Source organism: Nerophis lumbriciformis, linkage group LG24, assembly GCF_033978685.3.
Source record: "Nerophis lumbriciformis linkage group LG24, RoL_Nlum_v2.1, whole genome shotgun sequence".
Classification (NCBI taxonomy): Eukaryota; Metazoa; Chordata; class Actinopteri; order Syngnathiformes; family Syngnathidae; genus Nerophis; species Nerophis lumbriciformis.
This window is the reverse complement of record NC_084571.2, coordinates 27,157,234-27,301,412: the sequence shown is the minus strand read 5'-3', so window position 1 is coordinate 27,301,412 and position 144,179 is coordinate 27,157,234. Positions and strand designations below refer to the sequence as shown.

At 39.3% G+C, this 144,179-nt stretch overlaps 3 protein-coding genes and 1 pseudogene across 9 annotated transcripts; 2 read left to right on the top strand and 2 right to left on the bottom strand.

Moving 5' to 3' along the window:
- Positions 1-35,206: 35,206 nt before the first annotated feature.
- On the bottom strand, positions 35,207-44,990 carry 42sp43 (P43 5S RNA-binding protein). Of its 2 annotated transcripts, none has more exons than XM_061981872.1 (9): positions 44,663-44,990; positions 44,503-44,603; positions 41,147-41,243; positions 40,975-41,063; positions 39,937-40,010; positions 39,796-39,876; positions 39,508-39,707; positions 35,700-35,753; positions 35,207-35,635 (listed from the first exon to the last, which is right to left on the bottom strand). In XM_061981872.1, the coding sequence occupies exons 1-9, from the start codon at positions 44,786-44,788 to the stop codon at positions 35,381-35,383; spliced, it is 1,077 nt and encodes a 358-aa protein (XP_061837856.1). In that variant the 5' UTR covers positions 44,789-44,990; the 3' UTR covers positions 35,207-35,380. The 2 variants fall into 2 exon arrangements, with proteins under 2 accessions (XP_061837856.1, XP_061837855.1); XM_061981871.1 differs by having other exon boundaries at positions 35,209-35,635; positions 39,508-39,737; positions 44,663-44,983.
- Positions 44,920-125,497, top strand: LOC133620393 (disintegrin and metalloproteinase domain-containing protein 11-like). 6 transcript variants are annotated; one of them, XM_061981865.1, is made up of 28 exons: positions 44,921-45,174; positions 54,129-54,448; positions 54,572-54,651; positions 58,596-58,789; positions 69,940-70,016; positions 70,128-70,194; positions 81,919-82,001; positions 82,099-82,162; positions 82,251-82,311; positions 89,761-89,939; positions 90,215-90,286; positions 90,383-90,549; positions 90,635-90,719; positions 95,964-96,054; positions 96,385-96,436; positions 99,523-99,622; positions 99,719-99,790; positions 101,201-101,293; positions 101,372-101,452; positions 103,880-103,930; positions 104,011-104,074; positions 104,147-104,252; positions 105,389-105,508; positions 105,589-105,757; positions 105,832-105,943; positions 109,538-109,628; positions 114,495-114,512; positions 119,624-119,781. In XM_061981865.1, exons 3-28 carry the CDS (start codon positions 54,591-54,593, stop codon positions 119,637-119,639), a joined length of 2,346 nt encoding a protein of 781 aa, XP_061837849.1. In that variant the 5' UTR covers positions 44,921-45,174; positions 54,129-54,448; positions 54,572-54,590; the 3' UTR covers positions 119,640-119,781. The 6 variants fall into 6 exon arrangements, with proteins under 6 accessions (XP_061837850.1, XP_061837849.1, XP_061837847.1 ...); XM_061981866.2 differs by lacking the exon at positions 119,624-119,781 and having other exon boundaries at positions 44,920-45,174; positions 114,495-114,516; XM_061981863.1 differs by lacking the exon at positions 109,538-109,628 and having other exon boundaries at positions 119,624-125,497.
- A 150-nt stretch (positions 125,498-125,647) lies between these two features.
- On the bottom strand, positions 125,648-135,707 carry p3h4 (prolyl 3-hydroxylase family member 4 (inactive)). Its single transcript, XM_061981870.1, has 7 exons — positions 135,197-135,707; positions 129,459-129,608; positions 129,219-129,390; positions 126,680-126,808; positions 126,461-126,606; positions 126,258-126,341; positions 125,648-125,863 (listed from the first exon to the last, which is right to left on the bottom strand). The coding sequence occupies exons 1-7, from the start codon at positions 135,659-135,661 to the stop codon at positions 125,714-125,716; spliced, it is 1,296 nt and encodes a 431-aa protein (XP_061837854.1). The 5' UTR covers positions 135,662-135,707; the 3' UTR covers positions 125,648-125,713.
- A 4,299-nt stretch (positions 135,708-140,006) lies between these two features.
- Positions 140,007-144,179, top strand: part of LOC133620394 (peptidyl-prolyl cis-trans isomerase FKBP10-like) — a 16,130-nt pseudogene continuing 11,957 nt past the window's right edge.

The following is a 144,179-nucleotide window of genomic DNA, read 5'->3' as shown; positions in this document are numbered from 1 at the left end:
TTTTTACAGACCTACTGCAAAAACAGTAGCCAAAGATCCTCAATATAACAGACGCATTGTGCTGTTTTTAAAGACCTACTGCAACAACTTTAGCCAAAGATCCTCTATATGACAGGAGCACAGTGCTGTTTTTACAGACCTACTGCAAAAACAGTAGCCAAAGACCACCTATATGACAGGAGCACAGTGCAAAAACAGTTGCCAAAGATCCTCCAATGACAGGAGCACAGTGCTGTTTTTACAGACATACTGCAAAAACAGTAGCCAAAGATCCTCAATACAACAGACGCATTGTGCTGTTTTTAAAGACCTACTGCAACAACTTTAGCCAAAGATCCTCTATATGACAGGAGCACAGCGCTGTTTTTACAGACCTACTGCAAAAATAGTAGCCAAAGATCCTCTATATAACAGGAGCACAGTGCTGTTTTTACAGACCTACTGCAAAAACAGTAGCCAAAGATCATCTATATGACAGGGACACAGTGCAAAAACAGTTGCCAAAGATCCTCCAATGACAGGAGCACAGCGCTGTTTTTACAGACCTACTGCACAAACAGTAGCCAAAGATCCTCTATATGACAGGAGCACAGTGCTGTTTTTACAGACCTACTGCAAAAACAGTAGCCAAAGATCCTCAATATGACAGACGCATTGTACTGTTTTTAAAGAACTCCTGCAACAATTTTAGCCAAATATCCTTTATATGACAGGAGCACAGTGCTGTTTTTACAGACCTACAGCAAAAACAGTAGCCAAAGATCCTCAATACGACAGACGCATTGTGCTGTTTTTAAAGACCTACTGCAACAATTTTAGCCAACGATCCTCTATATCAGTGGTCCCCAACCACCGGGCCGCAGCCCGGTACCGGTCCGTGGATCGATTGGTCCAGGGCCGCACAAGAAATAAAAAATAAATAAATAAATAAATACAAAAAAAAATAAAATATATATATATATATATATATATATATATATATATATATATATATATATATATATATATATATATATATATATATATATATATATATATATATATATATATATATATCCATCCATTTTCTACCGCTTATTTTATTTTATTTTATTTTTTATTTTTTTTATTAAGTGAACATAAAAAACACAAGATATACTTACAATTAGTGCACCAACCCAAAAAACCTCCCTCCCCCATTTACACTCATTCACACAAAAGGGTTGTTTATTTCTGTTATTAATATTCTGGTTCCTACATTATATATCAATATATATCAATACAGTCTGCAAGGGATACAGTCCGTAAGCACACATGATTGTATTTTTTAATGACAAAAAAAATATATATATATATATATATATATATTTTTCTTTCTTTGTTTATCTAATCGATGTATTTGTAGATATTACTTTGTTTTTGTTTTTTTGTTTCTTTTCTTTTTTGGGGGGGGGGGGTGGTATGGGTGGGATATAAATAAAAATATTTTGACATTTAGGGCAGACAATAGATATATGATGTATGTGAATATGATGTAATGGATAGGAATGTCTGATGCTGGATGTCAATAAAAATAAAATGAAAAAAAAAAAAAGTAGGTTGTTCTACTCTCAACTTGGATTTTTTTTTTAATTTTGTATTCCTTGGGAATCAAAATGGCAAATCAGCGCCTGAGGGAGCGTCTCTGCTCGCAGGCTTCCTTGAGGCATCAACCTTTCCTTTCTCTCATGCTGTGGAAAAACGTCACACGTTTTAAACCCCCAAAAACAACAATCAATAAATATATGCGATAAGTGTGCCGTGATGACTTTTAATACGTTTTTTGGCAGCCATGATAAATGAATAGAATTGCCCAAATGTGGCTCATTTGAAGTTTTTTTTTGTTTTTTTTGTAATTACGTTACGCCAGCTGGAAGGTGACGCTATTATCGGCCACCGGGTTTGATGGATGAGGCGGGCAGAGGCGCTTAAATTGAGGCCACGTGGACGCCATGTCCTGCTTGCTGCGTCATCGTCAGGTAAATTCAAAATGAATGCGATTGAAGACCACGGCGGCGTCGGCGAGCCGATTATGCAAGACTCTATTCGTCACGGCAGAGGAGTAATATGCCGTTCATTATTTTATTGCTCCGGTCGTTCCACCTGTGGACATGTTTTTAGTGCACAAAGCCATTTGTTCCATGCCGGTATTAATAGTCACGCTCTTCACGTATTCATACCGGCATCATTTCTCCCCTGACAAATTGCAAAGAGGCGGGAAACGTGCCAATGAGCTTTTTGACCCGCGCCCGGTAGAGGCCGTGGATTTGTAGGCGCCGCCACGGACAGGAAGTTTTGATGTACGACGTGTACGTGACTTAATGACAGAGGACGGATGATAAACAGCCAGCTGCTGATGCAGAGACGACGGGTCCAGACAGTGGGCTGGACGGGACAAAAGACGGGGAAATAAATTAGCTTTTTTGAGAAAAAACTTCAACGTCTTTCACGCAGCGTTCCCGCAAAATAGCATGAACATAACATAACAGAATATTAATCTGTGTGTGTGTGTGCCACTCCAATATTTATGCAGAAGAGAAACTACAACGCCGCTTGTCAGGTTCAAACACTGATGACCTCTATTAAAGGGGAACATTATCACAATTTCAGAATTGTTAAAACCATTAAAAATCAGTTCCCAGTGGCTTATTATATTTTTCGAAGTTTTTTTCAAGATTTTACCCATCACGCAATATCCCTAAGATTCAAAGTGTCATGTCTATGTCATCATGTTTTGCTTTAGTCATGTTTTGTTTTGTTTAGTTATTGGACTCTTTAGTTTCTGGCTTTTCACTCCCTTGTCTTGTTTCCATGGTTCTTTCTTTCTTTCTTTAGTTTATTTCGAACATGAACACACTTACATCATAATACATCACACAATTTCATATAATTTCATTTTACATCATGCCCGAAAAGGAGTAGGAAGAAGCAAAGCTTATTTAATCCTACCCCTTTCCCACTTCAAAGCGTTTACAAATATATAGAATCATTTACTGACCTTTTTATGTAATAAAATAACATCTATGAATTAGTATACAACAGTTTTGTAATATGTAATTAATTAATTAATTCAGTCATTATTAACATACTGAGATGAAGAATATCTTATTTTCAATAAGGTTGAAAGTATTTCTCATAATTCTTCTTTTTTGTACTCTGTAAGCACTATTATTTTGAACAACCTCTAATGGTTACCCATTAGTTTCACCTGTTTCACGTTTGGACTCATTGTGCACTCTTGTTTGTCACCATAGCAACCCATTAGTTTTCACCTATCACGTCACGCACCTGTTTCACGTTTTGAGTCACGCACCTGTTTTAGTTAATCATGTCTGTAGTATTTAAGTTCATTGTTTTCAGTTTGTCTTTCTGGCGACATCCCGCATTTATGCTTCTGCACACTCTCCACACACCCTTAAGACCCTTGCTGCTCTTTTTTCATGCCGGTTTCTCGTCCAAGTAAGTTTTCTTTATTCATGCCATAGTTTGCAAGTTTTGTTTAATTGTTCATAGTTTCTGCCTTTGTGCAAGTTTTGTGTTTATAGTCAAGTTTTGTACTTCCGCCCCTGTGCGCGCCTTTTGTTTGATCCGGGTTTTTTTTGTAGTTATAGTGTTTAAATAAATCATGTACTCCCCTTCACGCCACATCTGGTCCAAATCTTTTGCACCTTGGGAGAACAAACCACGCCACAATCCAAGTCGTGACACAAAGTGCCTGATTTTAACCCCCCGTCCATTTTCCTGTGACGTCACATAGTGATGCCAACACAAACAAACATGGCGGAAAGAACAGCAAGCTATAGCGACATTAGCTCGGATTCAGACTCGGATTTCAGCGGCTTAAGCGATTCAACAGATTACGCATGTATTGAAACGGATGCTTGTAGTGTGGAGGCAGGTAGCTGTGATAATGTTCCCCTTTAAACAAGACAAGAAGCAAGGAAATAAACAGAGACAGAATTCACTTTGGACTCAATTGAGGGGAAACGTGTCGACCTGTAACCTCTTACAGCAGGTCTGGGCAATTATTATGACTCACGGGCCAACTTTAGAGAAACAAATGTGTCTGGGGGCCGGTATATCTGATTTTTAGGAACATTAATACAAAAACTCACAATAATGTCTGATTAAATGCTAAAAACGTTATGACAGACCGCCTTAAAAAAACGGAATGGAATTATAAATTTTTTTACAGAATGAGACACCCAGAATGTACATGAAAATAAAGAATGTGGGATTTACAATATTAACTATGAAGGGTAAAACACTGAATATTGACAACATATGAACGTCACACCCCCTCTCCATCCACATATTTTACAATCAAGCGAAGCGCAACGCAAATGCAACAAACACAGCGAAATATGAACGTGAAGGTTAATTTAAAAAAACACCTACAATCTGATACGTCTGATATATCACTAAGCTTTAGAACTTTGTTGTAAAAATCTCCTTCCGCGTCTGTTCCTGACACCCACATTTCAGGCTGGCCGCTCTGGAATTACTCTGTGGAAACGCTCCCCACCCACACTGCTTGGTGCCTCGTCTGAGCTGCTGTGACTTAGATTACCATAGTAACTAATTAGATGACCATAGTAACTAGTATATGATGCAAAAGCGCAGATTCCAACCATTGAAATACTTTGTATAGTTCAAGACTTACGGTCATTTGAAGACATCACTGCACATCATAATGGCAGCTACACTTTCCATCTTAAAGATCTAAAAAAATTATTTAGGAATGTCCGGCGAGCCAGATTGAAAAGCTTAAGGGGCCGCATGTGGCCCCCGGGCCTTAATATGCCCAGGTCTGTCTTACAGTGTCACCTACGCTCTGGCGAAAGATTGTACTCCTCCTTCTTTATTTCACTTTCTCCGACCACATGACCACAGCTGTTTCTAAAGGACAAATGTCGTAAACAGTTCACAGAAAAGGTCGTAAACGAGTTCAAAAAGAGGTTCGTAAAAACAGTTGAAAAGATAGGTTCAAAAAGATGTCGCCTGGAGGGGAGTCTGGTCCTGCTTCCTCTTCGCTTTTGTAGTACAAACCCCGTTTCCATATGAGTTGGGAAATCTTGTTAGATGTAAATATAAACGGAATACAATGATTTGCATATCCTTTTCAACCCATATTCAGTTGAATGCACTACAAAGACAACATGTTTGATGTTCAAACTCATAAACTTTATTTTTTTTTTGCAAATAAAAATTAACTTAGAATTTCATGACTGCAACACGTGCCAAAGTAGTTGGGAAAGGGAATGTTCACCACTGTGTTACATGGCCTTTCCTTTTAACAACACTCAGTAAACGTTTGGGAACTGAGGAGACACATTTTTGAAGCTTCTCAGGTGGAATTCTTTCCCATTCTTGCTTGATGCACAGCTTAAGTTGTTCAACAGTCCGGGGGTCTCCGTTGTGGTATTTTAGGCTTCATAATGTGCCACACATTTTCAATGGGAGACAGGTCTGGACTACAGGCAGGCCAGTCTAGTACCCGCACTCGTTTACTATGAAGCCACGTTGATGTAACACGTGGTTTGGCATTGTCTTGCTGAAATAAGCAGGGGCGTCCATGGTAACGTTGCTTGGATGGCAACATATGTTGCTCCAAAACCTGTATGTACCTTTCAGCATTAATGGTGCCTTCACAGATGTGTAAGTTACCCACGTCTTGGGCACTAATACACCCCCATACCATCACAGATGCTGGCTTTTCAACTTTGCGCCTATAACAATCCGGATGGTTCCTTTCCTCTTTGGTCTGGAGGACACGACGTCCACAGTTTCCAAAAACAATTTGAAATGTGGACTCGTCAGACCACAGAACACGTTTCCACTTTGTATCAGTCCATCTTAGATGAGCTCAGGCCCAGTGAAGCCGACGGCATTTCTGGGTGTTGTTGATAAACGGTTTTCGCCTAGCATAGGAGAGTTTTAACTTGCACTTACAGATGTAGCGACCAACTGTAGTTACTGACAGTGGGTTTCTGAAGTGTTCCTGAGCCCATGTGGTGATATCCTTTACACACTGATGTCGCTTGTTGATGCAGTACAGCCTGAGGGATCGAAGGTCACGGGCTTAGCTGCTTATGTGCAGTGATTTCTCCAGAACCCTTTGATGATATTACGGACCGTGGATGGTGAAATCCCTAAATTCCTTGCAATAGCTGGTTGAGAAAGGTTTTTCTTAAACTGTTCAACAATTTGCTGACGCATTTGTTGACAAAGTGGTGACCCTCGCCCCATCCTTGTTTGTGAATGACTGAGCATTTCATGGAATCTACTTTTATACCCAATCATGGTTTCAAGTTTTATTCACAATACCATATAACAAATACAATAGTAGTAAAATATCATCATTTAAAGATGTTGGTACGTGAAAGGGTCCCCACCTGTTCTCAATTAGCCTGTTCACCCGTGGGATGTTCCAAATAAGTGTTTGATGAGCATTCCTCAACTTTATCAGTATTTATTGCCACCTTTCCCAACTTCTTTGACACGTGTTGCTGGCATCAAATTCTAAAGTTAATGATTATTTGCAAAGAAAAAAAATGTTTATCAGTTTGAACATCAAATATGTTGTCTTTGTAGCATATTCAACTGAATATGGGTTGAAAAGGATTTGCAAATCATTTTATTCGATTTATATTTACATCTAACACAATTTCCCAACTCATATGGAAACGGGGGTTTGTATTCGGGTCAGACAATATCTTTCTGTTTGATTATAATACATGAGGGCAGCACGGTGCAAGAGGGGTTAGTGCATCTGCCTCACAATACTAAGGTCCTGAGTAGTCTTGGGTTCAATCCCGGGCTCGGGATCTTTCTGTGTGGAGTTTGCATGTTCTCCCCGTGACTGCGTGGGTTCCCTCCGGGTACTCCGGCTTCCTCCCACCTCCAAAGACATGCACCTGGGGATAGGTTGATTGGTAACACTAAAAAAATTGGCCCTAGTGTGTGAATGTGAGTGTGAATGTTGTCTGTCTATCTGTGTTGGCCCTGTGATGAGGTGGCGACTTGTCCAGGGTGTACCCCGCCTTCCGCCCGATTGTAGCTGAGATAGGCTCCAGCGACCCCCCGCGACCCCAAAGGGAATAAGCGGTAGAAAATGGATGGATGGTTGGATATAATACATGAAAAAAAACAAGAACACCTTCATCTTGCTTCCCCCCTACACAGTGGCGTTTTAACGAACCTTACTCTTGGGCATTCAATGTAACACAAAGTTTTTGTGATAACTTAGAAACAATTATTCCAACACCGCTCTTGTCAAACATCAGAATGTCCACTACCTGTCCTCTGTTGCGGACATTGTGTGAAAATGTTTCCAAAGCGCTGCCCAACAATATTAAAAACAATATTCAAATATTATCCATAGCTCCGCCAATGACTGAAAAAAAACAAAAAATATATAAATATTAGAGATGCCGATGAATGCGTTAAAATGTAATATCGGAAACTATCGGTATCGGTTTTTTTTTATTATCGGTATCGTTTTTTTGTTTTTTTGTTTTTTATTAAATCAACATAAAAAACACAAGTAACACATACAATTAGTGCACCAACCCAAAATAACTCCCTCCCCCAATTACACTCATTCACACAAAAGGGTTGTTTCTTTCTCTTATTAATATTCTGGTTCCTACATTATATATCAATATATATCAATACAGTCTGCAAGGGATACAGTCCGTAAGCACTAGTACTAACCTTTAACAGTTAATTTTACTAATTTTCATTAATTACTAGTTTCTATGTAACTGTTTTTTTATTGTTTTACTTTCTTTTTTATTCAAGAAAAAGTTTTAAATTTATTTATCTTATTTTTATTTTTTATTTTTTTTAAAGTACCTTATCTTCATCATACCTGGTTGTCCAAATTAGGCATAATAATGTGTTAATTCCACGACTGTATATATCGGTTGATATCGGTATCGGTTGATATCGGTATCGGTAATTAAAGAGTTGGACAATATCGGAATATCGGCAAAAAGCCATTATCGGACATCCCTAATAAATATAAAAACAATACAAAAACAATATAAAAATAAATATGATTAAAAACGATTTTAAGGGAAAAACCAATTAAAACAGTAAATAGAAATCAAAATTTAAAAAAAACCACAGAGGACCACACAACTCACGAAGTGTTAAAAGCCAGAGAATAAAAGTGGGTCTTAAGACGAGACTTAAAACTCTCCACTGTGGGAGCAGTTCGAACATGGAGGGGCAGAGTGTTCCAGAGCTTAGGGCCGACCACAGAGAAGGCCCTGTCTCCCCTGGTTTTAAGTCTGGTCTTGGGCACCATGAGCTGGAGCTGGCTCTCAAACCTCAGAGCGCGCGCAGGAGTGTAAATTTGGATGAGGTCCGAGATATACTGAGGTGCCAGTCCATGTAAAGCTTTAAAAACAAATAGCAAGGTTTTAAAATCAATCCTAAAATGAACAGGGAGCCAGTGCAAACTCTGAAGAATTGGTCTTATATGCTGGCGTCTCCTGGCCCCTGTTAAAAGTTGTGCTGCCGCGTTCTGGACTAACTGCAACCGGGAGAGAGCTTTATGGCTAATTCCAGCATAAAGTGCATTGCAGTAGTCCAGGCGACTTGAAATGAAAGCATGCACGACTTGTTCGAAAAGGTTAAAAGATAAAAACGGTTTTACCTTTGCTAAAAGACGAAGATGATAAAAACACGATTTTAAAACGCCATTGACTTGTTTGTCAAGTTTCAAATCACTGTCTATAGCAGTGTTTTTCAACCTTTTTTGAGCCAAGGCACATTTTTCTCATTAAAAAATCCGGAGCCACACCACCAGCAGAAAACGTTAAAAAATGAAACTCCACCAGGTCGTCGTGCCTTATTTTGAGTTTGATGGTGTTTTTCTGTGTGTAGTGTTTTAGTTCTTGTCTTGCACTGTTATATTGTTGCTATCCTTCTTTGATTGGACGTTGTTGGTTGCCATGTCAAGAACGGATGTACTTTGTGGACGCTGTAAGTTTTTGCTGTCGTCCAGCATTGTGTTTCTGTTTACTTTGTAGCCAGTTCAGTTTTACTTTTGTTTTGCATAGCCATTGCCTTTCCCTTTCCCTTTTGTTAATTTTTGGTTTAAGCATTACATACCTTTTTACCTGCACACTGCCTCCCGATGTGGTCTGCATATTGGGACCACAACAAACCATCCTTGTCTCACCCGACACATTCCGACTTTTACAAAGCAATTATAGGCCTACTGAAACCCACTACTACCGACCACGCAGTCTGATAGTTTATACATCAATGATGAAATCTTAACATTAAAACACATGCCAACTAAAGTGCTACTAAAGTGCAATTTTAAATTTCTCGCGAAATATCCTGCTGAAAACGTCTCGGTATGATGGCGCCTGCGTGTGACGTCACGGGTTGTAGAGGACATTTTGGGACAGCATGGTGGCCAGCTATAAAGTCGTCTGTTTTCATCGCAAAATTCCACAGTATTCTGGACATCTGTGTTGGTGAATCTTTTGCAATTTGTTCAATGAACAATGGAGACAGCAAAGAAGAAAGCTGTAGGTGGGAAGCGGTGTATTGCGGCAGGTGTTGTGCCGGATAACGCACCCCCGCCGTAGAATGCACCCCCTGACTGTTGTGCCGGATAACACAGCCGGTGTTTCATTGTTTACATTCCCGGAAGATGACAGTCAAGCTTTACCATTGGCCTGTGGAGAACTGGGACAACAGAGACTCTTACCAGGAGGACTTTGAGTTGGATGCGCAGACGCGGTACCGTGAGTACGCATGCAGCTGCGGCTTCCAAACATTTGATCGCTTGCCCGTACGTGCGTGCCGCTATGTGCATGTCACGTACGTAACTTTGGGGACTTTGGGGAAATATATGTGCTGTATGAACTTTAGGGAGGTGAACAGTACTTTGGGCTGTGGGATTGAGTGTGTTGTGCAGGTGTTTGAGTTGTATTGGCGGGTTATATGGACGGGAGGGGGGAGGTGTTTGTTATGCGGGATTAATTTGTGGCATATTAAATATAAGCCTGGTTGTGTTGTGGCTAATAGAGTATATATATATGTCTTGTGTTTATTTACTGTTTTAGTCATTCCTAGCTGAATATCAGGTCCCACCCGCTTCTCACAGCATCTTCCCTATCTGAATCGCTCCCACTGCCCTCTAGTCCTTCACTCTCACTTTCCTCATCCACAAATCTTTCATCCTTGCTCAAATTAATGGGGGAAATCGTCGCTTTTTTCGGTCCGAATCGCTCTCGCAGCTGGTGGCCATGATTGTAAACAATGTGCAGATGTGAGGAGCTCCACAACCTGTGACGTCACGCTACTCGTCTGCAACTTCCGGTACAGGCAAGGCTTTTTTATCAGCGACCAAAAGTTGCGAACTTTATCGTCGATGTTCTCTACTAAATCCTTTCAGCAAAAATATGGCAATATCGCGAAATGATCAAGTATGACACATAGAATGGACCTGCTATCCCCGTTTAAATAAGAAAATCGCATTTCAGTAGGCCTTTAACTACCTGCTGCCACCTACTGACATGGAGTATCACGTGGTTACCCTGCCGGGTTTTACACAGCACAGACACTAAGCAATGGCACATTATTTGCAGATTATAATTATTGATTTGCAAAAAATATTTTTTGGACCAATTAGGCGAAGTTGCATAATTTCCCACGGCACACCAGACAATATCTCACGGCACACTAGTGTGCCGCGGCACAGTGGTTGAAAAGCACTGGTCTATAGTGACGCCAAGGCTGGTGACTTTGGGACGCACATCATTTTGCAATGGTCCCAAGTCAGTGAGGGCCGGACCAAAAACTGAAATTTCTGTTTTTCCCTCATTCATTATTAAAAAATTCTGGGCTAACCAAGCCTTGACGTCGCATAGACAGTTGAGAAGGGGTGTCAGGGGGCCGTGGCCTTTTCAAATCGGCATATAAATTTGGCAGTCATCTGCATAAAAGTGATAAGACACTCCATGCCTCTTAAAAATCTCTCCAAGAGGGAGAAGATATAGCGCTATCGCTATATATGATGACACCCTCCCACAAATGAGGACAAGTGGGCGGGGCTTCCGGTCCACGGTCACGCCGCGTGACGTCATGTGCGAGGACTTTCGGTCAAAGGTCACAACCCACTTGTCCTTTGTAGTGGACATTTTGAGAAAATAGAATGACACTCGTCACAAGTCAAAATGTCCACTGCAGAAAACAAATAGGCGGGAATTCCGGTCAACGGTCACTTTGACTAAAAGTCCGCGTCCTCTGTCGTGGACATTTTGACATCAGCGGACAGGGCTTCTGATCAAAAGGCACGCCCACTTGTTTTTTGTTGTGGACATTTTAATTGAATGGAATGACGCTCTTGTTAAACATCCAAATGTCCACTACAGAGGACAAATGGGCAGGGATTCCGGTTAACGGTCTGGACATTTTGAGAAAATAGAAAGGGACAAGCAGTAGAAAATGGATGGATGGATGGATATAATGCTCTAATCAAACGTCAAAATGTCCACTACAGAGGACATGTGGGCGGTGTTGCGTCGACCAGCTCTTCCTCCCAGGGAATCTAAGTTACTGGTCAATCCCAAGTTCTTTCTATGACATTTGATTATAAGAAGGACCATTAAGACAGAATTGGAATATTTTCAAGTTTTACTAAAGCTTTAGGAGATCAGTTTAACCAATACATTCATACCGGCTACTCTAGTTGATCTGACACTCAAACGGAAGAGCCAACTTCTTGCACATGAAGAAAACCCCCACCTGTCCCCCTCGCAACACTGATAAGGAACAAGTGGGGGAGGTATTCACATTCCTGATGGTTTAAGACACTAAACAGACAATCTGAAGACAAAGAGAGACTGGTAGAATATACAAAGGAAAAGTACTAGATACTCTACACATGGCTATGTAAAAAAGAAAGAACTCTTAAACACATATGCATCCTCCACAGCGGCCAAGGGTGACGCCCACTTGAAATGTGTGGCGCTCTCATGAAACATCACAATGTCCCCTACAGAGGACAAATGGGCGGGGCTTCCGGTCAACGGTCACGCCCACTGTCGTGGACATTTTGAGAATACATAATGCTCTAATCAAACGTCCAAATGTCCACTACAGAAGACAAGTGGATAGGGCATCTGGTCAATGGTCACACCACGTGACTTCACATGTGAGCAGTTTTGGTCAAAGATCCCGCCCACTTTTTCCAAATAGAATAATGCTTTCTTCAAACCTCAAAATATCCATGACTTTTTTGACTTTCTTCTGGCTGAAACGGCTTTACCCAGTAGTGTTTTAGCGCCACCTGTTGCTCCGGAGTGCACTTTAAAGTAGCCAAAGGTCTTTTTTTCCAAGGTCTTTGGTCTGAATGCAGATGTTGTGCACCCAAAGTGAGGTTAAAATGAACTTTTAAAATGAAAAAAACCTTTCATACCACAAAGTAGACTTTTTTTTTCTTTTTTTTAATGCCTATTGCGTGATCAGCCTCCCAGCCGCGGCTGCAGTTTCTGAGGAACAAGGACGTCCTGCGTAGTCAATTTCGTCAGGCAGATGAGTTTCTGAAGGCAAATTTAAATAAAGATAGTCGCTCTCTTTCCCTCTGTGTCAGCCTGACAGTCGAGTCTGCGGCGAATAATTCACTGTTGAATCACTGCAAGGTGAGAGGTGCTGTGCCTCATGTTGCTGCTTAAAATCCTATACTATAGAACAATACATAAATAACTGCTAGTGTGGGACTTAAATAGCTTTTATAATTGGATTGTCGGCGCACTTACACTGTCACAATATTCCAGACGGTTAATAATAAATAAGTTGGTGTTTTTCATACCTATACTCTTATTATTTGTTTGACTAATTTCACTTGATCAAGCCTTTTCTAACATTCCACACCGCAAAATAAAAGTATGTACGATTGGTGCTGATATCGGATCAATATCGGTATCGGACGATACTCAAGGCACCAATATCGCTATAATATCGGAAGTGAAAAAGTTGTATCGGAACCAATGTTCCCTCTAAGGTGCGCGCCTGTGCAATTGCGCACTGCTCAAGCGTCCTCTGCGCACGGCAAATCTATGCCACGCACAAAATCAAATAAAAAAATAAGCGCATAACAATTTTCGACACGACACGGACACGACAGAGAAAACAGTTTTCGTCATCATTGTTCAAATATTGTAACGTCTGTCGAGACGCTTTGAGGACATGAATTCCATCGATCACTTTACTGAGCAAAACTCTTTATTTTCGGCCATAAACACATCACCAAAACATTAGTAAAAAAAATTATATCTAGCAAAACTGGTCATTTCAAACCAGACCAAAAGCAACTTTGTTATATCAACAGCAGCCGCTCGCTCTTTCTCACTTGCGCCAACACATGCACATATGGCACTTAGCCAGTGATGCGTTTACAGGGGGGGGCGTAGTTGGGGGCGGGGGCGTTGTTAAGAGGGGAGGAGTATATTTACAGCTAGAATTCACCAAGTCAAGTATTTCATATATATATATATATATATATATATATATATATATATATATATATATATATATATATATATATATATATATATATATATATATATATATAAGAAATACTTGACTTTCAGTGAATTCTAGCTATATATATATATATATATATATATTTATTTTAATATTCATATATATATATATATATATATATATATATATATATATATATATATATATATATATATAAAAATAAAATAAATACTTGAATTTCAGTGTTAATTTATTTACACATATACACACACATAACACTCATCTACTCATTGTTGAGTTAAGGATTGAATTGTTTATCCTTGTTCTATTCTCTGTCACTATCTTTCTAACCATGCTGAACACCCTCTCTGATGATGCATTGCTGTGTGGCACGCACAAAAGTGCTTTCATCAAATGCACTAGAGTCTGGAGTCTCTCCCTAGCATGGCCCAAAACCGGTCAATCCTTGCTTCCTGAGGAAGATCTTCACTGCCAAGCACTTGGTAGTCCACTACTTCTTCCTGGAGGCTATCAGAATCAGAATCAGAATCAGCTTTATTGTCATTACGCAAGGTAACGAGATTGAGGCCATTCCATACAGTGCGATGTGTGCATGCTAGAAAAACAATGTGCAAATATATAAAAATTTAAAAAATGTAGAAGTGCAATGAATATGGTGTGAAATGAATATATACATGAAAGGTCCAATCGCAGCTGTGGCTTGGAACTTACAAGCGTATTTCTTCATCTTACTCGTCGTCGGCGTCGCCACGGCTGTATCTTCCTCGTTCTTCTGCTTCGTCTCCTTGTTGTGTGTGCAGTTGTACTCTCTAAAAGCCCTAGATGTTATTGTCACATATGCATGTACAGTAGATGGCAGTATTGTCCTGTTTAAGAGTGTCACAACATTGCTGTTTACGGCAGACGAACTGCTTTACGGTAGACAAAAACGTGACTGCTGTTGTTGTGTGTTGTTACCGCGCTGGGAGGACGTTAATGAAACTGCCTAACAATAAACCCACATAAGAAACCAAGAACTCGCCCTCGATCATTCTACAGTTATAACGGGATTGGGCAGGCATGCTGTTTATATTGCGGGAAAGCGGACTCAGGTCCGTATGAAGCTGGAGGGGGCGTGGCCTCCAGCTCCGCCTGAATTTTGGGAGATTTTCGGGAGAAAAGGAGGTTTTTGGGAGAGGCGCTGAATTTCGGGAGTCTCCCAGAAAATCCGTGAGGGTTGGCAAGTATGCCAATGACAGTGCAAACTTGCATTCTTGGTGATCTGCATCAATTCAGTAACATGTCATCAAATAGTAAAAATGCATTTCTGTCGATATGCATCATAACAAAAAAAATGGATAGATGTTGATAGTCCAACTCATACTGACTGGTACACACAAGCCATGTAAATGATATCAGTAGAAAAAACTGCATTTAGTTTAGATAATAATGAGTCATATATTGGAATATGGGATCCATTATCCAAATTTGTTTTAACTATTAAATTAACTTAAAATATGACTTATTTTATCTGTGTGGAAAATATTGGACACAATGTGTTGTCAAGCTTATGAGATGTGATGCAAGTGAAAGCCACTGTTACACTATTGTTCATTTTTTAAATGATTTATTTTTATTTTTATAAATGGCTGTGATGATAATGTCAATGAGGGATTCCTAATCACTGCTATGTTTAAATTCTTATTAATATTGATACTGTTGATATTATTCATTTTTGTTTGACTAATTTTATATTGTTTTGTGTCATGTTTGTGTGTCCTCAATTGCTCTTGAAAATGTATCAAATAAGCTTTTTTCACTAGAGTGCCCTCTGCTGGGTGGGCGAAGACACTGCCCACGCCTTGTGCACCTTTCCGGCTCGTATACGTTCATTTTAAAAGTGAGGCCAGAAAACACAAATACAAAAATGGAGTCTGAGCCAGTTGGAGAAAGTGCAGGGTCGTATTCAAGCTTTTGGGTCATCTATTCTGGTCGTGACGGTTTTATGCTTAACCTACATCAAACGCTTTACGGCTTGTGGATATTTCATTCTTTTTCTCCATGCTTCAATGAAGCTCCAAAATCAAATGTGAGCACGGCTAGCTTTGCAGAAGCCATATTTTTCAAACAGCTCTTGTTTTGACCTTTTGTTTTGTATCCGATATTTTGTTCGGTATATAGGTGTGTTTTGTCTATAAGTCCTAGCTGTACCGCATACATGGACAAATGCATAAGAACTCCTGATGTGTCAGCCATTAAAAAGATAAATGCTGTCATTTGCATGCTGGTTTGATACAAAAAGCATCCACTTCCACAAAAAAGACAGAAGTATCTATTGCAGTGGCCGTGCAGAAACGATGTCTAGATTTTATATTTTCTTTATTGCTTTTTCCTAATCAAATTGATGGATTAATCGTTGCAGCCCTAACTGTGTGTTTAATTGGTTATCAAAATATTCTTGATTGGATGCTTTTTTGGAGTGTTTTTACATTCAACACCAATAAAAGGTGTTTTTGAAGAAAAGTTTATACATTTTTAATTAAGCTTCTACTCTCATTTGAACAAAATCAGCACAAAGACTTGACTTTTTGAGCCCCGCAATGTAATCCATCAGTCCCTGACACCAGTATGTTTTTGGAATATCTTTTGCACGGTTGATTATGTGGCGATTGGATGGCTAATAGTGACCTGCAGTGATTATTCTACACCACAAGGTGGGCAAATCCCTAGACCAGTGGTTCTTAACCTGGGTTCGATGGAACCCTAGGGGTTCGGTGAGTCGGGCTCAGGGGTTCGGCGGAGGTCAAGACACACCCGATTCATCGTGTAAATAAAAACTTCTCCCTATCGGCGTATTACGGATACGGCAACAGCAGAAGTCAGACTGATTTGCAGGTGTGTAATTTGTTGTGAGTTTATGCACTGTGTTAGTTTTGTTGTTTGAACAAGGTGATGTTCATGCACGGTTCATTTTGTGCACCAGTAATAAAACATGGTAACACTTTTAGTATGGGGAACATATTCACCATTAATTAGTTGCTTATTAACATGCACATTAGTAACATATTGGCTCTTAACTAGTCATTATTAAGTACTTATTAATGCCTTATTCGGCATGGCCTTATTATAACCCTAACCCTCTAACCCTGGCCCTAACCCTCTAACCCTGGCCTTAACCAAATAATAAGTATTTGTTACTTAGAATATGTTCCCCATACTAAAGTGTTACCAAAAACATATAACTGTCTTGAATTTGAAAAAAAAAAAAAAACATTTTATTTTTTTGGGTTTGGTGAATGTGCATATGAGACTGGTGGGGTTCGGTACCTCCAACAAGGTTAAGAACCACTGCCCTAGACTCAATCATTCCTGGATTTCTATAGCAATATATAAATGGCTTTTATTAAGAGACTATAAATATGGCCACTGACATTAGAACTACTAAACAAAAAAGGCGGATGTCTTCAAACGTGAAGGCGATCGGAAATGACTAGGAAACATAAATCATTATGACACATTTTAAGTAAAATAACTAATAAATCTGGCAGATGACATAGGAACTATACAAAAATGGCAGCAAACAATTATGACAAAGGAACATAAATCATTATGATGCATTTTCAATACAATATCTATAAATATGGCGGATGACATTGGAGGTGGTAGGAGGCCACGGGGAAGACCCAGGACACGTTGGGAAGACTATGTCTCCCGGCTGGCCTGGGAACGCCTCGGGATCCCCCGGGAAGAGCTGGGCGAAGTGGCTGGGGAGAGGGAAGTCTGGGCTTCCCTACTTAGGCTGCTGCCCCCGCGACCCTACCTCGGATAAGCGGAGGAAGATGGATGGAAAGATGGAACCATACAAAAATGCCAGCGACCGAATATGACAGGGGAACATACATTTTTGAATGGTTATTTATTGGGTTTTATGGGCGAAATAGAGGACTTTTATGTAAGTGGACTTTTATTTACGTTTATTTAATATTTAGAATCTGCGATGAGGTGGCGACTTATCCAGGGTGTACACCACCTTCCGCCCGATTGTAGCTGAGAAAGGCTCCAGCGTCCCCCGCGACCCCAAAGGGAATAAGCGGTAGAAAATGGATGGATGGATGGAATATTTAGAATGCATTATTTTTTTTAAATCCATCAATCATCATGTCTTTCATAATGATTGTGAACGACTTTAAAAAAAAAAGTGCAGGTCCCCTTTTACCCCAGTTTGGAGAGTTAAAGAAGGAACTCTGACATAGTGTTCAATAATTAACTATTTTTTTAAATGTTAGTTTAACTCTGCAGAGTGTGGAGCTATACAAACTAGAGATGTCCGATAATATCGGACTGCCGATATTATCGGCCGATAAATGCTTTAAAATGTAATATCGGAAATGATCGGTATCGGTTTCAAAGAGTAAAATGTATGACTTTTTAAAACGTTGCTGTGTACACGGACATAGGGAGAAGTACAGAGCGCCAATAAACCTTAAAGGCACTGCCTTTGCGTGCCGGCCCAATCACATAATATCTACGGTTTTTCACACACACAAGCAAATGCAAGTTATACTTGGTCAACAGCCATACAGGTCACTCTGAGGGTGGCCGTATAAACAACTTTAACACTGCTACAAATATGCGCCACACTGTGAACCCACACCAAACAAGAATGACAAACACATTTCGGGAGAACATCCACACTGTAACACAACATAAACACATCAGAACAAATACCCAGAACCCCTTGCAGCACTAACTCTTCTGGGACGCTACAATATACACCCCCCGATACCCCCTACCCTAAAACCCCGCCCCTCCAACCCCGCCCACCTGAACCTCCTCATGCTCTCACAGGGAGAGCATGTCCCAAATTCCAAGCTGCTGTTTTGAGGCATGTTAAAAAAAAATAATGCACTTTGGGACTTCAATAATAAATATGGCAGTGCAATGTTGGCGTTTTTTTAGAGATTTCCGATAATATCGGCCTGCCGATATCATCGGCCAATAAATTATTTAAAATATAATATCGGAAATTATCGGTATCGGGGTTTTTTATTATCGGTATCTGGTTTTTTTTGTGTGTTTTTTTTATTTTTTTATTAAATCAACATAAAAAACACAAGATACACTTACAATTATTTACACTCATTCACACAAAAGGGTTGTTTCTTTTTTTTATTAATATTCTGGTTCCTACATTATATATCAATATATATCAATAGAGTCTGCAAGGGATACAGTCCGTAAGCACACATGATTGTGCGTGCTGCTGGTCCACTAATAGTACTAACCTTTAACAGTTAATTTTACTCATTTGCATTAATTACTAGTTTCTACGTAACTGTTTTTATATTGTTTTACTTTCTTTTTTATTAAAGAAAATGTTTTAATTTATTAATCTTATTTTATATTTTTTTTTAAAAAGGACCTTATCTTCACCATAACTGGTTGTCCAAATTAGGCATAATAATGTGTTAATTCCACGACTGTATATATCGGTATCGGTTGATATCGGTATCGATAATTAAGAGTTGGACAATATCGGAATATCGGATATCGGCAAAAAAGCCATTATCGGACATCCCTAATTTTTTTCCATAACTTGAGTTGATTTATTTTGGAAAACCTTGTTACATTGTTTAATGCATCCAGCAAGGCATCACAACAAAATTAGGCATAATAATGTGTTAATTGCACGAGTGTATATATCGGTATCGGTTGATATCGGAATCTGTAATTAAGAGTTGGACAATATCGGAATATCGGACATCGGCAAAAAAGCCATTATCGGACATCTCTAATACAAACCCTTAAAAGGTGTTAAGATCAACTCCGTAAGAGTCCAGTTTTTGCTATGTAAATCCTAACGAAGCAATTTCAGTAAAAAGAACTACAAAGATGGCACCAACCAAATATGACTCGGGAACACAAATCAATATGATGTATTGATTGACGATTTCTGTCCTGCCTCTTGGTGAGGGCGGTCACATTTTTCTCCGCTCCCTCCTTCCCTATGCACGCACCCGCCCCTTCCCCAATCAACGCCTTCACCACTGCTTAATTCCTCTTCGGGGTTATGGATGGCTGAGTATCAATCAATCAATCAATGTTTATTTATATAGCCCTAAATCACAAGTGTCTCAAAGGGCTGCACAAGCCACAACGACATCCTCGGTACAGAGCCCACATAAGGGCAAGGAAAAACTCACCCCAGTGGGACGTCAATGTGAATGACTATGAGAAACCTTGGAGAGGACCGCATATGTGGGTAATCCCCCCCTAGGAGAGACCGAATGCAATGGATGTCGAGTGGGTCTGACATAATATTGTGAGAGTCCAGTCCATAGTGGATCTAACATAATAGTGAGAGTCCAGTCCATAGTGGATCTAACATAATAGTGAGAGTCCAGTCCATAGTGGATCCAACATAATAGTAAGAGTCCAGTCCATAGTGGATCTAACATAATAGTAAGAGTCCAGTCCATAGTGGGGCCAGCAGGACACCATCCCGAGCGGAGACGGGTCAGCAGCGCAGAGATGTTCCCAACTGATGCACAGGCGAGCGGTCCACCCCGAGTCCCGACTCTGGACAGCCAGCACTTCATCCATGGCCACCGGACCTGTGCCCCCCCCTCCACAAGGGAGAGGGTAGCAGAGGAGAAAAGAAAAGAAACGGCAGATCAACTGGTCTAAAAGGGGGGTCTATTTAAAGGCTAGAGTATACAAATGAGTTTTAAGATGGGACTTAAATGCTTCTACTGAGGTAGCATCTCTAATTGTTACCGGGAGGGCATTCCATAGTACTGGAGCCCGAATAGAAAACGCTCTATAGCCCGCAGACTTTTTTTGGGCTCTGGGAATCACTAATAAGCCGGAGTTCTTTGAACGCAGATTTCTTGCCGGGACATATGGTACAATACAATCGACAAGATAGGACGGAGCTAGACCGTGTAGTATTTTATACGTAAGTAGTAAAACCTTAAAGTCGCATCTTAAGTGCACAGGAAGCCAGTGCAGGTGAGCCAGTAGAGTAGCGCTTTATAGCAGCAGGCCGGCCTCCAGGGCCCCAAACCCCCGCCCCCCCCTCTGTTGCGAGTTGTTATCACCTTTTTCCCACCTTTTTTAAGGAGCGCTGTAAGTGGCTGAACCATCGGCGGTCCCGTCTTGTCCCCCTTGTAACGCATGTCTGCTCTTAGTGGGACTGTGCCGAAAATGAAATTTCAGTTCTTATATGTCTTGTCCATGTTAAAGAATGGATAATAATAAAGCATCTTGAATCTTGAATCTTGAATTTCCGGGAAAAGAACTACAAATATGGCTGAAGACATTGGAACTACAAAGATGGCGGCATCCAGATACGACATAGACCTGCTTCTGGTTCTGATGTGGGAATCATTAATCATTGTGACATATTTACAGAACAAAATGGCAGATCCCCTAAAAACTACAAAACAGAACGGTGTATATGACGTAGTTCAGGTTTAGACACCACCCCATGACCCCCCATCCCTCACTCCCTCACTTTAACAGTTCATAGGGTCTTATGCGACTACGAAGGAGCGTTATTGAGGTCTGTACAGACTATTTTCCCATCGAGTCTGTGTTTTTTCTATTCAATGTTGCAAAAAATAAAAATAAAAATAACAGTTCTGCACCAAAGGTCAGCCTCCGTGTGTCTAATTGGCGTGGCCTTTTCCAAACATGGATCTTCACCTCGCCCCCCGTGACAGCGTCATCGTTCTCGAGGGAGTCGATCCCAAACAATTTCCCACCCGGCGGTCAGCCAACATGGAACATCTAATCACAGGGTCGCTTCTTTTTCCAACACACCTGCAATCACACGCCAAAAAAAAAAAAAAAAGAAAAGGGAGAAAAAAAGCCTCCCAGCGTCACGGACAACAAGAAGCGAGGCAGCGTTTAGGAGTTGAGGCGTCGCCATGGCAACAAAACTATATCGTTTTCAGTGGAGGGCTGTTGACTCGGTGTGCGTGATCGATGCTTTTTAGCGGCCTTTGTGAGAGACACAGGCGCGATGATGATGATGATGATGATGATGATGATGATGATGACGGTGACAGACAATCAGCTGAAGTAGATTTCAGCTCCAACGTCAACTTGAAGTTTGAAAAAAAAAAAAAAAAAAAAAGAGAAGTGTGATTCTTTGCAGTTTTTCCTCTTTTTTTTCCTCAAATGAAAGCAGTTTTTTTGTGTTGGTAAAATGACCTCCCTGAACTCCAGAACTGTGGAAAGGATGTTTATTTTACCTTATTTATCTTTTGTTTATCTTTAATATATTTGTTGGATTGAATCTAAGTTCGCATATATTCATGTGTGTCTATATTTGTTGTGGGCACTAGGTGACAATTACCTTGGGAATTAAAGTGGGTGGGTATTGTAAGGGGTGGGGTTTACTATGTTACATATTGTAAAATGTGCAGATACCTCAACTTGCTGTTGCCATGATCCATCATACTGTACTGTTTGCAAAATTCAATAAAAATATTTGGAAAAGGAAAGGATGTTTATCGCTGCGTTACCATTCCCTTGGAAAGACTTACAAAATGTCTTAAAAACAGGCACAGATTAACAGAATTTGTCAGTTTTTGTTTTTTTTGTGTCAAAAAATGTTTAGCCCATTGTTGCCGGGCAGAATTTGAGGGGCACACCAATGAAAGAACTGGCATGCACTCCTTAGCACCTTTGGGTTGGGTGTTCCGCCACCCCAGACTGCAGAAAAAAGAGAGTTGGCAGCGCCGTATAGAAAATACTCCCCAAAGATCACTCTGTATTTGAAATATAAAATACCAATTTGTAAAAATGATAAAACATGTTTTTTTCCGCCCCTAACACAGTGTCTTCTGCTTGATGCGCTCAGACGCTGCACTACGTCATGCACCTTTCAGACTCTACTGTAAATTCATTTTTAAAAAGCATCAAAGTGAGGCAAATTCACACACAAAACACAGAGCAATGCATGCTGGGATAGATAGAAAGACCACATTAGCTCTGTCAGCCTACTATGCTCACATCTTAAAAAAACAACCCCACACCATAATTCCTCCCCCACCACATTTCACACTCGGCACAATGCAGTCCTAAATGTACCGTTCTCCTGGCAACCTCCAAACCCAGACTCGTCCATCAGATTGCCAGATGGAAAAGCGTGATTCATCACTCCAGAGAATCAATCAATCAATCAATGTTTATTTATATAGCCCTAAATCACAAGTGTCTCAAAGGGCTGCACAAGCCACAACGACATCCTCGGTACAGAGCCCACATAAGGGCAAGGAAAAACTCACCACAGTGGGACGTCGATGTGAATGACTATGAGAAACCTTGGAGAGGACCGCATATGTGGGTACCCCCCCCCCCCCCCCCCTCGCCCCCTCTAGGGCAGTGTTTTTCAACCTTTTTTGAGCCAAGGCACATTTTTTGCGTTGAAAAAATCCAGAGGCACACCACCAGCAGAAAATGTTAAAAAATGAAACTCAGTTGACAGTAAAAAAGTCGTTGTCGCAATTGATAGATATGACTTTAAACCATAACCAAGCATGCATCACTATAGCTCTTGTCTCAAAGTAGGTGTACTGTCACCACCTGTCACATCACGCTGTGACTTATTTGGAGTTTTTTGCCGTTTTCCTGTGTGTAGTGTTTTAGTTCTTGTCTTGCGCTCCTATTTTGGTGGCTTTTTCTCTTTTTTTGGTGTTTTCCTGTAGCAGTTTCATGTCTTCTTTCGAGCGATATTTCCCGCATCTACTTTGTTTTAGCAATCAAGAATATTTCGGTTGTTTTTATCCTTCTTAGCTGGGACATTGTTGATTGTCATGTCATGTTCGGATGTACATTGTGGACGCCATCTTTGCTCCACGGTGAGTCTCTGCTGTCGTCCAGCATTCTGTTTTAGTTTACTTTGTAGCCAGTTCAGTTTTAGTTTCGTTCTGCATAGCCTTCCCTAACTTTCATTGCCTTTTCTTAAGGGCACTCACCTTTTGTCTATTTTTAGTTTAAGCATTAGACAACTTTTTACCTGCATGCTGCCTCCCGCTGTTTCCGACATCTACAAAGCAATTAGCTACCGGCTGCCACCTACTGATATGGAAGAGTATTACACGGTTACTCTGCCGAGCTCTAGACAGCACCGACACTCAACAACAACACATAATTTGCAGACTATAATTACTGGTTTGCAAAAAATATTTTTTAACCCAAATAGGTGAAATTAGATCATCTCCCACGGCACACCAGACTGTATCTTACGGCACACTAGTGTGCCGCGGCACAGTGGTTGAAAAACACTGCTCTAGGGGAGACCGAATGCAATTGATGTCGAGTGGGTCTGACATAATATTGTGAGAGTCCAGTCCATAGTGGATCCAACATAATAGTAAGAGTCCAGTCCATAGTGGGGCCAACATAATAGTAAGAGTCCAGTCCATAGTGGATCCAACATAATAGTAAGAGTCCAGTCCATAGTGGGGTCAGCAGGAAACCATCCCGAGCGGAGACGGGCGGTCCACCCCGGGTCCCGACACTGGACAGCCAGCACTTCATCCATGGCCACCGGACCTGTGTGTCTCCCCCTCCACACTTACTCAAGCATCTTGAGGAAAACATCTGTAGAAGAGGACGCAAAATACAAACCCTGTTTCCATATGAGTTGAGAAATTGTGTTAGATGTAAATATAAACGGAATACAATGAATACAAATCCTTTTCAACCCATATTCAATTGAATGCACTACAAAGACAAGATATTTGATGTTCAAACTCATAAACTTTATTTTTTTTTTGCAAATAATAATTAACTTAGAATTTCATGGCTGCAACACGTGCCAAAGTAGTTGGGAAAGGGCATGTTCACCACTGTGTTACATGGCCTTTCCTTTTAACAACACTCAGTAAACGTTTGGGAACTGAGGAGACACATTTTTGAAGCTTCTCATGTGGAATTCTTTCCCATTCTTGCTTGATGTACAGCTTAAGTTGTTCAACAGTCCGGGGGTCTCCGTTGTGGTATTTTAGGCTTCATAATGCGCCACACATTTTCAATGGGAGACAGGTCTGGACTACAGGCAGGCCAGTCTAGTACCCGCACTATTTTACTATGAAGCCACGTTGATGTAACACGTGGCTTGGCATTGTCTTGCTGAAATAAGCAGGGGCGTCCATGGTAACGTTGCTTAGATGGCAACATCAGTGTTGCTCCAAAACCTGTATGTACTTTTCAGCATTAATGGTGCCTTCACAGATGTGTAAGTTACCCATGTCTTGGGCACTAATACACCCCCATACCATCACAGGTGCTGGCTTTTCAACTTTGCGCCTACAACAATCCGGATGGTTCTTTTCCTCTTTAGTCCGGAGGACACGACGTCCACATTTTCCAAAAACAATTTGAAATGTGGACTCGTCAGACCACAGAACACTTTTCCACTTTGTATCAGTCCATCTTTGATGAGCTCAGGCCCAGCGAAGCCGACGGCGTTTCTGGGTGTTGTTGATAAACGGTTTTCGCCTTGCATAGGAGAGTTTTAACTTGCACTTACAGATGTAGCGACCAACTGTAGTTACTGACAGTGGGTGTCTGAAGTGTTCCTGAGCCCATGTGGTGATACCCTTTACACACTGATGTCGCTTGTTGATGCAGTACAGCCTGAAGGATTGAAGGTCATGGGCTTAGCTGCTTACGTGCAGTGATTTCTCCAGATTCTCTGAACCCTTTGATGATATTACGGACCGTAGATGGTGAAATCCCTAAATTCCTTGCAATAGCTGATTGAGAAAGGTTTTTCTTAAACTGTTCAACAATTTGCTCACGCATTTGTTGACAAAGTGGTGACCCTCGCCCCATCCTTGTTTGTGAATGACTGAGCATTTCATGGAATCTACTTTTATACCCAATCATGGCACCCACCTGTTCCCAATTAGCCTGCACACCTGTGGGATGTTCCAAATAAGTGTTTGATGAGCATTCCTCAACTTTATCAGTATTTATTGCCACCTTTCCCAACTTCTTGGTCAGGTGTTGCTGGCATCATATTCTAAAGTTAATGATTATTTGCAAAAAAAAAAAAAAGTTTATCAGTTTGAACATCAAATATGTTTTCTTTGTAGCATATTCAACTGAATATGGGTTGAAAAGGATTTGCAAATCATTGTATTCCGTTTGTATTTACATCTAAAACAATTTCCCAACTCATATGGAAACGGGGTTTGTAGAATACTAGCGAAATACCTTCTTTTTTTTCTCGTGTTTGAGCACTGCGTCTGCTCTTCTTTGTTTTTCCGCAGGTTCTGACTCAGTCTTTCTCTCCTCGGGGGTGATCCTGCATTTTTGCGTTCACATTTGGCTTGATTCTTTCACATTTTTTTCCCCATCCAATATTTTTTTCTATAACGATTCTCCGAAGTCAGATTCAATAAGATGATTGCTGCAAATGACACTCCTTTGTCCGTCCCATTTTGCAAAAGATCCATACTTTCCTCATAGTTCCATCATTGGGAAACGTATGCAGGCTGAGTTCTTCTGTAGTTGCATTGCTACAAACTCCATCAATGCATGGCAGACATATTGGATCATTCCTTCAAATTCTGCGTGAAAATAACATAATTCGAGATGAAGATACTGCACAATATAACATTGTAGGTAACATCAACAATTTAACCTGTTATTTTTAGGTCCGGAACTGTGAATAAGTGCCAATGTTGCAGCATTACAAGGGCACTGTCATTTAAAATACAATTATTAGAAACACTATAGGAATTACAATGACAAAAATCTGTTGGTTTTTTTGGCTTTTTATTGGTGCGTCCATTTCTCATCACCTGCAGGGGGTCTTGGAATGTAACCTTCTTTTATTATGTATGCACTAGATCAGGGGTCACCAACCTTTTTGAAACCAAGAGCTACTTCTTGGGTACTGATTAATGCGAAGAGCTACCAGTTTGATACACACTTCAATAAATTGCCAGAAATAGCCAATTTGCTCAATTTACCTTTAACTCTATGTTATTGTTAATAATTAATGATATTTATCTTTGTGGAAACACTGATCATCTTAAAGGGGAACATTATCACCAGACCTATGTAAGCGTCAATATATACCTTGATGTTGCAGAAAAAAGACAATATATTTTTTTAACCGATTTCCGAACTCTAAATGGGTGAATTTTGGCGAATTAAACGCCTTTCTATTATTCCGAGAGCGATGACGTCACAACATGACGTCACATCGGGAAGCAATCCGCCATTTTCTCAAACACATTACAAACACCGAGTCAAATCAGCTCTGTTATTTTCCGTTTTTTCGACTGTTTTCCGTACCTTGGAGACATCATGCCTCGTCGGTATGTTGTCAGAGGGTGTAACAACACGAACAGGGACGGATTCAAGTTGCACCAGTGGCCCAAAGATGTGAAAGTGGCAAGAAGTTGGACGTTTGTTCCGCACACGTTACCGACGAAAGCTATGCTACGACAGAGATGGCAAGAATGTGTGGATATCCTGCGACACTCAAAGCAGATGCATTTCCAACGATAAAGTCAAAGAAATCTGCCGCCAGACCCCCATTGAATCTGCCGGAGTGTGTGAGCAATTCAGGGACAAAGGAACTCGGTAGCACGGCAAGCAATGGTGGCAGTTTGTTCCCGCAGACAAGCGAGCTAAACCCCCTGGATGTCTTGGCTCACACCGTCCCTTATGCCACCGAAGATGATCAAGAGAAGAATATCGACCCTAGCTTCCCTGGCCTGCTGACATCAACTCCAAAACTGGACAGATCAGCTTTCAGGAAAAGAGAGCGGATGAGGGTATGTCTACAGAATATATTAATTGATGAAAATTGGGCTGTCTGCACTCTCAAAGTGCATGTTGTTGCCAAATGTATTTCATATGCTGTAAACCTAGTTCATAGTTGTTAGTTTACTTTAATGCCAAACAAACACATACCAATCGTTGGTTAGAAGGCGATCGCCAAATTTGTCCTCGCTTTCTCCCGTGTCGCTGGCTGTCGTGTGTCGTTTTTGTCGGTTTCGCTTGCATACGGTTCAAACCGATATGGCTCAATAGCTTCAGTTTCTTCTTCAATTTCGTTTTCGCTACCTGCCTCCACACTACAACCATCCGTTTCAATACATGCGTAATCTGTTGAATCGCTTAAGCCGCTGAAATCCGAGTCTGAATCCGAGCTAATGTCGCTATAGCTTGCTGTTCTATGCGCCATGTTTGTTTGTGTTGGCATCACTATGTGACGTCACAGGAAAATGCACGGGTGTATATAACGATGGTTAAAATCAGGCACTCTGAAGCTTTTTTTAGGGATATTGCGTGATGGGTTGAAAAAAAATTTTAAACTTTGAAAAATAAAATAAGCCACTGGGAACTGATTTTTAATGGTTTTAACCCTTCTGAAATTGTGATAATGTTCCCCTTTAATGATTTCTCACAATAAATATATATACTATTAAATTAAAAAAATAATTCATGGAACATCATTAGTATTTTTTCCTGATTAAGTTTAATTTTAGAATTTTGATGACATGTTTTAAATAGGTTAAAATCCAATCTGCACTTTGTTAGAATATATAACAAATTGGACAAAAGACAAATCATTATATCTTTTAGATTTTGCAGAACAAAAATTTTAAAAGAAATTCAAAAGACTTTGAAATAAGATTTAAAATTGATTCTACAGATTTTCTAGATTTGCCAGAATAATTTTTGGGAATTTTTAATCATAATAAGTTTGAAGAAATATTTCACAAATATTCTTCGTCGAAAAAACAGAAGCTAAAATGAAGAATAAATTAAAATGTATTCATTATTCTTTACAATAATCAATCGATCAATGTTTATTTATATAGCCCTAAATCACAAGTGTCTCAAAGGGCTCGGTACAGAGCCCACATAAGGGCAAGGAAAAACTCACCCCAGTGGGACATCGATGTGCATGACTATGAGAAACCTTGGAGAGGACCGCATATGTGGGTAACCCCCCCTCTAGGGGAGACCGAATGCAATGGATGTCGAGTGGGTCTGACATAATATTGTGAGAGTCCAGTTCATAGCGGATCTAACATAATAGTAAGAGTCCAGTCCACAGTGGGGCCAGCAGGACACCATCCCGAGCGGAGACGAGTCAGCAGCGCAGAGATGTTCCCAACTGATGCACAGGCGAGCGGTCCACCCCGGGTCCCGACTCTGGACAGCCAGCACTTCGTCCATGGCCACCGGACCTGTGTCCCCCCTCCACAAGGGATAGGGGGAACAGAGGAGAAAAGAAAAGAAACGGCAGATCAACTGGTCTAAAAGGGGGATCTATTTAAAGGCTAGAGTATACAAATGAGTTTTAAGATGGGACTTAAATGTTTCTACTGAGGTAGCATCTCTAACTGTTACCGGGAGGGCATTCCATAGTGCTGGAGCCCGAATAGAAAACGCTCTATAGCCCGCAGACTTTTTTTGGGCTCTGGGAATCACTAATAAGCCGGAGTTCTTTGAACGCAGATTTCTTGCCGGGACATATGGTACAATACAATCAGCAAGATAGGCTGGAGCTAGACCGTGTAGTATTTTAGACGTAAGTAGTAAAACCTTAAAGTCACATCTTAAGTGCACAGGAAGCCAGTGCAGGTGAGCCAGTATAGGCGTAATATGATCAAACTTTCTTGTTCTTCTCAAAAGTCTAGCAGCCGCATTTTGTACCAATTGTAATCTTTTAATGCTAGACATAGGGAGACCCGAAAATGATACGTTACAGTAGTCGAGACGAGACGTAACGAACGCATGAATAATGATCTCAGCGTCGCTAGTGGATAAAGTAGAACAAATTTTAGCGATATTACGGAGATGAAAGAAGGCCGTTTTAGTAACACTCTTAATGTGTGACTCAAACGAGAGAGTTGGGTCGAAGATAATACCCAGATTCTTTACTGAGTCGCTTTGTGTAATTGTTTGGTTGTCAAAGGTTAAGGTGGTATTATTAAATAAATGTTGGTGTTTAGCAGGACCGATAATCAGCATTTCCGTTTTATTGGCGTTGAGTTGCAAGAAGTTAGCGGACATCCATTGTTTAATTTCATTAAGACACGCCTCCAGCTGACTACAATCCGGCGTGTTGGTCAGCTTTAGGGGCATGTAGAGTTGGGTGTCATCAGCATAACAATGAAAGCTAACACCGTATTTGCGTATGGTGTCACCTAGCGGCAACATGTAAATACTAAAGAGTGCAGGGCCAAGAACCGAACCCTGAGGAACTCCGCACGTTACCTTAACATAGTCCGAGGTCACATTATTATGGGAGACGCACTGCATCCTGTCAGTAAGATAAGAGTTAAACCACGACAAGGCTAAGACGTGTTTTGATACGCTCTAATAAAATATTATGATCGACGGTATCGAAAGCAGCGCTAAGATCAAGAAGCAGCAACTTAGATGACTCATCAGAATCCATCGTTAGCAGTAGATCATTAGTCATTTTTGCGAGGGCTGTCTCCGTAGAGTGATTTGCCCTGAAACCGGATTGAAAAGGTTCACAGAGATTGTTAGACACTAAGTGTTCATTTAGCTGCTGTGCGACAATTTTTTCGAGGATTTTCGAAACAAAGGGAAGGTGGGACACCGGTCGGTAGTTTACCATGAGGTCAGGATCAAGGTTAGGTCTTTTGAGCAGAGGATGAATAATAATAATAATAATTAAAACAGATGACAGCCAAATGGACGTTGCTGTTTTTTTTTCAATGAAACAATAGAAAATACGTACTCGTATAGTAGTACAGTTATTAGTGAGAATATACTTATTTTAAGGTATTTTTGGGTTCACTGAGGTTAGCTAATTTTACTTGTTTTGGAAAGTCTTGACAAGCAACATTTTCTTGTTCTATTGGCAGATAATTTTGCTTAAGTCAAATAAAATACCCCTAATTTTTGTGTTTTTGTTTCTCGCTTTTGAACACTGACTTTTTGCAGTGCATTGTTACGTAAATTGCATAAGTTGTTTACGTGAGTTGAGAAATAAAGCAAACGTTGATCCACTTCACAGCCATTAAAAGATTAGAACCCTCCAAAATATTTTACACTATATATATACACATCTATTCAATATACTTTCACGTAAAAAAAACACTAACTTTTAAGGTGTTTCGACTTTAATTTTGTAGTAGTAGCAACTTCTTATCGGTCAACTTCCTTTGTTTTCACTTTATCGAAGTGCGCATGCAAGTGACGGTGAGGCCGAATTGGAGCCACGTGCACGTTTAAACTGGAGTCTGTCAAACAAAATCACATTTTAATTGCAGTGTAAAGAGTCAGTTGGAAAAAAATCACAATCCAAAAAGTTATATCTGGGCCACTTTGGCCTGCAGATAAACGTAGTCAAAGTTTTTACATTTGTTATTTCTATTTCCTGATAATTAACTGGTATGACTGTATTAAGATGATATAGATTTGTACCGTGAATGGGTTACCATGGACCCCGACTTAAACAAGTTGCAAAACTAATTCGGGTTTTACCATTTAGTAGTCAATTGTACTGTGTAAACTGTACAAATATACTGTATTCTCTTCCCTCAATCTAATGAGCTTCAATAAATATTGCAGCTTTGTGTACGGACACGCTTAAAAATGCTACATTTGCCGTGTTCATTTGTCAGTGGCGTTAATGCTGACTAAGCAGTTAGCTCCTATGACCACTATTACAAACCCCGTTTCCATATGAGTTGGGAAATTGTGTTAAAAGGAAATATAAACGGAATACAATGATTTGCAAATCCTTTTCAACCCGTATTCAATTGAATGCACTACAAAGACAAGATATTTTATGTTCAAACTCAAACTTCATTTTTTTTTTTTTTTTGCAAATAATTAACTTAGAATTTCATGGCTGCAACACGTGCCAAAGTAGTTGGGAAAGGGCATGTTCACCACTGTGTTACATGGCCTTTCCTTTTAACAACACTCAGTAAACGTTTGGGAACTGAGGAGACATTTTTAAGCTTCTCAGGTGGAATTTTTTCCCATTGTAGATTGTAACTGAAGGCATCAAAACTATTTCAGCCTCATCGAGAGAATGCCAAGAGTGTGCAGAGCAGTAATCAGAGCAAAGGGTGGCTATTTTGAAAAAACGAGAATATAAAACATGTTATTTCACATTTTTTTTGTTATGTACATAACTCCACGTGTTTATTCATAGTTTTGATGCCTTCAGTGACAATCTACAATGTAAACCGTCATGCAAATAAAGAAAACGCATTGAATGAGAAGGTGTGTCCAAACTTTTGACCTGTATTGTACGTAAACATATCAAAAAGCAACATTTGCACTTGTAGTACTGTTAAAACTTCACATGAGTTATGGTATTGTGATCAGAAACATATTTTTTTTATATATAAAGGCCCCTGCTATAATCATACTTGCCAACCCTCCCGGATTTTCCGGGAGACTCCCGAAATTCAGCGCCTCTCCCAAAAACCTCCCGGGACAAATTTTCTCCCGAAATTCAGGCGGAGCTGGAAGCCACGCCCCCTCCAGCTCCATGCAGACCTGAGTGACGTGTCAACAGCCTGTATTCACGTCCGCTTTCCCACAATATAAACAGCGTGCCTGCCCAAACACATAACTGTAGAATGATCGAGGGCGAGTTCTTGGTTTCTTATGTGGGTTTATTGTTAGGCAGTTTCATTAACGTCCTCCCAGCGTGGTAACAACACACAACAACAGCAGTCATGTTTTATTCTACCGTAAAGCAGTTTGTCTGCCGTAAACAGCAATGTTGTTGTAATATATTGAGTTGGAGGCAATAACCAGGCAAGGTGATGAAGTACGTCTCTTTACTGTAGACTTCAGAACAGACTCACACACTTGACGTCAGGTGCGCAACACCACGTAAATCGTTGGCCAACCAAAAAGTAACCTCAGTACACTATAGCCAACATTCACCAGGAGATGGCAACAGACAAACATAGATCACTCTATTACATTCCTCCCCTTTTAGAAATGTAGAAGTTACTCAAAATAAATAAACCCAACCAAAAAATGCAGCAGCTCAATTAAAAGACTGTACTTAAGCCACATTCTTTTTTTTTTTTTTAGTACTGAACTGTTAACCCTCATTTGTAAACAATAACATGCTTATTATACAAACAGTATTTGTACACCTTTAACACAGATTTTTGTACTGTCTTCAGAGATTCAGTTATTTTGGTGGTACTCAAAACCTTTCTGGGTACCTGCGAAAGGGTGTTCAGCATGGTTAGAAAAATAGTGACAGAGAATAGAACAAGGATGGACAATTCAACCCTTAACTCAACAATGAGTAGATGAGTGTTTGTGTATATGTGTAAATAAATGAACACTGAAATTTTAGTATTTATTTTATTTATATATATATACATATATATATATATATATATATATATATATATATATATATATATATATATATATATATATATGTATATATAATAAAATAAATGTATATGTATAGCTAGAATTCACTGAAAGTCAAGCATTTCTTATATATATACACAGGTAAAAGCCAGTAAATTAGAATATTTTGAAAAACTTGATTTATTTCAGTAATTGCATTCAAAAGGTGTAACTTGTACATTATATTTATTCATTGCACACAGACTGATGCATTCAAATGTTTATTTCATTTAATTTTGATGATTTGAAGTGGCAACAAATGAAAATCCAAAATTCCATGTGTCACAAAATTAGAATATTACTTAAGGCTAATACAAAAAAGGGATTTTTAGAAATGTTGGCCAACTGAAAAGTATGAAAATGAAAAATATGAGCATGTACAATACTCAATACTTGGTTGGAGCTCCTTTTGCCACATTTACTGCGTTAATGCGGCGTGGCATGGAGTCGATGAGTTTCTGGCACTGCTCAGGTGTTATGAGAGCCCAGGTTGCTCTGATAGTGGCCTTCAACTCTTCTGCGTTTTTGGGTCTGGCATTCTGCATCTTCCTTTTCACAATACCCCACAGATTTTCTATGGGGCTAAGGTCAGGGGAGTTGGCGGGCCAATTTAGAACAGAAATACCATGGTCCGTAAACCAGGCACGGGTAGATTTTGCGCTGTGTGCAGGCGCCAAGTCCTGTTGGAACTTGAAATCTCCATCTCCATAGAGCAGGTCAGCAGCAGGAAGCATGAAGTGCTCTAAAACTTGCTGGTAGACAGCTGCGTTGACCCTGGATCTCAGGAAACAGAGTGGACCGACACCAGCAGATGACATGGCACCCCAAACCATCACTGATGGTGGAAACTTTACACTAGACTTCAGGCAACGTGGATCCTGTGCCTCTCCTGTCTTCCTCCAGACTCTGGGACCTCGATTTCCAAAGGAAATGCAAAATTTGCATGGTTGGGTGATGGTTTGGGGTGCCATGTCATCTGCTGGTGTCGGTCCACTCTGTTTCCTGAGATCCAGGGTCAACGCAGCCGTCTACCAGCAAGTTTTAGAGCACTTCATGCTTCCTGCTGCTGACCTGCTCTATGGAGATGGAGATTTCAAGTTCCAACAGGACTTGGCGCCTGCACACAGCGCAAAATCTACCCGTGCCTGGTTTACGGACCATGGTATTTCTGTTCTAAATTGGCCCGCCAACTCCCCCTGACCTTAGCCCCATAGAAAATCTGTGGGGTATTGTGAAAAGGAAGATGCAGAATGCCAGGCCCAAAAACGCAGAAGAGTTGAAGGCCACTATCAGAGCAACCTGGGCTCTCATAACACCTGAGCAGTGCCAGAAACTCATCGACTCCATGCCACGCCGCATGAACGCAGTAATTGAGGCAAAAGGAGCTCTAACCAAGTATTGAGTATTGTACATGCTCATATTTTTCATTTTCATACTTTTCAGTTGGCCAACATTTCTAAAAATCCCTTTTTTGTATTAGCCTTAAGTAATATTCTAATTTTGTGACACACAGAATTTTGGATTTTCATTTGTTGCCACTTCAAATCATCAAAATTAAATGAAATAAACATTTGAATGCATCAGTCTGTGTGCAATGAATAAATATAATGTACAAGTTACACCTTTTGAATGCAATTACTGAAATAAATCAAGTTTTTCAAAATATTCTAATTTACTGGCTTTTACCTGTGTATATATATATATATATATATATGAAATACTTGACTTGGTGAATTCTAGCTGTAAATATACTCCTCCCCTCTTAGCCACGCCCCCGCCCCACCCCGACCACGCCCCCTTACAACCCACCCCCCGAAATCAGAGGTCTCAAGGTTGGCAAGTATGGCTATAATTGCGTTCCTTACTGTGACAGTACAGAAAAAAACTGAAAATGTTCTATGCCAAAACACCTACGGTACATTTGAAACGGAAAAATGACCAATATACCTGTGTGTATATATATATATATATATATATATTTTTTATTTATTTATTTTTTATTACCTCTTGGTCACATCTCCTGCTCTTAAGTGCATCAAAAAGTTCCCACCAGCTCAGATTTTGACAGCTTCGAATTTCACTTTGTCAAAGTGTCGCTCGCCTCCACAGTGATTCAGCGCTTAGTCATGTGCTCGTCTTTGTTCATATTTAATGAGCGGGTGATGCGTGCGCTGAGAGCTCACAAGTGGCTTTGGGAAGCAAGGCACAATAACAAATCGAGGAAATAACACTAGAGTGGCACAAGGTGCAAAATGCAACTCATTTTTATTGGGTCAACAAGTCCTTTCAAAATAAGATGCTTCAAGAATGAACATTCTGAATGACTGACAGTTAATCAGTAAATTAAAAAGTTAATGTATATCAGCTACATTAGTAAAAAAAACAAAAAACAGACCCAATTCCTTCCAGGGAAAGGACATCAGACTTAACCCTTCATGGGCGCTACCTCGCTGGTGACGGGAAGCAGCTTTTTGAGGTTGAAGAGATCACGCAGGTTGACCTCAGGGTCCACGTAATGCGGGATCTTGCGCTCGTTGAAGAGGCCCGACAGGTTGACCTCCACTTTGGCACGGCGGGAGATGTGCAGGCGCAGCGCAAAGAGACGATGGAGGTTGTCCTCCACCAGGGGGAGCTGGTGGCCGTCCAGTCGCTTCTGCCACAACTTTTTGGGGCGAGGACGCTTGTACGGGACAAATAGTTGATTATGAGGGGATCATCTTGAGAACGTTCAACAACCGTCTTACCTTCTGTCCGATGGCGCCGGGGTCGTGACAGAGCAGATGTCTGCTCAAACTCTCCTGTGGAAAATGTCCAAAACGTTTGAATTACATGTTAACAAAGCTAAGAAAACTAAGTGTATTCTACACATACTGTAAATATACATTCACTGTACAAACACACATTCTGTACATATACAAGTACATATGCATACGTACACTCATGCACATAATCACGTTTCATCAAACATATATTAACTTTGTTGCCCTAGGGTAAACTGGGTATAACACATGGCACACTGACGAAGCTTAACCTATTACTATAACAATCTACAAGGTTAATGTAGGTTGCTTCTCTTTCTCCCTCTTCATTTTTCTGCATTCTTTCGTATCTCAAGTTATCATTACGTATATGTATTGTTGCATTTGAACAACTGTATTGTTGATAATAGAGGTCAATTATTGGTATTGTTCATTATCAATAGCGCTATTTCTATTGGTGTTTGTATTGCTCCATTTGTAGTGTAATAATGCTCACATTGTTATTTCTGTATTATTTATTTCGCTAACTGCTTCTTTGCTATCACTTTTACCATCATATTTGTACATGTCGTATTTGCTGATGTTGCTCTATTGTTGTTGTGTTTGCTGTTGTTTTTGTCTCTCTGTCTAATCCCCCTCTTGTCCCCACAATTTCCCCCTCTGTCTTCTTTTTTTTCCTCTTTCTATCCCCTCCTGCTCCGGCCCGGCTGCACCAAATGATAATATAACTACATTTAATAAAGTCAAATACAAATCAGCTAGGAGAGGGACAATTTTGTAGTTCCGGACCCAGGTGGGGACCATAGCAGGTCGGCCTTCTTAAAGGGACATGCTCCTAGACACTTAGTCAAATTTACGCCTTTTTTTGCTGACTTCCAGCTAGGAGAGGGACAATTTTGTAGTTCCGGACCCAGGTGGGGAACCATAGCAGGTCGGCCTTCTTAAAGGGACATGCTCCTAGACACTTAGTCAAATTTACGCCTTTTTTTGGTGACACAAGAGAAGTATCCCACACTTCTCTTTTGTAAAGTAAATCTGAACAGCCGATATGGGCATCTTCATCAACTATATGATTTGCCTGAGAAGCTGGACAGGACAAAAAAAAAAAAAAAAAAAAAAAATTAAAAAAAGTGTATTCTACGCAATTCAAGTCGTGGCAAAAAAGTTTCAAGATATCGATTCGAGCAATTTTTAATACGCATTCAATAGTTAGGCTTTTGTGAAAATTCTTGCTTTAAATAAGGTATTGTGCCAATTCAGAATCTTTATTTTCAAATGCATCAACTTACTTGCAAAGTTTGAATAAAAATTAACACAATTACTAGGTGTGCACAAAAGTCAATTCAGATCCGAATTGCAATTATTATTCCTCCCGATTTTAAATCGATTAAAAAAATTTTTTTTTCAAATTATATATCCATCCAAACATTCTCTAATGCCTGTCCCTCTTGGGGTGGCGCTGGAGATTATAACAGCTGCACTCGGGCAAAAAGGTAGGTTACACCCTGGATAAGTCGCCACCTCATAGCAAGGCTAACAATCACACACTAGGGCCAATTTAGTGTTTTGCCAATCAACCTATCCCCAGGTGCATGCCTTTGGAGGTGGGAGGAAGCCGGAGTACCCGGAGGGAACCCACGCAGTCACGGGGGGAACATGCAAACCCCACAAAAATACCCCGAGCCCGGGGATTGAACCTATAAAAATTTATTTTTAAATATTTTTTAGGCCATCTCCAAGCAAGGAGCATTTTCTAACCTGTAACCGGTTTAGGAAAAAAATGTCATTTAATACATTATAATACCAAATTAATTGCGTGAATTGGTTTGAATCCAAAATCGATTCTGAATAGTCACCCCAGGATTCAGCTCAACGCGTTAAGAGCCCAAAGATTCACACTAGCAATCACATTTTGAGTAATATTTACATATTTTTTTAATCTTAAACTAGATTTTTTATTTTATTTTTATTTTTTTTACTTTAATTCAACTATTAATCCCTAGAGGTATATTTAAAGTCAACATTTTGTTTGTATTGTATACATGGTTTTAGTCACTTCAACACTAAAATTGTATTTACTCCTTAAACATTGAAAGCAACTTTCAAATGTAACATTTAAAAGCATCAGTTGGAAACATTGTACTGAATTTTGAAGTAGATTAAATGTACTGTTTGCAACTTCCTCAAAAAGCAAAAAATGTGACACCATCGCCAGCTTATTACCATTTGACAAATGCCTATTTTTCACAATTACAAAGTTTGTCAATTTTTTACAAAAAAACTAATGGTGTTGACGGCGGTGACTCCTCCGGTCTCGTCAACACGTACACGCAGGAAGCGCGTGCACATACAAAAGCGGTCCAAGAGAAGCAATGGACAATTTACAGTCATGATAGAATACACATTCAATGACAGCTAACGCCAGCTATCCAAATCACTATTAGGTAACACCCAAAGCTAATGCGCGTGCATGTGTTGCGTACGAGAAGCCGTAAGATGGCAGGATATACTGTGTAAAATACATTGGAAAGTTGTCGCTCTCCAGGCATCTGTGGAAGTGCTGAACAGCCTCTTTAACCCAGGTCTGCTTTTAGTCTGAAATAGATACTTCCCATCAAATACCTCCTTGTCAAAGTAATTTAATGCAGAAGACGTTGCAGTATAGAGCAATGATGGCTTGGGATTAACTTCCTAATTTTTTTATCATGGAAAATTCAGTAACTTTGTAAAGATGAAAACTAGAGATGTCCGATAATATCGGCAGTCCGATATTATCGGCCGATAAATACTTTAAAATGTAAAATCGGAAATTATCGGTTTCAAAATTATCGGTATCAGTTTCAAAAAGTAAAATTTATGACATTTTAAAACGCCGCTGTGTACACGGACGTCGGGAGAAGAACAGAGCGCCACTAAACCTTAAAAGGCACTGCTTTCGCGCGCCAGCCCTGTCACATAATATCTACGGCTTTTCACACACGCAAGTGAATGCAATCATACTTGGTCAACAGCCATACAGGTCACACTGAGGGTGGCCGTATAAACAACTTTAACACTGTTACAAATATGCGCCACACTGTGAACCCACACCAAACAAGAATGACAAACACATTTCGGGAGAACATCCGCACCATAACATAAACACAACAGAACAAATACCCAGAACCCCTTGCAGCACTAACTCTTCCGGGACGTTACAATATACACTCCCCGCTAACCCCCCGCCCCCACCTCAACCTCCTCATGCTCTCTCAGGGAGAGCATGTCCCAAATTCCAAGCTGCTGTTTTGAGGCATGTTAAAAATGATAATGCACTTTGTGACTTCAATAATAAATATGGCAGTGCCATGTTGGCACTTTTTTCCATAACTTGAGTTGATTTATTTTGGAAAACCTTGTTACATTGTTTAATGCATCCAGCGGGGCATCACAACAAAATTAGGCATAATGTGTTAATTCCACGACTGTATATATCGGTATCGGTTGATATCGGTATCAGTAATTAGGAGTTGGACAATATCGGGATATCGGTAAAAAAGCCATTATCGGACATCTCTAATGAAAACTATATTTACACTAAAATAGTAATTTCTGTTTTTTTAATTGGATTGCGTGCATATATTTTGTAGAGCTCAGATTTTTTTTAAACAATTGTATTTTTATGGCTGTTGTGATTATTATTGGCAATCAATGTGTAGCAGTTTTATTTGGAGTGTGGTGTTATTCCTTTTACCTTTATTGTATCAAAGCTTTTTAACATTTTAGACCAAGAAGAATAGCGGCTGCTATTTACCCGCATGGCGAAGGTGCGAGGGCAGTCTGGGAAGGAGCACTTGTACTTAAGGAGCTCCAGGTGCACCTTGTGGATGTGATGCTGCAGGTTAAAGGTGGTGGAGAAGTAGGCCTGGCAGCTCTCGCGGGGACACACCAGCACGGGTTTGTGGGAAGCGTGTATCCGCTTGTGGCGCCGCAGAGCGTTGGCCCTCTTGAAGACTTTCTTGCAGGAATGGCAGGTAAAAGCGGCTAGAAATAAGTTTTATTTAGAAATCTTCCATGTGTCGTGGCGTAGATTTAGCAGTACCTGGATGTTTGACCATGTGCTTCTGAAGCTTGTCCCACGTGGACTCCACCACTTGGCAGTTGGCATCCGGACAGCGGTAACCTGCGAGGACAATCGACATCTGACGCTAGGCTCGGGTGTGGCTGCACTTAAGAGACCCACCTGCGTGCTTCTTCTCATGGGCTTTGCGGGCCACGTGGGAGTCAAACACGGCGCCGCAAGCCTGTTTTGAACACCTGCGCAGGTAAGAATCAAACGCATTAGACCAGAGGTGTTTAAAGTGTGGTCCGGGGGCCATTTGCTACCCGCGGCTTCTTTTTAACAGCCCACAGCACATTCTAAAAAAAATACCGGCCCAATCACATAATACCTACGGCTTTTCACACACACAAGTGAATGCAACCCATACTTTGTCAACAGCCATACAGGTCACGCTGAGGGTGGCCGTATAAACAACTTTAACACTGTTACAAATATGCGCCACACTGTGAACCCACACCAAACAAGAATCAAACACATTTCGGGAGAACATCCGCACCGTAACACAACATAAACACAACAGAACAAATACCCAAAACCCCTTGCAGCACTAACTCTTCCGGGACGCTACAATATACACCTCCCCGCTACCCCTACCCTAGCCCCCCCCCCCCCCAACCCCGCCCACATCAACCTCCTCATGCTCTCTCAGGGAGAGCATGTCCCAAATTCCAAGCTGCTGTTTTGAGGCATGTTTTTTTAAAAAAGCACTTTGTGACTTCAATAATAAATATGGCAGTGCCATGTTGGCATTTTTTTCCATAACTTGAGTTAATTTATTTTGGAAAACCTTGTTACATTGTTTAATGCATCCAGCGGGGCATCACAAAAAAATTAGGCATAATAATGTGTTAATTCCACGACTGTATACATCTGTATCGGTTGATATCGGAATCGGTAATTAAGAGTTGGACAATATCGGAATATCGGCAAAAAAGCCATTATCGGACATCTCTAATCAAAATGGCACCAGCATTCTTTGATTTTTCAGAGCGCGGCCCTCGGTGGAAAAAGTTTGGACACCCCTGTATTACTCTTATGCTTCATTCACATTATGGTGCTAGAAAGCTTGCCACTACTGTAGTGTGTAATTTCATATTACCGTGTGTACTTCAAAAAGTCACGGTTTTAATGACTGTTGTCGTTTCAGCTCCCACATACTTGAACTTTGCAGCCACGCCATGCTCCTGCTGGTGCAGCTTGAAGAGGCGTCTCTTCTTGAAAGCCAAGGAGCAGCCAGCCTGAGTGCACTGGAGGAGAATATAATAATGTCAGTGGAAATGCAAGGCGACCAATCAATGATGGCGTTTTGGTGCCACCTGGCGGTGTTTACCTTGTAATACTGGTCTTGCTCACCGTGGGCGTAGCACATGTGTCTCTTCAGCTTGTCAGCGTGGAAGAAACTCTTGGTGCAGTTTGCAAATGTGCATCTGCAGAAAAGTATAACACATTAAAAACAATCTTATGTAATTTACTGATGGAACTAATTTCATTTATGGATTTTCGCATCTACAAAGAGGGTTTAAATGTAACTTCAATAATGGGTTTTACTATGTAAAGCGCTTTCAGTCACTAGAGAAAAGCACTACATAAATATAAATCACAAAATTCAAACTACGAATGAAGAGTGAGCATCCTCATCAAATTTGAACAGCAATTGGACATCGATAACAGTGCTAATTTTAGACACAATATAAGGCCTACATTCCAGCTTAGTGTTACAAAATACATTGGTATTGTTTGATACATTAATTTCTCCCCCACTGGAGCCTTCTATATTATTTCAGTGTTGCTAACCTTCACAAAATGCCTTAAAAAACATGTTGGCTGCATCAAGACTTTAAGCCGCATTTTGAATATGTCAGATTGTACAATACATATTCAATGACTATCACCAATCACCGAGATCAATTATGAAGTGTAGATTCAAGTCATAATTTTTAGACTATGGTGTATATTTAGTCTCAATGTGCTGTTTATTACTTATTGAGATTTAGTCATAATTTTTTGAACACCTCTTTTTGTGTTACAAAAGGGAACTTAAACATGTAAAAGTTATGGTGTGAAAAAGTATCTATAAGACACAGGGAAGGGGTAGGATTACATTTAAGCTTTGCTTCTTCCTAATCCTTTTTATATATTTGAATGATGCAAATGTAACCACATCATGCCACTTACTGAAAATTGTTAAACATGTTTGAAACAAATCATAACCATACTGCTGTACCATCTTAGTAGCATGGCAAATCTGCATTGCGGGCAACAGACTGCAGTTTTCTTTACTTCGGATTTGTATTACATTTTATATTTATTATTTATATACTTTATATATTTAATTTGTATTTTTAATCAATACACGTGCTTGTGATTCAACTGCAGAAATATTGTACTGATAGATTTCCAGGATAAGTGACATGTATGAGTTTACATGCGATTCATACTTGTCAATATAATTCATTTAAAAATGATTTAACATTTTAAACATCCATCCATCCATTTTCTACCGCTTGTCCCTTTCGGGGTTGCTGGAGCCTATTCTCCAGAAAAATTATAAAATACTGTTCAAGTAGTAATTGAGCCTCCAAGAGCTCATATTACAATAGGCACTACACTTCCCAGAATGCATCGCAAACAATCACGTGCTATGACGTTTGTTTTTAACTCTTTAGTTAGCAAGGTAGCTAAATAATTGGTTCAAGAATGATATTATTTTAGTGAGTCAGCTTTTCAATAAGGAAGGTCAACTTTTTAATTACCAAGAATTTCTCAACCATTTTAAGGACCCTGTGACTCCCAAACAATTTGCCATTGTATTTGATGCCATTCCAACAGGTGTTATGTTGTGCAGGGCTTACTCATCTCCTCTTTCTGCTGTAAAAATTGTGAATGATCCACTTGACACTCCTGTGGGGAAACTTTGCTTTGATCAGAAAAATAACAGAAAAATCCGCAGCTTATTCCAAAATGATTGTGTGTCTGTCTCCTATGTAATTGCGCTCTGGAATAATGTGAATGACATCTGCTGGGTCAAAACATGGTCCCTTCCTAACAGGTATTTACTTACCAACAAAGTCAAAGAGATACCTTTTAAAATCATTCATCGTTATTACCCTGTAAAGACTGTGATGGTTAGATACAAGAAGGACATTGATGTTACCTGCACCTTATGTAACATGCATCCAGAGACTGTTTACCACCTGTTTTGGACTTGTGAAAGCACTCGATCACTATGGCAGGGCATCTGTCGCTTCATCCTGGACAATATTCATGACAAATTTGTGCTTTGTTTTAAAGATGTGCTATTTGGATTTACACTGTATGAAAACAAATTTGAAAAGGAATTTTACCTTTGCAACCTCATACTATTGGCTAAATTTTATATTCATAGATGTAAGTTTCTCAATACCCGACCTGTTTTTTGTGCCTTTAAAAAAGATTTAGAACTCTACATTAAAACACTCTCTACCTCTAACAACCAAAAAGCTGTGAAAACGATGATGCTGCGTTCCAAATTTAAGTTATTTACTGAAATTGAGTGAGTCTATGGCTTTGCACTTTGTTTGTTACACACACACACACACACACACACACACACACACACACACACACACACACACACACACACACACACACACACCAACAACTGGTGTACTGACCATGGCATTACTGTCCTCAATTGGCCTGCCAACTCCCCTGACCTGAACCCCATAGAGAATTTGTGGGGTATTGTGAAGAAGAAGCTGAAAGACACCAGACCCAATAATGCAAATGAGCTAAAGGCCGCTATTGAAGCATCCTGGGCATCCATAACATCTCAGCAATGCCACAGGCTGATTGCCTCCATGCCACGCCGCATTGATGCAGTGATCCGTGCAAAAGGATTCCCAACCAAGTACTGAGTGCATTAATTGACATTTTCAAATGTTTGATTTTGTGTTGCTGTTATAAAAAATGTTTTACTTGGTCTGAGGAAATATTCTAATTTTTTTAGTTTTCCTAAGCTGCATGCCATAATCAGCAATATTAAAATAATAAAAGGCTTGCAATATTTCAGTTGATGTGTAATGAATCCAGAATGTATGACATTTGTTTTTTTTAATTGCATTACAGAAAATGAACTTTATCACAATATTCTAATTTTCTGAGACAGTCCTGTATATATGTTGCATTATATTTTAATTACTTTGAATTTACAACCCCCTGGCGCTGTTTTGTACCGTTTTGTACTGTTTTTGTACTTACTTTATTATTTCTCAACGGTTTGTAAATGTTGAAATTAATAAAGGTTTATTTAAAAAAAAAAAAAAAAAAAAATCCATCCATTTTCTACCGCGTGTCCCTTTTTCAGTCGTTGGAGCCTATCTCAGCTGTATTCGGGCGGAAGGCATAAAAAAAAGCAAGGTAGCTGAATAGCATTCGCATAAATTGTAAGCAAGTATATTGGAGTGACAATTTAAACTTCCTTTAAAAAATGGTTAGCTCATAATGGTAGTTACCGCGAGGTGATTAGCCAATGTTTGCTAACTTTATCTAGCTAGCTGTCCATTTGTGTACTTCTCGGCTTTATTCAATAAATCATTGTGTTTTTTGCAAAAAACACAAATATATTACACACCAATTGACTAATATGCGCAAGCTGCAACTTATTTCTTCATAATTTGGGACATTAGAAAAAAAAAACTGCCTTACTTGACTTGCTTGACGCCATCGTGCTGAAGCATGTGGCGACTCAGGCGTGACTTCCGGGTGAATCGACCCTCGCAGCCGCTCACGGTGCACTGCCATGGACGCTGCATGATTTCACAGGGGTAAGATAAAAGCAACTTTAAAATCTGATTATTTGCCTTACCTTTCCTGTGTGAGCAGCTTCGTGCTCCAGCAGCCTGTTCGGCTTGGAGAAAGTGGCCCCACAACCATCGTGGGAACACTTCAACTGCTGCTTGAGTCCTGCTTTTTCGACGCTCAAATCGTTCATATTTGTTTCTCTTTTGTTTAACCCCCACCGTGTTTATCGCAACACTTTTCTCTCAGTTATGAAAACCAGCTCTACGTTTGCCAGCCTCTTTTGTAGCTTTCCGGAAGGTTCTTAATTGCATAATTGGCTGCAGTTGTCTCTCCCGCATTGACTTGGTGATGGAAGGATCGTCCAGCTGATGTCAATTTTGCTGATGCTGCACAGAAAACAACCATTTCCGCACATTTAAGTGTTTTAAACAAATACAACGCCCCTTTTATCTAGATTTAAGAGCTAATTCAAGATGTGATGTGACTTTTTGTACACTAGAGGGCGTTGTGATTCTGGAGCTCGAATGAAAGTGCAGTTTCCTCTTCCTGCGCCAACAAGGATGCACTTTTTGCCAAGTAAGTGAATATATATACATTTTAAAACAATATACAGTCCCAGTTAGTGAGATACATTGTTGTATTATCTCTGAACCTTACATGTTATCAAAAGGGGTTGGCGATATTGCCATTTTTTTTATCCATCCATCCATTTCCTACCGCTTGTCCCTTTTGGGGTCGCGGGGGGTGCTGGAGCTGTCACGCCTAATTTCTTCCCACTACAAAAACATTCCCCCCCATTTACTTCCGGGGTCATTTCCTCTTACGTTATTTCCTCTTACTTACGTCATTTCCTCTTACGTCATTGACAGCAATCGATAGAATCCAAATCTCCTGAAAATGGTGGTGTCACTGAATGACATTTGTCTTTATCTTTCCCAGGGGATTTATGTCAAACACCAGCAGGCTTCGAAAAATTCCAGGCAGAGTGTTAGGGAAAATATCAGGCGGAGTGTTAGGGCCGCTGCTGGGAACTTCTGTCTTCGTGGTAACGTGCAAAAAATATTAATTAATATATAATACTGTTAAATGTCTGTACTTTAACTCAAGTTAATTTGTCCGATTAATACAGACGTTTTGTTAACGCTATATTATTAAATTTAAAAAAACCAAAACTAGTATCCTTCCAGCGACGGGCAGTCAAAGCCGAAGTGTTATCGATCGCTGTCAATGACGTAAGAGGAAATGACGTAAGAGAAAATGACACCGGAAGTAAATGGGGGGAAGGTTTTTGCAGGGGGAAGAAATTTGGCGTGACAGAGCCTATCTCAGCTGCATTCGGGCGGAAGGCGGTGTACACCCTGGACAAGTCGCCACCTCATTTACCATGAATTGATTTATGTGGACCCCGACTTAAACAAGTTGAAAAACTTATTCGTGTGTTACCATTGAGTGGTCAATTGTACGGAATATGTACTGTACTGTGCAATCCACTAATAAAAGTTTCAATCAATCAATCAATCACAGGGCCAACACAGATAGACAGACAACATTCACGCACTAGGGCCAATTTAGTGTTGCCAATCAACCTATCCCCAGGTGCATGTTTTTGGCGGTGGTAGGAAGCCGGAGTACCCGGAGGGAACCCACGCAGTCACGGGAAGAACATGCAAACTCCACACAGAAAGATCCCGAGCTCGGGATTGAACTCAGGACTACTCAGGACCTTCGTATTGTGAGGCACATGCACTAACTCCTGACTCACTGTGCTGCCCATTTTTTTTATATTGATTGTAAAACAGGACCACTTTTTAGTTAAAACATTTCAAGGTCATTAAATGACATTGTAATCTTTTAGGTCAGGGGTTGGCAACCCAAATAGTCGAAAGAGCCATATTGGACCAAAAATACAAAAACAAAAATCTGTCTGGAGCCGCAAAAAATTAAAAGTCTTATATACCGTATTTTTCGGAGTATAAGTTGCTCCGGAGTATAAGTTGCACCGGCCGAAAATGCATAATAAAGTAGGAAAAAAAACATATTTAAGTCGCACTTGAGTATAAGTTGCATTTAGGGGGGAAATGTATTTGATAAAACCCAACACCAAGAATAGACATTTGAAAGGCATTTTGAAATAAATAAAGAATAGTGAACAACAGGCTGAATAAGTGTACGTTATATGAGGCATAAATAACCAACTGAGAACGTGCCTGGTATGTTAACGTAACATATTATGGTAAGAGTCATTCAAATAACTATAACATACAGAACATGCTATACGTTTACCAAACAATCTGTCACTCCTAATCGCTAAATTCGATGAAATCTTATAAGTCTAGTCCAGTGGTTCTTAACCTTGTTGGAGGTACCAAACCCCACCAGTTTCCTATGCGCATTCACCTGAACCCTTCTTTTGTAAAAAAAATTTTTTTTTTCAAAATCAAAACAAAGTTATGGTTTTTTTAGTGGTGTACAAAATTAACCGTGCATGAACATCACCTTGTTCAAAAAACAAAACCAACACAGTACATGAACTCACAACACATTACACACCTGTAAATCAGATGGAAAATTAGAGGGAATATTGTTTGGGGGTATCCATAGTACGTCGATAGGGAGAAGTTTTTTATTTACACGATGAGTCGGGTGTGTCTTGACCTCCGCCGAACCCCTGAGGCGGACTCACGGAACCCCTAGGGTTCGATCAAACCCAGGTTAAGAACCACTGGTCTAGTCTCTTACGTGAATGAGATAAATAATATTATTTGATATTTTACGGTAATGTGTCAACAATTTCACACATAAGTCGCTCCTGAGTATAAGTCGCACTCCTGGCCAAACTATGAAAAAAACTGCGACTTATAGTCCGAAAAATACGGTAAGTGTTATAGGGCAGCACGGTGTCCCAGGGGTTAGTGCATGTGCCTCACAATACGAAGGTCCTGAGTTCAATCCCTGGCTCGGGATCTTTCTGTGTGGAGTTTGCATGTTCTCCCTGTGACTGCGTGGGTTCCCTCCGGGTACTCCGGCTTCCTCCCACCTCCAAAGACATGCACCTGGGGATAGGTTGATTGGCAACACTAAATTGGCCCTAGTGTGTGAATGTTGTCGGTCTATCTGTGTTGGCCCTGTGATGAGGTGGCGACTTGTCCAGGGTGCACCCTGCCTCCCGCCCGAATGCAGCTGAGAGGGACAAGCGGTAGAAAATGGATGGATATAAGTGTTCTAATGGAGGAAACACATGCTGTAAGTGTCTATATTAGCTAAATTAGCCTACTATCAAAAGGCTGACGCAAATCTTTGTTGACAGAAATTTTGTATTTTAATTTTTATTCTACACATATTTGCAACATTGGAAATCATTAGTAAAGTGGAGGCTTCTCACAGGATGAGTTAACTCCTGGAAATTACTGGCTTATAATGGCCAAAGGTATAGATGTGTGTGTCCAAGTTTAAGGAAACGGCAGGCTGTCTTCTAATGGATTTATTACAATCTTTGCATGCTGGGTAACGTTTGCTGTGGTCTGGAACAACATGGCACACAAACAACTATGAGAAATGCAGCCAATAATACATACAGATAATGTGTCATAAGACATGCAAATATAAATTAAATACACAGAGGACATAAGTAAAGGAAATTAAATGAGCTCAAATATACCTACAAACGAGGTATAATGATGCAATATGTACATACAGCTAGCGTAAATAGCATGTTAGCATCGATTAGCTTACTGTCATGCACCGACCAAATATACCTGATTAACACTCCAACAAATCAATAATATCAACGAAGCGCACCTTTTGTGCATTCACGTACAGCATAACACACGTTTGGTGGACAAAATGAGACAAAGAAGGAGTGGTATAAAACCCGTCTTTCTGTGGCAGCGTTGGAGAAAGTGGTACATTTAAACAAACTACAATGAGTTAAAGGATCGCTGAAATTAGTAGGACAAAACAGTGCTTACCATATACTCTCATCAGTGAAGCATGTATAACATAAACAGTGCAATTTCTAACAATTAGGAAAGTTTGTGTCATGTTTGTTCTCCTACAGAAAATATATTAAAACAAAAACATATTTTTTCTTCATCTTTTTCCATTTTTACACATCTCTGAAAGAGGTCCAGGGAGCCCCTATGGCGGCGCTAAAGAGCCGAGGGTTGCTGACCCCCGTTTTAGGTATGTGTAAAATTTTAAAAAGATTTACACGAAACCTGTTTTTTCAGACAAGTCTTGTAAAGGCGATAACATTGTTATAAGTATACTTTTCATGTGATAGGTACTGAGTTAGTTATGGATTTTTAAAACCGGTGAAAATGCTCTAATTTCTGGTCAACTTCTTAAATACATATTCAATGGGGCTCAATATTTCATTGGAATCAACCTTTTTACAAAAAGGGTAGCCATTATGACCTCTTTGTTAAAAATGTCTGAACTTTTTAAATATTTACCCCATTGTGAAAAGGTTGATGTCATTGGAAAGTTTACTAAACAAGGTTTCACAGTTACAGTATATTTTTATTTGATTAAATTAATTAAAGTAGCATCGGAAGTGACGGAAAATTTGAGCAAACATGCCGGTGTTAGTCACATCACAAGCCACCAGACCATCAGCGGATCCAAAAAGATCAGTGTGCGAATCAAATATTTTAAAAGATTTCTGGCAGACTCACAGATAAATTAATAATTTATATAATAATAGGGATTACAATGAACATTTTACTTACCGTATAATTTTTGCAGGGCGGTTTCGTCCAGTGTAAACTTGCAAATTTTGTTGGAGCTTTGTGTAGTGAGTACTTGTTCAATCCGAAAATGTTGATAGTCTGGATAAACGAGGCTATGTTTGTACGTCCTGAGTATTGGTATATAGTGGTGATGAAAACAACGCAAACGCAGTTGAACTCTGAAACAGCGGTCTGGTCGCTACTCACAATGTCGCGATCAAGCTTGTAACGCGCTGTACAATAAATTGGCTACACAACTTTTCCTCACTGTTTTGTGCGTACGTATGCGCTGTATGAGCTTTAAGAAGCAGAGTGGGGCTGGGCGATATATCGATATGCGCGATATATCGCGGGTTTGTCTCTGTGCGATATAGAAAATTACTATATCGTGATATTCGATTATGCGTTTTCACGCAGTTGCTTTTAGCTGCGGGCATTACACTACAGGCTCTCCTCGCTCTTTCCTGTGTCTCCTTCTCACAGACAGCAAGCGCAGCTTCTACACACGTCACATACTGTCACGACATACGTCACATACGTATACGCCCTCGCGGAGAAGAGACGTAGCAGAATGGCTAACGTTAGCTGTGATGCTAGCGGTAATACGAGCGAAAGAAGGTGCGAATCTAGTAGCAAATGAAGGAATAATTAATTCCCCCAAAAAACAGCAGGGGGTCCATCGTCTGGCGGTGGTTTGGCTTCAAGTGGGAATATGTCGAACAGACAACCGTAATTTGTCAAGTGTGGGGCGAAAGCGTTGCTATAAAAAGTAGCATTACTGCTAATATGTAGCATCATTTGAAAAGTCACCTGCTAGAGAATGAACAGTGCTTACTCCGCACGTCAACATCTCCGTTCGGTGCCACACGCCCACACCATCAAAATGCAGAGGCAAACATTTCCAGATCAACACCGTATGAAAAAAATAGTAATTTTTTTTTAGTTGTGATTTCCTTCTCTGCATGAAAGTTTAAAAGTAGCATATATTAATGCAGTATGAAGAAGAATGTTTTAATGTAGACACATAGAATCATCATACTGCTGTGATTATATGCATCAAGTGTTCATTCAAGGCTAAGGCAAAATATCTAGATATATATCGTGTATCACAATATGGCCTTAAAATATCGCGATATTAAAAAAAGGCCATATCGCCCAGCCCTAAAGCAGAGTTACTTTGCATAACCGACAAATTACTTTTGTGTTGGTCAAAAGTTATAATGGCGGGCTGCCACCAATAAATGGAAAAAAAAAACATTGGTTTTGCTTTCCAGTATTTTAAAATCCCTTTAGGAATTCGCAATTGTATGATGGAGCTAATTCACACAAATTCACACGACCTTGCAACTTTGTTCATTGTCCAACTTCCCTGCACATTTTGACCAATCTGCAAATCTCAGTGTCATATTTTGGTATTTCACTAATGCTAACTATAAGCAAGCTATTGTTAGCATGATTGCATTGTACAGTTGACATGCTATTTTTTTAAGCACATTTTGCTCATCTTTTTTGTTACTTGATGCTATATAGCCAGCATACTAACTGTTAGCATTTCGGTTTGGCTTGGCTCTTCAGCAATCACACGAAATGTCTCCCAAAATTGTATTTTCTTGTTCTTTGAAAATAAATCTATATGTTGTACTGGTTTTGAAGGTTAAAAACTATCAAAAATGTCCCCAACATCTTTTGATTCGTCAGTCTGTGGCCTTTGGTTGAAAAAGTTTAGGCACTCCTGGTGTAATCAAATGTTTTTTGTGTAGACAAAGCAGGAACAACAATGTGTTACAATATATCAACATTCATTGCTCAAACGACACAGCTGTCGTCCTTCCTTGTAGTTTATCCTATTGTCAGTTCTTGTCTATAGCGCAAAGCCTTCTGGGTAATGTAGTGCACAAACATTTAGCAACACACCGGAGTGTTCACTTCCTACTTTACATGTATTTGCACCAAACAAAAATATAAACGCAACACTTATGTTTTTGCTCACAATTTTAATGTGTTCAACTCAAAGATCTAAAACATTTACTATATACACAAAATACCTTTTCCTCTCAAACATTGTTCACAAATCTGTCTAAATTTGTGTTAGTGAACATTTCTTCATTGCCAAGATAATCATCCCACCTCACAGGTGTGGCATATTAAGATGCTGATTAAACAGCATGATTATTGCACAGGTGTACCATAGGCTGCTCACAATAAAACACCACGCTGAAATATGCAGTTTTGCTTTATTGGTGGTATGGGGGGGACAGAAAAGCAGTCAGTGTCTGGTGTGACCACCATTTGCCTCACGCAGTGCAACACATCTCCTTCGCATAGAGTTGATCAGATGGGTGATTGGGGCTTGTGGAATGTTGGTCCACTCCTCTTCAATGGCTGTGCCAAGTTGCTGGATATTGGCAGGAACTGGAATAGGCAGTCGTATATGCCGATCCACAGCAACCCAAACATGCTCCATGGGTGACCTGTCCTGTGAGTATGCTGGCCATGCAAGAACTGGGAAGTTTTCAGCTTGCAGGAATTGTGTACAGTAGTGATGGGTTGATGAGGCGTCATGAAGCTTTTCGACACATTGCAAAACTGTATTGATACTGTGTCACTAAATACTGACATCTGCTGAACATTAAAAATCCCTACAGGCAACCTATTCAACTGACACTGATTTTATGACCTAGTATATACAATAATATAAATCAAGTCATTGTATTTAATTTAGGATTATTTCGTATTTTCATTGAAATAAAAATATATTTATCTTTTTTAGATACAGTCAATAAATAATGTGAACATGGAAATCTAAGAGAATGTGTTGTAAATGAGGATGCTTGTGGACTGGGAATTGTATTTATTTTTTATTTTTTTTACACATTTTTATTTAAAAAAAACAGTTTTTCCAACGTATTACATTTTAGACGATTTCTCTTCTTAGTTATTATTTCTCCGGCTGTAGAAAAGACCCGCTCACAGGGCACAGAGGAGGCGTCAGTGCGACACAGTCCGCGTATCGGTCACGTGACCGAAACAGCTCATGATCGGTCACGTGACTTTCTAAAGGCGGTACGCGCACCGACACAGGGTTTTGCTTTATGAGCTCGACGCATGCGCCGATACATCGGTGTTGCCGGACCCATCACTAGTGTACAGATCCTTGCAACATGGGGCTGTGCATTGTCATGCTGTACCACGACATGATGTTCTCGGGTGAATGGCACAACAATGGTCCTCAGGATCTCGTCATGGTATCTCTGCCCATACCATAACCCCACTCCCTCTATGGGCCACTTCATTCACAACGTTGACATCAACAAACCGCTTTCCCACACAACACCACACACGCTGTCTGCCATTTGCCCTGAACAGTGAAAACTGGGATTCATCCGTTTAGAGAACACCTCTCCAACGTGCCAGACGCCATCGAATGTGAATATTTGCCCAAGTCGGTTACGACGTCAAATTGCAGTCAGGTTGAGACCCCTATGAGGACGACAAGCATGCAGATGAGTTTCCCTCAGACGGTTTCTCACAGTTTGTGCAGACATTCTTTGTTTATGCTAACCAATTGTTGCAGCAGCTGTCTCAGACGATCCTGGAGGTGCACCTGCTGGATGTGGAGGTCCTGGGCTGGTCTGGTTACACATGGTCTGCGCTTGTGAGGCCGGTTGGATGTACTGCCAAATTCTCTGAAACACCTTTGGAGACGGTTTATGTAGAGAAATTAACATTCAATTCACAGGCAACCGCTCTGGTGGACATTCCTGCAGCCAGCATGCCAACTACCGGTACACGCTTCTTCAAAACTTGCGGCATCTGTGGCATTGTGCTTTGTGATAAAACTGCCTGTTTTAGAGTGGCCTTTTATTGTGGGCAGTCTAAGGCACACCTGTACAAAAATCATGCTGTTTAATCAGCATCTTGATATGCCACAGCTGTGAGGTTGATGGATTATCTTGGCAAAGAAGAAGTCCTCGCTAACACAGATTTAGACAGATTTGTGAACAATATTAGAGAAGAATAGGTTTTTTGCACTGATGCACAGATGAGTGGTCCAACCTGGGTCTCGACTTTGAACAGCTAGCGCTTCATCTGTGGTCACCTAATAACCTCTCCACGCACGAGAGGGGGCGGAGCAGAAAAGAAACAGCAGATCAACTGGTCTAAAAGGGGGGTCTATTTAAAGGCAAGCGTATACAAATGAGTTTTAGGATGGGACTTAAGTGCTTCTACTGAGGTAGCATCTCTAACTGTTACCGGGAGGGCATTCCATAGTACTGGAGCCCGAATAGAAAACACTCTATAGCCTGCAGACTTTTTTGGGGCTCTGGGAATCACTAATAAGCCGGAGTTCTTTGGACGCAGATTTCTTGCCGGGACATATGGTACAATACAATCAGCAAGATAGGATGGAACTAGACCGTGTAGTATTTTATACGTAAGTAGTAAAACCTTAAAGTCGCATCTTAAGTGCACAGGAAACCAGTGCAGGTGAGCCTGAAAAGGCGTAATATGATCATGAAAATGATGAATTGATTCAGAATCGGGAAGAAAAAAATACCGATTTGGATGTGAATTGATTTTTCTGTGCACCCCTAATTTAATTTAATTATTCCGCCCGAATGCAGCTGAGGTAGGCTCCAGCACCCCCCGCGACCCCAAAAGGGACAAGCGGTAGAAAATGGATGGATTTCACGATTGTATTATTTATTTCATGATATAATTGATTATTTCATGAACCTGTGTGTTCCAACTCATGGAATATGTCAATATTAAAAAAATAAAATTATTGATTACAAATAGGAAGCAGCCGACCGAGCGAGGCTGCATGGCAACGGTGGGCGGGGCCTTGCTCAGATAGTGGGCGGAGCCACGGGCCCCACACGTGCCCTGCCTGCTCACGCAGCAACCATCTTCCGCATACCGCAGACCAGTGCGCACGCACGCCGAGCCACGCACGCACACGCACGCTCCGGAGCGATGCATCCGCGGTGCGCGCCCTCTTCCTCACCGATCCTCCTCATCCTCGGTATTGATCAGGCGAAGCTCCGCGATGCTTCCATGTCTACCTCGCACAGATGTCCGTGATGGCCGCAGAGGAGAAGAGCTGACGATGAGAGCAGGTGCACCTTGGCACATTTGGAGCTTTAGCATTACGATTTGATTTTTTCACGTATTTTTTTCTCCCTCCTCCTCGTCTTCTTCCGTGCTTCGGTGGCATTTTGCGGGCCTGGATGCGGTGACAGGCGGGAATGTGTGACGACCATGCTGGCGGTGCGGTGCTTCTTGCTCTTTGCTGCAGTGGGCGAGCGGCTGGCGGTGTCAGGTAAGACCCGATGATTGGCAGTTGCAGGAGGAGGGGGTGTCTGCAGCCATACCATCGTTCCACTTGCCTTACAGCGTCAACATTGGGTTTAGTTCTGCATGTTTTGCTGCATTGACACATCTCTACCACAGTGAACTCTTGCTTTTAAGCCAATAAGAATGAACGTCTGAACTTGTGCAACTCTAATGCATTGTTGTTTGCGTGCTACAATATTGTGTAAAAGCTGGTATTTTTCATCACACACTTAGGCTGCAATAATATCTGCTCAGTGCACACTCATTTAAAGTCATTTATCTTTTTTACAGTGGTTAGCACAATTGCCTTGCAGCAAAAAGGAGGTTTTGAATCTGTGTCAGTGCAAGACCTGCTGCACTTTCTCACTCATCTTGTGTGGGTTGTCTTTGGATATTTCCTCCCACAGTCCAAAAACATGCATGCCTTCTTCATTGAAGATGCTAAATTGTCGTCAAAGTGTACAATAACACGCATGCTAGCTTCATTAAATATGTTAAATTGTCACTGCTGTTTACAAAACATGCGTGCTAGCTCCATTGCTAAATTGTCACCAATGTTTACACAAAAAAAACACATGCCAGATTCATTGAAAACTAAATTGTCACCAATGTATGCAATAACAGGCATCCTAACTTCATTTAAGACAACATTGTCACTAATGTTTACAATAACAAGCATGCTAGCTTCATTGAAGATGTTAAATTGTCACCAATGTTTACAATAACAAGCATGCTAGCCTCATTGAAGACTAAATTGTCACCAGTGTTTACAAAAACATGCATGCTAGCTTATTTGCTATTTTGTCACCAGTGTTTACAAAAACACAAATGCCAGATTCAATGAAAACTAAACTGTCACCAATGTTTACAATAACACGCATCCTGACTTCAATGAAGACAAAATTGTCACTAATGTTTACAATAACAAGCATGCTAGCTTCATTGAAGATGTTAAATTGTCACCAATGTTTACAATAACAAGCATGCTATCCTCATTGAAGACTAAATTGTCACCAGTGTTTACAAAGACATGCATGTTCGCTTATTTGCTAAATTGTCACCAATGTTTACAAAAACCGCTTCATTGAAAACTAAATTGTCACAAATGTTTACAAAAACATGCATGCTATCCTCATTGAATACTAAATTGTCACCAGTGTTTACAAAAACATGCATGCTAGTTTATTTGCTATTTTGTCACCAATGTTTACAAAAACACGCATCCTGACTTCATTGAAGACAAAATTGTCACTGTTTACAAAAACACGCATCCTGACTTCATTGAAGACAAAATTGTCACTGTTTACAATAACAAGCATGCTAGCTTCATTGAAGATGTTAAATTGTCACCAATGTTTACAATAACAAGCATGCTATCCTCATTGAAGACTAAATTGTCACCAGTGTTTACAAAAACATGCATGCTAGCCTCATTGAAGACTAAATTGTCACCAGTGTTTACAAAAACATGCATGCTCGCTTATTTGCTAAATTGTAACCAATGTTTACAAAAACACGCATGCTCGCTTCATTGAAGACTAAATTGTCACCAATGTTTACAAAAACATGCATGCTGTCCTCATTGAATACTAAATTGTCACCAGTGTTTACAAAAACATGCATGCTAGCTTATTTGCTAAATTGTCACCAATGTTTACAAAAACATGCATGCTCGCTTCATTGAAGACTGAATTGTCACCAGTGTTTACAAAAACATGCATGAGAGCTTCATTAAATATTTCAAATTGTCACCAGTGTTTACAAAACATGTGTGCTAGTTTCATTGCTAAATTGTCACCAATGTTTACAAAAACACGCATCCTTTTTTTTTTGTTTTTGTTTGTTTTTTTAGTCCTGTCCAGCTTATCAGGCAAAATCATATAGTTGATGTAGATGCCCATATTGGCTGTTCAGATTTACTTTACAAAAGAGAAGTGTAGGATACTTCTCTTGTTGCCTTATTTGTATATGACTTTATTAAATGTATTTATATTATCATTTGGTGCAGCCGGGCCAGAGCAGGAGGGGATAGAAAGAGAAAATAAGGAAGACAGAGGGGGAAATTGTGGGGACAAGAGGGGGGATAAGACAGAGAGACAAAAACAACAGCAAGCACAACAACAACAACAACAATAGAGCAACATCAGCAAATACGATATGTACAAATATGATGGTAAAAGTGATAGCAAAGAAGCAGTTAGCGAAATAAATAATAATACAGACATGACAATGAGCATTATTACACTACAGCAATACAATAGAAATACCGCTATCAATAATGAACAATACCAATAATTTACCTCTATTTTCAACAATACAGTTGTTCAAATGCAACATACATATACGTAACAATAACTACAGATAATAAATAATGCAGAAAAATGGAAGGGAAGAAAGAGAAGAAACCTATATTAACCTTGTAGATTGTCATAGTAACAATACGTTAAGCTTTATCAGTGTGCCATGTGTTATCCAGTTTACCCTAGGGCAGTGGTTCTCAAATGGGGGTACGCGTACCCCTGGGGGTACTTGAAGGTATGCCAAGGGGTACGTGAGATTTTTTTTAAATGTCTGTCAAAAAGAACTGTGAAAAGAAATGCAACAATGCAATATTCAGTGTTGACAGCTAGATATTTTGTGGACATGTTCCATAAGATTTCTTTTTTTGTTAAGAAATGTTTAGAATTAAGTTCATGAATCCAGATGGATCTCTATTACAATCCCCAAAGAGGGCACTTTAAGTTGATGATTACTTCTATGTGTAGAAATCTTTATTTATAATTGAATCACTTGTTTATTTTTCAACAAGTTTTTAGTTATTTTTATATCTTTTTTTCCAAATAGTTCAAGAAAGACCACTACAAATGAGCATTATTTTGCACTGTTATACAATGTAATAAGTCAGAAACTGATGACATAGTGCTGTATTTTACTTCTTTATCTCTTTTTTTCAACCAAAAATGCTTTGCTCTGATTAGGGGGTACTTGAATTTAAAAAAAATTCACAAGGGGTACATCACTGAAAAAAGGTTGAGAACCACTGCCCTAGGGTAACAATGTTAATTTATGTTTGATGAAACGTGATTATGTTAATCAATAATATGTTAAATTGTCACCGGTGTTTACAAAACATGCGTGCTCGCTTCATTGCTAAATTGTCACCAATGTTTACAAAAAACATAGATGCCGGATTCATTGAAAACTAAATTGTCACCAATGTATACAATAACACGCATCCTAACTTCATTGAAGACAAAATTGTCACTAATGTTTACAATAAAAAGCATGCTAGCTTCATTGAAGATGGTAAATTGTCACCAATGTTTACAAAAACAGGCATGCTAGCCTCATTGAAGACTAAATTGTCACCAGTGTTTACAAAAACATGCATGCTAGCTTATTTGCTAAATTGTCACCAATGTTTACAAAAACATGCATGCGCGCTTCATTGACAATGCACAATTGCCACCAAAGTTTACTAAAACAAGCATGCTAGCTTCATTGAAGACTAAATTGTCACTATGTTTACAAAAACATACACGCTAACTTAATTGCTAAATTGTCACCAGTGTTTACAAAAACAGGCATGCTAGCTACATTGCTAAATTTTCTTATCAAGTACATCCATTTTTTGTTGCACTTAAGTGTCATGTGCTGCAGCTGACTAGATTGGTCACTGGTAAATCACACGACACCTACACACAAAGAACAATGACATTCACACTTACTGTATGAAAAATGTAGTCTCTTATTAGCCCAAAATGCACATTGTGGGGATGGGAGGAAGTTGTAGTACCCAGAGAAATACAGATCTGGATCTCCAGACTGCATGCAGATACTCCCATGATGCCCCTTCATTAACGGCACTAAAACAAGCATGCTTGCTTCATGGAAGACGCTAACATTTGTCTGTCCTGTCGTCTTGTCCAGGTGTGACCTGGAGCCCAGGCCAGGATGGGGGAGGCACTTGGGTCGGCTCCTCCTGGTCCGGACAAGCCGAGGGCAGCGACACAGCGGCCCAGGTGACCTATCCCAAACGTCTGGTCCGAAGGATTGAGTCTGAGAAGGAACTGGCTCATGCGCACCTGGATACCAGGGTGAAGAACAACAAGCAACACGCCTTGGTGAGTTGATACCCAGAATGTATCTACAGTGGATCTGGATTACTTTTGGCCTCATCCCTCACTTAAAGTGTGAGTGAAGAATGCACTACCGACCTGATAAGAACTGATACGTCCTAAAGAGAAATAGATGATTCAGTACTATCTGTTTACAGATGCTACCCAGTGGTTGTTTGAGCACACTGCAGCTAGTCCTGGATAGTCCTACTCCTTAATGCTTCAGTCACACGCAGGATTCCCACAGGATTGAGGCAAAAATGCACCCCTACCTACTGTATATCTCTGCGCCTGTCCACCTTCTCACGTCACACCTGCCGTATGTCTTCTTCTATGCACCTTGCTATGTCCCACCTGTATCTCAGTATGCCTGTTCTGAATGTATGCCTCACCTTTGAGTCTACCTATGTTCGCCGATGTCACATCAATTCCTTACATGCCATTATCATATTTACAGTATGTCTCCATCACGTCTCCACCTGCTATGTCACATGACTTAATCGCTTGTCAATACCATAGTTATGGCACCTGTGTTACATCTACACCTCTACCCATGTCTTGCCAGTCAACCAATATGCATGCATTTAATTCCACCTATCTCTACATCTAGTTTCACTTACAGTATGTGTTCACCTGTGTCACTCTTCATTTATACTCTACAGTAGAACATCCATTTACTTAAAGTAAATACAGACTGCCGCCATGCACAGTCGCACACAGGGCTGGGAAGTATACTGGTGTTATAGTTAATACTGGTATATTTTAGAAAGCGGTATATATTTGAGGCAGTATCTTTTGTTGTGCCTTTGTTGCGGCCGGTACGGTGCGCTGCGGCCGCGGTGCGGGAAGGATTCGGCGGACGGGAAAGGTCTACCGCACATTGCCAACCCCCCTCCACATTCACCTTTGCGCACAGCCGACGTACCCACACCGTAGCTCCAGCGGCTGACAGGGATAGGTGGCGGCTCCTTTATTATTAACCAGAGGTAACACAAGTCGGTGAAAAAGATTCAACAGAACAGCTGACAAACAGCCGCTGCAGTGGTAACCGCTACAGCTAACAAATACAGTGACATCACACGTGGCTTGGCAACAGACATGGCCTTTTAAAGGGGAACATTATCACCAGACCTATGTAAGCGTCAATATATACCTTGATGTTGCAGAAAAAGACCATATATTTTTTTAACCGATTTCCGAACTCTAAATGGGTGAATTTTGGCGAACTAAACGCCTTTCTAATATTCGCTCTCGGAGCGATGACGTCACAACATGGCGTCACATCTGGAAGCAATCCGCCATTTTCTCAAACACCGAGTCAAATCAGCTCTGTTATTTTCCGTTTTTTTCGACTGTTTTCCGTACCTTGGAGACATCATGCCTCGTCGGTGTGTTGTCGGAGGGTGTAACAACACGAACAGGGACGGATTCAAGTTGCACCAGTGGCCCAAAGATGCGAAAGTGGCAAGAAATTGGACGTTTGTTCCGCACACTTTACCGACGAAAGCTATGCTACGACAGAGATGGCAAGAATGTGTGGATATCCTGCGACACTCAAAGCAGATGCATTTCCAACGATAAAGTCAAAGAAATCTTCCGCCAGACCCCCATTGAATCTGCCGGAGTGTGTGAGCAATTCAGGGACAAAGGACCTCGGTAGCACGGCATGCAATGGCGGCAGTTTGTTCCCGCAGACGAGCGAGCTAAACCCCCTGGATGTCTTGGCTCACACCGTCCCGAAGATGATCAAGAGAAGAATATCGACCCTAGCTTCCCTTGCCTGCTGACATGAGGGTAGAATATATTAATTGATGAAAATTGGGCTGTCTGCACTTTCAAAGTGCATGTTGTTGCCAAATGTATTTCATATGCTGTAAACCTAGTTCATAGTTGTTAGTTTCCTTTAATGCCAAACAAACCCATACCAATCGTTGGTTAGAAGGCTATCGCCGAATTCGTCCTCGCTTTCTCCCGTGTCGCTGGCTGTCGTGTCGTTTTCGTCGGTTTCGCTTGCATACGGTTCAAACCGATATGGCTCAATAGCTTCAGTGTCTTCTTCAATTTCGTTTTCGCTACCTGCCCCCACACTACAACCATCCGTTTCAATACATTCGTAACCTGTTGAATCGCTTAAACCGCTGAAATCCGAGTCTGAATCCGAGCTAATGTCGCTATAGCTTGCTGTTCTTTCCGCCATGTTTGTTTGTGTTGGCTTCACTATGTGACGTCACAGGAAAATGGACGGGTGTATATAACGATGGTTAAAATCAGGCACTTTGAAGCTTTTTTTAGGGATATTACGTGATGGGTAAAATTTTGAAAAAAACTTTGAAAAATATAATTAGCCACTGGGAACTGATTTTTAATGGTTTTAACCATTCTGAAATTGTGATAGTGTTCCCCTTTAAAGGTACACATATGTACACACCCGTTGCTATCACATGAAAATTCTGTAAACTGCATAATATTATGAGTGTTTTTTAAGTAACACATTATTTACTTTCCCTAGTAATTAATTACATGTATTAAAAAGTAATTATATTGGTCATTAAATTACTTTTTTGGTTAAGTAACTATAACTACCTTTTAAACGTAATTTGAGAACACTGATAGTAACGCTAATGTGGTGTTGAGTCTAAACTAAACACTTTGTTTAAAATACCGTTATATATCGTATACCGTGATACTACCTAAAACCTACCTAAAAATATCGGGATATTCGGGACACATATCGGGACGAGATCTGACGTAAGTATGAGCAAGAACTGATAAAGGCTACTCGGATGCGTGGCGAAACGTCTTAAGACGAACCAAACAGTCTAGTTGCGATCGATTGAATGCCCTGAGATATCAGGATATTAGTTTTGGTCCCTATCGCCCAGGTCTGTGGTTCATAAATCAAATAGTTCATACTGGGGCTGTAAATCTTTGGGCACATAACTATTAGATTCAGAATCCATCCAAACAGAGTGCAGGTTCGAAAAGCTCCTTTTGGGTGCACGTAGATGACCTAAAATGTCCATTTAAAAATACTGTATTTGTTTATTCATCTACCGTATTTTTCGGACTATAAGTCGCAGTTTTGTTCATAGTTTGGCCGGGGGTGCGACTTGTACTCAGGAGCGACTTATGTGTGAAATTATTAACACATTACCGTAAAATATAAAATAATATTATTTAGCTCATTCACGTAAGAGACTAGACGTATAAGATTTCATCGGATTTAGCGATTAGGAGTGACAGATTGTTTGGTAAACGTATAGCATGTTCTATATGTTATAGTTATTTGAATGACTCTTACCATAATATGTTACATTAACATACCAGGCACGTTCTCAGTTGGTTATTTATGCGTCATATAACGTACACTTATTCAGCCTGTTGTCCAATATTCTTTATTTATTTTAAATTGCCTTTCAAATGTCTATTCTTGGTGTTGGGTTTCATCAAATAAATTTCCCCCAAAAATGCGACTTATATATGTTTTTTGCAGGTGCGACTTATACTCCGGTGTGACTTATACTCCGAAAAATACGGTATTTGTTTAATCGATTTTTTAAAATTGAGGAATTGATTTAGAATCGGGATGAATCGGATGTGAATATTTTTTTTTGTGCACCCCTAGTTTGTGCAATGAGGGGTTTCAAATATATAGATTTCACTGTATCTCTACACACGTCTGTGTCGTTGTCTTTGTCTCTCTCAGCTATGTATCACTTGTTTGTGTTGACTTATATCTACCTGTGTCACACCTGGTAGCTTGCCTCTTGCAACTGTCAGCTATTCCTCACCAATGTCCACCTTCACTTCTCCACGCTGTGCCTTCAGCTGTGTCACGCCTGTCTTGACGTACTGTCTTCCTCACCTTGGTCGCCGCCTATTTCATGTCTCTGTTTTTGTCTTATATACCTGCTGTCTGAGATACTGGGCAGTAAATGTAACGGTTCTTAGTTGTCAGAACGTATAAGACACAGGCGTGTTGACTCACACGTCCATGTTGACGCGTGCGGGGGCGTGAAGGTATAGTTGCCCGTCTCCCTCTTGCTGTGTAGAACATCTCTGCAGCTACTCAGGCTTGACGCTGCAAGGCGTTTAACGTCTCTACCGATGCTTTCAGACCCACTTAGTCAAGGAGAATCACCTCCAGAATGTCAAAGCCTCACTGCCTCCGACGGCGCCGTAACGCCTCCTGACTTTAGCGTGCATGTTGCCTCCATTGCCTTCACATTCCATCATCAGGCCGCCCTGCTGGGGCTCCCTGCGCCTTCATTTATTCAGTGCCGTGTAGGAAGTATGTCCCCATTAATTATGGAGCTGGTCCGAGAACGTCCCACTTCTTGTCTGCGTCAAGGCGATCCGAGGGTGTTCCAATGAAATCGTCGCTTCCTGTCACATGGCCAAGCGGTGTAGTAAAGACGATGCTGTGCAGGCAGCGGATATTTGGACGCGGTTTTGTGAAATCTGTGTCCCGCTTGTCCTGACCTGCAGCGTTTTGTCAGCTGAAATATTTAAGAAGTGGGGTTTGGGGATTGAGATAAATTTAGAAACAGAGTGGATTTTTTTTCCTTCCTTGTACGTCATACACTATAATAGAAACTAGGGATGTCACAAGTGTGGTCCATTTTTGGCCCACTGCTTGCTTTTTATGGGCCTACAATGAAGATGATATATTATTAAATGTTGCTTAAGTGTTTTCGTCTAATGGCTTAGCATAGCTTGATCTACATTGGATTAATATTTCCACATTACGGGTCTGATATATTGAGATCTAAATACCAAGCGCTAAACAGTGTGTGCAATCTATAAAATGGTGTGTACTATTGATGGGTGTGTTGCGTGTCATCTACTAAGACTGCGTGTGCAATTGTAAAGTGGTGTAGACCGCTTTTTTTAAATGAGGTATTTGCATGTACCACAGAGACACTCTCATTTACTGCACGTGCATCTTATCATGCTCCTACCTGTGGTGTTTGGCTATGTTTTCAAACAAGCAGGAGAAATGTACCACTTTTTAGGGGCCTTTTAAAAGCAGTCTTGCAGTGCATCTACTTTAAAAAAAAATATATATATTTATATATATATATATTAGGGGTGTAACGGTACACTAAAATTTTGGTTCGGTACGTACCTCGGTTCAGAGGTCATAGTTCGGTTCATTTTCGGTACAGTAAGAAAACAACTAAGTATACATTTTTTGGTTATTTATTTACCAAATTCGTAAACAATGGCTTTATCCTTTTAACATTGGGAACACTATAATAATTCTGCCCACGTTAATCAGCATTAAACTGCCTCAAGTTGATGCTCAGATTAAATAGAATGACAAAACTTTTCTTCTACATATAAAAAGTGCAACATTAAACAGTTTCAAGTCAACCTATCATGCTTAATTTATTACAGCTTTTGGGAAGCCTGTAGTTGATTTTTATTATGTAAATGTTATACTTTTATCAACATGTGATAGCAGGGACCCTGCCATTCAAAACTAGGCTGCTCCATTATGAATGATTAATGTAACTATAGCTTAACAAATAGTACAATAGGAGAGACCACTTAAGTTTCTAGAACGTCAACGGGCTCATAGTGATGTTACTAGTAGTTGACTGGGAGGTGTTTATTATCATTTGGGGAGAGTATGCTGCCTTATGCTCACCTGTTAAACACCTATGTGCTCAACGCTGAAGCGCTGACTACATGCGCTCTGAATACGCACTGCTGATTGGCTGTTACCGCTCTGAATACGCACTGCTGATTGGCTGTTACCTCTTTGTGTGTACCAATCAGATGGTTGTGTGGGTGGGACAATGCTGGGTGCTGAGACAGAGGTAGAAGAAGCAAAGCAGCTTGTTAAGACTTTAGCTTAGAAACTCGTTCGGTACACCCCCTTACCGAACCGAAGTCCCCGTACCGAAACGGTTCAATACAAAACACGTACCGTTACACCCCTAATATATATATATATATATATATATATATATATATATATATATATATATACAGTATATATTGTTTTTAAATGTTTTATTTTTTTTTAACAGCCGAAGGTTTGCTCATTGGAGAGAACTCGTACCTACTCTAAAAAAAATGCATACTTAAAGAAGTTTTTTTTACATATTAAAATATTTTAATGATATATTCCATGTCAAAAAAAACGAACATATAAAAAAAAAATTCTGAAGGACACAAACGCATCAATTTAATTTGTTTTAATCAACCCTTCAGGTCCTCTAGCAGCTATAAAATTATAAAATTATGTTGTCGAATGTACGATATATCTAATATTTTTTATTTCTGACCATCCAAAATGTTGACACACACACATGTATGACGGAGGATTCTCGTCTGTCCATTGTCTGTCTGTGTAGATCGAGCACTGATCCTGTGTGTGGAATTGTCAGTTTTCACGTTTTTCCCACACGTGCTTTTTAAATCGCTATATAGTGCTTGCAAAGCGGTGATGAGTGTTAATAAATCACATTGCGTGTGCTAAATAAATATTATATCTTCTTCTCTCTGTATTGTTGTCGTCTTGATGATTAGCATATATTTTGCATATTAATGAAGACAGAGACGCAAAATGGATGTCACGCCTTATTTTTTTTACTTAAACACAATCCACTTTACAAACATTTAGATCAGCTTTGTGAGTGCTATTAAGTTTGCACTTGTTTTAGTACACACAAACCTTTAGTAAATCAGGCCCTCGTTGTACAAATACAAAATGTATTAAAGAGGCCTGCATCCATACAGTTTGGACACCCCTGATTTAAAGGGGTCCAACTTTTCTTACCGATTGGTACCGCTTTTTTGTGTATTTGAGATCTGCCTAAATCCAGAAATTTTTAAATCAAACCATGAGGGATGCCCGGAAACACAATCTTGCCTTCTTTCATACTTCCTCCAAACGAGCCGTTTGGAATTTTGTGAAGTTTTTCTCTATTGTGACGTCTGCGAATAGCTTCATATATAATATACATTTGCCCAAAGTGCGTTGCGCGGGTCCGCCATCGTAATCTGCACTGTAGTCAATAAACTCCTTCTTTTTCACTATCCTCTTGTTGTGGGGCAGACGAGCTCGTACATGCACATGAATCCTTTGCAGTTGCCATTTCTAATACAAAGTAGCTTATAGTTTGAATTTATTTATTTATACCGGTGGCGGTATAAAAAACTTTAACACTCTTACTAATAATGCGCCACACTGTGAACCCACACCAAACAAGAATGACTAACACATTTCGGGAGAACATCTGCACTGTAACACAACATAAACACAACAGAACAAATACTCAGGATCCCATGCAGCACTAACTCTTCCGGGCTACATTATACACCCCCGCTACCAAACCCCGCCCACCTCAACTGACGCACAGAGGGCAGAGGCGGGGGGTTGATGTGTGAGGGAGCAGGGTTGGGGTGGGGGCGGGGTTTGGTGGTAGCAGGGGTGTATAATGTAGCCCGGAAGAGTCAGGGCTGCATGGGATTCTGGGTATTCGTTCTGTTGTGTTAAGGTGCAGATGTTCTCCCGAAATGTGTTTGTCATTCTTGTTTGGTTTTGGTTCAAAGTGTGGCGCATTATTAGTAAGAGTGTTAAAGTTGTTTTATATGGCCACTGTCCGTGTAACCTGTGTGGCTGTTGACCAAGCATGCATTGCTGTCACTTACGTGTGCAAGCAGTAGATGCATACAACAAGAGGCTGGGCTGGCACGCTGTTTATACATATTGTAGAGGGTGCTAAATGCTGTACCATCATGGCACGCCCTTATTATTATTGTAAGGGGGAAAATCGGAGAATATTAATCCCGGGATTTTTCTGCGAGAGGCACTGAAATCGGGGGGGGTTGGCAAGTATGCAGCTGAGCCGCATCAGAGTGATCAAAGAGCCGCATGCGGCTCCGGAGCCGCGGGTTGCCGACCCCTGATATATATATATATATATATTTATATTTATACAGATTAAGGAGAAATCGAGAGTAACAAGGGGTAGAAAATGGATTAGAATATAAATAAACTTTGAAAGGACAGATTAAAAAAAAAAATATATATATATATATATATATATATACACAGTATATATATATATATATGTATGTATATATGTGTGTGTGTGTGTGTGTGTGTGTGTGTGTGTGTGTGCATATGTATGTATGTATGTATGTATGTATATATATATATATATATATATAATTTCTTTTTTTTAATTTTTTTTTATTTTTTTTATTATTTTACAGATTTAAAAAAATAGTAAAAAAAACAACTAGATAAATTAAAAAAATAAAATAAATAAATATATATATATATATATATATATATATATATATATATATATATATATATTTTTTTTTTTATGTTTTATAATTTTTTTAAATCTGTCCTTTCAAAGTTTATTTATATTCTAATCCATTTTCTACCCCTTGTTACTCTCGATTTCTCCTAGCCGCTCAGGCAAATCATATTGTCTAAAAAGGCATTTTCCCATCGATAACGTGACATCATCCCAATCGCACCGCAGTGTCGGGCGAGCGCGCCATAAGTGCGCGTTCTTTCGGTCAATTAGTGCGTGAGGAATATATATACAGTACAGGCCAAATGTTTGGACACACCTTCTCATTTCAATGCGTTTTCTTTATTTTCATGACTATTTACCTTGTAGATGTCACTGAAGGCATCAAAACTATGACACCTGTGAAGTGAAAACCATTTCAGGTGACTACCTCTTGAAGCTCATCAAGAGAATGCCAAGAGTGTGCAAAACAGCAATCAGAGCAAAGGGTGGCTATTTTGAAGAAACTAGAATACAAAACATTTTTTTCAGTTATTTCACCTTTTTTTTAAGTACATAACTCCACATGTGTTCATTCGAGTTAAAATGTTTGGGGACCCCTGAAATACAGTATATGGTTTAGCAACCAGCATGGCGCTATAAGGCAGCGTATATATATATATATATATGCTGTAAGTATATATGTAATGTAGTAACAAGCACATTCATAATAGCATGTAATATTTACGTATTTTGATCATTTTAAGCATACAACAGTGTATTAATTTTACAGACGCATCACAACGTTCGCTTTTCCCTTCAACAGCAACAACACTACTAATCATGGCAGACTTCATGAGCGACAACAAAAACTACTTTGGGACAAATGATGATACAGAACCTTATATTTTTGACCCTAAATATAAGGAGGATGAGCTACAGGTTTTAGAAGCTGAGTGATAAGCAGATTCAGCTTAAGTGAAACACTAAGCATCATGTTGTTAGGAATGCTCTTTGTAGCAGAGGTCGTGACCACATATTGCAGGAGACAGCAGGCAACGTGCAGGTAAATGGGTATTTAATGTCAATAAGTCCAAAAAGCCCAGGTAGAGTGTCACAGGGATATGCACAAAACAAGCACAGGGAAACTGTGGAAGAAAAAAATAACAAAAGAGAGCTAACAAGAAAGAAATGCCAAACAAGAAGTCAAAAAATGCTGCAAACCATGAAAGTTCCTATTGAAACACCAAGACGCCAAACATTAGTAATGATCCCACAACCAACGAAGAAAAGAGACTGGCTTAAATAGCCCTCCAACACCAGGTGAGACAATCAATGCAAACAAGCCTCAGATGAAGAGAGAAGTGCTCAGAAAGAGAGTAAAGAAGGCAAACCGAATACAAATAATACAGTAAGTGGAACCAAAATAAGAGCGTAAAACAGGAAGTGAAGCCAAAAAAACAGGAAAAGCACTCAAAAACTAAAACAGAGAATGGCCTGGCCTAACAGGTCGTACACATGTAACAGTATCGCTAAGTACTGAACAAGATATACAAACTAAAGACATAATAAAACAATCACTTACTGTACAATGTCTGCTTTCACTGGGATGCCAACTGATGGGATGTTCATATCTTCCCATTGATTATAATTCTCACACAGGTTAAAAAAAAGAGTGCCGCAAACAAGCGCCTTTTCATGTCTTTCTCGCCATCTATGGGTAGAAGTTGGATGTCAAAGTTGACCAACTTCTCGGTTCATGGCAACAACCTTCTACTATCCAAGTAAGAGGCAAGATTCATAATCTAGAAATAACTTTTACTAGCTCAGACACAATGCAGCAGTTCAATATGTAAATAGTTCATCTGTGTTAGTGCTTATAATATCAATATCGCTAATACTTGGTTAATATTCAGGTCATGACATGTAAATAGAGTGTTGTCGGCGCAATTTGGATGGTTTTTTGAGGGCTTTATGGGCGGAATAGTGTTCTCCCATTAGCTGCATTGTTAGCTAGCTTGTACTTGCCATATATTATGAATTAGAATGCATGAAAAAGAAAAACGTGTTTTTGTCTTACATAGAGATTGTGAATGATGAGCAAAATTAAAAAAAAAAAAGTGCAGTTTATAATTTATAGTTATCAAAATATAAAACTACCTATATTGGGGTATATATTTGTGTCCATGATCACACAGTATTAAATAGGACTGTGCAAAAAACACTTTACCTATATTGTGCAAGAGCTGGGGCATGTAAAAGTGAACATTCTGTAATTTTCCTAAATTTTACCTAATTTCTTAGTAAATCCTCAAAAAAGTATGTGCATTGCATTCTTTGTGCTTGTATAGCCATTCAGTTAGCACAAATAGACATTAATTGCTTGAGTGGAGATCTGTAAATGTAACTAGTCTTCATTAATAAAACAAGTAGCACTCATAGAGTAACATGTCTTTTTTTGTGTGTGCAGTGATGCATTTTATTGTAAAAGGCGGGTGAGTCAATGCAGCTTTCATTGAAGCTGCTGTGCTGCAGTCTGAGCTGCATGAAAGGAAACTCTCCTCATTTCTCCCTTGACTGACCTGACTTTTTCCTCACCTCACTTCACCACGTTGGCCTCCGTCCAGCGCCAGTTTGCCTTTTCAACCACTTCTTTATCCATCCATCCATTTCTTCCTTTCATCTCTAGCTTGACTCAGGCCGTCCGTGCAGACTTTATCAATCATAGTAGTTGATGTGATGAAACGTGTTCAAAGCGCTATTGATTCTGGAGCATTATTCATGGCGCTGTGGGTTCTGCAAAGTGGCGCACTTAATAAGAATTATTTTGTTGTGCTTTGATGTAACAGCAAACTGTCTCCTTGGTTATTTTATTATTTGCAATTCTTGCAGCCCGTCCACTTGGCGCACAGCTGTTTCCAGATGGAAGCCTTCGGACAGACCTTCACGCTGGACCTGGAGCTAAACCAGTCAGTACTGCTACCCTTCTTCTGTTTACACGCACCGCCTCTTAAACACTGCAGATGTTCACATTAGTGTTATTGCACACACTTTGACACTGATGTGTCCACTCTTCGCAGTCACCTCCTGTCTTCAGATTACGTGGAGCGCCAATTCACGCAGGACGGACGACCTTCACAGTCCTGGGTAAGAACATTTTCGACAATCCTGTCATCTTTCATGTAGCTGGAAAATTGACACAACATAGTAGAGACAGGGGTTGTTAAGTGTCGATGCTTTAATTCCAACATGCACAAATTACAGTGGAACCTGAACAAGGTTTGTAAATCGAAAAGTTTGCACAGTGAAGAAAATGTCACCATAACAAAAAATATTAATATTGGGTTTCAGCCTCGACAAAAGTCAATATTTTAGTGAAGGTTTGTACAGTACACTTTGAACACAATATAAAGTTCTGCACAGTACTGTGTATCAAACAAATATAACAAAGGGGTGATGGATCAACTTTCTCTTTAAAAAGCCAAAAAAAACATCAAGATGCTGTTCTCTGTATGTGCTACTCTTCCTACACGCACGCACACACACACACACACACACACACACACACACACACACACACACACACACACAAACACACACACACACACACACTCAGAAGCCCCTTTGGTGCCCTCAAAAATGATCAGCAATCACAAAAGTCCTTAAAGGGGAACATTATCACCAGACCTATGTAAGTGTCAATATATACCTTGATGTTGCAGAAAAAAGACCATATGTTTTTTAACCGATTTCCGAACTCTAAATGGGTGAATTTTGGCGAATTAAACGCCTTTCTAATATTCTCTCTCGGAGCGATGACGTGACGTCACATCAGGAAGCAATCCGCCATTTTCTCAAACACTGGGTCAAAACAGCTCTGTTATTTTTCGTTTTTTCGACTGTTTTCCGTACCTTGGAGACATCATGCCTTGTCGGTGTGTTGTCGGAGGGTGTAACAACACGAACAGGGACGGATTCAAGTTGCACCAGTGGCCCAAAGATGCGAAAGTGGCAAGAAATTGGACGTTTGTTCCGCACACTTTACCCACGAAAGCTATGCTACGACAGAGATGGCAAGAATGTGTGGATATTAGAGATGCGCGGTTTGCGGGCACAACCGCGGAGTCCGCGGATTATCCGCGGATCGGGCGGATGAAATTAAAAAAAAATTAGATTTTATCCGCGGGTCGGGTGGTTCAAATTATTAAAAAAAATTAGATTTTAAATAGATTCAGGCGGGTGGCAGTTAAACCAATTCGGAAATATATATACATAGTTAAATGTTACCCACATACGAAAAACGAGCAGGCACCTGCAGCATATGCCACAACAGAAGAAAAAAAAAAAAAGAGATGGACACTTTTACGGAGCGGAGAAGGGACACCTCGCCGGGGTCCGGGACCGAGGCCCCTTCCCCCGAGAGGGCCCCACCGGGAGCCGTAGCTGAGGCGATCCGCGAGAAGGGCCCGACGCACGTCCAGGGTCACCACCGCGCCCACCGCACCGACACCCCGCCTCGTCCGCCTTCGCCGCGGCCGGCGTCACGCGCAGCAGGTAAGCAGCTTACCTGCCCGCCACCCCCGTGGCCGGGGGCTTGTAACAGGGGTCACTCCGCGCGCTCCGCCCGCGCAGCTTACCTGCCCGCCACCCCTGTTGCCGGGGGCGCGTAACAGGGGTCACTCCGCGCGCAGTGCGCTCACGAAAGGGGTGGGGCTCACCCTGGTTGATATAGACAGCAGCTAGGACGGTGGCCATGGAAGTTGGAACCCGCTAAGGAGTGTGTAACAACCCACCTGCCGAATCAACTAGCCCTGAAAATGGATGGCGCTGGAGCGTCGGGCCCATATACCCGGCCGTCGCCGGCAGCGAGACGCGCTTGGAGGTGCGCTCAGCGCGGCTCCCATATGATTGCGCACTGGTGTGCGTCTGGGTCGTGACAGCGTGGCACGCGAATGTCTGTGCTGCATTGGATCAGTCTCCTTTCTTTAACAGGCAAAAGCTTTATAACCTCACTAATGCCTTGCATCGTCTATATTAGATATATAACAACGGGCGGGTGCGGGCGGATGGCGGGCGGATGCGGTTCTGATCAAATGTTAGATCGGGTGGATTGCGGATGGTTGACGACTTTCTGATGCGGTTGCGGATGAAATAATTGCCTATCCGCGCATCTCTAGTGGATATCCTGCGACACTCAAAGCAGATGTATTTCCAACGATAAAGTCAAAGAAATCTGCCTTCAGACCCCCATTGAATCTGCCGGAGTGTGTGAGCAATTCAGGGACAAAGGACCTCGCTAGGACGGCAAGCGATGGCGGCAGTTTGTTCCCGCAGACGAGCGAGCTATCGACCCTAGCTTCCCTGGCCTGCTGACATCAACTCCAAAACTGGACAGATCAGCTTTCAGGAAAAGAGCGCGAATGAGGGTATGTTTACAGAATATATTAATTGATGAAAATTGGGCTGTCTGCACTCTCAAAGTGCATGTTGTTGCCAAATGTATTTCATATGCTGTAAACCTAGTTCATAGTTGTTAGTTTCCTTTAATGCCAAACAAACACATACCAATCGTTGGTTAGAAGGCGATCGCCGAATTCGTCCTCGCTTTCTCCCGTGTCGCTGGCTGTCCTGTCGTTTTCGTCCGTTTCGCTTGCATACGGTTCAAACCGATATGGCTCAATAGCTTCAATTTCTTCTTCAATTTCGTTTTCGCTACCTGCCTCCACACTACAACCATCCGTTTCAATACATTCGTAATCTGTTGAATCGCTTAAGCCGCTGAAATCCGAGTCTGAATCCGAGCTAATGTCGCTATAGCTTGCAGTTCTTTCCGCCATGTTTGTTTGTGTTGGCTTCACTATGTGACGTCTCAGGAAAATGGACGGGTGGTTAAAATCAGGCACTTTGAAGCTTTTTTTAGGGATATTGCGTGATGGGTAAAATTTTGAAAAAAACTTCGAAAAATATAATAAGCCAATGGGAACTGATTTTTAATGGTTTTAACAATTCTGAAATTGTGATAATGTTCCCCTTTAACTTTAAAGGGGAACTGCACTTTTTTTGGAATTTAGCCTATCGTTCACAACCATTATGAAAGAGACCCATTACCTCCCTGCTTGGCACTCAACATTAAAGGTTGGAATTGGGGATTAAATCACCAAAAATGATTCCCGGGTGTGGCCACCGCTGCTGCTCACTGCTCTCCTCACCTCCCAGGGGGTGATCAAGGGTGATGGGTCAAATGGAGAGAATACTTTCGCCACACCTAGTGTGTGTGTGTGTGTGTGTGACAATCATGGGTACTTTAACTTTAACTTAACATGACGACAGAAAAAAAAAAGGTGCTATAGGGCTGGGCGATATGGCTGAAAAATGTTTCATAATATATGTTTTTTATATTGGTCAATAGCGATAATTATTTATATTTTTATGACCTATGGAAAATATGGACCAGGAGAAAAATACATTAAATGTTAGCATTTTTATTTTAAATGTAACCTTCCTCTGATTACATCTCCTCAGCGATCAAGGCAGGAAGGAAAGTAAAGGAAATGTTAACACAACCATGTAAAACACTCAATGTAAACAAAATACTAAAAATCACAATAAACACTTAACAAATACTTAACATAAGGAATATGCAAGAAATGCTTAATAAAGTGTAACTTAATGAAAATGTAAACATGGAAAAACCTAAGAAGAACAAGTTTTTGCAGGTTCAGTGCCAGAAAATGTTGTGGCCTGTGTAACATTTCATTTTATTCTTTTATTAAGTATGTAAATTAATTTGTGTTATGCAGTAATTATTATTCAAACATTATTGGACCAAATTTGTTATATTTGTTATAAACATTTGTTAAATTGTGTTATTTATCTTAATTATACAGTCCTGCACTTTAGTTCCTACCTGTTGTTGTTTCCGTATATCCGAATAACAAGGGTTGAAAAAAAAAGATGAGCACGTCGAAGGACTACGGTCAATTTGAAAACAAAACAAACAAAAAAAACTGCCATACTGTCGAGGTGACTTCTCCTGTTTTATCCACAATTTATTCACTCCCTGCAGCGCTCATTTTTACTTTCTCTTCTCACACTTTGCAAAGAATCAACAGCGAGATTGTACAACCAAATTGATAGTTGATACTGTTACGCGATTGGCTTTTAGCGTGTCCCTCCCATTGCTCATAACCACTTCCTGTTTTGCTAGGTTACCAGACCCCGAGTGTATTTATTTATTCATTCTTTCCGGTTTCCTGCGACCAAAAAAATACATATTTATCGAACGTTTTATCGAACGTATTTTATATTGATTTTAATTACATGTCTATTGTGATATATATTGATATCGTTTTATCGGCCTAGTCCTATGTGCTTGGATTTGTGCAAGCGAACACTTGAAAACATCTGAATTTTTACTTGCGTACGTTCTGGATTTGAATGTACGTCCATTTTTAGTAGAAAATCCTCACAACTCTAGTTACATGAGGCCCCAGGTTCGTATGAGGTATGTTAAGAGAGTTATGATGCGTGGCAGTTACTCCGTGTTCACATAGAGCCCCATTTATGTGTTTATGAGCAAAGATGAATAGGTAGTACCAAATTGTTGCTCTCCAAATGTATATTTGGTGTGCCATTTTGGCAGGAAACATTGACGTACATCTTCTATGGCTCAGGTGGTAGAGTGGTTGGCCCCTACCCGATCGTTGTGGGTTCGATCCTTAGTCCCCCTGTCACCAGGTCGAAGTATCTTGAACAAGATACTGAATTCCCAGTTGCTCCCGATGCTGTCATCAGCAGGTGAATGTGGTACCTTGAAGGCAGAAAAACGCTGTATATAAACACTATAAGTTTAATCTATTTACCATTCTCGACATTTTTTTTTTCTCTCATTAAAAAAAGGGAGCTACATGCTTTCTAATTGGTCAGTGGCCCCTAGTGGCTGTAAACAGTAGAGGTTTGACATCTTGGCAATCTGATTGGACGCCTAGTAAGCGCTTTAATAAAAGAAAGAACAACAAGACTTCATATAGAAACTAGCATGGGTGTGAACTTGGAACGCTAGTCAATCAAACGGATTGTTGTCTTTAGGCCCTTTTAAACCAAAAGAAAAAAACTCTATCTAGTTAGTGGAACTAGAGGTTCCTGTAGAAGTGTGTGATTTGTGTTTACACCACATTTCACAGTTTTGGGTAGTTTATACAAATATGGCTGATGGCGTATGGAGGAGTTGTTGACTATATTTCTACAATGATACCATGTAAATAAACGGACAATAATAGGTCGCTGTATTTTTACTAAAAGGTAAATATATGAAATACAAAGCAATAATATACAAAACGATATGATTTAAAAAATAAAGTGTACCGAATTTTTCATAAAAAGTCAGGCTTTTGTCCGCAATGTCCAACAGTCAAAGTTGTTCTCTCTGTAAATGATGAATTCATGAGGGTCAGGCGGTTCTTTGTGGTCCATTTCAACTGCAAATAACAATATATAAATAATAAACGTCTGTGTTTATCTCACGCCGACAACACAAACACAGCATTACCATTCTGTTTACTCAGGTTGAAGCTAATAACTAAACAAATAGAGTGTCACTGACTACTTCTACAACATGTAATAAAGTAAATAGTTAATATTTGATGTAATTTACCTTCGTTCCACCTGTGTGCTGCCACCTTTTTTTTCACATTTCTCCAACGAAGTCAGAGTAGTAAGCAGCTGAGGTCGTTTGCTTCAAGTCCGGTTTCAGGTTTGTAAAAATAATAAACTGCATACTGTATAGATGAAAGACTACAGCTGAGTAAAAACACTCCAAAAAAGTTCCACTGATCAGAGTTCTTCAGCACACAGATGCCCCAGAAAAGTTGCTGCAAGTCAAAAGTTCCTTTCGTTCTTCTTTCTCTTCGTTGTCAAGTTTTTTGTAATAGAAATACACAAGAAATAAACAAGTCGTCATCCTTGCATACTGCGCAATAGCGGCCGTGTGTTTGAAAACTGTGTTCAACCAATCAGTGTTCGACAGCACAGTCCTGCCCCCCCGAAAAGGTTCAGGGTAGCTTCGAAATGTCCCACCTAGCTAGGAGGAACTTCGAAAGGCTCCTAAATAACTCAGTGGCCTTGTGGTTAGAGTGTCCGCCCTGAGATCGGTAGGTCGTGAGTTCAAACCCCGGCCGAGTCATACCAAAGACTATAAAAATGGGACCCATTACCTCCCTGCTTGACACTCAGCATCGAGGGTTGGAATTGGGGGTTAAATTACCAAAAAATGATTCCCAGGCGTGGCCACCGCTGCTGCTCACTGCTCCCCTCACCTGAACAAGGGGATGGGTCAAATGCAGAGGACAACTTTCACCACACTTAGTGTGTGTGTGACAATCATTGGTACTTTAACTTAACTTAAATCTACCCGTGTAGTTTTTGGTGGAAACACAGGGGGAACTTCTTTTACCCAGTTAAATGGAAAAGTTCCTGTGGTGGAAAATAGCCTGTTGTCAAGGCAACAGCTGTTGTGTTGCATCTCATGAGCTTGTGCAGGTGTACCTAATGATGTGGTCGCTGGGTTTATTTTAAGCTCAATCGAATGTAGAAGTGCTATTTTGGAAAGCAGTTTAAAAATAGCCTTCCACCTAACCATAGTGTACTTCTGGATGTTTCAAATGTACGTTTGCCTAAAAGGCACAAAGAACTATGCTCTGGGATGTACTGTACAGTAATCTTCTCAAAATAACAATAGAAAGGATGACATAGTCCAGAGAGGATTTAAAGTACAATCTAGTAGCCAAGAGGGATGGTAATGTGCTTTGCTGCTCAAATGAGCCACCTATACAGCCCCCTCCCAGCATGCTCCAAACTCTCCTTCAGTCCTCCTGACCAATCGTGATTCTGTCTCCATGGCAACCAGTTAGCTCAGCAGTGTCATTAAGTTCTTGGCAGCCCAGAGAATGAGACACGACTGAGATAAGAGCCGTGTGCTGCTAGCAAGAGAGCAAGAGGAGGAGGAAATGGGAATACAAATTCCACTCGGACAAGATGAAGCTTTCCCGTGTGCCTGGAAGGGAGAGAGGGATGCTGCAGGGGATGGAGTCCTACGTTGAGGCCAGATTGTGGCGCCGCTTGATGGCGGCATCACGTGATTCTTTGGACGCCGCAGGACGTGGGAGGCGTGATGCGTTGATGTGCGTCACCAAATTTGGCTTTTTTTTTTCTTTTTTATAAACTTGAGGGATACAGCAGCAGCCTCGTTTTGAGGTTGGTTGGATAGTTCAACATTTTTTTTTTTAGTTTGGTCAAATAAAAATAAAAAATTAAAGAGTTATCATATTGCAATTAAGGCTGTCAAAGTTAACGCTTTAACCCATGCGATTAATCACAAAACATTATTGCATTAATCATGGATGGACACAGATTAATCGCGCAATTCATTTTGAGTGCACATGCTCCTTGACCCCGGCTGGTCACCTGAAAGGCGGCATGGGTTTTTATACGGTCAATGCATACGGTCAATGTATGCGTCAGAGCAAAGAACAAAAAAATGACGTTCACTCAAGTAAAACGCCTAAAAACTGTCCTGTTTGACTCATAGGCAACTTAATATTGTTGTTTTTGTTTCATTTGATTTAAATTATGCATGCAGGTATTTTACTGTGATTAATCAAAATGATGATTAATCTGATTTAAATATGTAATTGTTTGAAAGCAATAATTATAAGCAATAATTGTAATACAACATTCTATATACCCTTATTTGGAAATTAATAGATAGAAAACTAAATCCATCAGCCTCTTTTTGTGTTTTTACTAGATCGCCTGTTGGTGGAATAACTTTGTGATGATCAGAATAAAATTAAAAACATATTTGAATATTACTTATTTCTACCACGTGGGATTCACAATGCACTTTGCACAAAAGACAAAAATTATATCACAAATGGACAAATTGACTGCTGATGGATACTTAATGACATTTTTTTATAGTATTTACTTTTTTTTAAATTTAGGAAATATAGTGCATATGCTCATTTCATAACTTTAATCATATTACATTAACCCATTTTTGTTCATTATTTTGTTGTATTAGTTCTTTGTATTTTATTTTATTTTCTTGCCTAATCCGCCTTCAAATATAATAAATATAAAAATAAATGCATGGCTCAGTTGGTAGAGCGGTAGTGCCAGCAACTTGAGGGTTGCAGGTTCGATTCCCGCTTCCGCCATCCTAGTCACTGCCGTTGTGTCCTTGGGCAGGACACTATACCCACCTTGCTCCCAGTGCCACCCACACTGGTTTAAATGTAGCGTTGCAGGCTCATCACGTCCGGTTGCAGACTGAACACCAGCTCATGCAAACAATCACTCAAGCAGCACTTAGGCCAGACTCAGGCCCCGTTTACACTAAGCCCGATAAGGTTATCCAGGGTAAATCCGTTTACACACACAACGCCACCGTTTAAGACCCCCTCCCTCCTCCGTCCGCCGGCACAACGCGACCTAATACGCATGCACAGAAAATGCGCACGTCATTGTCACATCCAGTGTTGCTTTGTGTGCAAGTTCTTAAATTTAACTTATCTGAACAATATCCAGTGTTGTGGTATTTCAATTAACTGGAATCCAGTGTGCTGTGGGGCCCTATTGTAGTGAATCACACCTGAGCCATCATAAATTAATCAAATCTTTATTAGACACGTAAACAATGAGATAAAGAACACTTAACATCAATCAAACTAGGGATGTAGATATCTGGTCAGGACACTCCTCACTCTTTTGCCTTCACCTTTATTGTCTATTCGTTTTTGGTGATTTTATATACCGTATTTTTCGGACTATAAGTCGCTCCGGAGTATAAGTCGCACCGGCCAAAAATGCATAATAAAGAAGGAAAAAAACATATAAGTCGCACTGGAGTATAAGTCGCATTTTTGGGGGAAATGTATTTGATAAAACCCAACACCAAGAATAGACATTTGAAAGGCAATTTAAAATAAATAAAGAATAGTGAACAACAGGCCGAATAAGTGTACGTTATATGACGCATAAATAACCAACTGTGAACGTGCCTGGTATGTTAACGTATCATATTATGGTAAGAGTCATTCAAATAACTATAACATATAGAATATGCTATACGTTTACCAAACAATCTGTCACTCCTAATCGCTAAATCCCATGAAATCTTATACGACTAGTCTCTTACATGAATGAGCTAAATAATATTATTTGATATTTTACGGTAATGTGTTAATAATTTCACACATAAGTCGCTCCTGAGTATAAGTCGCACCCCCGGCCAAACTATGAAAAAAACTGCGACTATAGTCCGAAAAATACGGTACTCTGCACCTAGACGTTGAGTCTGTGACATACATGGCGGACAATAACTGATACAGTCTGCTTTGCCAGTCCAAATGCATTCGCTGTTTTCCGTAGTTTTCCTTCAACGTCCAGGTAATACAAAGCACATGCTACCTTTTATCACATCCACGGGAGCCCGCATTCTCGTTGACTCTCCTTCGACAAATGGACAAAGTTTTTCGGTAAATAGAATCACAGCTGACCTGGACATTCGATAGTTCTTTTGCTGTCTGAAATAGCTGCAATCACTTTCTCTTAATGTATTCATGTGTGATTTCCACAAGCGTCTGTACAGACGGAAGGAGAAACATGGCGTGTCTGGATGACTGGCCTTCATATTTCCAGTGGCTCCAAATTACGAAACAGCTTTTTTATGAAGCTGGCTGTGGCGCGTTCTTTCTGACGTCACTTCCTGTGTGAGGCGCTGTCTTTCTGGCGTCACTTCCTCTCCGAACTCAATTTGTAAACGATCAATGAGTCCATACAAATCTAAGAGCCGGATATACACGGCGCACTTACCCGTGTAAAAATGTGTCCGAGGAGGGGGACCTTAAACGAGAGTTTAGTGTGGCTGAAACGCGGCTTAGGCTAAACAATTATTCGTGTAAGGGGTTGTTGTCCTGCGTAGTGTAGACATAGCCTCAGCCAAACTCCCTCAAAGTAAAGTTGCAATTTTCAACACCAACAAAGGAAGTATGCCTGATCGAAAACGCTCCAATGTAATGTAAGGCTCCACTCTTGCAAAATGTGCTCGCTTGATGCTAATTTACGTTGGATTTGCCAAAGACAGGCTAATATTATCATAAGCAATTTTTCATGTTGATTTCAACACCTTCAAATTTAGTAACGAAAACTACAACTAAGGTGAATTTTACAATCAAACAGATGGTGTGTAATAAGCACAATACATACAGTACAAACTAGGGGCGTGGGAAGAAATTGATTCGGACTCAAATTGCCATTCTCAAGTTGTACGATTCAGTATCTGTTCTCATTTTTCAAAAACCAATTTTTATTTAAAAAAAAAAATTTTTTTTAATGAATCAATCCAACAAAACAATACACAGCAATACCATAACAATGCAATCCAATTCCAAAACCAAACCCGACCCAGCAACACTCAGAACTGCAATAAACAGAGCAACTGAGAGGACACACAGATGAGGTGGTTCGGGCATCTGGTCAGGATGCCACCCGAACGCCTCCCTAGGGAGGTGTTTAGGGCACGTCCGACCGGTAGGAGGCCGCGGGGAAGACCCAGGACACGTTGGGAAGACTATGTCTCCCGGCTGGCCTGGGAACGCCTCGGGGTCCCACAGGAAGAGCTGGACGAAGTGGCTGGGGAGAGGGAAGTCTGGGCTTCCCTGCTTAGGCTGCTGCCCCCGCGACCCGACCTCGGATAAGCGGAAGAAGATGGATGGATGGATGGATGGACAAACATGACACAGAACAATCCAAAAGTAGTGAAACAAAAATGAATATTATCAACAGTATCAATATTAGTAACAATTTCAACATAGCAGTGATTAAAAATCCCTCTTTGATATTATCTTTAGACATTTATTTTAAAAAAAAAAAAGTAATAAAAATGAACAATAGTGTCACAGTGGCTTACACTTGCATCGCATCTCATAAGCTTGACAACACACTGTGTCCAATATTTTCACAAAGATAAAATAAGTCATATTTTTGGTTCATTTAATAGTTAAACCAAATTTACATTATTGCAATCAGTTGATAAAACATTGTCCTTTACAATTATAAAAGCTTTTTACAAAAATCTACTACTCTGCTTGCATGTCAGCAGACTGGGGTAGATCCTGCTGAAATCCTATGTATTGAATGAATAGAGAATTGTTTTGAATTGGAAAAATGTCGTTTTTGAATCAAGAATCGCGTTGAATCGAAAAAATCGATTTATAATCGAATCGTGACCCCAAGAATCGATATTGAATCGAATCGTGGGACACCCAAAGATTCGCAGCCCTAGTACAAACACTTCGTAGGGCGTGACATAACGCATTCATGTTCATGGAAGAAGCTACTTCCTTGTTTGACAACATACCATAGATAGCCTATAAAGTTCTGCCATCTAATGTCTTGGAAGTGCAACTGCATTGCAAATGAAACTCAAAATGTGTAACAACTGACAGCACAGTTATAATCAGCTAATTTGTAAATGTTACATTGAAAGAATAGAACATTATCATCAAACAATCCACTTTTATTAGCACACACAAAAGCACCGGAAATTGGTACCGTTGTGTACCGGTATCGATTCCCGGGTACTAGGACTTGGTACGGTATTGGTTCAAATGTGAATGTTAACCATCTCGAGACAGAAGTAGGTCACAAACCTTTTTTCCGCAGCGGGCGATGTTGCATACGCTGAGAATGTGAGAGTTCCCGCTTTTATCTCGCAGCTGACCTATCACGACAAGCTGTGAAGTAGCAGAGTGTGTCCCTGCTTTAAACACCACTTTGTGTGCGTGCGTGTGCATGTGCGTGTGTCTGCAGGGAGGGGAGCACTGCTACTACCAGGGAAGCTTAAGAGGTGTAACGAACTCCTGGGCCGCCCTCTCCACCTGTCATGGACTGTGGTCAGCAGACACCCCCCCCCCCCTTTGAACTGTATTGTTACATAATTAATGTATTTACTTGCACATTCAACTGTATCACTCCTACTTTTATTCAAAGCGGGGTGTTCTCAGATGGCCTCTTCTCTTACGGGATTGAGCCAGTTCACAATGACAGCAATCAGGTAGATGTTTAAAGTCAACATTCTATATACAGTATATATATATGTTTATATATATATTTGTAGGTCATAATGACGCCTGTCTGTGTAGGAAAATGGCGCCCACCTGATCCACAAGATGCCTGATTTTAGGCTCTCTCCCCACTGTGCAGGTAGGCAAACACGTTGATGGTCATTCCACATCTAGTATGGCCTTATGTGTTATGCATACTGTGCATTGGACATTTCATTAGGTACACATACATAATGTTACAACGGGTAACGCAAAAGTGTTCATGAAAATGTCTGCTTTACTTGATAATAATCCATCCATTTTCTACCGCTTATTCCCTTTGGGGTCGCGGGGGGCGCTGGAGCCTATCTCAGCTAATAATTTTAACTCGTAATACTGCACTGTATTGCACTGAGATTAGATTTGTGTACTATGAGCCTCTTATTATAGCTAAATAATGCATACTTGCCAACCCTCCCGGATTTTCCGGGAGACTCCCGAAATTCAGCGCCTCTCCCGAAAACCTCCCGGGACAAATTTTCTCCCGAAAATCTCCCGAAATTCAGGCGGACCTGAGTGACATGTCAACAGCCTGTTTTCACGTCCGCCTTCCCACAATATAAACAGCGTGCCTGCCCAATCACGTTATAACTGTAGAATGATGGAGGGCGAGTTCTTGGTTTCTTATGTGGGTTTATTGTTAGGCAGTTTCATTAACGTCCTCCCAGCGCGGCAACAACACACAACAACAGCAGTCACGTTTTCGTCTACCTTAAAGTAGTTTGTCTGCCGTAAACAGCAATGTTGTGACACTCTTAATCAGGACAATACTGCCATCTACTGTACATGCATATGTGACAATAACATCTACGGCCTTTAGAGAGTGCAGTGCACAACTGCGCACACAACAAGGAGATGAAGCAGAATGCATCATCAGAGAGGGTGTTCAGCATGGTTAGAAAAATAGTGACAGAGAATAGAATAAAGATGGACAATTCAACCCTTAACTCAATGAGTAGATGAGTGTTATGTGTGTGTATATGTGTAAACAAATGAACACTGAAATTCAAGTATTTCTCTTATTTATATATATATATATATACCGGTTCCGGTTCACCGTGCGTGACTGCTCGCTGACTGCTCGCTGTTTCGAAAAAGCTAAGTATCGTTCTATTTGTGTGCTTTTAAATTGTTCTGCAGCTTTCTTTATTACTTTCTCAACATATTTAGTAGTACTATTTAACTTGCAAATCACCCGATCTTTGTCTCTCCACCCCTCCCGCAGCTAGCTAGCAGCTAGCTGCTAAGCTAACGAAGCTAGCGCGGAGAAAGGCGTCGCCGGGCGCCGGTCAGAAGGAGTCTACTCCTGCACACCGTGACCAGGACTTCTCGGAAGACAGCAGGAACTTCACTCGGTGACAGAAAACACCGTGAGTATGGCTTCCTGCGCGTCTTGCACCTTACTCACGGAGAGGCTGGCTCTGCTAGAGGGCCGTGTCCGCCAGTTAGAGCAGAGTAATCTCGTAACTTTAGATGTTGCGGACACATCTGCTAGCGTTAGCTGTAGCGAGCTAACTAGCCCAGCATGTAGTAGTCCTAAGCGGCCTACAAGCTACGGTGTACCGGTTGAGACGCATAATAGATTTAGCTCTTTAGCTAGTCCTACACCCCAGTCTACCGGGCACCACACCTTAGTCATAGGGGACTCCATCACCCGAAACATAAAGCTTAGCAAACCAGCCACAATTAAGTGCATCCCGGGGGCCCGAGCACCTGACATAGAGGCTAATCTTAGGGAGCTAACTCGCAACAGGCCTAGTAAACACGTACGACAGGCTAATCGCACCACTAGTTATGCGAATATAGTTGTACACGTTGGCTCCAATGACACTAGAATGAGACAGTCAGAGATTACAAAGAGAAACATAGCCAGGACTTGTGATCTCGCTAGAAAGATGTCCAGGCATCGAGTAATTGTCTCTGGCCCCCTGCCTGCGAGAGGCAATGATGAGAGATATAGCAGATTAGTCTCGCTTAACAAGTGGCTGGCTAGCTTCTGTAGACAACAGGGACTAACGTTTATTGATAATTGGCCCTCTTTCTGGGGCAAACCAGGCTTGCTGATGAGGGACGGCCTTCACCCTAACCAGGAAGGCGCCATCATCCTGTCTAAGAATATAGACTACTGTTTAAGTCACATTTGACTAACTACACTAGAGCAAGCCCGGTCACAGGCAATTACAGAGCCTGCTAGTCCGGGTGAGGAGTCAGTTAAGCTAGAACTAGCCAGCGCCAGGCTGGATAATTCCTGTACGCATAGCAATTTTCTTAGAATAACACACAACTCACATAATGTGTTTTCTGTTGTGAATGTGTCCGGGGTAGATATGCATTCTACTGAGGTGGCAAATCATGATGCGTTTAGTCGATCGCAGCATCAAGCAAACAATCTGAAAATTCCCGTCGTATCAATTCCTAGATATGGTCGAAACTATTTAAAGTGCACTACGTATAATAAACGCAACATTATTAATATTTCTACTACGGATAATTTAAACAAAAACTCGTCAAAACAGCCCAATACTTATAATATGGGCTTTTTAAACATAAGATCATTGTCTCCCAAAACGTTATTAGTTAATGAGGTCATTAGAGACAATAATCTTAACGTCATTGGTCTTAGCGAAACCTGGCTCAAACCAGACGAATTTTTTGCGCTAAATGAGGCATCTCCTCCTAACTATACGAATGCGCATATTGCCCGTCCCCTTAAAAGGGGTGGGGGGGTCGCATTAATATACAATGAAAACTTTAACCTTACCCCTAACCTAAATAATAAATACAAATCGTTTGAGGTGCTTACTATGAGGTCTGTCGCACCGCTGCCTCTCGATATGGCTGTTATCTACCGCCCCCCAGGGCCCTACTCGGACTTTATTAATGAATTCTCAGAGTTCGTTGCTGATCTAGTGACGCACGCAGACAATATAATCATAATGGGGGACTTTAATATCCATATGAATACCCCATCGGACCCTCAGTGCGTGGCGCTCCAGACTATAATTGATAGCTGTGGTCTTACACAAATAATAAATGAACCTACGCATCGCAACGGCAATACGATAGATCTAGTGCTGGTCAGGGGTGTCACCACCTCCAAAGTTATGGTACTCCCGTATACTAAAGTAATGTCCGATCATTACCTTATAAAATTCGAAGTTCTGACTCATTGTCAACAAACTAATAATAATAATAACTGCTATAGCAGCCGCAACATTAATGCCGCCACAACGGTGACTCTTGCTGACCTACTGCCTTCGGTAATGGCACCATTCCCAAATTATGTCGGCTCTATTGATAACCTCACTAACAACTTTGACAATGCCCTGCGCAAAACCATTGATAGTATAGCACCGCTAAAACAAAAAAGGGCCCCTAAAAGGCGCACCCCATGGTTTACAGAGGAAACCAGAGCTCATAAATTATCATGTAGAAAGTTGGAACGCAAATGGCGCGCGACCAAGCTTGAGGTTTTCCATCAAGCATGGAGTGATAGTTTAATATCGTATAAACGCATGCTTACCTTAGCTAAAGCTAAATATTACTCAAATCTCATCCGCCTCAACAAAAACGACCCTAAATTTTTGTTTAGTACAGTAGCATCGCTAACCCAACAAGGGACTCCTCCCAATAGCTCCACCCACTCGGCAGATGACTTTATGAATTTCTTTAATAAGAAAATTGAACTCATTAAAAAGGAGATTAAGGACAACGCATCCCAGCTACAACTGGGTTCTATGAACACAGATACAACTGTATCTACGACGGATACTGCAATACAAAATAGTCTCTCTCTTTTTGATGAAATAACATTAGAGGAACTATTACAGCGTGTACGTGGGATAAAACAAACAACATGTTTACTTGACCCACTTCCTGGGAAACTTATCAAGGAGCTTTTTATATTATTAGGTCCATCAGTGCTAAATATTATAAACTTATCACTTTCCTCTGGCACTGTTCCCCTAGCATTCAAGAAAGCGGTTATTCATCCTCTGCTCAAAAGACCTAACCTTGATCCTGACCTCATGGTAAACTACCGACCGGTGTCCCACCTTCCCTTTATTTCGAAAATCCTCGAAAAAATTGTCGCACAGCAGCTAAATGAACACTTAGTGTCTAACAATCTCTGTGAACCTTTTCAATCCGGTTTCAGGGCAAATCACTCTACGGAGACAGCCCTCGCAAAAATGACTAATGATCTACTGCTGACGATGGATTCTGATGCGTCATCTATGTTGCTGCTTCTTGATCTTAGCGCTGCTTTCGATACCGTCGATCATAATATTTTATTAGAGCGTATCAAAACACGTATTGGTATGTCAGACTTAGCCTTGTCGTGGTTTAACTCTTATCTTACTGACAGGATGCAATGCGTCTCCCATAATAATGTGACCTCTGACTATGTTAAGGTAACGTGCGGAGTTCCTCAGGGTTCGGTTCTTGGCCCTGCACTCTTTAGTATTTACATGCTGCCGCTAGGCGACATCATACGCAAATACGGTGTTAGCTTTCATTGCTATGCTGATGACACCCAACTCTACATGCCCCTAAGGCTGACCAACACGCCGGATTGTAGTCAGCTGGAGGCGTGTCTTAATGAAATTAAACATTGGATGTCCGCTAACTTCTTGCAACTCAACGCCAAGAAAACGGAAATGCTGATTATCGGTCCTGCTAAACACCGACATTTATTTAATAATACCACCTTAACATTTGACAACCAAACAATTACACAAGGCGAATCAGTAAAGAATCTGGGTATTATCTTCGACCCAACTCTCTCGTTTGAATCACACATTAAGAGTGTTACTAAAACGGCCTTCTTTCATCTCCGTAATATCGCTAAAATTCGTTCTATTTTATCCACTAGCGACGCTGAGATCATTATTCATGCGTTCGTTACGTCTCGTCTCGACTACTGTAACGTATTATTTTCGGGTCTCCCTATGTCTAGCATTAAAAAATTACAGTTGGTACAAAATGCGGCTGCTAGACTTTTGACAAGAACAAGAAAGTTTGATCATATTACGCCTATACTGGCTCACCTGCACTGGCTTCCTGTGCACTTAAGAAGTGACTTTAAGGTTTTACTACTTACGTATAAAATACTACACGGTCTAGCTCCGTCCTATCTTGTCGATTGTATTGTACCATATGTCCCGGCAAGAAATCTGCGTTCAAAGAACTCCGGCTTATTAGTGATTCCCAGAGCCCAAAAAAAGTCTGCGGGCTATAGAGCGTTTTCTATTCGGGCTCCAGTACTATGGAATGCCCTCCCGGTAACAATTAGAGATGCTACCTCAGTAGAAGCATTTAAGTCCCATCTTAAAACTCATTTGTATACTCTAGCCTTTAAATAGCCCCCCTGTTGGACCAGTTGATCTGCCGTTTCTTTTCTTTTCTCCTCTGCTCCCCTTTTCCTTGAGGGGGGGGGGGCACAGGTCCGGTGGCCATGGATGAAGTGCTGGCTGTCCAGAGTCGGGACCCGGGGTGGACCGCTCGCCTGTGCATCGGCTGGGAACATCTCTACGCTGCTGACCCGTCTCCGCTCGGGATGGTGTCCTGCTGGCCCCACTATGGACTGGACTCTTACTATTATGTTGGATCCACTATGGACTGGACTCTCACAATATTATGTCAGACCCACTCGACATCCATTGCTTTCGGTCTCCCCTAGAGGGGGGGGGTTACCCACATATGCGGTCCTCTCCAAGGTTTCTCATAGTCATTCACATCGACGTCCCACTGGGGTGAGTTTTTCCTTGCCCGTATGTGGGCTTTGTACCGAGGATGTCGTTGTGGCTTGTGCAGCCCTTTGAGACACTTGTGATTTAGGGCTATATAAATAAAGATTGATTGATTGATGATTGATATATATATATATATATATATATGTATATAATAAAATAAATATATATATATGTATAGCTAGAATTCACTGAAAGTCAAGTATTTCTTATATATATATATATATATATATATATATATATATATATATATATATATATATGAAATACTTGACTTGGTGAATTCTAGCTGTAAATATACTCCTCCCCTCTTAACCACGCCCCCCACCCCCCAAGGTTGGCAAGTATGAAATAATGTAATCAAAATATTAGCAACATGTCAAAGTAGGGTGCAGTCAATAAAACTACAATGATAAACATTGTTAAATTGGTACCTGTATTGCAGTGTCAATCAAAATGTAATTAATAAAGGGATCAACAGTAGAAAAACAGAAACTTGTATTAATAATACAGGGTTTCCCCTTAATGTAATTGATGTTGGCGCCCTGCCACGACAGGAAATTCGTCCGCCGAAAAAAGTATTTGATCACCGAAACAGCACTGCCGAAGCCAGATGTTGTGATGACGTAAGCAAGACGAATGCAAGTGTCTGGAGCGGAGGCAGCATGTCTGCGATGTGGACGTACTTTGATATATCCGAGATGTACTGTACCTGCGGGCAGTGATCTACAAAAAGTGCAATGTGCAAAAATTAGGAGGACATTGGTGCTCTTTCAGCTGGATCAGCAGCGCGAAGCAAATGTGACGTTATGCTCGCTGCAGCTCTCGCTGTTCGTCAAGGACATGGAGCAACAGAAGTAAAGACTCTCTAAACAAGAGTACAGTCTCCAGTGGCACCAGAAAAAAACGCTAGAATTGTTACTAGTCGTTTTTGATTAAAACATTTTTTTTTTAAAGTCACTAAAAGGATTGGAGACGTTTTTAAGAAACTTGAAAAATTCTCAACAAAGTACATTGTACAATACGAAAAATGGAGCAAAACAATATAATCTAAGAAAAAATGTATGTTAAAACTAATTAAGAATAACACCGATTTGTTTTTAAATGTATGTATAACATTTTCTGTCCTTTTTAAAGAAAATATATGCATCATCGCAGATTATGCAAATTATATGATGATGCCATTTTGACCACTTTTCTAACAACGCCCCCACCGCCGACAGTATATTGGAAATCTGGGGGAAACCCTGTGATATAATATATAGGTAATTTAGACGGAGTGATAATTATCAGGGCCCCCCTCCCTAAACGCAGATCAGGTGCTGTGTGTAGGGCCCCGTAATCCGTGGGAGGCCCCATTTTGCATGACGAAGCGTATGTCAATTAATGAATGACAGAGCACTTTGTATTAAATTTCACCGATCATTTCATTCAAGCCCCTTCCTGCACTGTCACTGGTAAAACTAAAATGGAAATTTTCCCACATCTTCACAGTTCTTCTTGGCGCGCATCGTTGATACTGGTCTTGCAAGACAGTACTACTGGACATGTTTTTATTATGTCAAATGTGCTATTTGTCACAAAAAAATATTATTTAACAATTTATTTGCCATAAATTAGTTTTAGTACAAAACATGCATTAAATTACATTTCAAGTTTGATTTAAAAAAATGTTTCGCATAAATAAAATAATTGTGAAAAAATTTAAAAATAAAATACTGCTTAGAGCCCTAATTTAGCCACTGATAATTACTTTCCTAACGACTTTGATAGCAAAGAGCAGTGTGGTGTGTGTGCAGGCTGCACAGCGGACAGCGAGTTAGACCGCAGAGGAGGTGATGAAGACAGACTGGACCAAAGTGGGGGGCAGCAGCGGGTGTCAAGGCGGCTGAGACGATCCAAGCGCTTCGCTCGCCGGCCCTCTGTGCAGACCGAGACCAAATATATCGAGTTGATGGTGGTCAACGACAACGACATGGTGAGCTGTGGACGTCTACTTTCAAACCGTTGTTCCTCAGCTCAAAAGATGCACAGCGGGATGCATTGTGGTCGTCTTAGCACCACGCGGTTCTAGTTTTTTAGTCCATCTGGAACTGAGTAGGCATTCTCTCAGGTATCTCGGAGGAAGAGACATGCAGGATGTCACTATATAGTCAGTGCACAATGCCTTATGGCCATGGTGGTGTGTGTTTGACTGACACACACACCAAAAAAATGCATGCAATCCATCTGTGCGTATTTGTCTCCTCACAGATTGTACAGCTGCGACGCTCCGGCAGCCAAACTAAAAACTTTGCCAAAGCGGTAGTCAACATGGCTGATGCGGTATGTTGAATTGTCTTCCTTGTCCACCTACACGAGCGCACACACACACACACACACACCAGGTGTTCACGCCAAAGCTTGACTGATGTCTTTCAGATCTACAAGGAGCAGCTGAACACGAGGATCGTGCTGGTCGCCATGGAGACGTGGACCTCTAAGAACATGGTGCCGGTGGTGGAGGAGCCTCTGACCACGCTGCAGAACTTCATGAAGTACAGGAGGGACAACATCAGGGAGCAGAGCGACGTTGTCCAACTTTTCTCGTGAGCAGACCGGCTGTACAAACGTGTCTCTCGTCTTGCAGGTCTGACTTGACATTGTCATTGCGTCTCTCCTGTGCGCCTCCAGAGGGCGCACGTTTCAGAGCGGCCGCAGCGGGACGGCCTACACGGGTGGAGTGTGCTCGCTGACAAGGGGAGGGGGCATAAACGAGGTGAGTTCAAAAGTTGGGCTGGGCTGTACAGTGCGAGCATTTTACTCACATTTGCAAATAGATTGTGCGAGTGTTGGAAAATAAAATAGTAGCACATGTGCGAATACAGATTTTAACCCTTTAATTAGCATTTTGCTCCAAAAATAAATCCATTCAAATTTTATGAAACTAAAGTAACATTTTCGCCCATGTGTTTAGCACAGTGGTTCTTAACCTGGGTTCGATCGAACCCAAGGGGTTCGGTGAGTCTGTTTCAGGGGTTCGGCGGAACCTCCGCCGCGGAGGTCAAGACACACCCGACTCATTGTATGAATAAAAATTTCTCCCTATCGGCGTATTATGGATACCCTCAAACAATGTTCCCTCTAATTTTCCATATGCGTGATCAAACGCAAAAACTCCTTCAACATTCAGTGGAGCACGTGAGCACACCTGTCCCAAACCTGACCTAATATCAAATTAAATGTTTTATTATTATAATCAAATGACAGCTGTCATTTCCATGGGATTATTTTCTAATATAAGTGTTTTGGCCCACTTACAATGACAATAACAAAAAATATTGTTTTTTATGAGCTGTATACTAGTATTGTATGTCTGGGTGGAAAACGAAGAAAAGGAACAGACTTTGCTGTGAAAATAAATAAATAATTTTATTTTATCATTTATCATTTAAAATGACATGAGAGTGGCACTTGCCAAGGTGAAGCCATGCATATCTGAACTGGTCTCTCAAAGGCAACAGCAGATGTCACACTGAGTTGCAGGTGTGTAATTTCTTGTGAGTTCATGCACTGTGTTGGTTTTGTTCTTTGAACAAGGTGATGTTCATGCACGGTTCATTTTGTGCACCAGTAAAAAAAAACATAACTTTGCCTTGAATTTGAAAAAAAAATTGTTTTTATTTTTCACTAAAGAAGGGTTCGGTGAATGCGCATATGAAACTGGTGGGGTATGGTACCTCCAACAAGGTTAAGAACCACTGGTTTAGCATGTTTGAAATAATGTTTAACAATAACCAAATGGACAAGTGATCTAAGCGGAAGTGGAACTGATTACTGTATCTGCGCGCTGAAAGCTGTGTGTGTCCCTCCGTCCTGCGCCATGCACAGAGAGGAGCGGGGCTCTCTTAGCTCACACACTCAGTCTTCCAACACAGAAGAAACAAAGTCTTAGTTGGAGAAACTGGTCATTAATAGACGTTTTTTTCACCACCTTAAAACTTGACACAAACTGCACTGCGCACTAGTAACTACGCGGTTCGGCGGGGATATTGAACAACAAATCAATGATTGAAGTGACAAACTTGACATCAAAACAATACTCTTTGTTGACAAGAACATACAGCCATGGAACACATTCAATCTATTTATTAAGCAGAGATAACGCAAACCAGTGATAGATTGGAGCTCAAAAGAGCTGCCGACAGAGCCAACCAACTGCCGCTGCTAGTCTGCTAAACTAGCAAAAACAGTTCAAGCTAAAATGCTTGTGAGACTCAGACTGAGGATGGACTCGCTGACTTCACACGTCACTAGGCAACAGGCACCGCCTTTTAAAGGCACACACACAGACGCACATTCTGCTCTCATGTGAAACTTATCTCAACTGTATGACTGCACATGTGAGTGAGTGTTAATGATGAAATTGGATATTTAAGATGAAACATTTTCTGTGCTACTCATTTCTTTCATTGAGTAGCACCAGTGCTACTTGTGAAAAAGCTAAGCAACAGCCCTGTTGGGAGCGACAAGCACTGTGTGACAAGCACTCTTCTCGTATAGAGGCATCTAAACCATAGTAAGGCAGCAACATTTCGGCACTTTCCAGTATTTATCCAATTATATCCAAATCTTCTTCACTATTTGCTTATAACCATTATTAGCACGTTACCACTTGAGGGTGGGGGGCGTTTATATGCAGCTTGGACTGGTGGCATCTGGTAGTGGTGGGGGTTTGGAGCCGACCCTTGACCCCTGAACAATCGCAACAGGGTAGGCATAGGAGTATTTTATGAAAATTAGCGTACTTATAAACATTTTTTGGAAATTATTATTTATGAAATAAGAAATGAGCTGGATAAGGTCCCTTTAAAAACAGAGTGGTCCTGTCTTATAGAGCAGTGGTTCTCAAATGGGGGTACGCGTACCCCTGCGGGTACTTGAAGGTATGCCAAGGGGTACGTGAGATTTTTTTAAAATGTCTGTCAAAAAGAACTGTGAAAAGAAATTAAACAATGCAATATTCAGTGTTGACAGCTAGATTTTTTTGTGGACAAGTTCCATAAATATTGATGTTAAAGATTTCTTTTTTTGTGAAGAAATGTTTGGATATAAGTTAATGAATCCAGATGGATCTCTATTACAATCCCCAAAGAGGGCACTTTAAGTCGATGATTACTTATATGTGTAGAAATCTTTATTTATAATTGAATCACTTGTTTATTTTTCAACAAGTTTTTAGTTATTTTTATATCTTTTTTTCCAAATAGTTCAAGAAAGACCACAACAAATGAGCAATATTTTGCACTGTTATACAATTTAATAAATCAGAAACTGATGACATAGTGCTGTATTTTACTTCTTTACCTCTTTTTTTCAACCAAAAATGCTTTGCTCTGATTAGGGGGTACTTGAATTAAAAAAAAAAATTCACAGGGAGTACATCCCTGAAAAAAGGTTGAGAACCACTGTTATAGAGGATATTTGACTAGCATAACATGTTCTTCTGTTTTAATTTAGGACTTTATGACATCATTTGATCAGGTAAAAATGTAAAGGTATGAGGGAGCCTTGTAGTGACATACACAAAATACAATTGGTAGTGAGGGTACGGAGGAGGTGGGGTGAAGTAATCGACACATTTGTATAATTCACGCTGTGCCATATTTTGATACCTTTGTTGCACTTAATGTCACGTTCGGTTGCAGACTTGACACCGGCTCAAGCGCTTGACAGGGAAACAAAGGAATTCGTAGCAAACTGCCTCTAGATAATGTTGCAGTTTTCCATGCCAACAAAGCAAGCATGGTTGATATAATGCATTAAAAGAGGTAAAGCTCCACTTTTCAAAATCCATCCATCCATTTTCTACCGCTTGTCCCTTTTTTTGGGGGTTGCGGGGGGTGCTGGGGCCTATCTCAGCTGCATTCGAGCGGAAGGCGGGGTACACCCTGGACAAGTCGCCGCCTCATCACAGGGCCAACAGTGCTAACTTAATACTAATTATGCCATATACATGCTACTGATTGGCTTTAGCGATTTTTTTTAATTTTTTTATTTTTATTTTTATTTTATTTTTTTTTTGTGTCTTGTCCAGCTTCTCAGGCAAATCATATAGTTGATGTAGATGCCCATGTCGGCTGTTCAGATTTACTTTACAAAAGAGAAGTGTAGGATACTTCTCTTGTTGCCTTATTTGTATTTGACTTTATTAAATGTATTTATATTATCATTTAGTGCAGCCGGGCCGGAGCAGGAGGGGATAGAAAGAGAAAAAAAAAGAAGACAGAGGGGGAAATTGTGGGGACAAGAGGGGGATTAGACAGAGAGACAAAAACAACAACAGCAAACAACAACAACAACAACAATAGAGCAACATCAGCAAATATGACATGTACAAATATGATGGTAAAAGTAATAGCAAATAAGCAGTTAGCGAAAAATAAAAAATAATACAGAAATGACAATGAGCATTATTACACTACAAATGGATCAATACAAATACCAATAGAAATAGCGCTATTGATAATGAACAATACCAATAATTGTATTGTACATGCAAATTCACATATGCTCACATACGTACATAGGTACCTACGCTCCCACATACATACACAAATACAGTACATATTTACCTACCTAATGTTCGTACATCCACACGCACATTCAATATACAAACATACACATACTGTACATATACATTCACTGTACAAACACATATACACATTCTGTACATATACATTCATTGTACAAACACATATACACATTCTGTACATATACAAGTACATATGCATACTTACACTCATGCACATAATCACGTTTCATCAAACATATATTAACGTTGTTGCCCTAGGGTAAACTGGGTGTAACACATGGCACACTGACAAAGCTTAGCCTATTTTGACTATAACAATCTACAAGGTTAATGTAGGTTGCTTCTCTTTCTCCCCCTCCATTTTTCTGCATTCTTTCGTATCTCAAGTTATCATTACGTATATGTATTGTTGCATTTAAACAACTGTATTGTTGATAATAAAGGTAAATTATTGGCTTTAGCGATTTTAAATGATGTCAACACCTCTAAATTTGGAAATGAAAACTACAACTAAAATGCATGTTACTATCAAACAATACAGTGTGTAACAAGTACATAGCTTACAGTATAAACACTTTGTAGTACTTAATAAAAGACAAAACTTGCACGTTGAACTTAATGGCAAAGGCTACTTCCAGAGCGGTAACACACCTAAAACAAACTGAATTTTTTGCATAGTTGCAAATGAAACTCAGAAGTGTAAGAAAACAAGATATAACAACTGGACAGCACAGTTATTATTGTAAGCTCATTGGTAAAAAAGAAAAAGAAAAGAGATTTCATTATTTTAACAAGTTAACATTTATTACCACACAAACAAAAGTACCAACAATTGGCACCTTTGAGTACCAATATCTTCCCAGGTACCGGGAATTGGTTCCAATGTGAAAGGTACCCATCTTTAGTCTTCACTAGATTTGTTGCAAGTCGCTTTTTTGGAAAAGTATCGAGGGGGATCTGATTACTCTACCACAGTGGTTCTCAAACTTTTTTCACCAAGTACCAACTTAGAAAACACTTGGCTCTCCAAGTACATGGCCAACATTTAAACACAGTAGCATAGTAGGCCTAAGTAGTCATTAAAAAACAAGTCAGAGGTTTTATTTAACAGGTATATTTATTATTGATGGCCACTGTAACATTACAAACAGTTTGAACAGTAACACTGTTTGAATATAGGAAAATAAAACACTGTACTTTAATCAAATGATTCTTTGGCGTATCACTAGTGATACACGTACCACAGTTTGAGAATCCTTGCTCTAAAAAGTAACTTAAGTTGGCAACACCGATCTGTCATGCTCTGTCTTCTTAGTCTTTGGCAGCCCAGGTGCGCTATAGTGTGTTTATGGGTGAACAGATGAATTAATGAGTGGATAAACACTGAGGATTCATGTATGTGATTTTTATATATATATTTTGTTTCAGTTTGGTAATGTTGGCGCCATGGCCATCACTTTGTGCCAGAGTCTGGGACAGAATATCGGCATGAGGTGGAACAATGCACGTAACTCTGCAGGTGAGAGATGGTGTGGGGGGGGGGGTGCGCGCTGACGCGGTGAAGCACAGGACATAATGGTCTCGGGTTTTTGTTTTTTTAAAGAGAGAACATCTCTGCACCAGCACTTTTGTAATTTTCCATCAGTGCTTTGTCACCTGCATCCAGGATTTTTGTCGGAACATTTCTTCCACTGAACAATGAGATTCATGTTGAAAAGACACCACAGTATAGCTTCGTTACTCAATGACAAGACGAGAGCTGAGTGCACATCAGTTCTTGTCCTGCTAAGACATTTTGTGGTCTTTTTATGCTCTTTTTCCAATCTGGAACTTCCTTTGTGGCGCACAGGAGACTGCAGGTGTCCTGACACCTGGCTGGGCTGCATCATGGAGGATACGGGGTAGGAGGCTTTCTTTGGACACATGCACTTACACGGGTGTATTTAAATAGAAGTAAACATTTCCTAAACTTCTATCAGCACTCATGTATAATTACCCCCTTTTTATTATTGTGGTTCTCCTTTCTTGATGCTTCTAAACCACAAAAACTGCTTTATTGATTCTACCGTTCCACTTGTTAACTTAGAATGTCTTTTCAATGCATTTTATGGGGGAAACACTTCAAAAAATATATATATATACTGTATGAAAAACAATTTCAGGGCTGTTAAACTTGTTTTCATTGAGGGCCACATTGCAGTTTTGGCTGCCCTCAGAGAGCTGCTTGTAACAGTAGATAATTTATTAGTATAAATGTACACAATATTATTACACAATTGCCTATTCATTTTTTTTTTTTTTTCATGTACACTGTAAAAATAAAACTTTTATGGTAAATACATGGAAGCTCAGTCGGCAGAATTTTACTGTAAAAATTACGGTGGTATATTACTGGAAATGAAAAAATGGTACTGTGTTTTTTTTACGGTAGAATTTTAATGATTAAGCTGCCAGTCTTTTATTGTAAAATCTACAGTTATTTTTACGATGTATTACTGTAAATAGAAAAAAGATACCACAGTTTTTCTACAGTAAAATTCTGGTGACTGAACTGCTAGTTTTTGTTTTTTTCCGTAAAATGTATTGTTATTTATACTGTGTACAGTTTAATGAATAACTTGTTTTGAAATTATAAGTCAAGTAGATTTTAAAATATCGTGTTTTTTTGGAACAAAAAATGTTTGAACAAATGATAATATATTGTATTTTTCGGACTAAAAGGCGCACTTAAATTCCTTTAATTTTCTCAAAAAACCAACAGAGCACCATATAATCCGGTGCCCCTAATGTACGTAATAATTCTTGTTGTGCTTACCGGCCTCGAAGCAATTTTATTTGGTACCTGGTGTAATAAGTGTGACCAGTAGATGGCAGTCACACATAAGAGAGATGTGAGGACTGCAAGATGACGCGCGTTCAATAAATCCATGCAACATTTTGACCAAAGAACCACCATTACACGTTATGTAGACCACAAGGAAGTGTTTAAAATGTAGAATAAAATCATGAAATGACCGCTTTAAAGGGGAACTGCACTTTTTTTTTAAATCATTCACAATTGTTATGTAAGACAAGAACACATATGTTGGTCATTTTTTATGCATTCTAAATATAATATATAAATGCGGTCAAAAGTCTGCTACAATAAAGCCTATGTTAGGCGCTCTATTCTGCCTATAAAGCCCTTAAAAACCTCCATTAAGGTTTTATATACATGATGTAAGTATATATGTAATGTAATGTAATAACAGGCCCATTTTATAATGATTTGAAATGTACATATTTTGATCATTTAAAGCCTACAAACATAATAAAACATCACTTACCGTGCAAGGTCTGCTGTCATTAGGATGCCGACTGCTAGGATGTTCATATATTCCCATTTAGATGAAGAATGAAATCCTCACGAAGAAAAGGGGTTGGACGTCTTTTCGTGTCGTTCTCGCCATTTCCGGGTCTAAATTGGCTGTCAAAGTGTAACAACATGTTGGATTACATTCTTGTCCTTCTACTATCCAGGTTAGAGGCATGATTTATGATCTACAATAAACTTCCACGAGCAGGAAAGCAAGGAAACACCTGACCACTTTATGATGTCAACATAGGCACACACGCAGGCGATCACGGCGCTCGTATATATACCGTGTTTTTCGGAGTATAAGTCGCACCGGATATAAGTCGCACCTGCCAAAAATGCATAATAAAGAAGGAAAAAAACATATATAAGTCGCACTGGAGTAAAAATTGCATTTTGGGGGGAAATTTATTTGATAAAACCCAACACCAAGAATAGACATTTGAAAGGCAATTTAAAATAAATAAAGAATAGTGAACAACAGGCTGAATAAGTGTACGTTATATGAGGCATAAATAACCAACTGAGAACGTGCCTGGTATGTTAACGTAACATATTATGGTAAGAGTCATTCAAATAACTATAACATATAGAACATGCTATACGTTTACCAAACAATCTGTCACTCCTAATCGCTAAATCCCATGAAATCTTATACGTCTAGTCTCTTACGTGAATGAGCTAAATAATATTATTTCATATTTTACTGTAATGTGTTAATAATTTCACATATAAGCCGCTCCTGAGTATAAGTCACACCCCCGGCAAAACTATGAAAAAAACTGCGACTTATAGTCCGAAAAATACGGTAGTTTGTCTGCGTTAGCGCTCATAATACCAATATCCCTAATACTTGGTTAATATTCAAGTCACAAAATGTAAATGGACTATTGTTGGTGCTTTTTCGATGGTTATTTATTGGGTTTTCTGGTCGGACTAAAGGGACCTCCCATTGGTACCACTGTAAGCGCACTTTTATTTACTTTTATTACGAGTTAGAAAGCATTTAAAAAAAATCTCACGTCATGTCTTTCATAATGATTGTGAACGTTAGGCAAAATTCTAAAAAAAAAATTGTAGTTCCCCTTCTATGTGCTTTACAATCCGGTGCGCCTTTTGTGTTGAAATAATTCTGAATAGACCCGCCCATTGGCCGTTTGCCTAATAATCCGGTGCTCCGTATGGTCCACAAAATACGGCAATATCTGTTGTAGTATTAGATGATAAAATGTAAAATATATTCAATTGCATGCAGTACATGCATTTTCTTTCTGTCAAAATGGAAAAATTTAATACATTTAGTAAGAAAGATAAAGTACTTTATTGACTCATATTGTTGCCAGGCTTTCGCAGGCCATATAAATGATGTGGCAGACCAGATATGGCTCTTGGGCACTTGTCTACGTGTGGATCCGCACTTTGAAATTAAAAGTGCACTTTGGCTCCTTGAACGGTGGTACATTACACCAGTTGAATAATATGAGCATTTTTACTACAGATGGTTTCTTTTCTGTCAGCTTGTAACATGTCACCACCAACGCCCACCACAGTGTACCATTCTGCAGTTTTTTTTAATGCTGTCAGTTATTCATCTCCATTTTTTTTAACACGTCTTTGTGCCCGTTAATGCAGATACTATCTGCCCAGAAAGTTCTCTCGCTGCAGCGTTGACGAGTACATCCAGTTCTTGCTCCGAGGGGGCGGCAGCTGCCTCTTTAACAAGCCCAACAAGGTGAGGGGACATGTGTGCGCGTAGGATGTGAGGATACTGTACTGTCCTGCATTTTGTTCAGTAGACTTATGTGTGGTTTTTGTGCGTGTTCCTCAGCTGCTGGACCCTCCAGAATGTGGAAATGGCTTTGTGGAGCCAGGGGAAGAGTGTGATTGTGGATCCCAGGTGGTGAGTATCCTCTACACAGCATGTCATTAATTCAGGTTTTTCAGTGTGACACCCTGGAACATGCTTTATTAGTATCTCGCTTCAAGCCCCGCTTTGACAAACTGTGCACTACAAAGCGTGCTCATTGTAGCCATTAATGCTGACTTCCTCATTTTGATAAAAAAACTAAAAAACTAAATCAATTGTTTTATTAATTGTTAATAGTGAAGTGTAGGTCAAAGTGTTTTATATAGTATATTGTGCTCTTGAGCCAATGTTGCCAATCAGTTTGAATTTATTATTATTTATTGAGTTTATTTAATTTAATTTTTCAGTATAAGATGATTCAAGTCTGTCAAAAAAAAGTTTAAATAAGGATAAATATTTTTTACATTTTGGGCAAATTGATGCATTGTAAATCTTTTCTGTTACAGAATAAAAAACAATGTTATTAAGTTATTCATTGTAAGTTAATCCATATTTCTTTCTTTTTCCTTTTTTTAAATGTTAATTAGGATACAATGGTATGCAGAAGTGTACTTATAACAATTTTATAGATAAATTATACTGTTTTATTAGGGTTACACAAAAAATGATTCACATCCCGATTCTAAATCGATTCATAATTATACAAAAATAAAGAATCTGTTTTTAAAAAGACGTTTTTAGGCCATCTGCATGCAACCAGGCGGGGCTTTTTGAACCTGTAACCTGGATGGATTCTTGCTCATCCTCGCGGACCGAACATTGACCGGGGGCTAGTGGGCAGCCTAGGACAGAGTCGGCTCTCTTGGTTGCTTTGTTTGGTCTGTTCCTGTCTGTGGCCGTGCGGCCCCCAAGCCCGGTAGACGATTGTGTGGTACACCTCAGAAGCCACCACGGTGTACAGTATGTGGGTGTTGAAATTGTGTTTTTGTTTTGTTTTGCTGTTTTTTCTGTGCATGATGCAATCGTATGTGAGTAATATGTATTATTTACTGCAAATTTTTTGGGTTTTTCATTGCTTATACTTTTGTAGCTTTATATTGAAATGGCGCTGCTGGAGTCTTTTATGTCTTTTGCATTGTTTAATGTTTCCCTCTTCTTTTACCTTACTTTTTGTGAACTTTTTGAATCAGCACTGCAACAATTTCCCCATTGAGGAATAATAAAGTCTATCCTATCCTAAATAATACATTGCGAGAATCTGTTTGAATCAAGAATCATGTTGAATTGAGAATCAATTCTGAATCAAATTGTCACCCAAGGAATCGGAATCGAATCGTTAGGTGCCCTGAAGATTCGCACCGCTACTGTTTATAGTTCAGGCGGACAGTGTGGGATTTTTTCTTCTTCCTCGGGGAATCGTGACAGAAAAATAATAGAAAAGCACTGCCCTAATCTGTCTAAAACTGAAGCTGCAGTATTTTTCGTTTTTTTATGTGTCTGAAGGAGTGCGCCCGCAGCGGAGGAAACTGCTGTAAAAAATGCACACTCACCCACGACGCCATGTGCAGTAATGGACTGTGCTGCAGTGGCTGCAGGGTGAGTACAACTAATGGTGACTGGAGGCGACAGCTAATCAATAGTTGAACATTAAGTAGACATGTTTGTGCGTTCTAGTACGAGCAGAGAGGTGTGGTGTGTCGAGAGGCTGTCAACGACTGTGACATCCCAGAGACATGCACAGGAGACTCCAGCCAGGTAGCTCTTTAATGTATATTCACATTGCTGGCCAGAACATAAAGTACAGATGCACAATTTAATGAGATTAAATATGAGAGCATTTCCCATATATCCGGAAAAAAAACAAGAAAAAAAAAACGCTACTTTCCCCCCAATATTTTACAATACAGTACAATAAGTAACTCTGCACCTTCCAGGTAAGATTTGTGCTGGCATCTCCTGGCAATCATGTTCCACAAAAGATTAACTACATTATTTGTCTTTAAATTAGAGTTTGAGGTTTGAGTAACAGGCTTCGTAGTTAGTCAGCACGCACACACAGAAAGTTAGCGGTCAATATTTGTTTCTACAAAGCTTGGTGACTATGTGCCTGTTGGTAGAAGTACTATAATATTTGTTGTTTTGTGTCAATTTTGTTCCATTTAAAATCTTACTTGTTAAACGTGTGTACAAGTTTAAAACGATTGCAACACTAATTTTCATTAGCCTCTCAATGGGCTTATCCATAGAATTTTAGCATGAACCTAGTGGCATAAGAGCCAACCTTTATCCTGTGTGATTGTTGTTGTTCGAAATAACATAACATAATACTGTTATTTCTTTCTAGAAACATTTATCCTTATTAATTACTTTTATGTACGTTATAACTAGAGATGCCGATAAATACTTTAAAATGTAATATTGGAAATTATCGGTATCGTTTTTTTTATTATCGAGATAGTTTATTTATTTTTATTTTTTTATTTTTATTAAATCAACATAAAAAACACAAGATACACTTACAATTAGTGCACCAACCCAAAAAACCTCCCTCCCTCATTTACACTCATTCACACAAAAGGGTTGTTTCTTTCTGTTATTTATATTCTGGTTCCTACATTATATATCAATATATATCAATACAGTCTGCAAGGGATACAGTCCGTAAGCACACATGATTGTGCGTGCTGCTGGTCCACTAAAAGTACTAACCTTTAACAGTTAATTTTACTCATTTTCATTAATTACTAGTTTCTATGTCACTGTTTTTATATTGTTTTAATTTATTTTTTATTCAAGAAAATGTTTTTAATTTATTTATCTAATTTTATTTTATACTTTTTTTTTTTTTAAAGGACCTTATCTTCACCATACCTGGTTGTCCAAATTAGGCATAATAATGTGTTAATTCCACGACTGTATATATCGGTATCGGTTGATATCGGTATCGGTAATTAAGAGTTGGACAATATCGGAATATCGGATATCGGCAAAAAAGCCATTATCGGACATCCCTAGTTATAACACCGTTACGATAGGTTTAATGTAACGTGTCCCTCTACTTTTGATGCGGACAGGACAGCTTCCGAATCCCAGCAAGTTCACTACAGGAAATAGCTCTTTACTAGTTAAGCGCACTACTACTACTACTACGGGGGAATAATGAACATTCAATAAAGTGACAATCATCAACAGTAATAATCCTACAATACCCTGTTTGTGGACAAGAAGAGAGACAGCTATTGACGCACATTAAATCGCTCTATTAACTACCAGTGAATACATTCCACAGGCGCTGCCGTCAACAATATCCTTCCAGTCCACAATCTACCAATGCTTAGCTAAAACAGCCAATGAGCGCCCCCTCACTGACGTCGCGCTTCACTTGGCAACAGGCACCGCCTTTTAAAGTCACACACTGACGCACTCTTCTCTCATGAAACGTCTCTCAACTGCATACATTGGATACAAGTTATTTAAGAAAGTAATGCATTAATTACTTTCCTTAGTATTTAATTACTATTAAATAATAATTATGTTGGTAAACTTTTTGGGGAAAGGAACTGTACTCAATTACTTTTTTTAAGTAATGTACCTAAAACTGCTGGTTATATTTCTTTTTACCAGTTCATACCAAACTGTATTGTTGATTTAAGAAGATTCCAATATGAATATGCACATCATGTGTATTTTATTGTACTTTCCTTTGTGTGCTTAGTTTGACAGTAACCTCATAGTGGTGACTATCAATAAACAAATTAAAGTAGCTTTTTTTCATCTCTAATTTAAAAAGACTATTTACATATCTGCCAAAATAAATTCTAACTTTTAGGAAAGGCAGAATAATACATGAAAATAAACCAAAGGTGTACAAAGTGCAGCTTGTGTTATATTTTAGAGTAGTAGTAAAATAAACATTTGAAAAATAGATTAAAATGATATAATGGAACAAGAAAAAGATGTTCATACTCATCACACGGATTTGTCTTTAAATATAGTTATACTTTTTTTTTTTTTGCATTTTTAAAGAAAATACATGCATCATAGCCAATTGTGCAAATTATACGATTATAATTTAGAATTCTGTGTGAAACACTGAAGAATTGCATTATGCATGTGTACCTAATGTTTTGGTGGTAAAAGTATATAATATGAAATATATAACCGTGCGTGTCCCTCCTGCAGTGTCCTCATAACGTCCACAAGCTGGATGGTTACACGTGTGAAAGCAATCAGGTAAGTGCACGTTTGTGCGACCAGTTTCTCCTGCAGCAGCTGCTTTACTGCGTGTTTTTTGTTTTCTTTTTGTCTCCCAGGGTCGCTGCTACGGTGGCCGATGTCGGACTCGGGATGGACAGTGCAGGGGACTCTGGGGTTTTAGTAAGTTCTAATTATGCGGTACAAAACATTCTTCCTACATCACTCTTATTTATGATTATGTTTTTTGTCTAGACTCAGCAGACAGGTTTTGTTACGACAAGCTAAACGCAGAGGGGACGGACAAAGGGAACTGTGGTCGGGGTCCCAGGGGCCAAGGCTGGCTGCAGTGCAACAAGCCGTGAGAGTACTTTTTTGCTCTTCTTATGGCAATGTGCTTAATAGCAACACAGGGAACAAGTCTAATCAGTACAAGTTCTGCTATATTACATTTAATAATAAACTTCATACAGTATCTATGAGAATTTCTGGGATAAATATTTTGGGCTCTTTGTAGGTTTTAATTGTTTTGCGAATGACATGGCAAACTGTATCAAATGTTCTTGCTGACTATACACAGGTTTGCATTTTATACAATAACTTGACAATATTAGGTTAACCTAGGTTAAATGCTTATCATTTGTTTTCTATTAAAGGGCATACATATTAAGCTGATGAAATACAGTGGTACCTTGGGTTTTTCATGATAAAAATTGTCTCTCGGGTAAGTGTTATGTCATTTCATGTGGCCCACCAAGTCATTCAACATGGTCCTCCACTTCATTTAATGTGTCATGTTATTCAATGTGGTCTTCCACATCATTCAATGTGGTTTTCTGTGTCATATAAAGTGGTCTGTTATGTCATTTAATGTGGTCTTCCACGCCATTTAATGTGGCCTGTCACGTCATCCAATGTGGTTTTCGATGTCATTTAATGTGGTCCGCCACAATGTTGAAGTTGGTCTTCCACATCATTTAATATGGCCTTTCACATCATTAAATGTACGGGTAGTCTTCCACATCATTTCATGTGATGTTATGCAATGTGATGGTTAAGGTTTAAGTTTATTTCGAACATACATGCAATTAGGTCTGCCATGTCCTTCAATGTGGCCCTCTGATCGCAGCCATAATTGCCATGTGACCCTCAATAAAGACAAGTTTGACTCCTGTTTTACATGTCAAAATTGTGCGGTTTTGGGGAGGCCAAGTGCAGAATGAATAGATTTTAATTCATTCATTTCATTTCATTTAATACATATTTTCCGAGGTACTAGCTGTGCCACAGAACCAATTTAAACTCGTATCCCGAGGAGCCACTTATTAGCGTCTTCCTCCTTTTTCCTCAAAGAAAAAGCGGCATTATAGCATTACTACTATCTGTACTCTGCTCTTAATATGTGATAATTGAAAGATCACCATCTGTTGGACCCGAATGGAACTGCCCCTAATGCAAAATTGCACCTCTTCACGTTTAAGTTCCTGTCCTCCTCAGGGATGTTTTGTGCGGCTTCCTGTTCTGCGCCAACATTACCACAAAGCCAAAATTTGGGGACCTTCAGGGCGAGGTGACAAGCTTCACCCTCTACCACCAGAACAAGTACCTGGACTGCCGGTGAGTAGGGGGCTCCTTTTTGGACTACTTGTGTGTGTGTGTGAGGAAAAAAGAGTAAAAGTGCTTTGTCATTCCATCAGAGGTGGCCATGCTCTGCTGGAGGACGGCTCGGACCTTGGCTACGTGGAGGACGGCACCCCCTGCGGGCCCAACATGATGTGCTTGGAGCGGCGGTGCCTCCCCGTGGCGGCCTTCAACCTAAGCACCTGCGCGGGGTCCAACTCGGCGCGCATCTGTTCCGACCACGGGGTAACCCAACCTTTTATTATTATTCATACACTGACCAGATGGAGCATTGAGGCCTTTTCTCGTCCTGTGTGCAGACATGCAGCAACGAGGTGAAGTGCATCTGCGACAGAGACTACACCGGCAAGGACTGCAGTGTGTTTGACCCCATTCCTGAGCCCACCATCCCAACTGGCCCTGAGAAAAAAGGTCTGTTTTTTTTCTCTCTGTCGTACCCTCACATAAAACCACCCCCTTCCATCGTCTGTACACACCATCTTTGTGTGAAAGAGTAGTTACACACTTAGATAACCGTGTGTGTGTGTGTGTGTTGTTATGTGTATTCATCAACATGTGTCATTTCATTAGGTGCACCTGCAGGATCTAATGAGATCCAGTAGAAAAGAGCTGCATCAAACATTCTATAAATAAATATTAATTTTTTTAATTTTTTTTTTAAAGAAAAAAATACTCCAATGAGGCCATATTACCCGTACAGTGCTGTAGGTGTGTTAATGTGAGCAAATGATGTGCTCCTTTTCCCCTACTCGTGTCAGGAACTTGCACTGAGATCATTGTAAATAAACATGGCATCAATTCTTTTGGAACGGGGAAAAAAACATTGTGCTTCAACACATCAAACCTTGTCAATCACCTTAAAGCATACTTGCCAACCTTGAGACCTCCGATTTCGGGAGGTGGGGGGAGGGGGGTGGGGGTGGGCGTGGTCAGGGTGGGACGGGGGCGTGGTTGGGGACGTGGCTAAAAGGGGAGGAGTATATTTACAGCTAGAATTCACCAAGTCAAGTATTTCATAGATTATTTATATATATATATATATATATATATATATATATATATATATATATATATATAAAATAAATATTTGAATTTCAGTGTTTATTTACACATATATACACACATAACACTCATCTACTCATTGTTGAGTTAAGGGTTGAATTGTCCATCCTTGTTCTATTCTCTTTCACTATTTTTCGAACCATGCTGAACACCTCTGATGATGCATTCTGTGTGGCACGCACAAAAGTGCTTTCATCAAATGCAGTGTTGTCCTGTTTAAGAGTGTCACAACGTTGCTGTTTACGGCAGACGAACTGCTTTACGGTATACAAAAACGTGACTGCTGTTGTTGTGTGTTGTTGCCGCGCTGGGAGGACGTTAATGAAACTGCCTAACAATAAACCCACATAAGAAACCAAGAACTCGCCCTCCATCATTCTACAGTTATAACGTTATTGGGCAGGTATGCTGTTTATGTTGTGGGTTAGCGGACTCAGGTCCTCATGGACCTGTGTCCGCCTGAATTTCGGGAGATTTTCGGGAGAAAATTTGTCCCGGGAGATTTTCGGCAGAGGCGCTGAATTTCGGGAGTCTCCCGGAAAATCCGGGAGGGTTGGCAAGTATGCCTTCAAGAGCAACATCGCTGCAACAGTGTTTTGAAAGACGCCTTCTGCTAAAGAGGCTGCCCCTTTGCCAGCTGCAAAGAACCACCTTTTAATCTTAATTTAAAAAAATAATATATATATCCATAATTTAATTTGCTAATCTGTATCGTTCTTGTGAAGCAGAAAGTTATCTGTATTGTCTTGAAAAAAATAAATTGTGCTTCCTTAGCTTTTTGTGTCAACATTTCGGCTTGTAACAGTTATTTGCTCTTTTATTACACTTTTAATGTGTTTTTGTGTACTAGTATTTTTTCATGTGCGGCAGGCCGTTGCAAAATTATGGACCCCGGGTCACACTTTGGACACCCCATCCCTAAAGCATGAAAAGGAAGAATTAAAAAAATAACTGCCTACTTATAAATTTAATATAGTCCTTCATCCATTTTCTTCCGCTTATCCGAGGTCGGGTTGCTGGGGCAGCAGCCTAAGCAGAGATGGAATAAAATTATAGTCAGTTTTGATTTAACAATTTGTTTATGATGGTAGTTTGACAAGAGATATAGGTTTTTATTTGGCTCCATCAACATATTAGGAACACCTTAGCATGATGCAATGACAGCCTGCACTACTGCAAACTACAATTTGTAGAAAAACATACCATATTTTTCGGACAATAAGTCGCAGTTTTTTTTCATAGTTTGGCCGGGGCTGCGACTTATACTCAGGAGCGACTTATGTGTGAAATTATTAACACATTATCGTGTAATAATATTATTTAGCTCATTCACGTAAGAGACTAGACGTATAAGATTTCATGGGATTTAGCGATTAGGAGTGACAGATTGTTTGGTAAACGTATAGCATGTTCTATATGTTATAGTTATTTGAATGACTCTTACCATAATATGTTACGTTAACATACCAGGCACATTCTCAGTTGGTTATTTATGCCTCATATAACGTACACTTATTCAGCCTGTTGTTCACTATTCTTTATTTATTTTTAATTGCCTTTCAAATGTCTATTCTTGGTGTTGGGTTTTATCAAATAAATTTCCCCAAAAAATGTGACTTATACTCCAGTGCGACTTATATATGTTTTTTTTCCTTCTTTATTCTGCAGTTTCGGTCGGTGCGACTTATACTCCAAAAAAATACGGTCATCAGTCTATCCATCCATTCATTTTCTACCGCTTGTCCCTTTCGGGGTCGCGGGGGGTGCTAGAGCCTATCTCAGCTGCATTCGGGCGGTAGGCAGGGTACACCCTGGACAAGTCGCCACCTCATCGCAGGGCCAACACAGATAGACAGACAACATTCACACTCACATTCACACACTCGGGCCAATTTAGTGTTGCCAATAGACCTATCCGCAGGTGCAGTTAAATAAATAATTTTTTGTGCAAATCTTTTCAGTGAAAAATTTATAAATCATAAATGACCGTCACATTTAGATTATCAGAAGCAAACGGCCACAAACGGCCTGCAAAAATATGCGGTATAAATTCAAATAATCCCTGTGGAAAACAGTAAGAGTGTATTTTTGATTTAACCATTTGTGTGTTATGGTAGTTTGCCGTGGTGTACAACTGTACTGAGAGAAGTTATGATTTTTAGCTTGTAATATTTAGAGCCAATTTTTCGGAATGCTCTCAGTATGATGCAAGTGCAGTCCCACACCACTGCAAACTACAATAAAAGGTCAACTCTAGAATACTGATATTAGATGTTGGTCTGATATCAGCAAAAAAAAAAAAAACTTGTATCAGATTCAAGCCAGTTTTCATCTAAATGTCCTTCAATAAGCACACAAGGTTACTATATTTCTTCTATTTTAGTCAAAAGGTAAACATGGTAGGCTATATGCTAATTAGAGATAGCAGCGACACAGCAGCTCAGCACACAAAAGCACATAAGCTAGGCATACGTAATAAGTTCCCTTCTATTGAACAATACTGCAGTGTAAAACAGCACATTTGTCAATATAAACAAGTATCAAATAATTATATTTGCATATTACTTACACATACAAAGTCTCCAAGGCAGAAACGTCTGGGAAAGTATCCAGTAACAAACGTGTCCGCATCATTCAACTTACAGCGTCATGAGCTTAACTTCATCAATTATTGTGGCTGCTGGGTGTTGCCAAAAACTGAGGGTCACTGTTGTTGTATTAGATGTCTTTAGATTGTGCGAGTGTACCTAATGTTGTGTCATATTGTCTTCTCTCTCTATTTTTTTATTTATTTTTTTGACCTTCTCATCTTCCACATCTTCCTCTTCCCCTTCATCTCTCTCTAGTTGACTTACAGTGTTGATGAAGGACTCCTGTGTTTTTTTTCTTTGCTATAGTGGTGTTGTTATGTTTCTACCCCTCCCCGCTCCTTCCTCTGCACAGGTCCGAGTGGCACCAATATCATAATAGGGTCCATCGCAGGTGCTATTCTCCTGGCAGCTATAGTCCTAGGGGGAACAGGATGGGGATTTAAGTAAGAGTTCTGGCATGCATTTGTCTTCCTGTCTGTTCCCGCCCACCTTAACAAGCCCCGCCCCCTTTCCCCCCACTCGTTGAATCAACCTTGCCAGACTTGTTGTTGTTTGTGGGGGGTGGTGGGTTCTATTTATGGCATTGCTTCTCCATGCAAGTCTTCATCCTGCATATAAGCCCACTCCATCATAAGCCGTGCAAGTTTTTTATAGTCTGTTAGGGACCACAACAGAAGCTCCTCCCCTTGGCACTAAATTGGTTAAAAACAGATATGTTTGTTTTTATATTAAAAAAAGAATTAAAAAAAATAGATTGTCATGATTGGAGTTATTTTAGGATCAGAGATAAGTGTCTGTGCATGTGTGCATGAGCCGCCTATCAGGGAGGTTTCGGGGCCCCACAGCGCCACCCACGGTCTACCTGCTGCGCTGCATGTCATGCTGGGACTGCTAACACAGTGGAGCCTCTAAAGCCGAAAGCAATCAAATCATCACAAGCAGACATTTTTTTGCACCATGAGAAATAATGGAAATAAACCAAATACATGATAAAACTGTCGCAAAAGTACAGACAATGTTTAAAAGTAATTGTAACATTCCTAACTGTCAAACAAATGAACAATTAACTGTTAAGCAAATGTAAAAAAAAAAAAAAGTTAACAACCGCAATATTAACTCGTGCAACACATATTTTTTATTACATTCTTAACGATCATACAAATGTAAAAAGATGTTAACCACAATATTCTTATTTTATGGATAAACTACTACTAACTAAAGTAATGTTTTAAAGATTATTAGCGGTTGTACAAGTGTAAAAAGATGTTAACCACAATATTGTTATCTTTAATGATACACTACTGCTAATTAAAGTCATTTAAAAAATATTTTTAACTGTTATACAAGTGTAAAAAGAAGTTTACTACAGTATTCTTATTTTTAATGATAAACGACTACTAATTGAAATTATTTTTTACAGATTATTACTGTTATACAAGAGTAAAAAGATGTTAACCGCAATATTGTTATCTTTAATGATAGACTACTGCTAATTAAAGTCATTAAAATATTTGTAACTGTTAAACAAGTGTAAAAATAAGTTTACTTCAATATTCGTATATTAAATGATAAACTACTACTAATTGAATTTTTTTTTTACAGATTATTAACTGTTATACAAGTGTAAAAAGATGTTGACCACAATATTGTTATCTTTAATGAAAAACTACCAGTAATTAAAGTCATTTTTAATATTCTTAGCTGTTATACAAGCGTAAAAGAAGTTTACTACAATATTCTTATCTTCAATGATAAACTACTACTAATTGAAATCATTTTCAAAGATTATTAGCTGTTATACAAGTGTAAAATAGGGAAACCACAATATTTGTACCTTTTAATGATAAACTACCACTTATTAAAGTCATGGTTTAAAGATTATTAGCTATTATACAAGTGTAAAAAAGAAGTTAACCACAATTTTCTTATCTTTAATGATAAACTAAATCAAATCAAATCAAATCAACTTTATTTATAGAGCACATTTAAAATTTACCACAGGGGTAGCCAAAGTGCTGTACAATGAGCAGGTTAAAAGATAAAACGAGTACCGGGCAAACACAACACAGGGCAAACAGAACACGATAAAAAATAAATAATTAAAATAGAATTAATAAAAACATAAAAACAGGATCACAGCAGGTGTATTATGGGGCGCCATTGCAGGATGGATATCACTCAGTGTTAAAAGCCATGGAATAAAAGTATGTTTTTAAGAGAGATTTAAAAACAGGAAGAGAGGAGGCTTGTCTAACACTCAGGGGTAGGTCGTTCCAGAGCTTGGGAGCAGCAACGGCGAAACCTCTGTCACCTCTAAGCTTCAGCCTTGTGTCAGGGACCGTCAACAGCAGCTGATCGGCTGATCTTAAGGATCGGGTGGGGCAGTAAGGCTGAAGGAGGTCGGAGAGATAGGTTGGCGCGAGGTTGTTTAGACATTTAAAAACACATATTTTTTATTACATTCTTAACGATCATACAAATGTAAAAAGATGTTAACCACAATATTCTTATTTTATGGATAAACTACTACTAACTAAAGTAATGTTTTAAAGATTATTAGCGGTTGTACAAGTGTAAAAAGATGTTAACCACAATATTGTTATCTTTAATGATACACTACTGCTAATTAAAGTCATTTAAAAAATATTTTTAACTGTTATACAAGTGTAAAAAGAAGTTTACTACAGTATTCTTATTTTTAATGATAAACGACTACTAATTGAAATTATTTTTTACAGATTATTACTGTTATACAAGAGTAAAAAGATGTTAACCGCAATATTGTTATCTTTAATGATAGACTACTGCTAATTAAAGTCATTAAAATATTTGTAACTGTTAAACAAGTGTAAAAATAAGTTTACTTCAATATTCGTATATTAAATGATAAACTACTACTAATTGAATTTTTTTTTTTTACAGATTATTAACTGTTATACAAGTGTAAAAAGATGTTGACCACAATATTGTTATCTTTAATGAAAAACTACCAGTAATTAAAGTCATTTTTAATATTCTTAGCTGTTATACAAGCGTAAAAGAAGTTTACTACAATATTCTTATCTTCAATGATAAACTACTACTAATTGAAATCATTTTCAAAGATTATTAGCTGTTATACAAGTGTAAAATAGGGAAACCACAATATTTGTACCTTTTAATGATAAACTACCACTTATTAAAGTCATGGTTTAAAGATTATTAGCTATTATACAAGTGTAAAAAAGAAGTTAACCACAATTTTCTTATCTTTAATGATAAACTAAATCAAATCAAATCAAATCAACTTTATTTATAGAGCACATTTAAAATTTACCACAGGGGTAGCCAAAGTGCTGTACAATGAGCAGGTTAAAAGATAAAACGAGTACCGGGCAAACACAACACAACACAAACAGAACACGATAAAAAATAAATAATTAAAATAGAATTAATAAAAACATAAAAACATAAAAACAGGATCACAGCAGGTGTATTATGGGGCGCCATTGCAGGATGGATATCACTCAGTGTTAAAAGCCATGGAATAAAAGTATGTTTTTAAGAGAGATTTAAAAACAGGAAGAGAGGAGGCTTGTCTAACACTCAGGGGTAGGTCGTTCCAGAGCTTGGGAGCAGCAACGGCGAAACCTCTGTCACCTCTAAGCTTCAGCCTTGTGTCAGGGACCGTCAACAGCAGCTGATCGGCTGATCTTAAGGATCGGGTGGGGCAGTAAGGCTGAAGGAGGTCGGAGAGATAGGTTGGCGCGAGGTTGTTTAGACATTTAAAAACAAATAAAAGGAGTTTAAAATGTATTCGGTAACGCACAGGGAGCCAGTGAAGGGACGCTAAAATAGGGGTGATGTGCTCACGTCTGCGGGTCTGTGTTAGCAGACGAGCAGCAGAGTTCTGCACGAGCTGCAGGCGGGCGAGGGAGGCCTGGCTAATGCCAACATACAGGGCATTACAATAATCAAGACGAGTCGAGATAAAAGCGTGGATTAATTTCTCAAGATCATGTCTTGATAGAAGCGGTTTCACTTTCGCTATTTGGCGTAATTGATAAAAGATAAAAACTACCACTGATTAAAGTCCTAATATATATTATTAGCTGTTATACAAGTGTAAAAAAAAGTTTTTTACAAAAGTCTTATTTTTATTGATAAACTACCACCAATTAAATTCCATCCAGCCATCCATCTGTTTCCACTTATCCAAGTTCGGGTTGCGGGGGCAGCAGCCTAAGCGAAGAAGCCCAGACTGTCCTCTCCCCAGCCACTTCATCCGGATTCTGAGGCGTTCCCAGGCCAGCTGGAGACATAGTCCGGGTGGCATCCTGACCAGATGCTTTTTTAATTGTTAGTTATACAAGTGTAACAATAAAATAACCACAATATTCCTATTTTTAATGATAAACTACCACTAATTAAATTCATTTTTTTAATTGTTAGTTATAAAAGTGTAAAAAGAAGATAACCACAATATTCCTATTTTTAATGATAAACTACCACTAAATAAAGTCATTTTTAAATATTATTAGTTGTTATATAAATGTAAAAAGAAGGTAACCACAATCTTCTTATCTTTATTGATAAACTACCACTTATTTAAGGCATTTTAAAAATATGTTTAGCTGTCATACAGGTGTAAAACTAAGTTAACCACAGCAGTCTTAGGTTTATTAATAAATGGTGACTCAAGCAACACATTTTTGCCCACATTTCGGAGATGTAAAAATAAGTTAATTATCACAGTCTAACTAGTAAGATTCTTTACTGTAAAAAAAAGTATACAAATAATTTAACCACCGCAGTCCTAACTTTAATAACAAATGACGACTCACGTTTGTGTCACATTCCTAACTGTGATAAAAGTGTAAAAAGTAGTTAACACTGTAAGACGGCGTTAACGTTCGATACCGATACTCTCAGAGGTGAGCTGACTTTATTTGTGACCACAGTTTGCAGTGCAAAGTTTGTGTGTTTTTTGTATATGTACATTTCTGAATTGTACAAGGTCAAAGTAGTATTTGACGTTAGAGGTTCCACAGTAAGTATTCGGACTGGTAGATGATGAAAGGATGTAGTGTTTCATGTTGTTTAATACCACAACCTCACATTTACACTAACAACTACTTGATGGATAATATTATTATTATTTTTGTTGTATGCATTCTCTAGCATGGAGGTGTCTTGTTTTACTTACTATTATTTGTGTATTCTATTATTTGTATTTTGCCTGCAGGAATCCAGATGATTTAATTTATGATTGTCATTTACGCGTTTTTCGCATTTTCTCTTTTCTTTTCACTGGATGCTTGTGGATGCAGAAACATTCGGAGAGGAAGGTAGGACTTCTTCAACTTCTGTATATTTGTGTTTATATATACACTGTATGCATAGACATACACCGTGTTTACTGTATATGAATGTGTGCAAGGGGTGTCCTGATCCTATACTGATATCAAATATCAGTGCAATGTCAGCAAAAAAACAAGTATCGGATTATAATTGCCATTATGTAAACAAACAGGTTTTTTTTTCCTTGTATTTTCGCAGTGTTCATTTTTTTTGACTAAAAATCATTGTCTTAGTTATCGTCAACAACTAGAGATGTCCGATATCGGACTGCCGATATTATCGGCCGATAAATGCTTTAGAATGTTATATCGGAAATTATCGGTATCGGTTTCAAAAAGTAAAATGTATGACTTTTTAAAACGCCGCTGTGTACACGGATGCAGGGAGAAGTACAGAGCGCCAATAAACCTTAAAGGCACTGCCTTTGCGTGCACGCCCAGTCTCATAATATCTACGGCTTTTCACACACACAAGTGAATGCAAGGCATACGTGGTCAACAGCCATACAGGTCACACTGAGGGTGGCCGTATAAACAACTTTAACACTGTTGCAAATATGCGCCACACTGGGAACCCACACCAAACAAGAATGACAAACACATTTCGGGAGAACATCCGCACTGTAACACAACATAAACTCAACAGAACAAATACCCAGAACCCCTTGCAGCACTAACTCTTCCGGGATGCTACAATATACACACCCCGCTACCCCCTGACCCAATAACCTGCCCTCCCCAACCCCGCCCACCTCAACCTCCTCGTGCTCTCTCAGGGAGAGCATGTCCCAAATCCCAAGCTGCTGTTTTAAAGGCATGTTAAAAAAAAGAATGGACTTTGTGACTTCAATAATAAATATGGCAGTGCCTTGTTGGCATTTTTTTCCATAACTTGAGTTGATTTATTTTGGAAAACCTTGTTACATTGTTTAATGCATCCAGCAGGGCATCACAACAAAATTAGGCATAATAATGTGTTAATTCCACGATTGTATATATCGGTATCGGTTGATATCGGTATCGGTAATTAAGAGTTGGACAATATCGGAATATCGGATATCGGCAAAAAAGCCATTATCTCTATCAACAACCTATTTTCCCCTGACTAAAACGGGTCGTGTTGTGAATTTAGTTTTTGAGATGCAATAACCTTCCTAAAAGTGGTTTGAAAACAGTTTTAAAGATAAGTCATCCTTTATACTTAAATTTTTAGTCGACAGCATTTACTGTAATTTTCTAAAACAGGACTACAACTAAATCAATTTAGATGACTAAAATATGACTAAATTCAAAAGACATTTTCAAGACTGATTAAAACTGCTGTTTAAATTAACACTGTTGACAGTAACTAAGACAAACTTTTTCAGTCAACAAAATTAACACTGTAGTTTAGTCAAGTCATGTACAAAAGGTAAACATGGTAGGCTATAGGTTACTAGTAGACTGACCGTACGTCCTCTTTCCCCAGACATGTCCTCTTTTGCGGGGCTGTCCGGGCGGGGTTTCTTCAATGCCTCAAATGTCCGGCATTTTGAGTCGGGGTTGCGTGTATTTTCAATGTACGTCCAGGGTTAAGAAGGGGTTAAAAACAAAACAAATTGTGAAGGTGTGCGCACGCAGCAGCATTCGTGACGAAGGGGCAGAGACAGAGAGAGCGGATTGATTGACATACTTGCCAACCCTCCCGATTTTCCCGGGAGACTCACAAATTTCAGTGCCCCTCCCTAGAATCCGGCAACCATTCTCCCGAATTTCTCCCTATTTCCATCCAGACAACAATATTGGGGGCGTGCCTTAAAGGCTCTGCGTTTGCGTGCCGGCCCAGTCAAAAAATATCTACGGCTTTTCACACACTCAACAGCCATACACGTCACACTGAGGGTGGCCGTATAAACAACTTTAACACTGTTACAAATATGCGCCACACTGTGAACCCACACCAAACAAGAATGACAAACACATTTCGGGAGAACATCCGCACCGTAACACAACATAAACCCAACAGAACAAATACCCAGAAACCCTTGCAGCACTAACTCTTCCGGGACGCTACAATATACTATCAATAAGCTGTTGGTATACAACTTTTCCAGGACTTTGCCCAAAAATGGCGGGTGTGATACGGGCCGATAGTTGTTCAGTACTGTGGCATCAAGACCACTCTTCTTTAAGTGGGGCTCGATGACAGCTGTTTTTGAAGCCTTTGGAAATGTTCCAGTCTGAAGTCAGATGTTAACTAGATGAGCAAATTGTGGTAACAAACTGCTCAGCACATATTTTAGAAATCCATCCATTTTCTACCGCGTATTCCCTTCGGGGTCGCGGGGGGCGCTGGAGCCTATCTCAGCTACAATCGGGCGGAAGGCGGGGTACACCCTGGACAAGAAATGTAGTGGGTAACTCATCAAGGCCACATGTTGATAGACTCAGACTGTGGATGAGCTCTTCAACTGTTTTGTCAATGACAGGAGTGACATGTACTGTACATATACATTCACTGTACAAACATACACATACTGTACATATGCAAGTACATATACATACATACACTCATGCATATGATCAAGTTTCATCAAACATATATTAACGTTGTTGCTTTAGGGTAAACTGGGTAACACATGGCACACTGACAAAGCTTAACCTATTGTTACTATAACAATCTACAAGGTTAATATAGGTTGTTTCTCTTTCTTCCTCTCCATTTTTCTGCATTCTTTTGTATCTGTAGTTATCATTACATATATGTATTGTTGCATTTGAACAAATGTATTGTTGATAATAGAGGTAAATTATTGGTATTGTTCATTATCAATAGCTCTATTTCTATTGGTATTTGTATTGCTCCATTTGTAGTGTAATAATGCTCATTGTCATTTTTTTTTATTATTTATTTCGCTAACTGCTTCTTTGCTATCACTTTTACCATCATATTTGTACGTGTCGTATTTGCTGAATTTGCTCTATTGTTGTTGTGTTTGTTGTTGTTGTTTTTGTCTCTCTGTCTTATCCCCCTCTTGTCCCCACAATTTCCCCCTGTGTCTTCCTTTTTTTTCCTCTTTCTATCCCCTCCTGCTCCGGCCCGGCTGCACCAAATGATAATATAAATACATTTAATAAAGTCAAATACAAATAAGGCAACAAGAGAAGTATCCTACACTTCTCTTTTGTAAAGTAAATCTGAACAGCCGATATGGGCATCTACATCAACTATATGATTTGCCTGAGAAGCTGGACAGGACCAAAAAAATAAAAGAGAGTGACTTGTGCCAGCTCTAGTTGTTGAGCTGGCTGCAGAGTAGCTGTATGGTTTTTGGACTTATGCTGTCCAGCTTTGCATAAATAAACACGCTGCAGGACTGCTTGTATTGGGCATTTTAATCCCATATTTGTTATATCAATATTGGATCAGGACAATATACAAACCCCGTTTCCATATGAGTTGGGAAATTTGTGTTAGATGTAAATATAAACGGAATACAATGATTTGCAAATCATTTTCAACCCATATTCAGTTGAATATGCTACAAAGACAACATATTTGATGTTCAAACTGGTAAACTTTTTTTTGTGTGTGCAAATAATCATTAATTTTAGAATTTGATGCCAGCAACACGTGACAAAGAAGTTGGGAAATTGGGAAAGGTGGCAATAAATACTGATAAAGTTGAGGAATGTTCATCAAACACTTCTTTGGAACATCCCACAGGTGTGCAGGCTAATTGGGAACAGGTGGGTGCCATGATTGGGTATAAAAACAGCTTCCCAAAAAATGCTCAGTCTTTCACAAGAAAGGATGGGGCGAGGTACACCCCTTTGTCCACAACTGCGTGAGCAAATAGTCAAACAGTTTAAGAACAACGTTTCTCAAAGTGCAATTGCAAGAAATTTAGGGATTTCAACATCTACGGTCCATAATATCATCAAAAGGTTCAGAGAATCTGGAGAAATCACTCCACGTAAGCGGCATGGCCGGAAACCAACATTGAATGTCCCTCAGACAAAAACCGACATCAATCTCTAAAGGATATCACCACATAGGCTCAGGAACACTTCAGAAAACCACTGTCACTAAATACAGTTCGTCGCTACATCTGTAAGTGCAAGTTAAAGCTCTACTATGCAAAGCGAAAGCCATTTATCAACAACATCCAGAAACGCCGCCGGCTTCTCTGGGCCCGAGATCATCTAAGATGGACTGATGCAAAGTGGAAAAGTGTTCTGTGGTCTGACGAGTCCGCATTTCAATTTGTTTTTGGAAATATTCGACATTGTGTCATCCGGATCAAAGGGGAAGCGAACCATCCAGACTGTTATCGACGCAAAGTTCAAAAGCCAGCATCTGTGATGGTATGGGGGTGCATTAGTGCCCAAGGCATGGGTAACTTACACATCTGTGAAGGCACCATTAATGCTGAAAGGTACATACAGGTTTTGGAACAACATATGCTGCCATCTAAGCGCCGTCTTTTTCACGGACGCCCCTGCTTATTTCAGCAAGACAATGCCAAGCCACATTCAGCACGTGTTACAACAGCGTGGCTTCGTAAAAAAAGAGTGCGGGTACTTTCCTGGCCCGCCTGCAGTCCAGACCTGTCTCCCATCGAAAATGTGTGGCGCATTATGAAGCGTAAAATACGACAGCGGAGACCCCGGACTGTTGAATGACTGAAGCTCTACATAAAACAAGATTGGGAAAGAATTACACTTTCAAAGCTTCAACAATTAGTTTCCTCAGTTCCCAATCGTTTATTGAGTGTTGTTAAAAGAAAAGGTGATGTAACACAGTGGTGAACATGCCCTTTCCCAACTACTTTGGCACGTGTTGCAGCCATGAAATTCTAAGTTAATTATTATTTGCAAAAAAAAATAACGTTTGAGTTTGAACATCAAATATCTTGTCTTTGTAGTGCATTCAATTGAATATGGGTTGAAAAGGATTTGCAAATCATTGTATTCCGTTTATATTTACATCTAACACAATTTCCCAACTCATATGGAAACGGGGTTTGTATTAAACCGTGTAGAAGTAGTAGTAGTAGTACAATCAAATATGTGTATTTTTTACAGTAGTCTCACATTTTGCGTGTACTTTTTTTCAGATCTGGTGGAGGATAAAATGTTCATCTCGTCTTCATGCCCCGCCCACTCCCCTCCTCTTCCTCTTCCCCGCTCGGCGTCCCTTCCCACCCTGGAGAAGAAGGAAACAACAACAAAGTCTTCCAGTCCTGTTCCCATCTCTCCAGTCCCTCATCATCACTATCGGAGTCTTCCTCCCAGCACGGTGGCTCCGATCCTCCTCTTCCTTGTCATCGCCATGGAGACGGAGGGTGAAGACGTCCGCACTGCCTGCTTGGACCTGCTGGGTCTTCTTCTGCCCTTCAGCTGGATCTTACAGTCCAAGAACTTGGACTTGGACCTGCAGGCTCGGAATGACGGTGATGTTTTCCAAAGAGAAGCAACCACCAAGTAAGACAAGAACTCTTCTCTCTGTCCTCTTTTTAGCCAACTGCCAACTCGCCGACTTTATGTCGAAGACTAGTTTCAGGTACCCTGAAGGATGCTGGGAGTTTTTTGGGGGGTTTTGGGTTCATTGGACTGCTGGATGGGACCAGGAGCTGTACATTCCACTGACTCTGCCTGTGCTCACTTCCTGGTTTCTCTTTGGCGTGCTTGTTTGTTAGTCTTTTTTAAAGAGAAGAAGAATGTGTGCTCGTCACCACGGAGCTCTTTTAAACGTCTGTTTTTTCAGCCACAGGAAGAAGAACCATTTTTAAGGTGGACTTAATTGTCCAACTAGCAATTAGCTGCCATGGTCAAGTCTGAGGGGACGAGAAGCTCCGCATGAGGACCACGTTGTCACACCAACTAGTAGGATTTTGCACCAAAACCATTTTGCATCAAAAATGAGCCCACAGTGGAACCTCTTAAGTCCTCACACTGTGCTGACCCTGTAATTTGTCATATTTACAAACCACATTTTAACATAAATGAAAATAATCTTCTCCAGGGTTGCCATCATGAAAGGTTTGTCGGATATTCATGTTTTAACCTACCATTTTTACAAGTGTAAAAAGAAGTTAAGCAACAGTCTTAACTAACGCAATCCTGTTTTTAAATCATTGACTGTCTTACATGTGTAAAAAGAAGTTATCTAATATCGTTTGAACTCACACAACTAATTTTTAACGTTCTTAACTCTTACAAGTGTAAAAAGAAGTTCAGACGCTCTTTAAAAATTAAAGATTTACTAATTCACAATTTTTTAAACATTCTTATACAAGTGTGAAAATATAAAAACAAGTAGCGTCTCAACTCACACAATTCTTTTTTTTTTTAAATAGTATTAACACTTAAAAGTGTAAAAAGAAGTTAACATCACAGCGTCAACTCGCACAACTCATTAAAAAAAAAACTTTTTAACACTTAAAAGGGTAAAAAAAACGTTAACCATCATAGTGTCAAAAACAAACCTTTTACTCTTAAAAGTGCAAAAAGAAGTTAACATAGTGTCAACTCGCACAACTCATTAAAAAAACAAAACTTTTTAACACTTAAAAGGGTTAAAAAAAAACGTTAACCATCATAGTGTCAAAAACAAACCAGTTTTAACTAACCCAACTCCTTTTTTTCAAAACACTCTTTACTACCTGACAAGTGTAAAAAGAAGTCAAACAGCAGTCTCAAATCACACAGCTTATTTTTTTTTTTATGTTTTAACTCTTGCAAATGAAAAAAATAAGTTAACAGTCTAAAGTCACGCAACACATTTAAAAAAAATACTCTTGACTGTCTTACAAGTGTTAAAAAAAAAAAGTTAAACACAGTTTCAATTGATTGATTGATTGAGACTTTTATTAGTAGGTTGCACAGTGAAGTATATATTCCGTACAATTGACCACTAAATGGTAACACCCGAATAAGTTTTTCAACTTGTTTAAGTCAGGGTCCATGTAAATTGATTCATGATACAGATATATACTATCAACTCACACAATGCACTATTTTAAACACTTAACTCTTGCAGGTGTAAAAATAAGTTGAACACTGTTTCAACTCACAATGCATTATTTGAAACATGTTTTACTCTGACCATGAATTGATTAACGTGGACCCCGACTTAAACAAGTTGAAAAACTTATTCGGGTGTTACCATTTAGTGGTCAATTGTACGGAATATGTACTGTACAATTGTACAAGTAATAAAATAAGTTAACAGTCTAAAGTCACACAACTAATTTTTTTTAAATACTCTGACTGTCTTACAAGTGTAAAAAGAAGTTAAACATCACCATTTCAACTCACAATGCATTATTTGAAACACTTAACTCTTACAGGTGTAACAATAATTTCAACATCATAGTTTCAACTCACGGTTCATTATTTCAAACATTTCTAACTCTTAAAAGTGTAAAAAGAAGTTAAATGACAGTCTTTGTGTATCCTTTTTTAAACACTCTTGAATGTCCTAAAAGTGTGAAAAGAAGTAAAACAACAGTCTTAACTCACACAACTCATTAAAAAAGTTTAACTCTTACAAGTGTAAAAAGAAGTTAACTGTCAGTCTAAAGTCATGCAACTCATTTAAAAAAAATACTTTTGACTGTCTTACAAGTTTAAAAAGTTAAATATCAGCATCAACTCACACAATTGGTTATTTTAAACATTTAACTCTTACAAGTGTAAAAAGAAGTTCACTGACAATCTTTGTGTATCCTTTTAAAACACTCTTGAATGTCCAAAAAGTGTAAAAAGAAGTAAAACAACAGTCTTAACTCACACAACTCATTTAAAAAGTTTAACTCTTACAAGTGTAAAAAGAAGTAAAACAACCGTCTTAACTCACACAACTCATTAAAAAAGTTGAACTCTTACAAGTGTAAAAAGATGTTAACTAACAGTCTAAAGTCACGCAAGTCATTTTTAAACCACTTGACTGCCTTACAAGTGTAAAAAGAAGTTAACTCAAGTGATGAGTGCCGCAACTCTTTAACCTTAAAAAGTGTAAAAAAAAAAAAAGTTAAACAACGGTCTCCATTCACGCTACTCTTTTTAAATACATTTTTAACTTTTACAAGTGAAAAAAGAAGTTAACTTACAGTCTGAAGTCACACAACTCATTTTTGAAACTACTCGACTGGCTTCAAGTGTAAAAAGAAGTTAACTAGCCGCTTTAGTGATGAGTTTTTGAAGGACTTTAGAGGTTCTACTGTGACGTGGACAAAATGATGAACTTTTCATGGGAAATATTCTCTTTTCAACTTTTGTGAAGGGTTTTGCACATTTCATGAAATATTATACGGTAAATAGGATTTCCTACTAACGCCATGATGCTATGCTAACGTGTCCCTGAGAGAAAATGGGCGCTCGCCACTTTTTGTTTTCCAACGTTTTTGTAAATATGTGCAAGCTCTGCCGAATGTTTCAAATGCACCGTGTGAAGAGGAGAGGGGAAAAAAAGGTGAAAACGCTGATTTAGAGTTTTATCAGCAAAGCTAGAATGTTCTTGTTTTTGTTTTCCTTTTTTGCCATCCAGGTGTGTGTTGGCTCACTGCCATTTTTGCGTGCATGAAGAGACTCTCGCTGATTGCAGCTTTGCACCGTGGCACACTTACGGTACCACTACAGACACTGAAGATACTAGCAATCATCATTTCAAGACATATTTTTAGACACTTTTTTGAATTTAGACAAAATGAAACAAAAAAAAATGAAGCCTTGCGGGCGAATGAATGCGAGAGATGAGGAAATAAAATATGAAAAATATTTTCTTGCTTTTTCCTTTTATGGAATCTTTACAATGTCTCATTTACATTTTATTGCCCCCCAATTCGGAACAAAATGTTTCAGACCACAATGTTAAATAATTAATTTCAATCAAAAGGACATTAATTCAAAATTAGAATAAGGATTATTTTCCACACTGATCTGAAAGAGTTGTTACTAATATGGTGACACCTCATTTAGATAATGTTGGAAACACTACAATCATTAAAAAAAAAAGTAAATTATTTTATATATTTATATTTAGTTAAATAGAATATATCAACATTAAATAAGTTATATATTAAATTTGATTGCCTTTCATTTTTAACAGTATTTAAATGATCCATATGTAATGCCATAATTGACTCCTAATCATTACAATATAATTATATTAAATGAAAAAAATATATTTAATAAATTATTTATTACAATATTTAAATGATCCTAATAATTACAATACATTTGATAGTATACTGTAACTATTATTAAATAAGATTAACATTAAACTAATATAATTGTATTAAATGAAATAAATATTTAAAATGACTTAGATTGTCCAACCTTTTTTTTTTTTTTACAATATTTAATTGATCTATAATAATTACAATAGATTTAATAAAATAAGTGTATTCAACAAATACATTTGAGTCAACTCATATCTAACTTTTTTTTAACAATATTTCAATTATTATACAAATTATATCATTATTAGTTAATCAAATTAACATCTAACATTTTATAATGTGTAAATGATCCATCTGTTGTGGTATAATTGACCCTTACTAATTACAAAAATTAAAAAATTATATTAAATGAAATAAATTGTATATTAAATTAATTCCATAAGTTAATGTTTAACCTTTTTTATAATATTCAAATCCATAATTGCAATATTAATACTATGATTATATTATTTTGATTAAATTAACATTTAACCATTTTTTTTGCAATATTTGAATGATTGTTTTATAACCATATTAAACTAAACAAATAAATTATATAATTACAGTAGATTAGATTAACATCCAACCTGTTTAAATAGTATTTAAATTATCCATAATTACAATACATGTGATATTAAAACTGTATAAATGTAATTAAATAAAAGATACACTCATATTGAATCAAAAAAATAATATACAGTAATTATTTTATATAACCAGCTAACCTTTTTATAATATTTGAATGAGCTATCAGTGTTGCAATTGCCGCTTATGATCATGTTTATTCATTAACAGAGACAAAGGCAGAAAAATACAAGGGAGACAAAATAAGGTCTATTTTTTTCAATAATAAATTATTCAGAAAGAATATGAACAATACAACTGATGTACAGTACAAAAAGACAACATATCATATAATAAATTGACATTTCAGTGGAAAAAAATAAATGTGATCTTCCATTTTCTTGCTTCTTTTAACGTAAAAAGCAAGGCTGCAGATAAGTTTTTAAAGGCTAAAGTAGAAAAATATTTTAAAGGCTAAAGAAGAAAACGTAGAAAAAAGTTTTTAAAGGGAAAAGTAGAAAAAGCTTTTAAAGGCTGAAGTAAAAGTAGAATAAAATGTTTAAATGCTAAAGAAGAAAAAGTAGAAACGTTTTAAACACTAAAGAATAAAAAGTAGGAATAAAAGTTTCCAGGATAAAGAAGAAAAATAGAAAAATGTTTGACTAAAGAAGATCAAGTAGAAATAACAGTTGAAAGGCTAAAGAAGACAAAGTAGTAACATAAAACCTTTTTAAAGGCAATAAAGAAATAAGTTTAAAGTCTAAAGATGAAAAAGTAGAAATAAGTTTAAAAACTAAAGAAGAAAAAGTAGAAATAAAAGTTTAAAGGCTAAAGAAGGAAAAGTAGAAATAGAGGTTAAGGCCAAAGATGAAAAGTAGAAATAAAAGTTTAAAGGCCAAAGATGAAAAGTAGAAATTAAAGTCTAAAGAAGAAAAAGTAGAAATAAAAGTTTAAAGGCCAAAGATGAAAAAGTAGAAATTAAAGTCTAAAGAAGAAATAAAAGTTTAAAGTCTAAAGAACATGTAGAAAAAGCTTTTAAAGGCTAAAGAAGTAATAGTAGAAATAAATTAATTTTTTTAAATGCTAAAGCAGAAAAAGGTTTTTAAACACTAAATAGAAAAAGTAGAAATAAAGGTTTAAAGGCTAAATAAGAAAATGTAGAAATAGAAGTTTAAAGGCAAAGAAGAAAAAGTAGAAATAAAAGTTTTGTCTGAAGAAGAAAAAGTAGAAATATAATTTTAAAGACTAAAGAATAAAAAGTAGAAACAGAATTTTAAAGACTAAAGAAGAAAAAGTAGAAATAGAAGTTAAAAGGCTGATGACAGCCAAAGAGAGAAGACGTCAAGCTGACATCTTAAATCAACACAATGACTTCCTCCTCTTTCTTCTTCAGGCTTCACCCTGAGCGCGGGTCAAAGGTCATTCCGCCACCTCGCCCGTGTCCCATTTAGTTTTAGGCTCCTGCCACCACTCGGACAGGATGGACTCCTCGTAGTCGCCCACACCCTCAAACTCCACGTCGGGATGCTGCGCTCGGGAGGCGTCGGCCTGCTCGGCACTCACCTCGCCCTGCGGGACACCAACAACAACAACAGTAAGCATTATTTTTTACGCCTCAACAATCTTGCGGTGTCCTGTCTGTCAAAGTAACCCTGTGGGGACGAAAGGAGAGAAAAGTGCGTCGTGGCCAACACCTCCTGACCATATTCCACACCACACTGACAGAACCCAAGCCCCGCCTCCTTCCCGGCCTCACTTTCACCCCCAAACTAACATCCTGCTGCTCACTTTTGAGTCTTCACTGTGAGGAAGAACAGTTTAGTTTTAATCTTCTGCTTAACTGGGCTTGAAATCAGATACCAAAAACTTAGTGGATGACTTGTACATCTGGAGTTACTTTCACCGCCAACTTGATCCAAATTCAAACACAATGGAAAGCAGCCTTTAAAAACTGTGGTGGTACCTCCTCGTCTGTTTGAAGGTAGTTGAGCGCAAACTGCAGCATCTCCTTCTGCTTGGTGGTCCGCTTGAAGTACACCAACGCTTCCTGCAGGGGGCCACCAGGACAAAATAAAATGTTATTTTTTTTGTTATTATTTACTGCCGCTCAGCAGTTTCCAGTTGACACCAACGCCAAGCGGATGTCCGTAATTAGCGCTGACTCACAGGCCGCGGCTGGAAGTCGGTCTCTTGCAGGCCCCACTGCTCCCGGTAGAAGCCGTAGTAGTCCACGTTCTGCCGCATCACCTGGTCGTCGGGGTCAAAGAGCATGTAGCTGGCGGCGCACGGGGCGGCGGCCTTCACGTCGTTTACTGCCAAAACAAACAAGTTCAATCGCAAATGTGCACAACCATTTTTTTTTTTTTTTTTTTGCACGCGTCTTACGTTTGTAATAAGAAAACTGGAGGTAGTGATACATGGTGGCCACAAACTTGTCCACGAAGAAGCCGCCAACGCTGGGGGTCAAACGCCCCTCACAGCCCACCTTGCATTTCAGCGCCTCCAAGTACAGATCTGAGGAAAATAACTTTTTTATTTCATTTGTGTGTGTGTGTGTGTGTGTGTGTGTGTGTGTGTGTGTGTGTGTGTGTGTGTGTGTGTGTGTGTGTGTGTGTGTGTGTGTGTGTATATATATATATATATAATTATTTTTTTTTTCTTTTTTTTTTTTCTTAGTCTGTTAAAAATGGATTCTCATTGTTCTGTGATATTAAACCAGGCACAACAATCCTAATTAACTATAACAAAGTATTCTCATAATTGTCATTATATAACTGTAGTATACTTTCAGTATATAACTATGAAAAGCAATAAAAGTATAAGAATTATTACTTTTAAAATGTGAAAATACAAATATATAATCTAATATTTTGAACATATATTTTATAACTACAGTATATTTGACTAATATAGAATTATAAAAAAATATATATATTTTAAAAATGTTTTCAATGTAAAATGCGTTGTTTTCTAATAATAATATACTGTATATAAAATGTGATAATATACAAATATAATTACATGATACTATATTAGAATTATTTTTTTGAGGATAGCCCTTTGCGATGTGGAATTAATAATTCATATATATAATATTTTGTATTATAATTCATATATATAATGTAGTTTTTAATAAACGAATTAACTATCATAATAATAATATAAATACATTATGATAATATAAAAATGACAATGATATATATATATATATATATATATATATATATATATATATATATATATATATATATATATACATTAGAATTTACTTACTGAGGATAGCCCTTTGAGATGTGGAATTAATCATTCATATATATAATATTTTGTATTATTATTATTATTCATATATATATATATATATATATATAATATAGTGTATGTAGTTTTTAATAAACTAACTTTCAAAATAATAATATAAATAAAATATGATCATATAAAAATTACAATGATATATATACATTAGAATTTATTTACTGAGGATAGCCCTTTGAGATGTGGAATTAATAATTTATATATATATATATATATATATATATATATATATATATAATATGTTGTATTATTATTCATATATATGATGTAGTATTAAACTAACTATCAAAATAATGATATAAATAAAATATGATCATATAAAAATGATATATATACATTAGAATTTGAGATGTGGAAATAATTTGTATACATAATAATAATAATGCTTAATAATATATGTAGTATTTAATGAACTATCAAAATAATATAAATAAAATATGATCATATTAAAATGATACATTTAAATTTGTGGATATTCCCTTGAGATGTAGAATAAAATTTTAATTATGAATATATTCATTACTTTATTACATAAACTCTATATTTCTAAAAATAGTTTAAAAAAAAGTTTGTATTCCATGGATCATAACATCAAATATATAATATAAAATATGAATAAAAAATGTATACAATGTAAAATGCAATATTTTCCAATAACCATAATATACTAATAATATGTACATAAAATGTGATAATACTAAAATGTAATTACATGGTACTGATATTGGATATTATTCATTGAGGATAGCCCTTTGAGATGTGGAATTAATGATGAATAATTATTAATATAACATGTAGCATTTAAACTATCATAATATAAACAAAATGTGATAATATAAAAATGTTATTACGTGATACTTATATTGGAATTTATTTATTGAGGACAGCCCTTTAAGATGTGGAATTAATGATGAATAATTATGAATGTATGTAGTATTTATTAAAATATAATATAAATAAAATGTGATAATATAAAATGTAATTACATGATATGTTTGCATTTATTTGAGAGCCCTATGAGATGTAAAAGGAATCATTTGTATTTATGAATATAATATGTAATATGTTATTAAATAAACTATCAATATATTTTTTTTAATTACAAATAAAGATACACAATTTAAATGTTTGTATTCCATGGAGCATATCAAAAAATACAACCAAAATAAAATGACTAATTGCATATAATAAAATAATATACAATATAAATTAAAAACATTTATTCAGAAAAATTGCAAAGTTAATGATAAAATATTATTAATTATAGTGTATATTATTTAAGAAATAATAATAATATAGTATTAGTATATAGTTGCGGGGGTTGCGTTCCAAAACCTTTGCTAATTAAAGCAAAACAAATCCCTGTAAATGCCTATTTTTAAACTCTAACCTAAAATGTGTCTCACAGTTAATAAAACATATTTCAAATTCAGTTTTACACATTTCAGAAACACAGTACACAGTATTATATTTACAAAGCGTGCAGTTACACAAACACTGCCTCTTGTTGAAGCTTCTTCCTGCTGGAAAACATTGTGCCAGTTGACTTGTGAGACAGCGCCCTCTGCTGGATTCTTAACTGCAGTGTGCGAGTGTGTGTGTGCACGCGTACCTGCCAGCGTGGGATAGAAATCCTTGAACTCTAAAATCTCGTAAGAGCCGTCACAGCCGTCCAGGCACAGCGCGTAGACGTCCATGTAGGCGCTGATGGCGCTCTCCATGTGGCGAGCGCTGCTGCTGAAGTCTCCGTTGTTGTAGAGCGTCACACTCTTCACAAACACACTCTGGAACCGACAACGCCACAATTCAACGACCAATGTCTTGTTTTTGTTGTTTTCGTTTTGGTCCGAACCTCGTAGGGCTGCTCCTCGTGGTCGATGAGATACTCGTCCACGTCCATCAGCGTCTTGTAGTGCTTCATGTTTTTTTTGAGGGGAGGGTCATCGGGGTTCTTTTTCAGGAAGGTGTGGGCCGCGGACACCGCCTTCTCCACGTTGTTGAGCTGAGGAACAAAAAGCATTGCCGTTTTCATGGCGACTAAACCGCTTAAAATCCACTTTCTCATGCACCCCAAATCATTGCTCATGTCTAAAAAATGTCATTATCGTCTGTTTCTAATCAACACCTGGTCTTTTGCCCTTTTAGTGAAATAAACAGCCCATCAATAATTCCAGTATTTACAGTTACAATACATATAATACTACAACATATTATTTTTATAAGGAGTGTCCCAATCCAAAGGTATTATCGGTCCGATATCTTAACATCTAAATGTCCTCCAAGAAGCACACGAGTTTGATCCGTTCTTCTCTTTTAGTCAAGTCATTTACAAAAGGTAAACATGGCTCGGCTACTAGATGGGAGCAGCTACACAACGACTAAGCACACAAGCGAGACATACGTAATATTTATTGAACAATATTGCAGTGTAAAACAGCACTTACACAAAGTCTCCAAGGCAGAAGCGTATTAGAAAGTATCCAGTAACAAACGTGTCCACATCATTTGACTTACTGCATTGAAAAAACAATGACAAAGCAATTGCCACTCTGCTTAAACTTAAAGACAGTGACTTAAAGTCCATTCTACACCGTTAATAACAAATAGGTTAGTTTTTTCATACCTACTATTATTGTGTTTTAAGGATGAGTACCGAATCCGGTACTTTTTTTGGCACCCAAGGAATCCCACTGGTTCTATTTGGCATTGATTGACGTAAAATTCCAACGATGCCATGTTTTGGTATCTGAGTTGCATGTGACGTCACGCACAGTTGCTCACTCCAGCAGCACTGAGAGCACACTCCGCCAAACTACCTCTAGGTAATTTTGCAAAAAAATGCTCTGGCTTGTATTTGCTGTTGACAAGTTACTGATTAGCATTAGCCATTTTGCATGGCATTTAAAGTTAAAAAAGTTAAAGTACCAATGATTGTCACACACACACTAGGTGTGGCGAAATTACTCTCTGCATTTGACCCATCACCCTTGATCACCCCCTGGGAGGTGAGGGGAGCAGTGGGCTGCAGCGGTGGCCGCGCCCGGGAATCATTTTTGGTGATTTAACCCCCAATTCCAACCCTTGATGCTGAGTGCCAAGCAGGGAGGTAATGGGTCCCATTTTTATAGTCTTTGGTTTGACTCGGCCGGGGTTTGAACTCACGACCTACCGATCTCAGGGCGGACACTCTAACCACTAGGCCACTCAGACCTCTAAAGATGTGTTAATGGAAAGTACAACTAAGATCCATAAGGCTTCCAGCGGCACACATAATGAATGAATGAATAAATGAATGAAGCATTTGTACGCCAATACATGGGTCCGCACACAGAGGCATATTATGTGCGATGTAAAGCATTCGTAAACCGAAAAGGACGCAAATAGAGGCGTTCGTAAATCGAGGTTCCACTATAAGTACAACACTTACAGTATTTACACTTTGTAGGGCGCAACCTACTCAGTGGCCTAGTGGTTAGAGTGTCCGCCCTGAGATCGGTAGGTTGTGAGTTCAAACCCCGGCCGAGTCATACCAAAGACTATAAAAATGGGACCCATTACGTCCCTGCTTGGCACTCAGCATCAAGGGTTGGAAGGGGGTTAAATCACCAAAAAATGATTCCCGGGCGCAGCACCGCTGCTGCCCACTGCTCCCCTCACCTCCCAGGGGGTGATCAAGGGGATGGGTCAAATGCAGAGGACAAATTTCACCACACCTCGTGTGTGTGTGACAATCATTGGGACTTTAACTTTAACTTTAACAGAGAGCAAAGACTGAATGAACCATAAACTATACACTGCCATCTAACGTCTTGGACTTGCAACTGCAATTTAATGTCATACCTGCAAATAATAATAATAATAGATTGTATTTGTAAAAACGCACTTTACATTGAGTAAACAACCTCAAAGTGCTACAGTGTATTAAAAAAATAAAAAGATAATAAAAAATAAAAAAAAATAAAAACTAGAACAGCCAAATAGCTAGAACTAGTATGCATATATCTAAAAAAAATGTTTTCTTTTTAAAATAAGGATTTTTAAGCCTTTTTTAAAACATCCACAGTCTGTGGTGCCCTCAGGTGGTCAGGGAGAGCGTTCCACAGACTGGGACCGGCGGAGCAGAAGGCCCGGTCTCCCGTTGTTCGTAGCTTTGTCCTCGGAGGTTAGCCTGTCCGGAGCGGAGGTGTCGAGTGGAGGATTTGGGGGTGAGTAGTTCTTTGAGGTAGAGGGGGGTATTTCCATGGAGGCACTGGTGGGTTAGTAGGGAGACTTTGTATTCAAATAGCTGATCTGATAATAAAACAAGATATTACAACTGGACAGCAAGTATCATAATTATCTCCTTTTAAAACATTGCAATTAAAAATAGATTTTATTATCAAAAAACAATTAATATTTATTAATACACAGAATGGTTTCACAGGTACCGGGAATCGATACTGTATACTATAAATTAATAAAAGTATGAATGATGCCAGGCTGCTGATATCGTATCCAATCAATTAGGGATGTCCGATAATGGCTTTTTGTCGATATCCCGATATTGTCCAACTCTTTAATTACCGATACTGATATCAACCGATACTGATATATACAGTCGTGGAATTAACACATTATTATGCCTAATTTGGACAACCAGGTATGGTGAAGATAAGGTCCTTTTTTAAAAAAAGTATAAAATAAAATAAGATGAATAAATAAAAAACTGTTTCTTGAATAAAAAAGAAAGTAAAACAATATAAAAATAGTTACATAGAAACTAGTAATTAATGAAAATGAGTAATCGTGTGCTTACGGACTGTATCCCTGCAGACTGTATTGATATATATCAGGGGTCGGGAACCTTTTTCGTGGCTAAAAGGGGAGGAGTATATTTACATCTAGAATTCACCAAGTCAAGTATTTCATATATATATAGATATACATACATATATATATATATATATATATAAGAAATACTTGACGTTCAGTGAATTCTAGCTATATATATATATATATATATATATATATATATATATATATATGTATGTATATATATATATATATATATATGTATGTATGTATATATATATATATATATATATATATATTTATTTTATTATATATATATATACTGTATATATATACAGGTAAAAGCCAGTAAATTAGAATATTTTGAAAAACTTGATTTATTTCAGTAATTGCATTCAAAAGGTGTAACTTGTACATTATATTTATTCATTGCACACAGACTGATGCATTCAAATGTTTATTTCATTTAATTTTGATGATTTGAAGTGGCAACAAATGAAAATCCAAAATTCCGTGTGTCACAAAATTAGAATATTACTTAAGGCTAATACAAAAAATGGATTTTTAGAAATGTTGGCCAACTGAAAAGTATGAAAATGAAAAATATGAGCATGTACAATACTCAATACTTGGTTGGAGCTCCTTTTGCCTCAATTACTGCGTTAATGCGGCGTGGCATGGAGTCGATGAGTTTCTGGCACTGCTCAGGTGTTATGAGAGCCCAGGTTGCTCTGATAGTGGCCTTCAACTCTTCTGCGTTTTTGGGTCTGGCATTCTGCATCTTCCTTTTCACAATACCCCACAGATTTTCTATGGGGCTAAGGTCAGGGGAGTTGGCGGGCCAATTTAGAACAGAAATACCATGGTCCGTAAACCAGGCACGGGTAGATTTTGCGCTGCGTGCAGGCGCCAAGTCCTGTTGGAACTTGAAATCTCCATCTCCATAGAGCAGGTCAGCAGCAGGAAGCATGAAGTGCTCTAAAACTTGCTGGTAGACGGCTGCGTTGACCCTGGATCTCAGGAAACAGAGTGGACCGACACCAGCAGATGACATGGCACCCCAAACCATCACTGATGGTGGAAACTTTACACTAGACTTCAGGCAACGTGGATCCTGTGCCTCTCCTGTCTTCCTCCAGACTCTGGGACCTCGATTTCCAAAAGAAATGCAAAATTTGCATGGTTGGGTGATGGTTTGGGGTGCCATGTCATCTGCTGGTGTCGGTCCACTCTGTTTCCTGAGATCCAGGGTCAACGCAGCCGTCTACCAGCAAGTTTTAGAGCACTTCATGCTTCCTGCTGCTGACCTGCTCTATGGAGATGGAGATTTCAAGTTCCAACAGGACTTGGCGCCTGCACACAGCGCAAAATCTACCCGTGCCTGGTTTACGGACCATGGTATTTCTGTTCTAAATTGGCCCGCCAACTCCCCTGACCTTAGCCCCATAGAAAATCTGTGGGGTATTGTGAAAAGGAAGATGCAGAATGCCAGACCCAAAAACGTAGAAGAGTTGAAGGCCACTATCAGAGCAACCTGGGCTCTCATAACACCTGAGCAGTGCCAGAAACTTATCGACTCCATGCCACGCCGCATTAACGCAGTAATTGAGGCAAAAGGAGCTCCAACCAAGTATTGAGTATTGTACATGCTCATATTTTTCATTTTCATACTTTTCAGTTGGCCAACATTTCTAAAAATCCCTTTTTTGTATTAGCCTTAAGTAATATTCTAATTTTGTGACACACGGAATTTTGGATTTTCATTTGTTGCCACTTCAAATCATCAAAATTAAATGAAATAAACATTTGAATGCATCAGTCTGTGTGCAATGAATAAATATAATGTACAAGTTACACCTTTTGAATGCAATTACTGAAATAAATCAAGTTTTTCAAAATATTCTAATTTACTGGCTTTTACCTGTATGTATGTATGTATGTATGTATATATATATATATATATATATAAAATGAATACTTGAATTTCAGTGTTCATTTATTTACACATATACACACACATAACACTCATCTACTCATTGTTGAGTTAAGGGTTGAATTGTCCATCCTTGTTCTATTCTCTGTCACTATTTTTCTAACCATGCTGAACACCCTCTCTGATGATGCATTGATGTGTGGCACGCACAAAAGTGCTTTCATCAAATGCACTAGATGGCAGTATTGTCCTGTTTAAGAGTGTCACAACATTGCTGTTTACGGCAGACGAACTGCTTTACGGTATACAAAAACGTGACTGCTGTTGAATTTCGGGAGATTTTCGGGAGAAAATTTGTCCCGGGAGGTTTTCGGGAGAGGCGCTGAATTTCGGGAGTATCCCGGAAAATCCGGGAGGGTTGGCAAGTATGTCGATATAGGACATCTCTACAATCAATATTGGTATCGTCCAATACGCAATGCTCCAATATACTGTAAGTATCAGAAGAGAAAAAGTTGGATGGAGACACCTCCTATTTTAATTGGATGTTGCTATTTATGGGTTAATATTGAATCTGAACCAACACATGCCTTCCCCTAATAGACGCCTGCTACTCTCTGCAGTTGATTAAAACGACAGACTTCCTGTCATTTTTTTTTCTTTCTTCACTGTACCTAAAGAAGTGTCCTAGAAGAAGTAGGAGGAGAATGGCGGGTTTGTTAGCGGAGGTAACACAGCAAGAGACGTGGCACAGACTCAACTAATTGCCCCACGGGAGGTCGACGAGAACTTTCCAAGCCTCAAACACGGCAGCGGCGCCCAAAGGCTATGTGGTTGGGAAGTTGTGGCACATGCGCACTTCTCACCTGGTAGTAGGCATACTGGATGTATCGATAAGGGGTTCTTTTCTCGAAGCTCTCCAGCACGTCCCTCCGCGGGTGTGCGAGTGTAAACACCGGAAAGTTCGCCTTGCACTTCTTCAAGCAAGCCGCCCTCAGCAGGATGTGGCGCACGACGCGCAGGCTGCCGTCGTCCTCCTCGTCCTTCGCCCGGCTCACGGTGCTGCAGTTGCGGCCGCAATACGTCTCGCTGTCCCGCAGCAGCCGGTGGAGCCTGAGGCTGAACTCCAAGTACTTGATGCTCTCCGCCCAGTTGTGCGCCGCGTACTGTTCCAGCGCGTGGTTGTAGGCGGCGTCCAGCGGCACTACGTCCTCGGCGGGGAAACTCTTGAAGCTGTACTTCTCGTACTGGGCCTCCGCCACCGCGCAGAGGAGGAGGAGGAGGAAGGCCGAAGCAGAAGCCGCTACCACCGCCTCGCTGTGCGGGAGCATCGTCGCTCTGGGACGGGGGTCGCGCGTCTGGTTCCCAGGGAAAAAAAAAAAAGTAGTGTGCACGTAGGCAGCCGAGACGCATCATGCTGGACCGTCAAACGCAATCATATCCGGTTACAGCTTTCAAAATAAAAGCTCTGTTTTGATTGATTGATTGAGACTTGTATTAGTAGATTGCACAGTACAGTACATATTCCGTACAATTGACCACTAAATGGTAACACCCGAATAAGTTTTTCAACTTGTTTAAGTCGGGGTCCACTTAAATTGATTCATGATACAGATATATACTCAGTGGCCTAGTGCAGGGGTCGGCAACCCAAAATGTTGAAAGAGCCATATTGGACCAAAAATACAAAAACAAATCTGTCTGGAGCCGCAAAAAATTAAAAGCCATATTATATACAGATAGTGTGTCATGAGATATAAATTGAATTAAAAAGACTTAAAGGAAACTATCCATCCATCTTCTTCCGCTTATCCGAGGTCGGGTCGCGGGGGCAGCAGCCTAAGCAGGGAAGCGCAGACTTCCCTCTCCCCAGCCACTTCATCCAGCTCCTCCCGGGGGATCCCGAGGCGTTCCCAGGCCAGCCGGGAGACATAGTCTTCCCAACGTGTCCTGGGTCTTCCCCGTGGCCTCCTACTGGTCGGACGTGCCCGGGTGGCATCCTGACCAGATGCCCGAACCACCTCATCTGGCTCCTCTCGATGTGGAGGAGCAGCGGCTTTACTTTGAGCTCCCCCCGGATGACAGAGCTTCTCACCCTATCTCTAAGGGAGAGCCCCGCCACCCGGCGGAGGAAACTCATTTCGGCCGCTTGTACCCGTGATCTTGTCCTTTCGGTCATGACCCAAAGCTCATGACCATAGGTGAGGATGGGAACGTAGATCGACCGGTAAATCGAGAGCTTTGCCTTCCGGCTCAGCTCCTTCTTCACCACAACGGATCGATACAGCGTCCGCATTACTGAAGACGCCGCACCGATCCGCCTGTCGATCTCACGATCCACTCTTCCCTCACTCGTGAACAAGACTCCGAGGTACTTGAACTCCTCCACTTGGGGCAAGATCTCCTCCCCAACCCGGAGATGGCACTCCACCCTTAAAGGAAACTAAATGACCTCAAATATAGCTACAAATGAGGCATAATGATGCAATATGTACATATAGCTAGCCTAAATAGCATGTTAGCATCGATTAGCTTGCAGTCATGCAGTGACCAAATATGTCTGATTAGCACTCCACACAAGTCAATAACATCAACAAAACTCACCTTTCATGCACAACGTTAAAAGTTTGGTGGACAAAATGAGACAGAAAAAGAAGTGGCATAAAACACGTCCTAGAAAGTCGGAGAAAGTTATACATGTAAACAAACTACGGTGAGTTCAAGGACCGCCAAAATTAGTAGGACAAAACGGCGCTCTCCAAATACTCGAATCAGTGAAGCATGTTTAGTACAAACAGTGTGCTTTGTAGCAATTAGGGAGGCTTGTGTCATGTTTGTCCTCCTACAGAAACCATATTAAAACAAAAAATAAAATGTTTTCACCCCTCATCTTTTTCCATTTTTCATACATTTTTTAAAAAGCTCCAGAGAGCCACTAGGGCGGCGCTAAAGAGCCGCATGCGGCTCTCGAGCCGCGGGTTGCCGACCCCTGGCCTAGTGGTTAGAGTGTCCGCCCTGAGATCGGTAGGTTGTGAGTTCAAACCGCGGCCGAGTCATACCAAAGACTATAAAAATGGGACCCATTACCTCCCTGCTTGGCACTCCGCATCAAGGGTTGGAATTGGGGGTTAAATCACCAAAAATGATTCACGAGCGCGGCCACCGCTGCTGCCCACTGCTCCCCTCACCTCCCAGGGGGTGATCAAGGGTGAGGGGTCAAATGCAGAGAATAATTTCACCACACCTAGTGTGTGTGTGTGTGTGTGTGACAATCATTGGTACTTTAACTTTATATACTATCATCATAATACAGTAATCACACAAGTTAATCACCAGAGTACCGTATTTTTCGGAGTATAAGTTGCACCGGAGTATAAGTCGCACCTGCCAAAAATGCATAATAAAGAAGGAAAAAAACATATATAAGTCGCACTGGAGCCCGGCCAAACTATGAAAAAAAACTGTGACTTATAGTCCGAAAAATACGGTACATACATCAGTGGTTCTTAACCTTATTGGAGGTACCAAACCCCACCAGTTTCATATGCGCATTCACCGAACCCTTCTTTAGTGAAAAATAAAATGTTTTTTTTTCAAATTCAAGGCAAAGTTGTTGTTTTTCTGGTTCACAAAATGAACCGTGTATGAGCATCACCTTATTCAAAGAAAAAAAACAACACAGTGCATGAACTCACAACAAATTACACACCTACAAATTAGATGAAAAATTAGAGGGAACATTGTTTGGGGATTATCCATAATACACCGATAGGGAGAAGTTTTTATTTTCATGATGAGTTGGGTGTGTCTTGATCTCCGCGGCAGAGGCTCCGCCGAATCCCTGAGGCCGACTCACCGAACCCCTAGGGTTCGATCAAACCCAGGTTAAGAACCACTGATAAACATTGAATTATTTACATTATTTACAATCCGGGGTGTGGGATGTGGTTGGGGGGGGTTAGGTTTGGTTGATATCAACACTTCAGTCGTCAACAGTTGTATCATCAGAGAAATGGACATTGAAACAGTGTAGGACTGACTTAGTACAGAAAGTAGTGGACATAGGAGAGAGATCAGAAAGCATAAGAACAAGTATATACATTTGATTGTTTACATTTGATTATTTACAATCCGGGGAGGTGGGATGTGGAAGGGAGGTTGTTAGTTTATGGTTGTAGTTGCCTGGAGGTGTTCTTTTAGTGCGGTTTTGAAGGAGGATAGAGATGCCCTTTCTTTTACACCTGTTGGAAGTGCATTCCATATTGATGTGGCATAGAAAGAGAATGAGTTAAGACCTTTGTTAGATCGGAATCTGGGTTTAACGTGGTTAGTGGAGCTGTGGTTATGGCAGTCATTTATGTTGATTTACCTGTTTAAAAACTCACAAGACAATGCAGCTGAGATAGGCTCCAGCACCCCCCGACACCCCGAACGGGACAAGCGGTAGAAAATGGATGGATGGACGACAATTCGTTGTGATTATCACTAAAATTAGCATTTTATTGCACTCCTAAAATAAGAACAGCCGGAAATTATTGCAGTTATCCTGAACGAGACTTATTCAACAACAGCTTTTTTTAATTTTAATTTTAATTTTCCATCCATCCATCCATTTCCTACCGCTTGTCCCTTTTGGGGTCGCAGATTTGTTTATTTGTTTTTATTGAACAACAAACATACATTTATAATTCACACAACAGTCAAGGTACTTTCAACAACAAGGAAAGAAAACAAAAGCAAATACAGAGTATTAAATATTAGTAAATAAAAATATTAAAACATTAAAAAAATTAAACCACAGCTTTGGACGCAGTCTCTGGTTTCCGGTTTATACAGTGTTAGCTGTTTAGCTTGACTAAAAAAAAGAAGCACGGCTGGAATACCCATTTAAACCATGGAATGTGAAATCTAGAAGAAGTTTCCTCATTTTTTTATGAATTAATAAGGTCGTAATACTGGGGGGGAAAACACTTTTTGAAACCAACAGACAGTTATCTTTATCTTTTCCCCTTCATTCCAAGCGATCTGTCAGGTTGAGACACGTTGAAAAGGCAGAAAGTTCAGTTGCAAACATTGAGATATAGTCTGTTCTGCCATCTTTACCATGAATTGATTAACGTGGACCCCGACTTAGACAAGTTGAAAAACCTATTCGGGTGTTACCATGTAGTGGTCAATTGTACAGAATATGTACTGTACTGTGCAATCTACTAATAAAAGTCTCAATCAATCAATCTGTCGACCTGAGTGAACCTGATCCAGGTGACACAGTAGAAGCATGTGCGCTGATTAAGGAGATTGGCGGCATCATTTTATATATTTTTGGAGGGGGGCATGGGAGGACTCTGGGAGTTGTGTTTATGTACACGTTTGCACCATTCCAACATAAGTGGGTGTGGGTTTAGAGGACCACTCCTCCCTCAGCGCTTCACGCTTGTGGACAAAAGGGGAAGTTATAAAGGTTTCTTTCAAAATAAAACAAGGACGGGTTAAACACCAACATACACCGCAGTGACATTCTACTTTGTGTACTTTAATTAACGTATTTTATATAAATTTGCATATAATCCGCGAATGTATTTAATTTAACGTGTTAACAGACCGTAATGGTCAATGTTGTTTTTTAAATGTGTATTATTTTGGAATATGCTACCGGAACTAGTTTGCTTCATCATGTCATGTTGTACACAAATGTCCCTGACCACAGTGGCGTGTCTCGGGTGGTTCGGTTCTGCTACCTCGGCAGACTGGGCTTCCTCGGTTCTCCCTTTAACAACCTCGGGATGTTTCCGCCGCTGCTCTTCGTCCTCCATGTCGTCGCCGTGCGGTGCAGCTCCGAGTTCATGTTGGACGTGGTCGTGGACCGCTACCACATCCCCAAAGTTTGCCCGCGAGAGGTCCAACCCGAGGACTTTATTCGCTATCACTTCAACGGCACCTTAAATGCTGACGGCAAGACGTTTGATTCCAGGTTTTTATTTTTTTATTCTATATATGTATATATTTAGAAAATGTTTACGTTTTGCGGTTGTTTGAGGCGCATGCGCACGACTACGTTTTTTTTATTTAAGATAACTTGCAACATCTGTGTGTAACATGTTACTTCCGGGTTAGACTGACAAAACTTTATTATGCAGCCGACAAATTCTGAAGCCTAAGTGAGTTAACAATCTTTACTTTTACCTATGAGGCTTTACTTTTCTCAGTATTTCCTCATAAGGCTTTAATTTATGGAACTGCAGAGAATACCAGGCATCTTATGGGTCAGGAATGTCTTGAGGCGAACACTTTTTGTAAGTCTTGCCGTAAATGAGCTGGGATAGGCTCCAGCTCACTAATAGAAGCAGTAAATAAGGTCGACGATAGTAAGATAATGTTGTCCAGACCGTGTTCAATGTGCGGCCCAGGTGCCATTTTCAGCCCTCAGCTCATTTTTAATGGCCTGCGGCACAGTCTAAAGCAGGCCTGGACAATTATTTTGACTGGGGGGCCAAATTTAGAGAAGAAAATGTGTCTGGGGTCCAGTATATCTATTTTTAGGAACACTAATACAAAACCTCACAATAATGTCTGATTGAACGCTAAAAACGTTACGACAGGCCGCCTTAAAAAAACACAATGGAATTTAAAATGTATCTATGAAGGATAAAACACGGAATATTGACAACCTATGAACGTCACACCCCCTCTCCATCCACATATTTTACAATCAAGCGAAACGTGACAAAAAAGCGACAAACAGCGAAATATGAACCTACAATCTGATATATCACTAAGCTCTAGAACTTTGTTGTGAAAATCTCCTTCCGCGTCTGTCCCTGACACCCACATTTCAGGCTGACACTCTGTGGAAACGCTCCCCAACCACACTGCTTGGTGTCTCGTCTGAGCTGCTGTGACTTAGATTACACAGTAACTAATTATATCACCATAGTAACTAATTATATTACCATATTAACTACTGTATCATGCAAAATGCAGATTCCAACCATTAAAATACTTTATATAGTTCAAGACTTACGGTCATGTGAAAACATCACTGCACATCATTATGGCAGCTACAGTTTCCATCTTAAAGATTTTTAAAAAATATTTGGGAATGTCCGGCGGGCCAGATTGAAATACCTAGCGGTCCGCATGTGGCCCCCGGGCCTTAATTTGCCCAGGTCTGGTCTAAAGATACTATTAAAAAAAATAAAAGAGCAAACAGGTGAAATGTGAGAATTAAGAGTTGCAAGGTTGACTCTAGTAACACAAAGCTGCCATGCAGGTGTTTTTTCTTTAAAGCTGTCATTGCTCAAAACATAATGAATCAAAATCAATGTTATGAATGATTGACCTATTAAAGGTTCCAATTACTTAACTTATAATATTCCACTTCGAAATATTTTTGAGGAAAATATTGCATACTATCTGTTTGCCGTATAAAAGTTTTATAGAGCATTAAAAAAAACAAACACTAAAAATGTATAAGCGACAGATAGATCTGAAGTTGATCAACAGACTTGAATGTTGAAACAAAGTACAATTTATTAACATTTATGAGTGTGGGCCCTTCTATATCATAAGAATTTTAGTGGTATTATTTTTTTAAACTGTCATTGCTCAAAAAATAATGTGTTTATTGACCTATTTAACCTCTGAAGGCCTGAGTGGCCACATGCGTGGACAGCATCTTTTAGCTCTTATTCCCAAAATTGTCTACACTACTGAATTGGGGTCTTATGGCCCTTATGTGGACACGTATACTGCCATCTGGTGGTGTCAGAAGAGTATAACAATGGAATTTGGGAGAAAAAAAAAAAGTGTAAAAATAAGAATTAGCATGTCACTAAACATGAAGTACACGTTTGTTACTTATGGACTAAGTCAGTGGTTCTCAAATGGGGGTACTTGAAGGTATGCCAAGGGGTACGTGAGATTTTTTTTTAAATATTCTAAAAATAGCAACAATTCAAAAATCCTTTATAAATATATTTATTGAATAATACTTCAACAAAATATGAATGTAAGTTCATAAACTGAACATCAAATCAAGTAGGCTATTCCATTCATTACAATGCAATATTCAGTGTTGACAGCTGGATTTTTTGTGGACATGTTCCATAAATATTGATGTTAAAGATTTCTTTTTTTGTGAAGAAATGTTTAGAATTAAGTTCATGAATCCAGATGGATCTCTATTACAATCCCCAAAGAGGGCACTTTAAGTTGATGATTACTTCTATGTGTAGAAATCTTTATTTATAATTGAATCACTTGTTTATTTTTCAACAAGTTTTTAGTTATTTTTATATCTTTTTTTCCAAATAGTACAAGAAAGACCACTACAAATGAGCAATATTTTGCACTGTTATACAATTTAATAAATCAGAAACTGATGACATAGTGCTGTATTTTACTTCTGTATCTCTTTTTTTCAACCAAAAATGCTTTGCTCTGATTAGGGGGTACTTGAATTAAAAAAAGGTTCACAGGGGGTACATTACTGAAAAAAGGTTGAGAACCACTGGACTAAGTACATCAAAAGATGATTCTTAGTTTTTATTCTAATTAGGGTCCAATAAGCCCAAATAGCAAAGACAAATAAAAAAAAGCATGTAAACAAACAGCTTGGGCCTTAAGAGGTTAAGGCTTCAATTACTCTACATCAAATATTCCACTTTGAAATGTTTCTTGGGGTCGGATATTTTGTGTATTTGCCGTAAAAAACAGGGTTTTGACAAAAAGGGCATAAAACAAAAAAAACAAAAAATGTATATCAACAAACAGACCTGAAATTGATCTAGAGGAGGGGTGTTAAATTCATTTTAGTTTAGGGCCGGACTGGTTAAATCATAGCATAATACCTTAACAATACAGCTACAACAACTTCAGATTGTTTTGTTTTTTTGTTTGTTTGTTTTACTTATGCCCAAAATAGAACAACACATTTGGAAAATGTACATATCACAAATAATGCTCTTGACAAAACTTAAAGTTAGCTGAAAATTCTGAGGAACAAATTGGAGCAGTTGCAAAAACCATGAAGAACACAATAAACTTAGGCTTTGTTTCAGTGTATCTACGGATCCATTAAACTGTCAGTCACAGCCTATATGGGATTGTACAAAATAAATAAAAACTCTTGGTATCAAAACCCTCATTTGTCATTTCCACGTATTAATCCTGTGCCGACCATACAAACTGAGGTAGAAACTATTCAAGAGGTTTGAGTTAGTCCCTGCCTTCTAGGCATCATTGTGTACTGATAGAAAATAAAAGCTGCACAATGTGTGAACAATTTCAACCAAACAGAACTTAAGAGATTGTCAGGATAGTAGTAAATCACACTGTTCGCTTTCTTTACATTTCCACAGAAGACAAACATTTTCACAGAACTATATCAAGGTGCAGTGTTTCATGCAGCATTTTAAGGGGTTACAAATAGTTTATTTACTCCTGAAAGCTGGTATGGTTTAGCTTTCACAAGTGCATCAATATCAGCTGTCACATCTTGAGTGGCAGACAATTTCAGGATGTTATTGAAGTGCTTGTGCGTGAGCCTTAATTGTAACTTCGGTTTATTGATGCTCATTACAGAGAAAACTTTGAAGCAGGTTTTACATTGGGTGGAGGGGGAGGAGCCTCAGCCCCGCTTTACTGTGTACCTAACAGAGTTGCTATTGCGACATCCAGTGGACACATTGAGAACAGCAATGTATTTCATTTAAAAGTAAAGCTCCTTTTTACACTTTGCAAACTCATCTCGTGGGCCGGATTAAACACATCTGTGGGCCGCATGTTTGACATCTTTGATCTAGAGATTTAAGCCTTTTATGAATTATTTTTAAAATTTTTATGACTGAG

What these genes read in the sequence shown, in the direction of transcription:
- 42sp43 (XM_061981871.1), bottom strand. Translation starts at nt 44,788, where the DNA reads ATGAACGATTTGAGCGTCGAAAAAGCAGGACTCAAGCAGCAGTTGAAG. An exon ending in AGCAAGACCAGTATTACAAG is followed by an intron (nt 41,064 to 41,146) that starts GTAAACACCGCC and finishes ATTCTCCTCCAG; the next exon opens with TGCACTCAGGCTGGCTGCTC. An exon ending in CTCGCACCTTCGCCATGCGG is followed by an intron (nt 35,754 to 39,507) that starts GTAAATAGCAGC and finishes CATTTTCCACAG; the next exon opens with GAGAGTTTGAGCAGACATCT.
- LOC133620393 (XM_061981863.1), top strand. Translation starts at nt 54,591, where the DNA reads ATGCTGGCGGTGCGGTGCTTCTTGCTCTTTGCTGCAGTGGGCGAGCGG. An exon ending in TCCACCTGTCATGGACTGTG is followed by an intron (nt 82,002 to 82,098) that starts GTCAGCAGACAC and finishes TTTTATTCAAAG; the next exon opens with CGGGGTGTTCTCAGATGGCC. An exon ending in TGGTCAACGACAACGACATG is followed by an intron (nt 89,940 to 90,214) that starts GTGAGCTGTGGA and finishes GTCTCCTCACAG; the next exon opens with ATTGTACAGCTGCGACGCTC.
- p3h4 (XM_061981870.1), bottom strand. Translation starts at nt 135,661, where the DNA reads ATGCTCCCGCACAGCGAGGCGGTGGTAGCGGCTTCTGCTTCGGCCTTC. An exon ending in ACGAGGAGCAGCCCTACGAG is followed by an intron (nt 129,391 to 129,458) that starts GTTCGGACCAAA and finishes TGTCGGTTCCAG; the next exon opens with AGTGTGTTTGTGAAGAGTGT. An exon ending in CCGACTTCCAGCCGCGGCCT is followed by an intron (nt 126,342 to 126,460) that starts GTGAGTCAGCGC and finishes GGCCCCCTGCAG; the next exon opens with GAAGCGTTGGTGTACTTCAA.